At 35.5% G+C, this 133,554-nt stretch overlaps 1 protein-coding gene across 1 annotated transcript; it reads right to left on the bottom strand.

Annotated features, from left to right (window-relative positions):
* Window positions 1-21,385: 21,385 nt before the first annotated feature.
* LOC149551395 (GTP-binding protein At2g22870-like) lies at window positions 21,386-120,943 on the bottom strand. Its single transcript, XM_089786905.1, has 4 exons — window positions 120,230-120,943; window positions 56,875-56,944; window positions 22,483-22,645; window positions 21,386-22,383 (listed from the first exon to the last, which is right to left on the bottom strand). The coding sequence occupies exons 1-4, from the start codon at window positions 120,834-120,836 to the stop codon at window positions 22,165-22,167; spliced, it is 1,059 nt and encodes a 352-aa protein (XP_089643031.1). The 5' UTR covers window positions 120,837-120,943; the 3' UTR covers window positions 21,386-22,164.
* Window positions 120,944-133,554: the final 12,611 nt, after the last annotated feature.

Raw genomic sequence — 133,554 nt, forward strand, 5'->3', positions numbered from 1 at the left:
TAATATGGTAATATATCTAATTGGACAATATAATTTGCCAATTTCCAACATTGTGAACACAAAAATCTATCCAATTTAACTACAATTTGGTGGAACCCAACTCTTTTATTAGTCCAAGTGAAGATCCAACTTGTGGGGGAATATCAAACACAACATTATTGTCAACAAAGTCATTAAAGTCCTAGGTAGCTCTAGGAGGGGGAATAATACCTCCAATCTTATCCCAGGGATGAAGAATGACATTAAAGTCACCAACGATAATAAATTTGGTACATGTTGATTGTTGGATTAAACCTATAGAGTAAGCCATAAACATTGTTTATCTAATGTAGGGGTAGGGCCATAAACATTAATCAATTGGAATGAAAGTTCATAATGTTGGATGTATAACATTTGCCAATTAGTTCCCCAATGAAGATGTTGAGCCTTGATAGTCTTAGGGTTCCATAATACAGCAAGGCCTCCAGAAGCACCTAAGCTAGGAACATGTGAGGAATTCCATGTTCACCAACATCCAATAGATTTCAAAAAGTTATTTGTTGATAGCTTAGTCTCTTGAAGCAAGACTAGATCACATTGGATAGAATCAAGACACTGGTTGATCCTATTATGTTTGTCAGGGGCATTAATGCCCCTGACACTCCATGAGAAGATATTCATAATTGACAAGGAGCACTCTCGGTACTCCTTGTCAATCATTTAGAGGTAGGAAAATTACCGTCCAAAGTTGACCAAATTCCTACATCAACTTCTTCTTTAGCTTTTGTCGCTTTCAATGGCCTACCCCTAGGCTTTGAAGATTTCTTAATCATAGTAGATGAGAGGGGGGTTTGCACCACAAACAACTTACAATAGAAATCAAAACCAACATTTGCAAGAGGTGGATCAACAAAGTGGGACCTAGTTTGATTAGATCTATTTGTTTGAGTATGACACTTTTTGATTGCCAAGGCAAGATCTGAAACATTCTTAAAGCTCTCCATCTTAGGTGAAAGGGGATCCAAATCAAAATTTTCATTCTCCTTAGGTAGGTCATGGGGCATGCTATCATGATCAAAGAATAAGAGAGGAATTGGTACGATACACTCTTCTGCTAAAATTTGGGCATATTCAACAAATAGGGAATGTACTTGGGAAACTAATGCAACTTCTAATCTAGACAAAAAAAGAAAGAGGTTGATCATTAAAAATAAGCTCATTGATGATAACATCCATTTGAGTGGGATGAGAAACATCTTCTTCATTGGTAGCCGGATATGTAATCGCAAACTTAGAAGATATTGATGATGCAAAAAGAGGCTAATCTAGACTTGAATGCTTATCTTGACGAGTATTCAATTCAGAGAGAACATGGGTCAAAAACAACATAAAATTACTAACAAAATCAAAGGAAAAAGACCCTAAATTAAGAAAAGTCATAAGAGAAAAATAATTCCTTGGAAGCGAACGTTAAAGAGGAGTGTACAAATCAGACACAGAGTTCTTAGGACTAGAACAATCACCATGGGATTGATATTTTTGTTTATTACAATGACCCTTACACAAATGAAAAACAATTGGACTTACAAATGAGAAATGATATGAGCCACCTGCCATTTTAGCTTGACATGCACAAGCATCATTAGAGGCAAAAGGAATGGATTGTATCCTAAAAGTGCACTTTAAGGGGTCAGAGTTATCGTCACTACAAACTATTAGATTAGAGAAACTAAGATCTCGACATTGATTGGTAAAATGTCCCCGAAAACTTGCCTTCTTAATTACAGTCTATGTGTCGTAAATAATAATTATTTGGTTCCAATGTCCATATTTAGATGACACAATTAAGGAAGAAGGTAATGGTTTATCCAGATTTAGCAAGACACAAAACCTGATAGAAAGAGATGGCTCATCAAAAGGCACTAGGTCATGTCGAATGAATACCCCAATTTTATTTGTTATTAATTCAATAATTTGTAGATCTCTATATTCCATCGATAAAGCAAGAAGCTCAATCCAAAATGGCATAAAGTCACAAGTTGTATGACTAGGTTTAAAGTTCAGAGACCAAGCCCTAGTATATATTCCCAACCCTCTATAGAACCAACTCTTAATTCGAAGAACATTATCCCGAGAAAACTTAGATTCAAAAAAAACAATAAAAAATAGACTTGTCATCAATGTAGAATAAATTCGTAACACCATACCAGTATTGCTTCGCCCAAGCAAGAAGTTCTACAGCGAAGAGGAAGGACCAAATCTTACTAATGATTGTTGAGTTGGGCATGTAAGAAACCTATGAGTGCACTTTTATTGGTGTGTGTGTGTGTGTGTGTGTGTGTGTGTGTGTATATATATATATATATATATATATATAATTCTATTAATGTCCAACGAAAGACCAACGAAGGTCTATGGGATTGAGAACATACAACCATGAAAGCAACAAACAGGAGAACACCAAATGATGTCTACAGAAGAACAAGAACAAAAACCAAAAGAAGAAGCAAGCACGAACCACCCCCAACAAGGAATAGGGATCCAAGCTCAGAGAAAGAAAGAAAGAGGAGAGGATGACGAAAGAACGACAAAAGTTCTACCGCCTAGGAAATGTCTGTAGCCTGTAGGACTTGCTTCGATCTCGACTCCCAACCAGTAGGGAAAGGGTCTTGAGTCACAACCTTGAGGTTTCTAATCACTGCCCATTTACCCTCCTGTTTGGCAGCCACAACAAGAGCCCGAGCCTCCTTAAGTTCTACCACCTGTGATCTGGTGAGATCCTCATCAAGATAGATCTTGATGGGGAGGGAGAATAGTTTCCTCTGAGTTTGAAGGCGATCAACAAGTGAAAGGAACCAGATAAAGAGGGTATTTTCATGCCCAACCCAGACACATTCAAGTGAGATGTTAGTGATATCTAGTTGGTCTTTAAGGAAGGAGTGGCCTACTGCAAGAGGTTCGAGGCAAGGAAGAGGGAGACCATAGACCCTCAAGTTTAGCTCACGGGCACCCTTTCATCTGCTATCTTAGTCTGGACTAGCTTCTCTACGTGAGAGAGTAGTAGAAGGAGGAGGGGAAGAAGAAATGCAGTTGCTGCAAATAGATGCCCATGATTTCAGCTATTGTTTTGTTTCGGTCTGTAGGGAGCATTGTTTTTTAACAAGTTCCTCTTGCTTCATCTTCAAATCATGGATATCCATCATTTGTGTTGTGCACCAGATGTTATCTTGAATTTTATCTAGGTTGGTGACCTGGTTCTATTGTAGGCAACAATCAAGTTGCTCCGTCAAATCCATTTGTATGCTTGTCAGAGAGTTGTCAACGTGTTGTTTCAAATCGTTAACTGTCTCACGTAGGGACTGCACGGTATCACAAAGATTTTAAATCTTAGCTTCAACCTCTTTTAACTAATTACAGAGTTTAAGGGAGAGTGAGGATGCCACAACAACAATGTCTTTTAGGACTGCATTGTCAATCTCAACTTTTGTCATGCGGTCAAGTAGATGCTAGAATGTGATTGGGTCGGGTTGGAGGTTCATAGTGGATGAACAATGGTCTGGCATTTGTCAAACAGTTTAAAGGAAACCTGTAGACACAAAAGCAAACTCTGGTTGGATGATATTCAAAATGGCTTTCAAATGCAAGGCAACTCCCCTTTAGATACAAGCCACTGCCAAAAAGCCTGGTACCAGTCACCACAAAAACGAAGAAGGAAGATCCCGAGTAGAAGACACACTACAGTGCCCACGGTATTCACAACACAGTAGAGGCACGACATAGGAGAAGAGAGGTACAACACAGGAGAAATGAGCAGCGGCAAGGGCCGAACAACTACTAGGGCATCACAGTTAGTCGAGCAACATGACACGACATGATTCACCTCCTGCAAACCACGACATCTCAAGACATCTCATGACACGACATTTCATTGGTTTAGGAAGCGCTTGCACTCCACACACGTGTCTAGGAGAAGCTTACAGCTCATGGCCAATCAGGCATCATGTCTAGTCAGGCATCACGGCCAATGGACCCCCCAAACCAACTCAAACCAATTACATGACAGTATGCAATAAATTTAATATTTATGCCACATGCCAAAATTAACTATAAATTAGATTTAAATGTGTTTACACAATATAAATAAAGTTTATTGTAACAATGAATAAGGAATGCCATAAAAAAAGCACATAACACTGATTACACAAAGAAATATGGAAAATTTATATTACTCTTCAAAAGAGATTATAATACACATAAATCTCCTCAAAATTTTCATCAATTTAGCCACATTTGTATACATATAAAACAACTAATGTTGACTCCAATTAATCCCTCACTATATAGAGTCATAAATACTCAAATATCACCATAAAACATTACCATGGGTCAAAGAAAAGGTTTCAAAACACTGTGGTAAAAATTCATCGAACCTTTGCATGCCAAACACAATCTCTTACATGACATTACAAATTCTTATAGGTTGTCATAGAATCTCTTGATAATAGGAAATACTCTTACATGCATCATAGACTATCAATATATGTAAGTATTCTCTTCCATGTGCCATAATAGCAAATAGTCATGTCCAAAATGATCTACCCCATTTTTAACCTTTACAATTTTCATAGAATCCATCATAACGTACTAAAAGATAGGCTTTCAATGTTATAACCCTTGATGGACATCTTATGACAACTAATAAATTAGTTTTGAAGGCACCAACATGTGGTAAAAGTGCCAAATATAATACTGACACCTCTTATGATGGAACAAAATTGTTTGATAACCATGAGAAAACATATCATACATTTAATGTTTATCCCCAAATAACCATGATAAAGCATATCAAATTGTCAAGGTCAAGACATCTCAATTCCTAACAAATTTCCAATTATTGAATAACTTTCAAAAGGAAAGGGAATTATTGGGAATTATTCCATCATGAGGTCATCTAGGAATAAGAAACAAGGCATATGGCCTTTCTGCATCAAGTAATTTTTTTTGGTACTCACACATTTAGTAAGGTAATCTGCAACATTCACCTATGTCTCAATTTTCTTCAACTCAATATGCCTATATCAACTCATGAACAACATGGTTGTACATCCACATGCTTAGTTTGTGCATAATATCTATGATTGTTAACTAAATGAATTATATTGAAACTATCAAAGTTAAATTGAATCGCCCTGATATTGAAACCAATACTTGCGCACAATCCATGTAACCACACTACATCCTTATAAATATGGGTAGTAGACATGTAGTACTGGTTAAATCAACTACAACCTACCTCTTACTTATCCAACTTACGACTCCTCCAAAAAAAAAAATGCATACCATATGTAGACCTTTGATACTATATTGTTCATAATAGTACCAACATACTTACTGTAAGACATCTCAAGATTTTTCTTTACCCATCTCATTTGTTTTTTATACCAAGTATATACTTTACAACTCCCAAATCCACTGTATTCAAATGCAAATTAAAGTTGAACTTTTAGCTCACTAACCATTGCCTTGGAATTATTAATAAGTAACATATTATCCACATGCAAGATAATTACAAGAATAACATTATCATTAATTCAATGCACTCACAATAATCTTAATTTATAAGAAAACCCAATTTCATGACAAGTGAGCTAATATATTGATACAACATTCAAGGAGTCTAATTTAAACCATAGAAAGACTATTTTACTTTGCAAAACAAGTGACCCTTCCCTTTCAACTCAAACAATTTAGGTTGTTGCATATAAATTTCCTCTTCCAAGTCTCCATGAAAAAAAATAGATTCAACATCCATTTGCTCAATCTCAAAATCATTAGGTATCACAATGTATACCTTAATTCTAGTAGAGAATAATTTGTCATCATGATAGAAAATATCACCAAAATCTCAACTCCCTCTCTTTAGGAATAGCTCTTATCTACCAATCTAGGTTAGTAATTTTGCAAGGATCCTTCTCTAAATTTCTTATGAATACTCGTTTACAACCAATGGTCTTCCTTACCTTTCAAAAATTTACAAGATCTTAGATTTCACATTATTATAATGCCATCATCTACTCTAACATGGCTTGTCCCAAGAGTCACAACCATCTACTACAATATCTTTACTATAAGATCTAGATTCATCATCAATTCGATTTCATTGTCTTGTAGATCTTATAAGAATATTAGTATGGGGCTCTTGTTGTTCTTGATATTTCTCAACCTCTTCCCGATCATCGATTTTATAAGTAACCACATCTTAATCTTAATATTTTTCTTCCTCGTCAATGTCCTCATCCTCATGTCCATCTCTCTATTCTTCCTAGTGCACTTTCCCACTTGATTTCAAAATGCATTCAATTTCTCTTATCACTTTTTTGAAATTCAGGATAATAAAAAAAAAACTAAATTGCTTGAAAGTCAAACATCTAGAAAAAATAATTATCTTGGTTAGTGAATTATGTAACTTATCATTTTACATTTTCAAGATATCTAATGAAAAAATATTTTTCAACTTTTGGATCCAACTTGATCTAATTTCCTTTAAGCACATAAACATAAGCCTCATAACCAAACACCCATAAATGTGAAACATTAGGTTTCTTTCCTATTCACACTTCATAAGATGTTATAACAAGAGCCACATAAAGAGATCTATTTAACAATTAGTATGTAGTACTTACAGCTTCTTCCCAAAAGAATAGATTAAGCCATGAACCACTTAACATATTTCTATATGTTTATAGTCTTGTCCAAGTAATCCTTTCTACCAATCCATTATGTTGACGAGTATACACGGTAGTTTTTTGTCTAACAATTCTCACATGCTTAAAATCTTCATCATACTCCCCAAAACAATATTTCCCTCAACTATCAATTTTTAGAACCTTAAATTTGTACTCCGTTTGCTTTTCAACTAAATACTTAAATTCTTTAAACATAGTGAAAACTTCAAATTTATGCCTTATGTAATATAACTAGGTATATCTAGAATCATCATCAACAAAGGAGACACAATATCTAGATATTCCAATTGATTCAATATCCATTGGTCCAAAAATATTTAATTGGACAATTTACTCTTAGATTACTCCCTCACTAAAGGAAATGATTTTTGGTTTGTTTACCAAACACACAATGTTCACACAATTCAAACCTCTCCTCAATATAAAGAGTTCCATCTCATAATTTTATACTCAAAATGGTTTATAAACCAATCTCACTTATGTGTCCCAATCTATGGTGCCACAACATACAATTATGCTCATATTTAGTTATTTTTGAATATTTAATGATAGTAGTGGCTTCATGCTTCAACATAATCCTTTTCCTTGTCTACATTGCTAACACCAAATATCCTCTTAAGTCTACAATCAAACTTTTTAAATACTAGCATTTGCACCAAAAGGTGCAATAGTTAGGCCAATAATTAGATATATACATTAAATATTATATTATCTTTATTTTTCCCATATATGAAAAATAATTACATTTTTCTCCTCTTCCACCATCCCCTTATCTTCCTCATCATTCGTCTCCTTACCCTCATTCTCTTCCCTTTTCTCCATTTTCTTCTACTTTTCAAGCATCAAAATATAAGCATAACCCTCCTTATCATTCATGGAGAAGAGAGAGAACCATGATTGGACTAGAGAAGAAAACCAATTAGAGATTTTGCAAATGTTTTAGAGCAATAAAACACAAAGGTCACCGAGTTTGTCTCAAAAACTAGACGATGGAATTCTAACAGTAATATCACAATTTTAAATATATTATTGTAAATACATACTTTTAAAAACATCAAATTTAAGGCAAGAGCCGACAACACAATGGTAAATTGTGAGCCTCTTATTGAAGAGGTGTTGGGTTCGAATCTACTCAAATTTAATAAATAATAATAATAATTAATCATAACACATGATAATTAATCTTGGCTTCGGCCTCTTACAGATTAAAAAAAAACATCAAATTTAATAAATAAATAATATTAAAAGTATATTTCTTTTACCATTATCAAAAATCTCTTAAAATATTATATATCTATAATTCTTAAAAATTAATATATTTTTATATATTAGAAAAGAGTTAACTAAAAAATTGTTTTGTAAAGAAATACCTACCCAAAATAACACTTGAAAAATAATAAAAGACAAAGCTAAATATGTATAGCATTTTGATTGACACGCTCTAATTCTAATGAAACATGGCATTCAACACAGGGCAAAAAACTACATCAGATTGTCTTTATTTTTAAAAATCCATAAAGACTTAAATACTTGTATTCTAACAATTTGATGTCTCAAATTGCATGATTTAGCATATTATTACTCTCGCGTTTGTATCCAGTTAAGAAAAACAAAATAAATAAGTGCATAATTCTTGTCTAGTCAGACTTACAATAATAGTACTTAAAACATATATTGGTTGTTGGAGTAGGCAGGAATGCATGTAAATGATGACTAAATATGAGCGAAAGCAATGGTGCATCTTCACAGAAATAAATAGTCTCATTTAACCAAAAATATGGTGAGCTTAGAATACAAGGCAGCCATAGCAAAGCCAGTTGACAAATGATTTTTGCCAGAACCTTGAAAACAATCTCCTCCACGAATTGCAATTATCTTGCCTAATCAACAGATGTTGGGTAGGGCCTAAAGCTTGCATCAACAACTCTATGTTTGTCTACCTGCTGCGCCACCATATTCATGAGAACCATTGGCACCAAAATCAGCTTGAACTAGACCACCCATGGCATATCCAATAGTAGGAACCCCACTAGAAGGAGGTACATTATATTGATCCCCATATCCTTGACCACCAGTAAGATCATCAGTGCCTATTTGATAAGGACACCCATATCCCCTGCCATAAGCAACGACATCAGGACCGCTTCCATAACCATACCCAACACCAACAGCCTGACTTTTCTGCATTGTTGAGCCCCAAGGAGCACTTGCTCCCCCTAGAGGAGTTGCTACACATAGCCACCAGCCATCGGAGCACTTGCATAAGGTGCAGTTCCACGCATACCTATGTATTTCATATTATTAAAGTTAGCACAATTTGTGTATGATTTTGAGCCGGATCAAATTAAAGAGCTTAAATGGTTCATTCTACCATTGCAAAGCAATGCCCAATCTATAATACTCCATTCTCTGAATTGCTATCAAAATTATCACTTACAGGCTGGCGTGGGAAAAGAATCCAAAATCACCATTAAAATATTTAGGCAACCCAAATGCTTGCATACCTCCTTCACAGATATATGCCCGAACAATAGAGATGTTGAGCCTTAGGTGTCATTGATAATGTGCTTGCTAACTTCGACATCAAGAGGGTAGAGGAGCAGGGGCTTAAGCTCTCAAAAGCAAGCGGTCATATGTGGCAACATCGGCCTACGCGATGTTCAAAGTACCCAACCCAGCAACATATTACCCCAATGGTCTACACCAACCTCATCTGCAATGACATTCACATAGTTGAGTTTAGGCTTTACAAGTTGCGTCGAACATTAAAACTCAATTCCGTAAGAGACCAAAACCAACAAAACTTCACTTAAAATAGAGCCAAAAAAAGGAGAACAAAAGATCGAAAAGCACGTGAGACATGAGGAAATCGGTGGGAGGTCATTACCACATAAAATAGCCTATTGGCTTATTAAGAGAGCAATATGAAGAGAATAAAAGTAAGCATCCCCACTTTCTTTTGTGAAATTATCTATACATGAAATATATATATATATATATATATATATATATATATATATATATATATATATTTGGATTCTTTCATCTCTTAACATGTCCTTTCTTTCCACAATTCCAATATTTCACTCTATTAGTTTCAGTAAGATCATTAGATCTACCCTGAGACTTGTCTGTAGACCATTCTTTACTCCTTTATATCCTCTTTCTTTAGGTCATTCCTTAACATTTAGAGCCTTACCTAAGCTAAATAATTTTTTTCTCGTGTCAACAAAGTTAACACAAGAGCTTCTATATTTGGATGTTTGAGGTTATTAGTAATAACATAAATGAGTTTTTCCCATGAATTAAATAAAAAAATAAAGAAGAATTATTTATTTATCCTCTTATTCAAGTGATACATCTATACAAATTAAATGACTCAAATTTAAATTAAATGAATATCTAGACACCTACTAGAGGAAAATGTCCAATTTGGACATAGTGTCTCTCTTTGCAGCTCTAGCTTTGTTAGTTAGCGAGACAAAGGAGGAAGTCCACAAGATTGTGGCAACGTGCATGGACCCGCAATGGTTGCTGGGGATAGATGATGTTATTGAGAGAGTCGTATTGGGTGTTGATCTGGAAATGGGGCAAGAACCATGGAGGCTAGTTGGGGACGGTGATTCTTTGGTACAACCTCTGGTCATTTGGTCTTCTACATCTCCACAAGGGGTGCATTTGCCAAAAGTTGTGGAAGGCTGGAAGAAGGTGGTCAATTTCTTCCAAGAGACAATTTGGGTCATGGACGATGAGGAGGGGATTTATAAAGATGACGCAACAGAAGATTGTAAGGTTGTCAGGGGAACCACTGAGATATCAGCTGGCAAGGGAAGGACAAGGTGTTCCAAGGGAGATCACAATGGTAGGAGCTTGGATCAACATGTGATTGGCAACGGAGGTGGGCACTAGTGCAACTGGTAGGAAGTGTCTTCAAGGAGCAGGGAGCACTAGCATGCCACAATCAGTGGAGGACGACAGAACTATAGCAAACTTTACAAAGGAGGATGCAGTGAAATGGTTCAAGGACTAAGCATTTGAAGGTTCTTTTTAGGTTCATTTTTGGATGATTGCTTATGTTCCTCATGGCATTCATATACTACTTTGTTTTTGGGTTGGGCTTTTTTGCTTGGGCATTAATGCCCTTTTGTATACAAACTTTAAATGTCAATGGGGGAGGGTATTTTAGGAGGACTTTAGAGACATTGGCCACTTTATACTATGCCATACCTATGTAAGCACTATCTTTATTTAAATCAATACAAAAAACTTGTTACCTGTCAATTTTTTTTTAAAAAATTGTCATGCTTTTTTCTTTGTAAATCTCACTAATATAATTCCACAAAATGTGTATTGTCTTTTCTTTAGACACATTTTTAAAAACAAAATTAAAAGATACAATTCGATTATACACTATAATTTTTTGTCTACCTTTCAGTCTTCATTAGGAAGTTTCTTAAGTTTCACTTTATTTGTCACCATAGACCGATCACATTCTTTGAGGATATTCTTTATATTCACCTTCCACAACTCATAATCTCATAATCTAGTTTTATGAGAAGAAGTTGTAGCCATGGTATTAGCACAAATAAGCAAAAAATGGATCAACTGAAACTCCCACAAATGCTTTAAAAACTTTACTTCCACCACTCAAGACACAAAAGTTGCCAAGTTGTTATACTAAAAATTTGAAAATAAGAGGTGGAAAATAATAGGCAAAGCTCCAAATCATCTATAAATTATATCTCAATGTGTTTAGCAAATGGAAATAATGTTATTTATCAAATCAAGTATGAAACACCATAGAAAATCAAACACATAACATCTTGGTTAGGGAGAAACTATCTACATTAAAAAAATCCACAAACAAAAGAGGTCAAATATGTATTCCTCTTCAAGGAGATTATAATACGAGGAGATTTCCTTGTTTTTGCATCAATTCAACGTCATCTATGGATTTGTAAAATAACTCATGTTGATTCCGACTCAATCTTAGATATATACTAATCGAAACTCAAAATGCCACCATAAAATATCACCTTGGGTCAAAATAAAGTTCTAAAAGTCCATGGTAAGAATGTATGTGATCCCTATGTTCCAAATATACTCTCTTACATGACATTATACCTTCTTAAAAGTTGATGTAAGAATCTCCCCAAAATAGGAGATACTCTTGTTGAACATGCTGAATAAATGAGAGGGGGGTGAATCAATTATTTTTATAAAAAGCATAAAATGTAGTTCATGTCAATAAACCTGTAGATAGAAATGATGGCAATCATTGATCTATCAGTTAGGCACAATAAACTATTACATAAAATTAAACATGAAAAGTATAGGAACACCAACAGAGAACACCAAGATTTACATGCTAACCCAAAATGGGAAAAACCAAAGAAGGTAATTCTCATGAAATGAAAACACCTCTTAGGGTGACACCAATTACGGTGATTTTTACAAGAGGCTCACTGTCACTTTTTCTCACTGCGTGTCGATTCATTGCCAACTGGGCCGCTTATACAAAATGAATATCAAAATAGATACAACAAGAACATGAACTAATTGAATTGCATTTGAATATGTCGGACAATTCTCTTATAAGCTCTACTACCTCCACCAGTAGATCTGAAGAATGTGATCTTATCTACATTCATTTCATGATGTGATTCACTACTATTAGTATGCAAGTATTTCTACTAAACTACAATACTGTCACCACTTACACACTCAATTCTCGTTGGATACAAGGAGAGTTTTCTTTATTTATTTTACTACATTAAATTTAATTTCAAAGCATCGAGTCTAAATCTAGAGCATGCATAAGAATTATCAAGAATCATGATACAACATGTTCCATAGATAGGTCATACTTAAGATATAACAATCAATATAATATTTTATGAAGCCATTGGTGACCAAGACAGAAAGATAAAATCATAAGATAACCATTATCACCGATGGAAGAATCTTCAAAGTATGTTTAGCCGATACACTAAAACCATTTGATGATTTACACCATTGATCAAATATCAGAGATATTCAAATGAATACTAATTGCTAGCCATAATAATCACTAGGAACTGATAGAAACAATTGAATACTAACAAATATTTTGCTGCTATGGTCTGCATTAGGGCTTTGGTCGACGCTTTACCTACTTTGCCCAACATTCTTGTTGTTTGTGTTAATGTTGGTAATGTTTCTCTACCCCACGTTGATGCCATGCTTTCGGTTGCTTTTGTTGGCAGCATCCCCATGTCTTTGCAGGATCTTGTTCATATTTCTTTGGGCCCTCATTTTGTGGCCAATGGTGTCAAGTTGTGATTGGTCCCCTCAGCTATTGGTGACAAGGTGGGCTCAAGTTCCTCTTTTCCCTTGCCTTGCTCTAGTCCTTCAGGTTTTTCTATGACTCCTTTAACCCCTCATCATAGACCAACAACTGTTGGTGGTTGCCTTAGACCTATTGTTGCTACTGGTAACAAGAGTTATACTCATTTTGCTAAGTCTATTTCTACTGACCCAACAAGAGTGAAAGCTTATCCCTTTTCCTGTGCCAAGGCCTCACATGTGGTGGTTTGTGGCTTCAAAATGGCAGGGAATATTTATTGCTACCAGCATTGTGGGTTGGTATGTAGATTTGCAGGTCTCCTGCCTTCTCTCTCCCAATCTACATTGTTGAAAAACTAACTGTTGGAAACCCCTTGTATCTAGGGATTTTGAGCTTTACCCTTGTGCCAAGGGGTTTTTTATTGCTACCTTCTCTTCTTTTGAAGATCGATATCTTATCTTGACCAAGATGTGGGTTTTAGAGAATCATTCCCTCTCTACAAACCTTGGACTACTTCTTTCAACCCTCTTACTGAACCATTGAATGTGTGTTCAACATGGGTTCACCTTCCTAATCTCCCACTGCATTTTTGGGAAATGTCTTGTTATGAGGTTGTTGGGAACTCCCTTGGGCGGTGCATCAAGGTGGATGAAGCTATGACAACCTTGGGCCTTACTACTTTTGCTCGTATTTTGGTTGACTTGGATATTTCTCAGCCACTTCCTGGTGATGTGGTGCTCATGGTTGGGGATCGACCATAGACACAAGCGCTTGATTATGAGGGTCTCCCTTTCTATTGTTGGCGTTGCTTTTGACGCAAGGCAAGGTAGGAGAATCCCCAAAGGAGATGTCCTAGCCCCCAACTATACAACCACACAATGGAATACAATAACAATGCACGATCTGATATCAAATCACAACTCTTTATTCATAAAATAATTGTTACATGCAATGTGTCGGGTTGTAAGGCCTCAAGATCCCTCAAGATCCAATCCAAACACTAGCTAGTCCAGATCCACACTCTGGTAGAAACCTCCAAGTTCTCAACTTGTGCTTGCAAGCCACCAAGCAACCTCCTTATTTCTAGACCGCAACCACTAGCTCTTCTCCAACTTTATCCAAAATCCAAGTGTAAACTGCCTCACATTCGATGCTCTGTTTATACACTCACAACTCCACCACAATCTTGATGTAAACTGCCTCACATTCGGTGCTCTATCCACAGACTCAAGAAAACTTGCTCCTCGCTTCCTCCTTCTCTCCAAGCTTCTACTAAGAAGAGATCACACCTTGAAGCTTTCACACCTTAAAGCTTGATTAGAAATGCTCACACACCTTGCTTAAATAGGCACTTACCACCCAAGATGTTACCAACATAACCAATGTGGGATAAAAACGTAAATGCAACTATCCTTCAATAAATATTAAATTCCCACCTAAATACAACTAAGCACCCAACAAATATTAAATGCATGATTTAATAAAATGTCCACAACCTTCTAGAATTCCACCTACACACCTCAATAAATGGAATGACAACCATTTTTATTTATATTTCTATTTACGCCACCTTTGCATCTTGAAAATAGAAATTCTTCTTTTCTCCTTTTCCCTTATTTATTTATTTTTCTCTAATTTTCTTCACTTTCTCTCTCCATTTTTATTTTTATTTTATTTTTTTATTTTTTTTAATTCCCATGCAAGATGCTCCTGCATCAGACTCCCCAGGTAGATTAAAAAAAGTGTGCCCCACACTTTGACGCCAAAAGAAAGATCTACAACTATCTTCATCTTCATCAAAGGCTTCCACCTCAATAGGGACAAAAAAACCAACATGCAAATCTTCCAAATCTGCATCACTCTATCAAACACCATAATCTCAACCATCCAATCAACATGCTCACTCCCAGGAACAAACTGAACATAATGCTTCATTAGCAAACCCTCATCCATATCAACAACTAGTGAATCCACATCAGCAACAACAAACTCTATATCAGCAACAATATGTAACTCCAAACTCTCAACACCAACGGTCTCATTGCTCACAACAAGATGCTCTGCAAGATACAAGTCACCACCAACAACAACTGGACCATCCATGACCAAGTGCTCTGCAATTTCCATGTTAGACCCAACCAACTGATCATGAAAACCAATCTCCATCCCAACATCAACAAGGTTAGGAATATCCTTAGCAACAACCTCTAGCTACTCTACAAGTTCTGTATCAGGCTTCACAAACTGATCAACGAAACCAACCTCTTCCACCTCGACCTTGTTATGTCATCTTCTCTCATGAACAAGTCTCTTAACTGGCCAATCAACTCTCTTCTGAATTGGTAGACTCCAACTCCACAAACATCTACGAAATGCCTTTCTCATCCTATCCTTAACTCGATAAGCCAAGCTACCTTCAAACTGAGCAGATATCTTAGGAAAATTCCTCCCCACCACATCACAGACACTCGTAATCATCTCAGGGTCCAATCCTCTTAGAGCCATCTTCCAAGATCTTCGTAAACCCTCTACAATAAATCACCAATAGATCAATCTTCTCGAACAAGATCAACCATCCATCTTTACATCCATCGACCCATCTGCAAGCCCTCTGCAATTGCAAGTCAAAACCACGATCTACCACCTCGCAACCAAGGGATCCAGGATTGCAGAAAGAAAATCCACCACTAGATCAAGACCAACTCAAATCTACTTCTCCAACCCAAGTCCTGGTGCAAATTGCCATAACTTCGATGATTTGCCTACACGCTCAGGGACAACTGTGCTTTGATAAACTTTGCCCAACCAAGGTCCTAGAACAAACTACCTCACACTTCGGTGATCTACTTGTACACTCAGGAACAACCGAGCTCTGATACCATTTGATGCAGCGCAAGGCAGGAGAATCCCCAAAGGAGATGTCCTAGCCCCTAGCTATACAACCACACAACGGAATACAATAACAATGCAAAATCTGATATCAAATCACAACTCTTTATTCATAGAATAATTGTTACATGCAATGTGTCGGGTTGTAAGGCCTTCCCAGTTACAGTCAAATACAAAGCAATTACAATAACAGTTCCGCAAGATCCCTCAAGATCCAATCCAAACACTAGCTAGTCCAGATCCACACTCTGGTAGAAACCTCCAAGATCTCAACTTGTGTTCGCAAGCCACCAAGAAACCTCCTTGTTTCTAAACCGCAACCACTAGCTCTTCTCCAACTTTATCCAAGATCCAAGTGTAAACTGTCTCACATTTGGCGCTCTGTCCACATACTCACAACTCCACCACAATCCTGTTGTAAACTGCCTCACATTTGGTGCTCTGTCCACAAACTCAGGAAAACTCGCTCCTCACTTCCTCCTTCTCTTCATGCTTCTACTAAGAAGAGATCACACCTGAAAGCTTGATTAGAAATGCTCACATGCCTTGCTTAAATAGGCACTTACCACCCAAGATGTTACCAACACAACCAATGTGGGATAAAAGGTAAATGCAACTACCCTTCAACAAATATTTAATTTCCACCCAAATACAACTAAGCACCCAACAAATATTAAATGCATGATTTAATAAAATGTCCACAACCTTCTAGAATTCCACCTACACACCTCGATAAATGGAATGACAACCATTTTTATTTGTTTTTCTATTTATGCCACCTTTGCACCTCGAAAATAGAAATTCCTCTTTTCTCCTTTTCCCTTTTTTATTTTTTAATTTTTTTCCTCTAATTTTCGTCACTCTCTTTCTCTCTCCTCCAATTTTTTTTATTTTTTATTTTTATTTTAAAAAATAAATAAATTTTTCCATGCAAAATGCTCCTGCATCAGCTTTGCTACTAGTCACTTGGCTTTAGATTGCACCCTTCTACACCCCAAAGGTCCTGCTTCTTCATAAAAGGCTGCTAGTCTCAACCATTTGATTGTTTGTGTAGATGACTCCCTCTCAGAGTCCTCCTTTGATGGTTCCCAATCTACTGACAAAGAGGTTACCCCTATGGTAGATCTTGTTGTGACACCTTTTGTTGTCAATGATCTAATCTCAATTTTTGTCTGTGGACAAGCCTTTGTTGTTGACCTAAGTCTCTCTCATGTTGTTTCTATTGCCCCTAACTCTAGTGGCACTTGTTCCTCGAGCCAGGAAGGCACATTTGCTCCTTTTTCTTTTGTGGCCTTGCACCATGGTTTTGCTAATGCTACCCAGCTTCTTCAACACTCAGGTCACTATAGTGTTGGTTGCCCTACCAATGTCTCCTTTGTTGAAGACCTAAGAATTGTATCGCTTGGACAATTGTAAGTAAGCAAAGGAAGAACTCTCACCCTCCTACTGTGGTGTGAGCTTGGCTCTCCTTTGTGGGTTTTCCCTTTGTGTTTTGACATTTTTTTGGAGGCTTAGGTTGTTTCTCGGTCACCTACTCTTGTAGTATGTGTTGTGGCCTGCTTTGTTCGGGCATAGACCTCATGGCCTTGTTCTTTTAATTTTGTTTTCTATTAGCACCCTTCGTGTTGACTTTGTGTTGTTTTTGACCTGTTGTTTTTTGAGCCTTGTATTTGTAAAAGGGCCAACCCCCTTATTTAGCTGCTACTTTCATAAACAATTGAATACCAAAAGTATACAAGTGCATCAATACACATGAAACATGAATGTAACTTGCTACACATGCACTAGAGCATTTAGGGATATGAAAAATATTCATCCTAAAACTTACTTGGCATACCCAAAACTTCTAACTCTATATTGACATCATCAAAGTATCAATATGGAGGTTTTAACATCAATGACATTCAATGCCAACACCATCTTAATAAGTCTGATAATATCCCCCTCTGGCACTGATGGAAAAACTCAAAAAACAAAAAATAAAATACAATATTGCCAAAAATTCAGAACATGCCAAAAAGCACTCGCCATGAGTAGAAATAATCTCCTTTTAGTTCTATCTCCCCCTTTTACCACTACTAAAAAGGGACAACAACAAATGAGATACATTCAAAGTAAAATAGTAGTTTTTTACTGATAATACCTTTTTGTTTCTTTCCTTCAAAACTGGAAGCTTGAGAAGAACCTCCTTATAGCAATATCGTGAGAATGCTCGAAATAACAGAATACAAAGTGATAGCAGAACTCAGAATAAATCTACTGATCGCAGGCCACTTCGAAGGGGTAACCTCCTTTGAGCAAGCTCAATACAATAAATTCGTCCGTGCCCATCAAGGGCCTCAACCTATTCTTATATACTGGGTACGATCTAGAAAAGTAATACTACCTATGCATGTGGGATAATAAAATAAACTCACGGGACGACTTACAAAGCATATGCGTCCAACAACTCTACTCTAACAAAATAAACAGAAGGAACACACAGGTTCCTAACAAAGCTTTTTATTCCACTCCATAACTACCACCTCTATGTAAGCACAAGAAATTATCACATTCTACCAATTTGTCAAATGATTTTGTCCATCAAGACTTGGAAACCTATGTTCGTAATTCTTTGCATCAATTATGATGCCAACAACATGCTCCATCCTCACTTCAACCATGTCCTTCACAATGCAAAAGTTTTGATCAAGTCTTCTCTTTGACTCTAATATGATAGAAACTCATCTTGAAGTTCTCCCACTCCAATCCTTAGCTTGCTTTCTTTATTCTTGAATATATCATGATTTTTCCCTAGATCACTTAGCTTGGCCTCAATCTTCTCACATTGACCTTTGAAGCTATCAACTACGAAAAGCCACCAAAGCTAGTATGAATACATATTGGTGATTTGTTTTAGGAAGGTTCTTGTCTTACCAATAAGAAGAGATAGTTTCTACTTGGTACCCACTTCTCTATTTTTTTGCCGAGGTGCAGTGTTCAACACTAAATTGTAACAAGTTTTCCTCTATTCCCAAAACCCTATCATCAAGTTGCATATAATATAAGATAGAGACCACAATCTATTTATTAAATAGGTAACCAATTGGTAATTTCACCACGAAGGTCCTATAATTGAAGAACATTCAAACTACATACTTCAACTCTATTGAATTCTCCATCATTAAACATTATTTTGGTGATTTTAGGCTCAAGAACTTTTGATCATATGAGAGAAGCCTCTTTTTTCTCCACTTCCTCTGAATCTTCCTCTTTTATTTTGGCATCACCCTCTTCTCTGCCAACATATTTCATCTCCACTCTCAAAAATTGTAATTGTAACACTTATTTTCCTCTTAGTAGTTTTCAACTTCTTGGGTTCAAAAGGTGAACCACTGATAACTACCTCTACTTCCTTTCTCTTGAAGATGATATTCCTTCAAACTACCTTACTGGTACAACACCAACTACTACATCGATTCCAAGTCTCTCCTGAAGGGATTGCTATCAATCAGGTTGCACCTTGGAGCAAAATAGAATTTAACTAACCTATTGACACAATGGGACTATCCTCGGGTTGTGGGTCACCCATAGAAAGGATAGACCTCTAGAGAGTTATGGTTCTTTTGGAAATACAACTATGGTTTTTGCAGGGAAAGAGATAGAATTGCACGCAAAATTAAACTAATCCATCAAAATCTACATCTATAACCTTTAGCTCATAACAAATTAGGAGAAAGAAAGTTCAGACTAAACATTTTGCTCTGAACCTAATTACTACAATAACCTTGTGTTCATTTTTATCTGTTGACATTCGAATTGAAGCGGATCCAATTTCAAAAATGGTACTCAACTAGGAGGAGATTTGAAATAATACTAGGATGAAAAATCCTTGATGGATCTCTTTTGCTAATCTGCTATAATTTTATATTTTTAAATCTGTTTTCCTGTTTATTTATGTTTTCTTGCAGAACTAGACAGAAGTGCAGAAAGGTTTGTTTGTTTTTTATGGTTTTATAACATAGAAAGGAATAGGGAACAACAACCATGAAACAAAACTGTAAAAAATTAGGTATTCAGTAAAAATCAGAATTATTGCAAACCATACCAGGCAAATTTGTTTGAATTATAAAGCCAAGCAATAATTCCAATGTATTTCCCAAAGCTCACATACAAATTTGATATCAAACTAGGAGGTGAAGATTGTTCTTGAATCCAACATACATTTGGAGATGAATACAACCAATACTCTATAAACCACGTGGTGTATCTGTTGCAAATAGCATCCCACAGGCTGCAATGAACCACGTCCCAATTGGAAAGATGATATGCCATGCTAAAACTCCAATGAGAATTGATGTCTCTGTCCTTAATCACCACGCACAATGCCTAAGAGATTCGGTGCCAAAGATTGCTGAGGGCTACATCCCAACCAATCACTAACCTAGGGTTTGCATCCTAGACTAGAAATCACGCATTCAGAGCAAATTCATAAACAAGTTGTCAAATATGCAAAAGATGATCTTAGAATGAAGCTTCTATCTCCTTATAACCCCTCTCAATTGCAAATCAAACCTAAGTGTCTCCAAGTGGCGTTGGGTAGTGAAAGTGTTATAATTTCTTATTTGAAAGTGGTCATGTTACTAGAAAATTTCATCCTGCATTGTTTTTGTTTAGAGATTGTTTCTGCCACTATATATACCTCCGAGCATTATTAGCCCTGTCACACAATTGTAGAATATTCACTCTGTTCAAAAAAATTACTATTTACAAATTATCATGGAAAGCAATTAATTTACATCACAAAATCAGCAGTTATGACCATACCAAAAAATTAGAAGTCTCATGTCAATTTCTACATTATTGTATCCTAGATTATGTTGTAGTAAAGGAAAAATGTATAGGCATTAAGGAAAATAAATCTATCGTAATTTTAATTTGTTAGGAAATACTTTCTTTTGTACAAAAAGTTTATCATGGCAAAGGATAACCAATCTCCTATCATAAAAGAAACACCTTGGGTCAAATAAGTTGCGATCAGTTAACTTCCCCTGTAGGAGTAAGAGGATTTGAGTGCAAGTAAGATCATCCAATTTGTATAAGACATATATCTAGAACACAAGATTGATATTTAATCCAGCTTCTCTTCCTCAATTATATGAAATCATGTGGATCCACTTATTGACAGTTCCCTGATAGAGTTATTATTTTAAAAATTATTTTTATAACCTAAAGGGCATTGATAATGACCACCATGTGGATCCACTTATTGACAGTTCCCTGAAAGAGTTATTATTTTTTTAATTATTTTTATAACCTAAAGGGCATTGATAATGACTACCATGTCACACATAATCATGGACAAAAGAATGCAAGCACTAAAAACTAAAGAACTAAATTGCATTGATAAGAAACAGATAACATGAAACTTAAAGGGAAAATGCAGCATGCCAAAGATTCAACTAAATTTGGTTACACAATAACATCTTCCTTCAGCTCCTTCCTTTTGCTCATTAATTGTTCAAGTACATAAGAATTAACTGGACCTTAAGGTATGTTTTCCTCATCAATCAACTTGTGGGGAATCTGACTTGAACATTATCTCAGACATCAATCATAGGTTTAATAAGCATATTACTTTATTTGGATCCACAAGTGGACTCCATTGATAAGAATGCATGTATCAAAACCTTTTAGCGAATCTTTTTAGAAATTATTAATCTACAATACTTTTTTATTAAAACTGTATTATTTGAATGTACTTCATTATTTACCATACCCATTAATAATTCAAGATTTAACCAATCAGCACAGCATAAAACGGTGACTAATTTTCTTTTCACCATTTTCCTTTTCAGTTGAACAAATTCCTGCAGATGCCCCAATCCACTTGCAATTCACAAGTGAAACTCTTCTTTTTACCTTTAGGCATTCCACCCACTCCTGGCTTTGACCTCAAATTGATGTAAAGGAACTGCTCATACTTGTCAATCAGACTAGCACAGACAAAAGAGATGGCAATCTGTGATTTTGCCATAAACACAGGATCCTGAAAATCAAGTCCAGTCCACCTGTATCTGAATTTTTCGGAGTATACATAATTGACCTGAGAGAGTTCAGATATCTCAACTTCAAGAATCCATTTCATCCAGAAGTCATCCTTATATAATCTCTGAGAATGACTTAAAGTACATTTTTGAGCAGCCTTGGTATTCTACATTCCTAAAATGCTCCGAGTATATCTGGCTAGTGCGCTAGCCAGTAGTTTCTCAGCTGTGCAATATGTAGCAGCATTTCATCCCTTCCTTGGTTTGTGACACTGCTTGTCATTATCCAAGGGGGAGTTTCTTCAAAGAACTCTCTAATCAAATTTTGGAAGTCACTAACATTTTCCAAAGGTCGTTTATTGCCACCCTTTTTCTTTTTCCTTTTGTCACATTTTGTAAATACGAACGTCATTGGAATCTAGGTTCATGAATCCAAGTAAGAATGATCAATTAAATTGAAAAATAAAGTGTTAAATCACACAAGAACCATATCCCATTAAAAGGAACACATTCATACCTTATTTTGCCCAAGCCATGTGGCACAGTCAATGTCAATTTGTTTGGCAGGGATGCTGGCATCGATCAGTAGCATCACAGAGACTAAAGTTTTCCTGTTCAGAAAGTAATCTTTTGTAAATTCATTCCAATCAGTCCGGACTGCATGAGGAGCAATTGCATACCTGTGATCATAAAAGACAGACATTTAGTTCACAAATCAAATACACCTAACCAAATAAGAGAATTAGATCTAATCTATTTCCATAATGTATATTGCCAGTATGCAAAATTGTTTTTGAACTTGTGATCATAAATGACAGTCATTTAGTTCTGAAGTCAAATACACCTAACCAAATAAGAGAATTAGATCTAATCTATTTGCATAATGTATATTGCCAGTATGCAAGATTGTTTTTGAAGATCTCATATCATGTCCATACATAACTTTATTCAAATCAGCTAAAAATTCTGAGTCATAATTGTTGGTGTGAATAAGATGTATCTACTAAGTACATAACCCAGATTATGCTGATTAAGTTTACCTAGAGAACACAGAATTCTTCCCATATTAACTGAAGTTCCCACTCTAAGAGTCTAAATGGATAGTTATCACTTTTCCACAGTAAATGAATAAGTTGTGAGTTCATGTCTCATATCATAAGATTAAAACACTTGTCATAATCTTATGGTATCATTTGTCTCACCTTGGCCTATATAACCAAGGGTATCTCATACACAGCATTTGTATTCAATTTGCATTCCTAATAGGAATCCAAATTATTTTTGTCAGATTGAATCATTGCATTAGGCCTCTAGATCTTGGGTGGATATCTCGATAGACAAATCTTACAATAATTATTGAGAGACATATTGATACAACCACAAGTCTGAATACATGGGCAGAGGGGGGCAACCAATCTAGGATATGCATGTAAACAAATACGGGTACATACACATACATACATATACATATGCACACATATGTATACATATATGTATATACGCGTAAATGCATACAAACATACAGACATACATACATTTGTTAAGGTTTACAGACATACATACATTTGTTAAGGTTTAGGCAACTTCAAGCATTAAACAATTTTAATTGAAATGTAGAATAAAAGAGGCAAAAATAACAATTCGCAATCACGCAGATTTAATGTGCTTCACCCAATGCAGGCTACCTCTACAAGAAACAGCCATCTGTTAAATCTGTAACTGTGAAACCATGCTGGTCTGATTCTACAGATCGTACAGATCTGAGAATGCATGAAATCCCTTTGGAATTAAAGCCTATAAATAATTGTCTCTTACTTAGTTATGATCGGCGTCTTCCTTGGGAAATACTATTAAGACTAAACTTGATCAAACTTACTTAGTTTAAACACTAACTAAATGTCTTTAGCATTTGATGCCAATTGCAAGGAAAAGCAATTAAGGCCGACTAGAAAGGGACATGTCCTTTCTAAGGACATGCCCCTTGGTTGCTATATTTAATAGGGTGTGAATTTGGATAAAGAACACACATCAATACTAAGTCTGCTTCTTTAGCATTCTCTACCTCATGAATTATAGCAGAAGTAAATATTATCGCAGAATTGTATATTACGTAAAGAAGAAATAGTATTCCGTCTGATATTGACAAGACCATCTCCAGCACTAGAAAGCATTTCATCAGTCTGATTTATAGCAGAATTTGCAGAAACTTTACATGGTATCAAAGCTCTGGTAGTCGAACCTAGGCTCTGCAAATTGACAGTCAGATTTAAATATCTAGCAACATTCTTCTACCTTCAATGGCTAGCACAATCAGACACGAAGATAGGTTTGATGGAAAGGAACACTTTGTTGCTTGAAATTTCAGAGTTATGATGATTCTTAAAGACAATGATGTGAAACAGTTTGTTGATAAAGAATCCAAGCAACCTAATACTGATCCTCATAAAACTATCCGGAGCAAAGGAAACAGGAAAGCCATGCAAATCATATGAGATGGAGTCAAAAATGAAATAGTATGTATGCTCATGAAGCATCAGACAACATTTCATATGATGAATGCATTATTAAATGCATATGAGGTTAACAATGTGACTAGAACCCTTGCACTAAAAAGGCAACTAAATCATATACAAATAAACAAGGGAAAATCTATTAACTCATACATCCTGACGGTGGCTAGTCTAAGAGATGAACTTGCAAGTATAGGGACCATAATTCAAGACAAGAAGCTAACACTTATGGCTATAGATGGGTTACCGGATTCATGGGAAATATTCTCACAAGGAGTAAGTGCTAGAGACAATCTTCCAGACTTTAATGGACTTAAACGAGATTGCCTGCAAGAAGAATCTAGAAAACTTAAGAAAGGAGGAAAATTGAAAACTGATGATGAAGAACTTCATGTTCTCAACACAAATTCCTATAAAGGTAAGAAGAAGCACTTCAAGAAGGGTAATCAAAGAAATGAGAAACCTAAGAAAGATTTATCCAACATAAAAAGCTTCAAATGTGAAAAATTTGGACACGAGATCTAATTGCCCTGAGAATACAAAGCAACAAGTAAACTGCAGAAATGTTACTAGAAAAGAAGATAACTATGATTCTAAAAATCGTGTATTGTATTCTGCACTATCAAATGAAGTATCAAGCAAAGCATGGGTAATTGATAGTGGATCATCTCGACACATCACAAGATACAAAGAAGTACTAGATTCAATATCAGAAGAAGCTGATGGCGAAGTTACCATTGGTGATAATTCCTCTTACTTAGTCAAAGAAATTAGGAATTGCACCTTGAAACTGAAGTCGGGTACTTATCGACATCTCAAAAGAGTACTCTATGTACCAGGAATAAAGAGGAATCTAATTTTTGTTACAGCACTTGAAGATAATGGACATAATGTTGCATTCATGGATAGAAAAGTAATGACCTGGTCTAAGAAATCTTCATTCAAGAAATCAAAGTTGATTGGTCAAAGAAAGGGATTCTTGTATGAATTAAATATAGAACCTAGTCAACCTAATCAAGCCTTAATTCATGAAGCTACTAATATAAACGAAATATGGCATAGAAGGTTAGGACATCTAAATTTCAAAGCCTTATCGACTATGGAGAAGATGGTTATTGATTTACCTAAGTTGTATAAAGATCATTCAAGCATATGCAAAGGATGTGCTCTAGGTAAGAACACCAAAAGTCCATTTCAAGATAGCACTAGAAAAACTAACAATGTTTTGGAATTAGTCCACTCCGATTCATGTGGACCTATGTTTGTTCCTTCTCTTGGAGGATTTTGGTACTATGTACTTTTTATAGATGACTACTCTAGGAAAAGTTGAATCCACTTCTTAAAATGTAAAGAATCAAAAGAAATCCTTAAGAGATTTAAAGAGTTCAAAACCTTAATTGAAAACTTATCAGGACACAAAATTAAAACACTTAGGACTAATAATGGAAGGAAATATACTTCAGATTTTTTTAAGAGTTTTCTAAAGAAGTAGGAGGAATTAAGAGGGACTATATTTTGAAGGATTTGAGCAAATATGCAAATCAAATCCACAAAACCCTCGAATACTTGCATGTAGAAAATCTGTCACAGAGAAGAAAAAAACAATAAGAGGCAAGGGTTTGCTCTGAAAACACGCAAATTGTATATTCAGATAAAAAAAGATAAAAGAATTACAAAGAGATCAATCCTTATAAAAGGAGATTGAAACCCGAAACGGGTAACCCAATAAGTTACTAAGGGTAACCTAAAGGTAAAAGATATTTAATAATTACTAATTAATTATTAAATAAAGAAAGCAAAAAACCCATAAAACGAAATCTTAAGGGAGAAAAAGTAATTTAATTAATGAAATTAAATTAACCTTTTTCTCTAACACCTCCCCTTAAGATGAACAACAATGCAGAAAGAGCAAGGAAACTACAATGCAATGCTGAAAGAAAACTTGGGTCCTAGCAACAAGACCTGATGAGGTACCCAATCATAACAAAATCTATATGAAATAGAAAAATAGAGAAAACCTTGTGGGAAAAACTCTACTCTAAAAAGAGATAGCATAAAACCTAGTGAAGGACTGCAGAAGCCTCCAACTAGAGGAATGTTCCAAAAAATAGGAACAAAGAATGATCATGAAGAAACCATTGCAGCATGAAGAAGCCGCAAACTCTGTCAAAAGGAAGTTGCTGATCTGTAGAACCTCCTCTGAAATGAAACACCAAAGCCTAAAGAGTTGACCAATCAAACCAAGGAAGCATGAGAAACAATAGGAACCCCCCCCCCCCCCCCCCTTTATGCAGACAAGGGTGAGGTGACAGGCAACTAAATAAAAAGGCAAAAAGAACTGCATATCAAGGAACCACGATCAAGATGCAAAAAGGAGTGCATAAATGTGTACTGAGGTTATCAATCGCAGACACGTCATGAGACTAATGTCATAGAAGGGACACTCACTGGACAAAGCAAGATGGCAAACAAAGGCAAACATCAACCCCCCCATGGCACTTTATCAAACTAGTGCATGTACAATAGGGCACAAGACATAATGAATCCCAAGAATACAATAATCTGTACAAGTGTCCTCATATGAAACTACTCGAATCAAAAGGCAAAACAAGGAAAACAACTAAAACAAAAATACAGATGCAATATGGCACTTTATCTCAGTGCATTTGCATAAAAATGCTTACAAATGATATCAACAATGATCAGAAAGGGCAAAGAGCCGATACAACAGATAATACAGCCCAAATGAAGAGATCCCATGCCATGAAAACGATCCCTGGACCTGAAACACCCAAGATATCCACCATAGTGCAATAAAGCAAAAAACATGATAGAAAGAGCATGAAGCAGAATCTGGAAGAAATCACAGCATTTCTGAAAAGTGGACGGAACCAGCTTTCTAAAAATATGACGTTTTCAAAAATGGAGATGGGAAACTCAAGATATGCCCTCCGGAGTGAAAAACCAAACATCTAGCTTTGACTGCCCAAACAGGCAACCAAACTGCATCAAAACCAAAAAACTCCTGCACCACTGTCTTTGTCTCAAAACCGGCTTTCCTACACTTCTTTCAGATTGAAAAAAGACCTCCATATGCTCAAGTTATGGCCAAAAAACCAACAGGGCCCCTAGAAATGCATAAAATTTTATTTTCTGTTAATAAAAAAAATTCTTAAAAATAACACTGCACTGTTAACGGAGCTACGGTTGGGTGGCGGCGGGAGGGAGGTTGGAGGCATTGTTGTAGAGCCGCTACGATGCCGCTATGCGGTGACCGCGGCGGCAAAAAATGGCCTCTTTTTTTTGTGATTTTTTTCAATTTTTTTGCATCTCGAACTATGTGCAAAGGTCGCACAGCCCTATCAGGCAAAAAAAATTTTGCCTCCCAAATCAACTTTGTCCAAAATGGACAAACTTTATGGAAACAAGGGTTTTGACATGTTCTAGATCCATTCGTGAAATCTGTTTGGCCTCAAACTGCTCCAAAAATCAATGCCCCCCTATTTTCTCAAGAAATACCCGAAAAACTTCAGATCTGATCCGTCAAACCCTTGTTCTCCCTTTTTTTCCAAATACTGAACAAGCTACAAGAGATCTAGCTCTGATACCATGAAGGATTTGAGCAAATATTCAAATCAAATCCACAAAGCCCTCGAATACCTGCATGTAGAAAACTTGTTGTAGAGAAGAAAAATACAAGAGGCAAGGGTTTGCTTTGAAAATATGACGGATTTGAACAAATATGCAAATTAAATTCACAAAACCCTTGCCTCTTCTTGTCTTTTTCTTCTCTGTAACAAGTTTTCTACATGCAAGAATTTGGGGGCTTCGTGGATTTGATTTTCATATTTGCTCAAATCCTTTATATTTTTCCTTATAACCCACAACAAAACGGGGTAGCAGAAAGGAAGAATAGAACAATTATAGAAGCAGCAAGAGCTATGATATTTGATCAAAATTTAGAATATTATCTTTGGGCAGAAGCCTCTTGTAGTATTGTCTATATTCAAAATAGAAGTCCTCACTCCCACCTTAGAGATAAAACTCATGAAGAAGTCTTTACTAAGGTTAAACCTAATATAAGCCATCTTAGGATATTTGGGTGCCTAGTATATATACATGTTCCAAAAGAAAAGAGATCTAAGTTAGAACCCTCCGGGAGGAAAGGTATTTTTGTCGGGTATGGCGAAACATCTAAAGCATATAAAATTTTCATACTTGGTCAGAAAAGCATTTAACTTAATAGGGATGTAATATTTGAAGAAGATTTAGCATTCAAAAGAGCCCTAAGTTTTGAAGATCCCACACATTTACCTAATTCTGAAGAAAATCATGAATCCGAGTTTCAGAGGGAAAACATTGAAGAAATTGAAAATGAAATTCAAAATCTTAATCTTGAGAAAACTGAAAATTATAAGAAAAGACCACTTTGGGCTATTAAGACTATAGAGGAAGCACAAGACTTTGCTGCACCATCTAGAACCTTCATAGAAAGCAAAAGACCCAAAAGATTTTCTAGTTATGCAACAAATATGAGTGATTTATCTAAATCAGAACCAACCAATGTTTCAGATGCTATTAAACATACAGCTTGGAAGGATGCTATGACGAAAGAATACCAATCCATTCTTAAGAATAGTGTTTTGGAAATTGTTCCAAGACCTAAAGAAAAATTTGTTGTTTCTTCTAAGTGGATATTTAAAATCAAGCATGTTGCCGACAGTAGCACTGAAAAATATAAAGCCAGATTCGGAGCCAAGGGATTCTCTCAAAAAGAGGGAATTGATTATAAAGAAACCTTTTCTCCTGTTGCCAAATACACCTCTGTAAGGGCAATCCTAGCTATTGCAGCATCAAATGGATGGAAAGTACATCATATGGATGTGAAATCAGCATTTCCAAATGGAAAGATTACAAAAGAGGTATAATTGGAAAACTCTGAAGGATTTGAAACTCATAACCCTAAAGTCTTTGTTCTCAAGCTTAAGAGAGCTCTCTATGGACTTAAACAGGCTCCAAGGGCATGGTATGAAAGAATTGATAAGTATCTCTCCAATTTAGGATTCTCCAAGAATGAAGCTGATCCAAATCTCTATTATGAAAAGGATAAAGATGATATGATAACTTTGAAACTATATGTTGATGATTTACTAATAACAGGTGATGATTATCATATAGATCAATGCAAGAAAGATCTAATCAGAGAATTTGAAATGAAATATTTAGGACTCCTTCATTACTTCTTAGGACTAGCAGTATGTCAGAATTTTGATTGCATCATACTTAATCAAGGAAAGTATACATTAGACATCTTGAAGAGATTTGGAATGTGAAACTGTAAACCTATGTCTTCTCCAATGGAGACTCATCTACACAAACTTAAGGAAGCAGCAACAAAATCACCTTCCGTAGATTCTACTCTTTACATACAGATGATTGGGTCTCTTATGTACTTGGTAAATACAAGACCTGATATTTGCTATGTTGTTAATGCCTTAAGTTAGTTTACGTGTAAGCCAAAGGAGATTCACGTAGTTGCAGTCAAACACATTATAAGATACTTACAAGGCACTCTTAACCTTGGGCTCAAGTATGAGAAAGTTGATTTGGACTTACATGGTACACAAACTCAGATTGGGCTAGAAGTGTTACTGATAGGAAAAGCACTTCAAGATGTTTCAGTTTAGGCTCAGCGATGATATCTTGCATATGCAGAAAGTAGGCTTCAGTAGCACAAAGTTCCACAGAAGTTGAATACATTGTCGTAGCAATGGCCTCTCGGGAGGCGGTTTTGCTTAGAAAGTTAATTGTGGGATTATTTGGTCAACCCATGAATCCTACTATTATTCATTGTGATAATCAGAGTTCCATAAGGTTTCTGTGAATCTAGTTTTTCATGATAGGTCCAAGCATAATGAAATTCCTTACCATTATGTAAGAGATATGGTAGACAAGAATTCTCTAAAATTAGAATACATTTGCACTGCAGATTAGATAGTAGATATTCTTACCAAACCTCTCTCTCGAGTGAAGATAGATCACTTCAGCAAAAGATTTGGTATAGTTGAATTATAATACATTTGTATTCTTTAATTATTAATGAAATTATTGAGTTAAAATTATTATTGTCAAGCTATTGACTGTTATGAGCTCCACCATTTGTATTCATTATTTAAGAGGTGACGATCTCCAAAATAATGAACACTTGTATAAAAGACATTATGAGAGATGATGATCTCTTAGATAATGAACTAAACAATAAAGAACTACTGTCAGATCTAGATGAGTTGAAGATCACATTGTGATATAGACAATTCTATGCCTATGAGTCACAACTTGGATAAAAGGAAGAATTTAATCATTCCTCGGATTTTATCCTGTGAACTAGTAGATCTTAACTCAGGATCATATTGTGATATAGGCCTGCAAGTACCTATGAGTCACAACTTGGATAAAGGAAGAATTTAATCATTCTCATACTGGTCTAATTCTACAGATCGTACAAATCTAAGAATGCATGAAATCCCTTCAGAAGTAAATCCTATAAATAATTGTCTCTTCCCTAGTTATGATCAGCATCTTCCTTGGGAAATACTATCAAGACTAAACTTGATCAAACTTAGTTTAAACACTAACTAAATGTCTTTAGCATTTGACATCGATTGCAAGGAAAAGCAATCAAGGTCGACTAGAAAGGGACATGTCCTTTATAAGGACATGACCCTCGGTTGCTATATTTAATATGGTGTGAATGTGGATAAAGAACACACATCAACACTTAAGTCTGCTTCTTTAGCATTCTCTACCTCATACGAATTATAGCAGAAGTAAATATTATTGCAGAACTGTATATCACATAAAGAAGAAATAGTATTCCGTCTAATATTGACAAGATCATCTCCAGCACTAGGAGGCATTTCATCAGTCTGATTTATAGCAGAATTTGCAGAAAATTTACACCATCCACAATCATTTTCTATCCAGCTAAGAGAATATTAAAATATGATAATTTTTCTCATTTCACAACCACTTATTTATCAAGCCTTTTTGGTGGTTTATAAAGGTCAGTTTAGATATCAAAATAATAGCAGACCTTTATTAAATAGTGAACAACTTTCGCTTCAGAGATGCTGGCCCCAAAACCCTACAATGGGCTCTACCCCCCTACAATTCACTAAAATTGATTTGGGGGAAAATGGGGCTAACAAAGTCACTAAAATTAAGCCCAGTGGCATGACCAATCTCCACACACCAAAACACACACACACACACACTCATTTGTACATTGAAGTTTCCTTGTCACTATATTATGAGTGTAGAGAATTGCCTATATTATATATAGTTAAATAAATACAATGGGGAGGGTCCATCATGTTCTCTTGAATGTAAAAATTAACTATTACAATTAATTTTCCTTAAATTTATAAACTAATATGAATTCTAGTTGTGTTAAAAGAATTGACTCAAGCTAATCTGTCAAAATTACTTTATATAAAATAAATCAAGTTTGATCAAGTCCTAATATGAAGTCTATTGTGAAGTTTCCGATTCTAGCCACACAGTCAAAGTCCACTTCCCGAGAAACTCATAGTTAGCCCACCATGTTTCGTTTCTAACTAGTTATTATTGGCTTTGGTTTGATCCCCGTGTGACTTCGACAAAATGAATTCCCTCTCCTCATCACACCTTCAAAGCTGAAAAAATACAGAAATTGTCTAGTGCGTCCTTGTAAAATATATAAATATATAAATAAATAAATATATATATATAAAATTTGAGGTTAACCCTTAAAAGGAAAAAGCCTATCCTACAATTTGTATTTAAATCAATCACTATTGTTTAAATTAAATCATTTTATAGTGTGGGGGCAACGCTACATTACCACATTCGCCCTTCCATGGCCAAAGTCAACATTCGATTTTGTCGATTTTCTCGGATCACTGCAAGTGCAATTGTATTGCCTTCTTGGTATATGCTTTCCAAAGACAACAATCTTATATATCTATAGAGAAAGAATCAAGAGTAGACATGTCCCTTCATGGGATATGTCTATTTATTAACATAAATATAGTAGTTATAGCTATATATATATATATATATATATATATATATATATATGCACTTTAGTCTCATAGTTTATCCAACTGAAGCTACCAAACATCAACACTCCCTCTTAGCTACGGACGATAAACACAACACATGTTACACCATTGGTAATATTTGGAATGGAAAATTTTAAAGACATCTTTGATTAGAAGATATCCACCATTTTTTTTTATATCACATTTGATATCAAGAGTATTGGTCTTCCAGAATATCAACACATGATATTCAACAAATACTAACATTTTGATATCAAGTTTATTCGTCTTTCAGAATATCAACACATGATATTCACCAAGTACTCATATATCGTTTGATATCACATCTGATATCATGAGTATTGGTCTCCCAAAATATCAACAAATGATATTCACCAGGTACTCAAATAAGGTTTGATATCACATCTGATATCATGAGTATTGGTCTCCCAGAATATCAACAAATGATATTCGCCAAATACTCTGAGTAATGGCCTTCCACAATGTTGAGATGCAAGATGTTCACCAAGTAGTGTGAGTAATGGCCTTACAAAACATTAAGTCCCATGATGTTCACCAAATACTTTGTGTAATGACCCTCCAAAACATCAATTTGCATAACATTCACCATGTACTCAAAAAAATATTTATAAGGTATGTGCACATACATTCTCATAATGCTTACCATATAAATATCCACTATGAAAAGTATAATCTATCATGATTCGTACAAACATCATTAGATATCCATTATAATAGAAAATTAAGTTATTGTAAGATCATCGCCTTTCATTAACTTTTGCAATTACAAGTGATGATCATTTGGAAGTCGTCACTTCCTTGAGATGTATACAAGGGGTAGGCCCATTAAGGTCACACAATCACACAAAAAAAAAATTGAACTCCCTCTGATTCTGATATGATCAAGATCTTTAAGGATCAACTAAAACATATCATTTATCCGCTCCTTCAAATGGATGTGTCAGACTCCCTCTGAATCATCAATCGTCTGAGCTCCTTTATCTTTGAAGAGGTGTCAAACTCCCTTTGAATCTAATATTAATCCTCCTTTTCCTATAAGAACATTCTCAAAGGAAAAGATCAAGGCAAATACCTCTTATAGTACATATAAATAAGAATATCAACATTAGTTAGAATGTTAGTAATTTAACTCATGTTCATTACTAACAACAACATAAAGGATTATAACATCTCTTTTTATTTTCAAAAATAGAATTAAGATAACACAATATTTAAATTCTATATAAATGACTTTCCTTTAGATGACATTCTCCTAGAAGTTCAATTATTATATTTATATTTCATTTATATTTTATTTATCTCTAATTCTACTATAAGTACTAATAGTAGTCCCTAAATAATTATTATATAAATCATAGGGACTAAATTTAAAATACATTTACTTTCTAATAATTAGAATTACCTTTATACTACTTATTTAATGGGATTGGGTAATGTCTCGAATTCCCTCAACCTACTTTGAAATTCGTTGCATCTATTAAGAAATGGTCACCCCTCTAAGGATCTCGTTTTCCCACTTGGTGCCATGACAAATGAATCAATGAGGAGTCTCTTATTCGAAACTTGTTTTAAACTGTTCTTTCTACCTTTTCTTTTGAAGCTCTACTCTCATTTCTAATATTATTTATATCTCATAATAACATTAGACTTTGTAATTTAACAAAGTACAAACCTCCATACCTCTTTCCATTGGTGATTGGTCTCTCGCACTAGTGACCTACACTTAGTCGATTGAGTTGGTGGGGTCTCTTGTACATAACAGGGGTAGGGACAATATCTAAGTGGTAATTCCTTGCACTTACAGACCCCTAAGAGGTTTGAGTTACAGTAACTCTATTAGCTTCCGTAGTCCTCCAATTCAAACTTTTCTTTTCAATAGTCTAAGTCATCGAATACTATGATGATTCTATGCCTCAAGAAAGTTGGATTTTTTCTATCAATGTATATTAGCACTGGTCTTCATTGCTAGTGATGTGTGGTCATAAGTTCCATTAACCATATTCATATCCAACTCATATGACATTTCCTCCAAACATTTCTTTGCATCCAATGACGGTTCGTAGTTGGCCTCAGTCTATATGAATGTCGTTATAGATGGCATCCCGAGCCCTCTACTCTACCCCTTCATTCTTGTGGACAATCATATGGTCATTCTCCAAATAAACACTTTTTGGTATCGATTGTACCTACTCCTTCGCTAGCCTACTCTACTCTCCTTCTCAACCTATGACTATGACCATCCGTCAATGGCATCTGTTACTCGCGTGTATAAATTTTTTGCTCCTTCATGTCAAGGCACAAAATACACAAGGCATCAAATCGCAATTTCTGCTCAAACACCAATCTTGACGGAATGGGTGCATTTGGGACACTAGAGAAGATGAACTATTAGTAACCTTGTCCACAAACAACAATGAGGAGTTCCATTGCTTATCGCTCTGCATAGACGGGAGAATCTAGAGGCAGCAACTATTTCCACTAGTTAATGTCAATAGTGACAAATCTTTACAGCCCGCAATAAGAGTTGTCCACGCACGAGGATTTGGGAGAGATCTCAATCAACCAACTTCTACATCCCATGAAAGTCAACACTATACGAGCGACTATCCTAAGCTTCCCACCCAAAGTGAAGCCTACTATGCTTGACCTGTTGTCATTTGTTGACTACATATGGTATATCCCACATGCCAAAACAAAGGTTAGGGGTATTTGCTATAGGGTGATTTTCAGTACCAATAAACGATTACTGTGGTAAACTCCTCACCTGGAACCCTTATTTCTTTCTATAAACCAACACCATCAGGCTTCCCCTCCATTCTAAGCACTCTAGGTTTCCCCTCCATCCTAAGAACTATAGAATCAAGAGTGGACATGTCCCTTTATGGGACATGTCTATTCATGAACATAATTATTATTATTATTATTATTATTATTATATATATATTGATGTCTTCAATTTTGTCACCACAAAATGTAGATAATAGTACGAAACTTTATCAACTTCGTTTTGCATTTGTCTGAGACAATTCATTATTTAATTGCCCAACATTGATCAATCAATTGACCCCAATCTAAGTCAAGCGCCTACAATACAGCGGTAAATTGTGAGTCTCTTATTCAAGAGGTCTTGGGTTCGACTCTGTCAAAGCTTAATAATTAATAATAATTAATCACATCACATAATAATAATGAATCTTCGCTTCGGCCTCTTACCGATCCAAAAAAAAAATCAATCAACCCCAATTTGTATAATGCATCCTTTTACTGAAGGCTTTCGTCAAGTTCTTTTCGTTTTTCATTTTAATAAGCTTATGCTTGAAGCCTTCAATGTCTTTTCTTTCTTTTTTGCATGAGTGTTTAGTTGCTTTTAGTCATTTGGTTTTGTTTAATCTCTTGCTTTCAGTTTTCCTTTCAATTTGGTATATCTTAGGGCTTAATCAAACTTGTCAATCAAAAGATATGATTATTTAAGGGCCCAAAAAGTGGACTCTCTAGGTGCAATTGCATATTTAAAATATCATATTATATTTTAATCTTGACATTCACTTTTTGAAAAAAATAACATAAATTGACTTTACGTTATGTTTTTAAGTTACTTTATCACTTAAGTGACTATAGAGCCCTTTATGTTATATTTTCATGTTGAGTTGCTTTTAAATTTTTCACTTAAGTGATTTTATTAACTATATAGTTTAATTTATTTTGAATATTATTTTATGTTTTATTTTAAAACATCCAAGTTAAATATTACTTTTTGAATAATATTTGCACATGATATATTAACTATATAGTGTAAAAAATATTTTTCATTAAGTAATATTAACTCAAAAATCAATTAGACATGTTTAATTGGTCATTTAAGTTGTGCAAACTCAACTACATGTTTTTTTACATGTTCACATGCAAATGCATTTGTAGAATTTGATTTTGGCTTGAAAATGCATATTTTAAATATATAATGGACTTCCTAGAATCCACTTTACATGAAAATTCCCTTTTACATGCAAATCACTTTACATGTAATAGCATCTTGAGAGTCCGATTTACACTAGGAATGCAATTTATGGACTTAGGCAAATAAAAAGTGAGGTTTTAAAACATGTAAATGCATTCCTAGAGTCTGATTTACATTTAAAAGGCATTTTCAGCCAAGAAATCACATGCAAATGCCCTTCTAGAGTGTGATTTGCACTGAAACATGTAAACATGCAAATGCATATTTAGAGTCCGATTTTAAACATGTATATGCATATTTGAAATATGTAATAGACTTCTAATAGTCCATTTACATGTAAATGCACTTCCAACCAATGAACATTACATGTAATGTGTCTTGGAGAATCCAATTTTGCACTTAAAACTCATGTAATCACCTTCCAAGACCCCGTTTTTGAACTCCCAAGCCAAAAAGTCCAAGTACGTGATATTTTAAACAAAATGCCAATATGGAATGTCTTTCTAGAGTGCGATTTGCACCAAATGCATGTTTTTCCCCAAAATACAAATATGTAATGGCTCATTGAGAGTACGGATTTGCACTTTCAGCCATCATATGAATGCATAATTTACATGTAAAAGAATCTATAGGGTTCAATTTCACCATTCCAACTCATGCAAATACATTTGAGGAACCCGTTTTTGCTTTCCCAAGTCAAAAATTGTAATGTTCCTGTCATAAAATAAATATTTAATCAAACATTTGTTAATGGGCCAATTGATTTAGTATATCTCCGACCCATTTTTATTTAATTGTTTCCATAGGTAAGTGTAGTCGTTAGCTATCTTTGTAAACCCTCGGAAAGTTTCTCCAATGGGTATTTAAGCACGGCATGTAGGTAGAAGTTGGCATGCAATTTGGATTATTTCTTTGTACTGCGAATTCCTCTTGGAGTTCTGTATTGTTCGTCATTTCAGAAGTGAAAAATCTTCCCTACTTGGTTTCTCAATTTCGGTGGGATTCAACTCTCGCCCTCTTATGTTGTTATATTACTTTGCTTCGGATCAGTCAAGTCCAAAACACCATTTTAGTCTAGAATATATATATCTGTATTTATCACCATATACTTTGGTGTCTCTTTGCACAATTTCCTTGAGTTGTCAATCCATCCTGGAGGACTTAGCTTGACCATATTTGAAGATCAACTCTGTATTGCATCACCTTCGTCACGCACGACATCTTTAATCCCTCACCGTACGAGTTATCTACCATCACTATACGACATCCTTTTGTCACACCGTACAAGTCATCTATCATCACTGTACGGCATGCTCTAGTTACCATATGGCATTCCACCAATTGTACTGCCTATATCACCAACCATACGGCTTGCTATTTCCACTATACGACCTGCATTCCCTTCCGTACGGCCTTGCCTGTTGCCATCATGCGGCCCTGTTGTGGCCACCATACAACACTATCCTCCCCAACTGTATGGACATAGGTTTCACCTCTAGGCCCAATAGAAGTCAATTCCGAAGGTGCAATTTTGGAGTGGAGGAACGACATCCTTGGTTATTACTGGAAAGGAACATTACAAAAACACTTAAAACACTTCCATTTTTTGGCCACGTTTTCACTAAAAACACCAGGAAATTGGATTTTCATCCATGTTTTTGCATTTACAAGTCAAAATGACCAATATATATGCATTTCAAAGTCGCGTTTTGACCAAAAACGCCCAAAAAATTGCATTTCTAGCCCATGCGTTTGCATTTGGAGATGTTTTGGAGTTTGAATGCATGTAAATGCATTTGGAATCCACGTTTTTCACCAAAGCAAGCAAAAATGCCTCAAGTTATTACATTTCTAGGGATCGTTTTTGTATCAAAACGCCCAAATACATGTATTTTGCAAAAACGTTTTGCATGTGAGTAAGTTTGGAGATTGCAAGCCAAAACACTCATGTTATTGGGCTTCCTAAATCCGATTTGCACAAAAAAACGTGTAAAGAAAGATTGCAACAAACATCTTGGTCTTGCATTGAAAGTTTGAACTTTTCAAAGGCTCTTAGTTGTTGCATGCATTGCACTTGGCGAACCCGATTTTGGAGAAGACTTGTTCATTTCAACTTCTCTTTCCTCCACATTTGGCTCTTGGAGCTCCAAGTAAGTAGAAGATTTCAACTTTGCTTTCTTTTCTTGCTTACTTTGCTATTTTGTTGCATATTTTGGCTTTTTTCTTTGTCCATTTGTTCAAAGGCATGCCATTTATTTTGCATTTTTTTCTTTAAATATGTTGAAATCTTCTCATTGCAAATGCTTTGAAATCCTCCCACACTCCAAAAATGAGTTTGCATAAAGAAAAACATCTTGAAGTTTGTCATGTCCAAGTCAATAGCAAGAGGTATGTTTTTGTCTGGTGCATAGTTTTGCTTGCTTGTTTTGGCTTCCTTTTTGGAAGAAAGATGAAAAATCCTACCAAAGAATGCAAATACATCTGCATTCTTTAACTTTTCATCTTTCCATGTCAATACATATTGTATCCATTTTTCTACATATGCAATTACATCTTTTAGACCCGATTACATGTGTACCTCAAGTAATTACTACATGAAATTACCACATGTAATTACCTCTAAAGAACCCGATCTTGATAAAAGGTCCCACTTCTAAAACACCAAAGTCACCATTTGCACATATCCATATACATCCCAACTTGCATTCATGGCCATACCCACAAAAGCCCATCTTTGTCCACATGCAATTCACCTTTGAGAGTCTGATTTTGGCTCTTTTCACCCAAATACATATGCTTTCCAGTTCATTTCCAGCCATCATATGCTTTCCATAAGTAGCTAATCCATACTTCGAACACTCATCCCTCATGGATTCGTCATTTTAACTTAAATCTCAAAGCTTTCATGGATCCAATCTCATTGGAAGATGTTTTCATCTTCATGTTACGGCACACTTTTAAAGATATGTTTGAACTTCTTCAAAGAATAGTGACATCGCATCAAGAAGGTGTTCTTTGAATCAAAAGAAGCAGTTAATCATTTGGTCTCCATTTTCGCAATGACTATCCGAGAACCTAAGTTCGTGAGGGAATTCGCCAAGCACTTTTTCTTCAAAAAAAAAAAAGTTAAAGGTGTCGATGGAAAGTTGTTCCGAGTTTACATCCAAACACCATCAAGAAAGTCTTCAAAGTGTCAGAGACTCCATAATTTATCATGAAGAACCCGCCCTTGTTGGTGATTATTGTAGGTCAATCTACAAAGGAGAATTCATGACAACTCGAACAAGAAAGATCTTAATCGCATCAAGTTTTCAAATGACAACTAGAAAACTCGTCAAAAAGAATGCAGTGGTACAGAATACAGGAATTCCCATTCCTGCGATCATCCCGAAGAACAAGGCTCTTGCTGATAGTCCACAAGATTGATTCATTCAGAATCTACAATTTCAACATCTTTTCTTCAAGTGTAGTTTTCTTCTTTGTGGATGCAAAAGATGGATCGCATGTAATCCAATCACATGTAACTCAAACGCATGTAATCTGATTACATGTCCTTCAAACATGTAATCCAATAACTCTTCTTTCCCATTTAGACTAGGTGAAAGTAGTTGAGTTTCTCTCACTTTTTCCTCCTTTTTCTCACTTCTTTTCTTATATAAGAAGTGCCCCCCTCATTGTAAAAATCATCTTTTGTTGTATGCAAGAAAGCTCTACCAAACTTGTACAAGCATAACTTTGACTGTGTAGTACCAATTTGGGAGAAAAGTGAATAAAAGAAGCAATTGGATTTGAACCATTGACTGGAAGCAATTGTGATAGCGCAAATTAGAAGCTTTGATTGTAATTTGTGCCTATTGTCTTTGATTCATGTTATTATTGTGTGTTTAATCATAGATCATAGTGAGTTAAGAATAAATCGGAGCTGAAGCTTTGACTGGGAGCAACTGTGGTAATACATAGACTAGAAGCTTTGACAGTAGCCTGTATTGTTATCTAAATTCACAAAAATAGTTAGAATTCTCTACTTCTGGAAGTCTTTGCGCCCCAATGGTAGAGGTTATTCTTACAGAATAGAATAAAATAGGACCTAGAGACAAACCAGTATGCTTTCGACCAGCCTTTGAGTTGGTGTTGGTTTACCGGTATCACCGTTTCCAACTATTAGTTAAAGATTTCATCTTGTCCATTACTCGCTCTGCGGGTAAGTGGATTCTTTCCTGAAAGCTAAGAGGAAAGAATATTAATAACACCCTTTACAAATCTCTTGACTTCTTGCTTACCTTGAGCTGATCTAAGGAACGGTGAGAAGGAGGAGCCTTCCCTTTAAGGTAGGAGAGAATTTGTCTCATATGTTGTGGCTGGTCATCCTATTTTGCGACTGGATTTTAACAAAATTGTTGGTTGCAAAATATCCACCCAACATATATCATTGTATTAATTTCTCTAATATAATAGCACATGATTATATAGATATATATCTCACATAATTATATATATATATATATATATATATATATATATATATATATATATCTCACACATATACATTAAATGTATATCTACACTTTAGTCTCGTAGTTTATCCAACTGACGCTACCAAACATCAACAGATTTTTTGTGTAGCTTCATTCGGTGTAAAGTTGAAATAAAGTCATCTAACACGTAACAAATTTGGTCTAAATTCCTCGTGAAGGACCCTAGTCGAATTTTCAACAAGTTTAGGAGACATTCACTTTCCCTGCACAAACCCAAAAAGACTTCTCATCAACTTTGGAACAAATTCAGTGAATTTGTTGAGTTTTACTTATTATTTTGATCTCTTTTCTAGCGATAAAAACCTAAAAAGTGCCTACAGGAAAGTTATTCTTTTTGGCCCACGATAGAACTTTCCTTCCTCGTTTTTTCTCAGGTCATCCATTGCAGAGTTCAAACTTGAAAGTCGTAAGTATGCTTCAAAAGTTTTTTTTCAACTTCATTGCTTGGCAATATGCTTCAAACGTTTTTTGCCAACCGTTTTGGACCAATATTAAAGTTTTTTCTCAAAGCTCTTTCTAGATTTGCAAGGATCAAGAAGTGAATAAAAAATTCTATTAATAATGAATTTAGATTTTCATTTTGAATGATTCTTCATTCTAGTTGGTTTGTACACAGTAATATTTCATATTAATCACAGTCCCTACTGATTTTTGTTTTGCTTTGCTTTAAAATATTGCTCATTTAGAGCCTTTTTGTGTTTTATCCATTGTTTTCAATTGGTATATATACAATCAAATTCTTAAGCCATAATTCTAATTTCTAAATAATGCTCATTTCTGTGGCTTCTTATTTCAGCACTTTGAAAGGTTGAAAGTGTTTCTGGCACTGGAAACCCCCACCTCAAAATAGATAGATAGGTGCTCCCTGTTATGGAAATATGTCGAAATGGTTCAACAAATGCTTAGTGGAGGAGGTTATGTGTGAGGAATCTAGTAGGTCTTATAGAGGAGTGAAAGCACATTTGCACTTTATTCCTCAAAAAGGCATTAAATTTTGTACAGGGAAGCCAATAGTCGACAGAGTGCTACCTAAAACCCTTTTTCCAAACCACATTGTGAACAAATACATTCAAGAACAAAAACAAGCAGACAAAGCTGCTGGGAGAGCAAATTCTTTTCATCCATTGCAAAGTCCCAGGATTTCAAAAAAAGAAAAACATCATCTATGGCTTCAACTACCACTCCCAATGAACCACTTGCAAAGAGCCATCCATTCTTGTGTTCTCCTCAACAACCGATTGTAAGAGAAATGAGACCCTTAGAAAAATCATTTATTAATGAAGCTAGAGACATTGTTGAGAAAGACATAGCGAGATGCATCTATGCAAATGGATTGTCATTTAATGTTGTTCACTCACTGTAGTGGCCACAAATGGTGAGAGCAATTAATGAGGCTCCAAAGGGGTTCAAGAGAGGTGTCCAGTGTAGAGGCTTCCATGCATCCCATCAAGGATTCATGGATCGAAACAAGTGTGACACAAGTATATGATGGATGGAAAGATGCGAGAAATCTTCCATTGGTGAATGTTATTGCAATGTCCACAGGAGGTCAATGTTTTTGAAAATTGTGGATTATGAAGGAGAGGTGAAGGACGGTTCTTTCATTGAAAACATACTCATCCAAACCATTGAGCAAGTTGGCCCTCGTAATGTTGGTAAGGTAGTAACCAACAATGCTTAAAATTGTAAGGTTGTCGACTTATTGGTTGAGGAGCGTTTCGAACACATTTTTTGGACACCTTTTGCTATGCACTCATTCAACCTAATGCTGCAAAAAATTGGCATTAAGATTGAGTGGATTAAAAAATGTATGAAGAGGCACAAGAGATCCAAATGTTTGTCATAAACTATCATATGATGCAAGCCAAAATTTAGACAATTTTTGAAATTAGAGCTCTTGAAGGTAAATTTTAAATTATTTAAGATTTAAATATGTTTTAGAAATCTAGTCACTTTAGTAAACTTTCTATGTCTTTAAATTTTAATATCTTGATTTTACTTTATGATTGTTTTGATCTTAAAATAGGTTGTCGAGACCCGCTTTGCCTCCAACGCTATTGTTTTGAGAAGCCATATAAAGAGGCATTGGCTAGAATGGTAATCAATGCTAATTGGAGCATATGGAGGCAATTTAATAGTGTTACGACATCTTTCATTAAGGCATGGATCTAGATGACTCTTGGTGGGATCGTGTTGAGTACCTTTTGAAGTTCACTGATCCTATATTGAGCATGATCCAAGACACTGACATGGATACGCCTTACATGGGTGAGGTATATGATGGCATTGACTCCATAACTGAAGATATTACAAATATCATAAATGAGAGAGGAAGATCCTAATGAAAAGTTCTTCAAGAAGCTACAAATAATCATGGTAGAGAAATAGAACAAAATGCCTGACCCTTTGCATCTACTTGCCTTTGCATTAAGCCTCAAGTTCTATAGCCAATCGGTTCTTAGGGGGAGTACCACCAATTGCCTCGTACAAATATTCTAAAGTTGCTCAAGGGTACAAGGAAGCCCTTTGAAGACTCTTTCTCGAGCACCTACAACATGTAGTGAGGTTTAAATTTATGAGTTTCACAAGCAGGTCTTGAAGCTCTTGAAGACAAGAATAATTTTGATGTTCATAAATGGTGGTACTTCGAAGGACAAATGTACCAGCACCTGCAAACCATTGCCATCAAAACTTTATCACAAGTTCTTTAATCTTAAGATTCTAATTTCTAGATTATTGTTGATAAATTTTTTAACTCTTAACTCTCTAATTTAAAAATTGTAATCCTTGATAGGTTGCAAGTTCATTATCATCTGAGAGGGATTGGAGCACATACTCTCTCATCCACTCAATAAAACGCAACCAACTAAACTCCAAGAAGGCGAATAACTTGTCTTTGTGCATTCAAACTTGAGGCTTACAACACACACAAAGAATAATTAGAAAAAAGGGGAGTAAAAACATTGGGATGTTGAACCAGAGTCTACAGAGTTGGAAGCCCATTTTGATGCACTTGCAATTAATGAGGGTGATCACGAGATACTTGGCGATATTAAAGTCGATCCTAAAACTGGGCCTTGAGGCTACAATTACTATTGCTACTGGCACTGTTTGTGCTTCTAATCTGCAACAACAAAATGATGATGATTTGTTTGATGATTTTTGATGATATTTTATCACATATGACTAATTAGTAAAACTAACATTATTATTTTGGAACTGAAGCATTGATATGGTGGTGTATTTTGAGTCTTGAACTAAATTGTTAATATATGTGGTGGTGTATTTTGCTAAGTTGCTTTAATATTAGCACAGTGTTGTATTAACTTGTTTGCTACAACATATTTTACATATATATAAGAAAAAAAAATTCAAAAACTTGTGAGGACGATAAAATGAACCCAAACGCAACCAAAAAAAATTGAGCGAATGTCGAACCCCGATCTCAAACTCGCATCTAAACCGGCAACTTAGGTACAAAGAATACAAATGGAAAGGTTGTGCAGGTGTAGTTAGAAGATGAAAGTATCACAGGCAATGAGTTGAACTTTGGAGAGATAGAGTGCTACTAGAAAGAATCAGAAGCCAAGAAGCAAAAGCACTGAGAAATGATAGGGGACAACAATAGCGTGTAGTAAATGAAATAAGACCACAATTGATAATGGAGTAAATTATATTGGCATAGTTAATACAACATTGAGTGAAATGAAGTAATTGTGTCTTCAATCATGGCTGCAGTGTGTAAGGACTAAGCAACAAAGTGAATGATGTTGCAGTAGATAAAAGCATTGTTGCAAACCAAGTTATTGACGATTCAATAGGATGCACAAAGATACATGTCTCTTCCTCTCATAAGTCATTCAATATGCATTTGGAAAACAATCAATTACAATGGCAATCGTTAGTACATTTGTAGAGATCTAAGAAGTTAACATGGTATCAAAGCCAACTACAAATGTAACTAAAAAATTGAAGAAAGGACGGTTTCTCTAGTACAAACATGGCGTTGAATTGAGTTCTCTCTAATCGGGCCTAAGAAATTTCACACATAAAGTACTGCGGTGTACTCTATAGGTTGTGAAACTATTTAATATACGTTGATATATTTATGGGTAGAATATTTGAAGTAGCGACATTTGTTTTATGTCTATATTTTGTATGAGATAGTCTACGTGGAGATTTTGCAATCCATTAAATTAAGGAAATAATACCAATTTGCAGTATTGATGTGGAGAACACAACTAGAAAAAGGTGAAATGGTCGACAAAGAAGGTGAAGCAATCCTCGTCAAACATTGCATATGTGCATAGGATCACTATGAAAATCAAGAACCCTTATGCATTCAGACTAGCCCCCAATCACATCGATTAAACAAGGCCTCGAGAATTTGGAATGGAGCATCATCTTGTTGGATGGGTTCTATAAAGAGCAGATCCTTGCTACTGGTCTCTTTCCAGAGGTTTCAATGTATAGTTGCTAGATTAGTAGTAGCGACCTTGTCAAGCATTTTACTCAACCTTGCCAGGTCACTCTCCAAAATAGTTTAGAGAGATCTTATGTCATGGACTCACAGGAAGGATATTTTGTCCATGATAATGACAGAAATTGATTCAATAAATATGTGGACTCCATAGGGCGTACCCCAATGGATACAGGCAGAAGACAAACCCATAGAAACTCATAGACAAGTCATTGAAAGACCATGAGTTGAAACAAAGAAAATGGTATTTGGAACATACAAGGGTGAACAAAATAGTCATCAGTGAATACTGATTGAATATAGAGGGAAAGAAACTCTAAATTACTCAACCCTGGAATGAGATTGTACTCAATTTCATTTATCATTGTGAACTATTGACCACCCTAAGTCAACCAAGAGAATATACCCTCGGCATCATCATAATTGCCAATTCCATTATGACGAATAGGTTTGCATTAATAATGGTGGTCACTTGCTATATAAAGTGACCCCAAACATGGGATTGAAGGAGATATCATAGGTGAACAAATGAGCACAACTATAAGCGTATAGAGTGTCATGATGACTGTCTATTTCTTCTTCACTATGCCTCTATATAGAGTGATGAGCCTCGTCACAGATTGCCCTCAACAATGATCACCATCATCATCTTCTATGTGTTGTCTTCATTCTGCATCCAAATTTTTCTTCACTAATGCCCCCGATCTTCAATTTGACCTCCATATTCATAGGTGACTCTCTCCATCACAGGTCTTGAACAACTTATAAACATGGATCATTAAATTCTTCCAAATAGAACTCCTCCTCAGGGAACCTGCAGGCAAAACAAGATGGGAGATAGAAGTCTGAGTCCAAGTTGTATAGGAGATAATGATCTAAATGAGGAGATATATCCACCTTAACATAATATGAAGGGAATGCTTTGTTGTAGATGTTGTCTATAGACATCCACGCGGACAAGGAGCATCGAATCATGAGTAGTCACTACAGGGCACATATCCCACTACTAGTAACGCGAATGATATCAGAGCAAAGCAAGTGGACATTGATTCAAGGAAGCGTGGGCCCCAACAAAGTATTAAGAGAATCGGGTCATGTACGCTAAATAGAAGTAAGGTTCAAATAGAGACTATAGTGTTTGAAATTAAATGGGTGATTAGCATTTGGTACCGATGAATAAGTATCACGCAGGGTCCACGGTATTCAGTGTTAAGGGCATAAGATTATTGGACACCACACATAGCTAAAAGGTAATTTATACAAATAGAACCTTTCTTCACTTTATCAATAATTCAAAAGGTACGTTTATGAATCTATTTCAATTTTATGAACTTATGTTCATTTATATATAGAGATGTAAAGGTTCATACATAATTTTAAAAGGATTATATATATATATGGTGATTATAAACTATATATATTTTCTAAATAATTTCTTATAAATATAAGTGAATATAAATTGAGATATTGATCATATAAGAAAATAATATGCTGGAAATATAGATTATAGTATGCATATAGAGGATGTAATATATGCATGTATAAAATTAATTAGATATTTACTATATTGGAATAGTAGGGATCATTCTAAATGTAATAGAGTGTCACATTAGTTTCTAATTATCTATATTTTGTTAAAAAGATCTTATATTGAATATAATCTAGGTCTCTTTCTTACTTTTCCAATACGTACTATAGGAGCTATGCGCCTTGATCTTTTCCTCCGAGAATGTTATTACAGGAAGAGGGAGATTGAGATTAAAAGGGAGCCGAACATTTTATATTTCATCAATTGCAATCTTGAAAGAGAGGGAGTAGATAGAGGATATGGTTTCATCAACCTTTAATGATCTCGATCATATTGATTCAGAGGGAGTAAACCATGTTGTGATGGAATCTTTAGTGATCAATAAATTGTAACTGTCAAGAGGACTGTAGTTCATGCAACTATGTGATCTTAATGGGCCTACCCCTTGTGTACATCATAAGAAAGTGGTGACTTCAATTGAACCATTTACAATAAAAGATAAATGAAACTTGACGTATGAGTTGTAGAGTCATTCAAGTGGCACAATCATATTTAATCAAGATATTGGCATATTGTGGACGAGTTTGTGTCTACTTATACTGTTAAGCTAAAATGGACGAAAAAAGCAAGTTGAAACGTAGAAAGAAGTTGTCGTACTTGATACAAGATTGTTCAACATTTTAAGAATGAGTGGAAATTTTACATTGTGGGGGAATAATAGTCAATGTTTGTTTCACTCCTACTTGAACCTTATTTAGTGGGTAGATGTTCCATTCTCAAACAATCTAAAAAGACAATTTTTGAATCTTCATGTGCAGATAAGTATTCTTATTTTTGACATTTATCTCTATTATTTGTAATTTCTATACATACTATAAAGGTTATTTGCCTTGATATTTTCCTTTATGTTTGAGGATGTTCTTACAGGAAAAGAAAGTTGGTACTTTACTACCTAATATTGTGCAGACTCAATTTAATGATAGTAGCTCCAAAGACCCTGATGACCAAGATGGATAAAAGAGGCCCTTGAAGCAAACATCTTTGATGATTGAGATTATGAGATTCTTCTATATTAAGAGGGAGTATGACACTTTTACTAAAGAAATGCACGAGCTTAGAAGATTGATACTCAGAGAGAGTCTAGAAATTCATGTGGGTGATTGCATGATGTTGATGGGCCTACTCCTACATATATCATGAGGAAGTGATGACTTATCACCAAGAAATCAAAAAATTGATATCAGATTCAAAGTGACTTCAACAAGCATCCTTGGGTAAAGAGAGTTTCTGACTAAGTAACTAGAGGACATGACTTCCCAGGATCGATGTTCAACGGGAGAAATTTTGAGATGCAATACCTTGTGGATGATATCTTCTCTATGAGGAGAAGTTCTAAGAGAAATTCTTTATAATGCACTCTCCTCTATAAGAGAGAAGTATGAGGTGAAAGCCCTTTGTTCCACCCTCTAGTAGCAGCTATGGTGGGTCCACCCTCTAACTTGGTTCATGGTGGATATCATGTGAGTTACTACATGATGTTGTTATAATTATCTCATGAAAGATGACGGTTTTTCATTGATGTATATATTTAGAGGGGAGTTATTGAAAGGTGTTGATCTTATCAATAACTGGACCTATTATCATAACATACTACATTAAGTTGTTGTGCCGATGTGCTGGAAGTTATGATAACGAATAGAAGGTAACTATTGTAAGGTGACAATCTTATCAATAGTAGACCTATCTCCTAACACCAAAAGGTGTTGGAGCAATTGTCATCATGGTTATTAGGCCGGATCTTGCCAAACACCATGAAAATTATTGGTGTCACTGTTGTTCGGCCGAATTTTGTCGGACACATTGATATCCATCATTGTTATTAGGCCGGACTTTGCCGGACACCATGAAAATCATTTGTTATGGTCCTTTAGGCCGGATCTTGCCGGACACCATAACTTAAATCTATCATAGACCACACTATAAGGTGGCATTTAATCTTGTATTATTTTTCTTTGATTCCCTCTTTGCTAAAGAGGGAATGTTGAGGAACTTAGCCTCATAGTGAATTGAAGTAAATTCCATATGTTAAATATGTTAATACATATATGTGTGTTGATGGATTCATGTTGATATCCTTAATATGTCATTCTAGGAATATCTCTTCATATGCTCAAGAGCATAACGTGTTATATATCAATCCTCCCTAACTAAGAGGGATTGTTATGTTTGAAGTTACAGTCAGATTGATTCGATCATGAGATTCATTGTTATTGGTAAATCATCATTTAATTATATACTTATTATATTATATATATATATATGGTTTTATATATATATTATTGTTAATATGTTATTTATATCTAATGATGATTAACCACAAGAAAGATGTCTCTTCCAACTCATCTTTATAAGTCATTCAATATGCATTTGGAAAACAATCAATTACAATGGCAATTGTTAGTACATTTGCAGAGATCTAAGAAGTTAACAAAAAGGAGTATAAGAGTGTAATGACCCTCCTCAAATCTGCTCTCAAAAAATGCTGATGAAAGCTCAAGGAATTTCATCAAACAATTCACATGCAAGGGACGTATGACTGATATAGTATTTCAGCTAGCTTTAAATGACTCTTTTTTCAATTTGCATCAATGAGAATCTTGTGCTAGAAGACTCCAAATGGACTACACAATGGCCTAACATGAGTGTGCTACTAATTTTGACAAAATTCAATGCATATATATGATCTAAGCATGAGAAATGAACACCTACAGCCAACTGGCATTTTTACAAACAGTTGGTATGCAAACTAACTAGCTGATAAACAATGATATTGAATTGCTTAAATGACACCAGCAACTATTATCTTCTTAATTTGCAATGAAATTTCTAATACAATGCTCATGAAATATGGCCAAGACTTTTGGCATTCACATGGATTACAAAATGATAATGCTAGTATAATGCACACTTACAGTTGAAACTTATAACACCCTAAAAAGCAATACTAACAAAGGAACCTGGTTGTAGATGGCTGTAATAATTTCCTTCAATGCTGCCCTTTCTGCTTTGCTTTTCCGATTTGCTTTTTCGATTGCTTTTTCGGATCTACTTTTTGAACTGCTTTTACAGATTGCTTTTTCAGCTTGCTTTTTCGGTTCCGCTTTTTCGGGCTGCTTTTTCGTATCTTCTTTTTCGGACTGCTACCATGTTGAATCTCAAGACCATATCTTTCAATGGCGTCAAAATTCCTAGCTTGAAGGGATTTCGTCTTTCAAACTATTGAGACATAATCTCCAGAAAATTTCTCAATTTCTTTGATATTTCCAAGCATCCTAAAAAGAAGCTCTTCCCTTTCTTTTATAGTGTTCTCACAAGAGCTCAATCCTTCGTTTTCTCCATGTGGGATAAAACATCACTCCCTTTATGTAACTTATGTCTCGAATGTGTTATAAAATAAAGGGGACTCTTTTAATTTAAATATTTCCCACAAACTATAGTCTATGCATTAATAAAGTTAAATATTTAAATTTAACTTTATAAAATAGCTTTATCAATGCATAACAAATCTTATCAATGATAAACAAGTCTTCTTGTCGATTTTAAACAATTACCATCGACATACCACTGCCACTGGATGTCCGACCATATCCAAGATGACTTACTATAAATAGTAAGTATGCCCAAAGTTGCCTCAAAACCCCACAGAAAGACCTGCAGCTGAAACTATCTAGGCCAAATGGCCTCTAAGTCCCTTTAATGTCCTAGTTAGCTTATGGGACCGTGGGGAAATAGGCTAACAACAACATCATGCTATAAATGCTAAAAAGGGGACATTACAGTCCGCCCTTCCCAAAATTGTTTGTCCCCAAGCAATGGTTGAACAACAACCCAATCAATCCGCCAGGATCCCAAATGTAGTCATGAACTATACTGTTGTCAGTCAACATAGGCTCCTACAACAACCTCTGAAAATTAACCAAGAGGAATCCATAATCAAATTGGCGAATACAACTCACCCAAACTCCAAAGTCAGGAACCCATGAGAAACAAGCTCTCGAAATATCAAAACCCAAGTAGAGTAGATAACCCAAACTGCCAACATAGTAAATAACATCAACACATCCCACTAGCCTATGTGGAATGTACAATACAATTCTGCAACAACAATGAATACTCTCGCATGAAACTGCACCAAATACAGAGAATCCACACACTGCACACCTACTACAATTAACACAACTTTGCAGATCACCGGTCACTGTCTCATAACCATAACACCCATGCACTGCTGATGGTGAATACTCATTACACGGTAGATAGCAAAAATGAGAGCCCAGACCAAACCTGTCTGCCATCAACTCCTCAACACATGGATCAAAAGCAAACCGATGAACATATCCTACAGTATAATGCCGGTAAAAAGAACCAATCCCAGTCAAAGACTCATCCTGCAGACATGATACAACCAACTGTGATTGATCATCAGCTAAGTCAGAGGATGATATAGCGAAATCAACAACAACATCACTAGTCTCTGTGCCCTCCAAGTCAAACATATCACAATGCTCAGCTGCAGCGCCCAACTCAGTTAAACCTGCCTCTAGTGGAAACGGACCAAATATGCCAATACTAGTGTCGTGGACAGATATATCCTCATCTCCACCACCTCTATCAACCTCGACCATGGACATCCGCAGATCACCAGACACCACGGTCCGTGATTGTACAGAATCTGGTAAAGACTGAAGTCGTTCTAACTCCATGGTCACCTTAGCTAAATGAAACTGTGACTCCTTGAAAGCCAACTGTGTACTCTCAAGAAACTCAGAAGTCACCTCGAGCTATTGAGTAAGCTCACTCACCTCATCTTCCTTGGCCAATAATGCATTTTATGCTATACTCCCCCACTCCATAACATAATCTCTGTCGGCTACCAACTACATATAATTCTGTCTCATAATCCGAATAGCCTCCCATAAAGAGTGGATCTCTGTCAAAGAAAGATAACTACCTCCCTGCTCATCACTAGTAGGAGAACCCCATCCATAAACTGCTAACAACTGACGAGCAGCGTCGAAATGCTGGCAAGCGATAGAAATGTCTCGCTCACTAACTCTCAACTGACTAGACACATGATGGCACTGGCTAGACTGTCTCCTACAAACCTCCTCTGATGCCCTGTCTAAAGGAGTATCCTCAAAGTTACTGGTCTCTAGAGTATTACCATCCATATCCTGCGAATCAACTCCAAAGCTCATATCAACATACGAAGTATCAAAGTTTGTAGCACTGCTGTCCAACTCCTCTGTACCAAAAGAAACTGCCAAGGAAACTAAGTCTTCAAAACTGCCCATTGCATCCTCCTGGATGTCATCAATGCCAATATGATCCTGGGACTCATCTGTACACACTGCCAAATGTGAAAGATCATCAACACATTCCAGCAAGAATGGTCGACTGGATATATGAACAAAGCCCAACACCGGTGTATAAAAACTAATACCAACATTGGACAAGCTGCTGGCACAAGAAAAGACAACACCATGCAATCTGCTAATCAAATCCATGATAGCACCCAAACAATCACTGCTACCAAAAAGTGTTAAAGATCTCCAGTCAACTGAATCCCAAACGCCAATATAACAATCTCGAGTCCATATTCGTAAACTAGAATCAGTTGGTAACTCAAGCAAACTCCTCACCTGAGTAATATGACCAATACCAACTAACTCCACATACCTGTCTGACATTGTCCCTGTATCCTGGATGTGAATGCAAGAGGAACTCACAACATTATCAACGACCACATATGATTTAAGTGCCGCAGAAAGCTGAGTATCAGGAGTGCAAGATGAAACTAAACTCAACTCTATGTCATGCTTATCCCCATGTCTCTCCCAGTCCTGTAATGCCAATGGAGTATTCACCAAAGAAACTCGAGTGTCCTCAAGCTCGCGAGAAAGCCTGTCAACTTCCTCCTCCTTCCTCCTCAAGGCATCTGAATAGTCTCCGACAAAGCTAAAAAGATGGTCACGATCTGATAGAAGATGTAAATAACTCAACTTCATCATTCCCATTCCTTCCCTAATCGCTTGTAAGTCAACACAAGAAGACTTTGCCTGAACTCACTTATGTCTACCCTGTAATTGAATCATCCGAATGTGATCCTCTATCATATCCCGCATCCTGTCATGATGAGATAATGAAGTCACAATACTGTCTTTGCTCACCTTCAACTGGCTGGATAAATCATGCGAAGTTCTACCAGCCTCAACCTCATGTGACAAAGCATCTAACTGTGCCTGGTACTCTTTCTCAACAAAGTCATGAATGCTCACTTTCTGATCAACTGTACTATCCTCAAACATGACAGTATCCTCAACTGCAGTAACTTCATCCAGCCTAACTATACTGGAATCACTATCTGTGTCAATCACGGAATCTGGTGTGTCTGTGATATCACCTTCTGATGCAACTGGCTCAACCTGCACAACATCTTTAACCCCTTCTGCTTGTGAAGATGATGCAGATAAACCATTACCTGAAGATGTGCTGATGTCTCCCTGTATCGAATCCGCATGTCTGTTAAACTCCTCATACAAGTTTTTGCCTCATAGGGAAGGTACGATCCTTAGGCCTATCAATCAGGCTCTTTAACCAAGTACATGCCATAGGTGACAAATCCTCTCTTTTGTCCAAACACACCATAAGTCTTCTGACAAAAGTTTAGAAATTTCATCCTCCCCCTCAAACAAGATTGTGAACATGATGGAGTGCATTGATGCCAATACTCTGCTGGGATGAAACTCGTCCATAATATTCCAAAATGTATTAAACATCTTGCGAATGTCACTAATACAACCAATTGCCAGCATAATATTTTCAAATCTACACCTTGCAAATACTTCAAGTAATCTTGCCCTCTTTGTGAAATAAGGGTCCCGAATGTTGTCCAACTTTTCAAAGCTTTTTACCATGGCATGAAGTACCTCTTTCATAATCTGATCGTCATAAGAATCAAGGCCAGCTATTATCCTCATGATTTCACTAATGCAAGAGAGAGCTGTAAGTCTTATTACCTCATCATGATGTCTCAATAATCGGGGCTTAACCAACGAACCAAATGCTGAAGATAAACCTGTTTGCATAGCATCTGGTCTTGACTGATCAAACTTGCCTAAATAAGTTTCCAACTCCTCCAAAGTTCTTAGAAGGTCCTCTGTTTGTTGAAATGGACAATCTAATTTCTTCTTTACATTGTGCATTCTTTCTTCCAAATCCTTGTCTCCTGTTAAAGCCATACTGATAATTGAATTCAATCTGAAATAACCCAATCAGGCTGGCAGGAAACCGCTCTGATACCACTGTAATGACCCTCCTCAAATTTGCTCTCAAAAAATGCTGATGAAAGCTCAAGGAATTTCATCAAACAATTCACATGCAAGGGACGTATGACTGATATAGTATTTCAGCTAGCTTTAAATGACTCTTTTTTCAATTTGCATTAATGAGAATCTTGTGCTAGAAGACTCCAAATGGACTACACAATGGCTTAACATGAGTGTGCTACTAATTTTGACAAAATTCAATGCATATATATGATCTAAGCATGAGAAATGAACACCTACAGCCAACTGGCATTTTTACAAACAATTGGTATGCAAACTAACTAGCTGATAAACAATGATATTGAATTGCTTAAATGACACCAGCAACTATTATCTTCTTAATTTGCAATGAAATTTCTAATACAATGCTTATGAAATATGGCCAAGAATTTTGGCATTCACATGGATTACAAAATGATAATGCTGGTATAATGCACACTTACAGCTGAAACTTATAACACCCTAAAAAGCAATACTAACAAAGGAACCTGGTTGTAGATGGCTGTAATAATTTCTTTCAATGCTGCCCTTTTTGCTTTGCTTTTCCGATTTGCTTTTTCGACTACTTTTTCGGATCTGCTTTTACGGATTGTTTTTTCAGCCTGCTTTTTCGGTTCCGCTTTTTCAGGCTGCTTTTTCATATCTGCTTTTTCGGACTGCTACCATGTTGAATCTCAAGACCATATCTTTCAATGGTGTCAAGATTTCCAGCTTGAAGTGATTTCGTCCTTCAAACTATTGAGACATAATCTCCAGAAAATTTTCCAATTTCTTTGATATTTCCAAGCATCCTAAAAAGAAGCTCTTCCCTTTCTTTTATAGTGTTCTCACAAGAGCTCAATCCTTCGTTTTCTCCATGTGGGATAAAACATCACTCCCTTTATGTAACTTATGTCTCGAATGTGTTATAAAATAAAGGGGACTCTTTTAATTTAAATATTTCCCACAAACTATAGTCTATGCATTAATAAACTTTATAAAATAGCTTTATCAATGCATAACAAATCTTATCAATGATAAACAAGTCTTCTTGTCGATTTTAAACAATTACCATCGACATACCGCTGCCACTGGATGTCCGACCATATCCAAGATGACTTACTATAAATAGTAAGTATGCCCAAAGTTGCCTCAAAACCCCACAGAAAGACCTGCAGCTAAAACTATCTAGGCCAAATGGCCTCTAAGTCCCTTTAATGTCCTAGTTAGCCTATGGGACCGTGGGGAAATAGGCTAACAACAACATCATGCTATAAATGCTAAAAAGGGGACATTACAAAGAGGCCGGTAGTGAGAAAAAAAGAAAGCACCTATGGACAGCTATAAAACGCTGCCAAATCCAAGGGGTCATTGTTCAATCACACAAGAGAAGTAAGATGGAGAAGACTTAAATGTAGAATTTGCTTCTTCTTAAGTCAAAAAATTACAAAAGAAACCAGATGAAAAAAAGTCCAGTGAAGTCAAAACGACTGAAGCTGCTCCTATTGGATGCAAAGAGAAGACACAAAAAAATGACTCCTTCTCTTGCCTCCAGAGCACTTGGGAACGCTTTAAGTTTCTCTGCTTCTACCTAATGAATTGTTATGTAAATAAAGCTAATTCTGTAACACAACGATGATAAGAGATTTTATTAAGCTCGAAGAACATTGATAAGACTCCAATTCAACAACTGTGAAAAGAAAATGCAACAAACAAAGAAGAACAATATACATATGGAAGTTGGAAGCACTATGCTAACCAATAAGACCAAACAAAGAAATCTGTTTCCATGAGAAAGATTAAAATATATGTGATGAATAAGGTAAGGCATTTGATATTAAATAGTTGGATTACAAATTTGGAAGGAGCTTGTGGATAACATGATGTGCCATAGAGTTTGAACCAGCTTCAAAGAACCCTCATGAACTGTAGAGGTCCATGTTTGGTCTTATTTGGTGATCCAAGGATACAACCCGAGAGAAAAAGTCAAATATCCTGTACTTACAGTTTAAATAACCACCTATTAATATCATAAAAAGACATCAATCTAGATCTTTCAATACATCAAATTGCATTCATTAAAAAAGTAATCAATGTCCATATCTAGCAAGTGGAAGTAATTAAATGTTGGTATTAAAGATTGATCTCATTCTCAGAGGATAGAAAAACTAGTCAGACAAGAACAATGGTGCTTATGAGCAATTCAAAATACTAAAAACGGCTCAACTACATCTGATTATAATCATTAGTTGGAGAAATTATGAAAGAAGCAAAGGAGCAGAAAATGATAGTATATCCATTATTAAAAGAAGAAAAGTAAACATATAAATCAATTATCAAAGGAACTAGCAAACAGTTAAACCAAGTTAAATACAAAAAGAATGGAATCAAGATCACCAATGAAAGCATACCCATATCCAGGTAAGTCCACCAAGTACCAGCTATCATTTATCAAGAAATGATTTATCAGTTGTGTCTTCCCTGCAAAAAGTTAATATTTATTATGCTTCCCATCATATGTTGTTTTTTCCAAAAGAAACAGTTGAAGTTTAAGTACTAAAGAACTAAGCCATACTTCTAAACAAAATCCTTTTCTTCTTCTTTTTTGTAAAGGGTATCCCTAAGCTATCTCAGTACACCTTTATAATGATAAAGAATGAATTGGCTTCAAATGCTTGAGCACATGCTGAGGGCAGGAAAAAATTTAACAGTTTAAAAAAAGAATCAATAATAGCTTAGGAGAAGAAGAAGGTACAGAATGCACCAATATTCAAAGGTATGTCTTCAGGTAGACTTGAAAGTTCAATGTGTAGTTAATCGCAGGGAGAAAACAGTATCCTTAGCAAGAAATAAAGAAATTAATGCATATAAAATTCTTCTTTAGGAACTAATCTGCTTCATACTACAAAAAGATCATTAGTATATGCCCCAAAATTTCTGAAATCTCAGAATAAAAGATATAGAAAATTTCATCATGCAAGAACTTCAATTCTATAGCTACTTATCAAGAAAAAAATCAAAATTGTAGAGTAGAAAAGAAAGAAATTATATTACTGTCTACAAATGACAAAAGTAAAACATGAAACCATAATATTAACAAACCCATATTGAAATAAAAAATCCAATAAAATATTATTAGATATTGGAATAAGGTATTACAAAGAGGTTAGTCTCCTTGTATAGAGATGTAACTGAAAATAAATGAATGTGACACTTCTACAAGATTCTAAACACTAATAATAGAAAAATCAATACACCACTAAGTCACTATAGTGACTCTGTTAATACGTTAAGCCCAATATGCTAACACCTCCTCCAAAGGCTTATTGTACTAAAATCAAGACATACCAACACAATCGAAAACATACATCCCCTCTTAAGGCATATTGTACTAAAATCAAAACATTCTATTAAGGCTTGTTGACTAAAATCAAAACATACTCTTGAGGCTTATTGTATTAAAAGCCAAACATACTATCACGATCCACAAGGACAAGCTAACACCCTCTCTTAAGGCTTCTCATACTAAAATCAAATCATACTACCACAGTGACAAACTAAAAAATGCCAAACCAAATAGAACCATATGTTCGTTAAAAGATTTTAACTTTGAAAATAGTTTTGAACAACATAGAGAAAATTTGAAACTTGAACCAGAACCAGCAACTTAGGTTTAAAACATATAAGTGAACCGTGAAACAACAGAAGTAAATATCTCTCTCAGGAATATCGAAGCACAACAAAACATAAATTTATTTGCAATTTCTCATTATATTGAAGTAAATATCTCTCTCAGGAATCTCAGCAAAACAAAACACAAACACATTTCCAATTTCTCACTATAGTCTGAACAAAACCTGATGCTTTCACATTTAATCCCATGCGGATTGCATGGAGAATGAGACTACAAGAAAAGAAGAATTTACTACACAAATATTAAAGTATGGATTTTCCTCAATAATATTGAGATAGCTAATCAGAGTGCACACATGTGAAGTGCATTACTGCATGGTGACTTCAACATGCAAACCCTCAAATCAATTACACACTTAAAACTACACATCAAGCTACGAAGTAACACAAAACAGGAAGATCCAATGAAGTTAGCTGCTGAAGTACGATCAACTATAGGGCTGCAGTTTGTGATGTTTCTGAAATGGGTTATAAGTAATGAAGTAATACTAGATTATCAAGCTGTTCTGTATAAACAAGTAAGAGTAGATTGTACTAGCTGTATGTAATCACGTGCAATATAAACTGGGTGCTTAGAAACATTTTGTTCATTCACTACTAGATAATAAAGTACAAGGGCATTCCTCCTCCCAATATGACGCAAGGCCAGAACAAAAGAACCTGTTGATATATGTTCAATCATCATGCAATGGTTCAACATTGTCAATCAGCAGATAGGAGGAAATTAGCAAGGTGCCAAGTTTCTCAAAAAACACCAAAGATGCTGTAGTCAGCATTTGGTAATTTAAGTATTTTGTACTTGTGTTAGTGGGTAGTTAGGAAGTGGGGAGTGTGTCGGTTCGTTTCTAACCAACCGACCCCTTTATAAGTAGATTCATACTTGGACTTTCTACATTCATGTTTTGGTAATATTAATAAAATAAAACTGTTCCTCACCTCCATTAGAGTAACATTGTGGTATGGTATATTGGTGAGCCTGATAGTAATAGTTGTATGATATTCTGTAACTTCTGGTAGTAATTGCTCTCTACATTTTTGGCACCGTTGCCTAAGTTCGGATCTAGAGGTATTGTGCTTGACAAGATGGACTAATGGGAAGACCATTTACACCTTATATCCAAATTACTAATAGTGACAGAGAGGAGGAAATAACTAGGGAGGCTCAGTTGACATGCGACCTAGTGACAGCGTGGGAGGTTGCGGTCGAGCAGTACATGCAAAGGGAAGCTCGTGAGAGGACGGTTCCTGAGAGCATGGTATGCGAAGAACTCTTCGTGCCACCGATGGTACATGATCTCCTAGGACAGATTCCTCGACTTTTGGCAAGGAACCTCGTACATATTGAAGACGAAAGAGCACAGATCGAGAGGGAAAGAAGAAGGCAACAAGTTCTTCAACAATTTACTGAGAGGGAGCGGAATCCCAAAGGAGAAGAACCCAATAAGCCAAGATAGGGATATCGGTACCGAATTACTTCATGCCCCAAATTCCAAATAAATACCGAAGGATAGCACCAGAGGATGAAACTGAGGAGGAAGTCACCCTAAGAACCTTACATCTCCAGCAGCAAGAAGACAAACGTCGTAACTGGAGAGCACAAGGGGATTCCCATCAATATCAGGAAGGGTGGATTGAACATACTATTGAGGAACTAGCCAATTTGGTTATTTCAGACACACCGGAAAGGCAGTCTGGGTGTCGGAAACCAAAAACCCTTGAACGACAAGAACTTCCTCAAGAGGAGATAAGGAGTCAGGAGTAGCCCATCGGGAAGTAGTGCTCTATCAGGAGGTAAACTTCCATCAGGAAGTGTTGTTCCATCGAGAGGTAAACTTCCATTAGGAAGTGGAGTTCCATCAGGAGGGAGCCCATCGGGAAGTAGTGTTCCATCGGGAGGTAAACTTCCATCAGGAAGTGGTGTTCCATCGGGAGGTAAACTTCCATCAGGAAGTGGAGTTCCATCGGGAGGTAAACTTCCATCAGGAAGTGGAGTTCCATCGGGAGGGGGTGTTCCAGCAGGAAGTAAGGTTCCATCCGGCGGCAATGTTCCATTAGGAAGTGGTGTCTCATCTGGAAGTGGGGTTCCACCAGGTGGTGGTGTTCCCTTGAGAGGAGGGGTTCCATTGGGAAGGTGGTAACAAGGAAAGAAAATGGCAGTCGATAAAGAAAAATTGCCTAAATTTATGGGGAACAGATCAGATGACCCTACTCGCCATTGCAAAACTTGTGTAACTATATGGCAAGCGAACGGGGAGAATGATAGTAATGAATGGTTGAAGGCATTTCCTGCCACATTAAGAGGGATCGCCATAGATTGGTATGCAGACTTGGATGTTGGCAAGAAGAACACTTGGGATAACTTGCGTGTAGCATTCGAAGAGGAATTCAAATTGTTAAGAGATGACAATGAAATTGTCACAGAAATCTATAATAGCAAGCAAGACAAGAAGGAATCTGTGAAGGTTTATACGAGGCGAATAAAGGAGCTCATCAGCAAATTGGACAATAAGCCTGCAGACGAGTTAAAGAAAAGATGGTTTATTGAAGGCCTCGCCCTGTCCTTAAGAAAAAAAATGAAGATAGTCCCACCATCCACTTTTGGAGATGCTTGTACGCGTGCCATGGACATTGAAAGTGAAAATAAAGCCTGCAAGAGGAGACAGCATGGAAGCTCTAGTCAGAGTTCGGAGGAGAGTGAGGAAGAGTCAAAAACGATCCAAGCCTTGAGAAAGGACCTCAAATGGCTAATGAAGGAAGTAGTCGGAACTAAGGATGCGAAGAAGGAAGGTAAAGACCTATGGTGCACAAACTACGAAAAAGAGGGTCATACCAAAGGAGCATGCCTAAGAAAGATGTTACGCAAGATTTTCCAGATAGGGGGTCATGCAATCAAAGACTACCCTTATAACCTAAAAACAAGGAACGCCTAGATACTGTTTACTGGAGAACAGTCTACACCACCAGCAACTCCCCCAAAGAACAATAATACAGAAGCTTCACCAGGGGGGTACAGGAACAACCGAAGAGGCAATGCCAATAGTAGTAATAACAATAGCAACACGAACACACCCCGACGGGCAATCCAATATGATTCTCGAGGACGGCCCATGATCCAATGCAGAAGATGCAACAAATGGGGCCATATTTTGCTCAAGAATGTCAAAATGGAGAGGAACAGAATGGAAGAATGCTCTGCAAATGGTGTGGGTCGGGCAACCATGAGGATGCCAATTGCCCAAAGAAAAAAGGTGTAAACATGCTGGATATTGAAGGATCAGAAAAGGAGGTACTTGCAGTAACAAGGATGCAAGCCAAGAAAGCCATGTACCCAGAGGTGACAGTGGAAAAAACAAAATTCGAGGAGGCAAAGCAAAACATCCAAAATGAGTTGAGAGGAGAAACAACAGCTAAGCCAGCCAAGACCCCTAGGGGCAAGGGGGTACCTAACATCATAAGGAAAGTATTAGAAACTACCATTTCGGTCTCCATTGAGGAATTACTGGATACTCTACCATAGTTACAAGTCACATTGACACAAGAAATGCAACCAATTGAGCAGGATCCCTAGGGGAAACTAGAAACAGTAGAACAAGTGCAACCAGAAGTAGTAGAAGGGGTAGAACAAGAAGAAACTTCAGTGGAAAAGGAAGAAAATACCTTATGTACAACAGGTCTAGGGAGAGCGCCAATAGTGGTAGAGATGGAAATTATGGGGTACAAACTCTCAAACACGATAATTGATGGAGGCTCAGGGGTGAATGTTCTATTGGAAGATACTTGGAAGGCGATCAGGAAACCTACCTTGTGGCCGCCCAAATTTCAGTTGGTAGGAGCAGATCAGCATGGCATCAAACCGATTGGCACCTTGATAGGGCAAAAGGTAATAATAGGAACCCAAAAATTTGTTTTAGATTTTGTGGTTATTACCTTGGTGAAGAAAGTATATGATGCTTTATTAGGGAGGGGATGGCTAGTAGTAGCAAAAGTCAATCACAACTGGAAACGAAACACCCTCTCTACTGAATCAGCGGGAAGGAAGTACACTATAGATCTCAAAAACTAGTCAGTAAGTCAGGACTTGGCATCTGACTCTAAAGAAGAAGAGTATGAAGGGATTGAACCTGATGAGGAAGGAGTACTCAGGCTGGGAGAATACTTGGAGGATGACACAAACTTCCTTAAGGGTTTATTTCACTGGCAAATGGGCAATTATGAAGTCTTCCAAGCATATTGTAACATGTTACAAATACAAGAATTGGAGGAACGATACTGGAAGGGTATACAGAGTACAAAGAAGGTGTAATTGCCTTGAACATGACACCTGCCCACATTTTTGACCAAAAAGTGGAATACAAAGAGGCTAGCCTCTAGGCCTTAAACCTAGGAGAAGTAGGGCACACCAAAGAAATCTTTATAGGTGATGATTGGGATCCTGTACTGAAAGCGGCAGCCCTCCGAATCTTTATGGAATACAGAGATGTTTTTGCATGAACATACAAGGACTTGAAAGGAGTACAACCTGAGGTGTGTGTCCACTGGATTCCACTCATACTTGGAGCAAGACCAATGTGGAAACGACCTTATAGAATGAATAGAAACTATGCAGAGCGGGTAGGAGAGGAAATCACAAAGATGTTGGACGCAGGGATAATATTTAAAGTTCAGACAAGCGAATGGGTTTCTCCTATTGTAATATCACTCAAGAAAGATGGTACTCAAATTCGGTTATGTGTAGATTTCAGAAGTTTAAATGCGGTGACCATAAAAGACCCATTTCCCATTCCATTTACAGACAACATTTTAGAAGTAGCTAGCCATGAGATGTACTCTTTTATGGATGGATTTTTCAAGTATAACCAAATTAGTATTGCGGAGGACAATAAGCTGAAAACTACATTTGAGTGGAAGATGGGGTATATGCTTATAATAGGATGCCTTTTGGACTATGCAATGCACCAGCTAACTTACAACGGATTATACTACACATTTTTCATGGTATGTCAGTAGGAAGTTTTAAAGCATTCGTTGATGATTGGTCGGTTCATAGCGGAAAGGAACACCACCTTAAAATTATTGGAGAATGCCTGGAGAAATGTCGAAGAGTGAGACTGGCGCTCAATCCTATTTAATGCCAGTTCATGGTCCCACATGGCAGATTTCTGGGACATATAGTATGTAAAGAAGGCTTAAAGACAAATCCAAACAAAATTAAGGTAATTTTGGGAATGGAGGCTCCCGAGAATGTGACAGGTATCAAATCTTTTCTAGGGCATGTTGGGTATTATCGGTGATTCATCAAAGGATTCACTAAAGTATCACTTCCGCTGGAAAAGTTAACTAGGAAAGGGGAACGGTTTGAATGGAAGGAGCAAGACTCCTTTCAAGAACTCAAAAAAAGACTTGTTGAAGCACCTATCCTTATCTATCCTGATTGGGACAAGGAATTTCGGGTTCATGTAGATGCATCCAACTATGTTATAGGGGCCACCTTGGCCCAAACACGGAAGGAAGGGTTGGATCACCCTGTATATTTCGCTAGCAGGCTTTTGTCAAAAGCGGAACGGAACTACAATACCACAAAGAGGGAAGCACTTGGTATGGTCTATGCAGTCCAAAAATTAAGGCACTATCTGCGTGCTACACCTTTTATATTTTTTGTTGACCACCAAGCATTAATGTATTTAGTGAACAAACCAGTAATTCAAGGGAGAGTAAGTTGGTGGCTAATTTTGTTATAAGAATTTACATTCAAAATTATAGTGAAACCCGAAAAAAATCATCTAATTGTTGATCAATTGTCTCGCATCAAGTCAGGAGAAGCCGCTGGTGGTGGGATAAATGAGGATTTTCCAGATACTCATCTTTTTCAGATTGCAATGTTACCTGCATGGTACGAACAGATTGGCCAGTACTTGTCCACAGCTACATTTCCTCACAAATGCCCCCAGTAGAATGGAGAAAAATTGCCTTAAAAAGCTGTACATTTCAGTTAATTGAAGGGTGGTTGTACAAACTTGGACCAGATGGAATCCTCAAATGATGTGTAATGGAGGAAGAGATCCCAGGGGTTCTCAAAGAATCCCATGAAGGAGTGGCAGGAGGCCATATGGGACCAAATACCATTGCACGAAAAGTGCTCTTGGTAGGACTTTGGTGGCCCACATTGAATGCTGATGCCAAGAAATGGGTAGTAAGCTGTGACACATGCCAACGAGTAGGCAAGCCACTCAAAAGTGACTTCATGCCATTGTTTCCATCTCAACCACAGGAATTATTTGAAAGGTGGGGACTAGACTTTGTGGGTCCTCTACCAACTAGTAAAACTCATCAATGCAAATCAAAGTAACAAGAATCGGAATCGGATCGGAATCGGCAAGGCCGAATCAAATCGTGAATCGGCCATGAATCGGAATCAAATCGGCCATGAATCGGAAAATTTAAAAAACCCTTGAAATTTAGTGAGTAACTTATTTCATAAACCCTTTATCACTGATTCGATTCACCGATTCACAAAAAATCGTTTGGCTTGAATCGAATCGCCGAATCGCGTGAATCCCATGAATCGCCGTGATTCTTGGAACTATGATGCAAATATATAGCGGTGGCCACAGAATACCTAACCAAATGGATAGAGGTCCAGACAATACCGCCCTTAGTACCACCAGATTCCTTTATGAACAGATAGTCACCAGATTCAGGATCCCATTGCAGCTCACTAGTGATCCAAGAGTGCATTTTGTGAATTACATTATCCAAATGACAACCATTGAATATAAAATATTTCATTCTTTCTCCAGTCCCTACTATCCAAGGGCAAATGGTCAGGCGGAAGCCACGAACAAAATATTGGTTGCTATTCTCTACAAAACTTGTGGTGTTGAAGGCCAGACTAGGAAGAGAAAATTCCAACAATAATATGTGCCTATAGGACAACTTATAAAGGTACTACAAGACATACCCCATTTCAGCTTATGTACGAGTAGTAAGCAGTGATGCCAGTAGAGTATGTGGTTCCGAGCTTAAGGATAGCCATTCAGAACAAATTAAGTGACGAGGAAAGTCTCAAGGAGCACCTATATTAGTTACTCTAGTTGGAAAAAAAAAGAATATTCGCCCAATGGTGTATAGAGGTGGCTCAGAAGCGACAAAATTTTTGGCACGATAAACATCTAAAAATGATGAATTTTCACATAGGGCAACTTGTACTTCGGTACAGCGGAAAGAATGAAATTAAGCCAAGTAAGTTTAAAATTCGTTAGCTGGGGCCTTACAAAATAATGGAACTAAAAGAAAATGGAGCGGTAAAGTTAGCTACTCTTGATAATCAACCAATTAAAGATCTGGTGAATGGGTCCAAATTGAAAATATATAAAAAACGAAAAGTTTCCGCCTACTTTATAAACCCCCAAGACTTCAACCAAAATCATTTTTTCTCAACTAGGCGAGCAGAGGAAGGCGAGTGCAAGTATAGGGCAGAGGATTGTGGACGTACAGCGTATTTGGACAGTGGAGTAAGGCGATGTACGGCCTATCAGACCGTACGAAAGGGGCAAGGTTATAGCCGTACATATCAGTCGTACGGAGGGCAGCATACGAAATCCTTATTCGACTTACCTTCGTATGAGCAGATTTCAGAATCAATCACAAGGCAACGTACGGCATCCAGGACAAGGACAGCGTATAGCATCTAGCGTACGGAATCAAGGGCAAAGCAGTGTACGGCTTCCAACGTACGGAGGGCAGACGTGGTGGAGCTCGTGTGTCGTACGAAATCCAGCATACAAACAGTGTACGGTGAACAATGCACAAAGGGGTGACCGTACGGAGGAATTCCGTACGAACAGGCATAAGGTTAAGCCATACGGAGGAGTGACTATACAAAGGAGTGGTCGTACGGTTGTCGTACGACAACATACCGATTGCACAAATTCTTTACAAATCAACATTCTACTTGAAGTGTATGGTTACTGTTCTAACACGTGGCCAACAGTTCTTTTGGGTGGTCATTGGAGATATCGCAGCACACGCTGGCAGATTGTAGATTGGACATATTCTTCTGACATGGTGAAGTTAAGTATGGGGAATCCCAGCCGAGGCCATATTGTTGATTCCAAAGGTACTAAAGCTGCTAGGTGCTTGATTAAATTTTATATATATATATTGATATTGAAACAAGCAGAAGAGTCACAGTTACCAGCTTTCTAAGGGGGAAAAAATCATATAATATTGGAAATTTACAATCAATCAGCAGTATTTTGCTTTTAAAATATCGGTTTGCAATCTGACATCTGATATCAGTCAGCAGCCTGAGATCTAGCATCTTCCAAGATATTTATATATCTGCTTTTATGGGTAGGATCCAATATTTTCCATGTTGGTCTTCAATACCCTTAAGTCTAAATTTGAGCTAACCACAGTTGCCCGGGGTTTGGCAATGCAAATTCAATTTCTACAAAAATCAACTCACTTCTACACATAACTGGTAACAAGCACCTATTCTAGACTTGAGCGACCACAGTTGTCCAGCAATTAGAAATGCAAATTCAATTGCTACAAAAATCAATTCACTTCTACAAATAACTGATAACAATGGCTATTATGCATATCATCTGCAAGTGCGTAGCCCAGAGCGTTTGATTAGCCCTCCTTAGCCAGCCTCACCAATCAATGAGATGAGGCAATAAACATTGTAAAACACTAATATACTCCAGGCTGAATTAATGCGAGAGTATTCGGGTCCACACATGATATTGCATCAGCAAAAATCAAATAAATAAAACATCAAATAAGTCTCCTGTGGCAGCACAACCATTCCTCGTGGCTGCACAAAGGTTTATGGTAGCCATATAAAGTTTTCCAGTAGCTGCAAAATATTTCTTAGCTGCTATGCAACCATTCCCAGTTGTTGCGCAATAATTCTCAGTTGCTGCACAACTCTTCTTGGTTGAGTTTTCTTTTTTACTTTTCATTAAACATTTAATGTGTGAAGTCCTCAAGCCATTTCAATCAGAATGAAGGAAATGGAGTTCAGGATATTTGGCCAAGATGGTGTGGGAAGATTCGTCTAGAAATCAAACAAAATTAATCTTGTTTAATAATAGTCCTAAATGAAGACAAATTGGTGCGGCCAAGGATAGGAGGGACCTCGAAAGATCTGTCCAATCCTTGCAGCAAGAGTAACACAACAGAAACAATAAACAACAAATGAGGAATAAGAAAGACCAGCCTTCTTATAATCAGCAAATTCAATTATAATGACTCTGCAACTTGCAGTCTGACATACCAGGCATACAGGCCTGATTATATATGAACTCCTTAGCTTCTAGCTTAGGAGAGCTAATCCTATCCTTCAATACTTCCATGTGAAACTACAAACAACTAGCAAAATTTATACAGCTGCACGAGCCACAAGTCAGCCTCAAAAGGATTACATTCTCCAAAAACAGGAAAACGTACTACAAATATAGCTCAAGACCCAAATCACATGGATCTCCCACCATTTAATGAAATAGGAACAGCAATCGAAGAGAGAGGTTGGCCAAGGACCCAAGAATCTTGAGATGTGCGCCATTGAGCTTTACCGATGAAGAAATAAATTCGGACGATCAGCAAACACAAACTGGCCACAATACATGTAGAACACATAGGCCCCACCAAGAATCCATCGGATATCTCTCGAGAGTATCAGTTCAATGTGCAATCCTGGACAAAGGCCCAACATGCCAGTAGGTTCGTAACAGCAACAGATTTCAATTGAAGGCCAACTGAAGAAAAACTCAAAAGACTGGTCAAACTGAAAAACAACAACAAATATATTTTGCTTGATGCAAAATTGCCAAGAACCTAAGATGCTCCTATGTCACTGTCTTGTCAATACCAAAGTGTCTAGCTAATCCTCCACAATGATTTTCCTTAATTAGATTATCCCTCATTGAAATTCTAGGTATACAATAAAATACCTTCTTGAATGAAATAGTCTAACCATTTGCTTCGATCTGCTAAAACTAATTCTCTGCAAGATTGCCAAGGTCTGGCAAAATCATGTCATCCTTATACAAGTTCTTCAGTTCCTGAAACCCAAGCACTCCAATCCTCATCTCTGTCAGCAAATTTCTTCCTCTACAGAAAGCATCAGGAATTTTGTTTGACTTACCACTCCTATGATTCAACACAAATGTGTAACTGTACAAGAATTCAACCCATCTCATATGTCTCTAGCTTAACTTATTTTGACTATTCAAATATGGTGCTTGATGACCGACATACAAACAAATTTCTTAGGTAACGAATAATGTTTCCACTTCTTCAAAGCTTGAAATGTGGCATAAAATTCCTGACAATAAACTAATTACCTTCTCTTCACATTATTCAATTTTTCATTGAAGCAAGCAACAGATCTACCTTCTTGACTCAATACTGCTTCAATTGCATTTCCACTTGAATCACAATCAACTTGAAATACCTTATTGAAATTTGGTAAAGCCAATAGTGGTTGCTCAGGAACCCCTTTGCCTCAACAACTTAATAGTCCTATCTGCTCCATGTGTCCATTTGAAATCCTTCTGGTCTCTCATTGTTTCAGTCATATGGTTACAGACCGAGCTGAAATCCCTAATGAACTTTCGGTAAAACTAGCCAATCCATGAAATGATCTTACCTCTCCAACACTTTAAGGTGTAGGCCACTCAATAATAGCTTTAACCTTCTCAAGGGCCATCTTCAATCCACCTTCTGAGATCACAAATCCCATATACACTATCTCCCTTTTCATAAAGGAGCTTATCTTGATATTGATTAACAACTACTCCTCCCTTAATCTCTACAACACTTGTCTTAGATGCAACAAATAATCATCCTTGCTACTACTAAAAATCAGAATTTTCACAAATTTACCTATGAGTTTCTTCAAAACGTCATTCATTGGCCTCATAAAAGTACTAGGTGCATTGGTCAATTCAAAAGGCATCACTAACCACTCATACAATCCTTCATTTGTCTTTAATCAAGTCTTCCACTCATCTCCTTCTCTAATTTTAATCTAATGATAACCATTCTTCAAATCAATCTTTGTGAAATACTTAGCTCCACTCAGACAATCCATTATGTCATCCATTCAAGGTAAAGTAAATATATACTTCACTATGATCCTATTTATGTCTTTGGAATAACTACAAATCCTCCACTCTCCATTCTTCTTAGGTGTTAACACTGTTGGTACTGCACAAGGATTCAAACTTTCTCTCATCAAACCTTTCCTCAACAAATCTTGCGCCCACCTATTCAATTCCTCATTTTCAGTAGGTGTCATTTGGTGTGCTGCTTTATTTGGCAAACTTGTTCTAGGTATTAGTTCCATGCAATGAGTAATGCTTTTTATCAGTATCAATCCATTAGGTACATTATCTGATATGATCTCTTCATAATCTGTCAACAACTCTCATATCTCCTTCAATTGCTCTTTTTGTTATCCTAAGTAAGACTTCTCAGGGATTAATGCATAACACATGCTATCACTCTTCAAGTCATCCAAGAACTTTCTTCCTTCAACCAAACAAACCCTGACACTAGTGCGATTCTCATTCTTAGGACTCTCTATCAAAGGCATTTATACACGTTTCTTTCCATTGGTAAATATGATATACCTAATCCTTCTACCATCATTCAAATCTTGTCTATCATATTGCCAAGGTCTACCCAACAAGTTATGACATACATCTATAGGCATAATATTCTAAGTTGCCAGATTCACTCTTTGAAGGTGGAATTCTAAATTCGATTTGTTGCAAAGTCGGATTTGGTTCGAATTCGCTCATAATTCTACCATGGTCATGTAAATTTGCTCAAAATTCTCTCAAAAGGATCATGCAAGAATTATGGAGGAATTTGGAAAGATTTTTGGTTAGGAAAGAGGATCCCAAAATGCATTTGGGGCAAATTTGACTGAAAACATCATTTTTATGGACTTTTTCGTAAAGATTTTTTGCCGACATAGGTCTATTCTACCCTCCAACCCTAAAAGTGACCACTAGAAAGGCCAAAATGGTTGTTTTATATGTCATTTGTGCATTTGTTAATGAAAAGAAACAATTATTGTCACCATTTGTGTATGAACTTATTTGTTGATGCATATATATAATATATATAATATTATATAGATTTATTTATTTTTAAATCTTTGTTCAAACAAAGTCAAAACGAATCTAAACCCAACCCAATCTTTTTTTGGACAAATTTCAAACCTGAATCTCGTACCCACATCTATATTGGAGTCCAAACTAGCAACTTATATTAAAATCACAAAAACCTTCCTAATAAGATCAAATCATCAATTTTACTACGCATTAATCACTTACCAGAACCTTTTGATCATCCTTGATCCAAGTAATCTGATAGGGTTTGGTATGCTTCAACCTCTACCACAGCAATTTGTCCACCAACTCCTCAGACACTAGGTTATTCGAACTTCTACTGTTAATGATCACTCTACAACATTTTCCTTTGTGTTTGCAGCTTGCCTTGAACAAACTTTTCCTCACCAATGCTTCTTGATCTATTTCCTCATGGCACAAGGCTCTTCTCACCATTAGGACTTCTCCATCCTCCAATTGATTCAAAGATTCAATTGCTTCTTCTTCCACAAAAGTAATTCTACCTTATTTTCTACCCTCTTACTTGAATTCCCTTAGACACATTCAAATGCTCAGTGTCCTCCGCACCTAAAATAGGTTCCTTTGAATACTCTTTGGTCATCTCTCCTATTGCTACTTGATCCACCTCCTTTTTGGGAATTTTTGTCATCCCTCCTGTACGAACTTTCTTCTTTAATTGTGCCTTCCCCTTATTCTAATCTCCATAAGATCTTCCTCCTCCTACAAAGTTTCTTCCTCTTCAAAATCTTCCACCTCTTCCTCCTTGTCATTATTCTAGCCCTTTGTTAATTCCTCCTCAACTTTCAGGGCATATTGATAGGCTTCCTCTACATTCTGCAACTTGACCAAACCAATTCATCTTGAATTGAAACCCTTAAACTATTCAAATACCTTGCAACCCTCTCAACATCATCGTCTATATGACCAGATCTGATATCTAACTTGCAGAATTCCTTGGTGTATTCCTTCACACTAAGATCTTTCTACCTTAGGTTCTACAACTTCCTAAACACATTCACTTGATAATCTGCATATAAGACTTTAGACTTCAACCCATTCATCATTCTATCCCATGACTCAATTTTCTACTTACCCTTTCCTTGCCTATCAATTTGCAAATGATCCCACCATAATGATGCATGACCTTTCAACTTAGTACAAGCATACTTAACCTTCTTATCTTCACTTGTGCCCTCAAAATTCAAAATACTTTTCCATCTCTTTGATTCAATCAAGCAACTCGTCTAAATCTAACTTGCCATCATAATTAGGAGGATGTAAATGGGGTTTTGCATTCACTCTAGTTATGGCTCTTAGGAGTCTTTCATCTCCATGCTCAAGCGCAAGTGCAACTTCTTCAACTTCTTATTCATCCTCACTCACATCTTCAATGTGTCTACCTCTCCTCTAGGCAATTTCCATAGCTTCTAACCTAGTTGCAATTCGTTCAACATTTCCATCATAGATGGATCTACATCTCTCCTTCAACGAACCATCTTTGCACAAGTCCTCTGCAAATGTGGGTCATATCCTTAATCTGCCACCCCACAACAATCAATCAAGGGCTTTGCAACAACCAAAACTAAGATTCAACCAACACAAAGAAGAAAAATCACTTTGGGAGGGACCCTAAAAGATCTATCCAATCCTTGAAGCAAAATAACACAACAAAAACAATAAAGAACAAAAGCAAGATAAGTAAGATCAGCCTTCTTATGATCAGCAAATTCAATGATCTGCAACATTCAGTCTAACATGCCAAGCATATAGGCTTGATTATACATCAATTCCATAGCTTCTAGCTTCAAAGAGCTAAATCATATCCTTCAATACTTCCATGCTGCCAAACTAGAAACAACTACCGAAATTTATACAACTGTGCAAGCCACAAGTCCGCCTCAAAAGGATTACATTCTCCAAGAATAGGAAAACATATTACAAATATAGGTCAGGATCCAAATCATATTTTTCTTCCACCATTTAATGAAATAGGAACAGCGATCCAAGAGGGACATCGACCAAGGACCCAAGAACCTCGAGATGTGCACCATCGAGCTTTACCGATGAAGAAATAACTTTGAACAATCGAAATACATGAATAGGCCATGAAACGTGTAGAACAGATAGGCCCCACCAAGAATCCATCAAATATCTCTCGAGTAGTATCAAATCAAGGTAAAATCCTAGACAAAGGCCCAACACGACTTTAGGAACACACCGCCAAGTTCCAATAGCAACAGGTTTCAATTGAAGGCTAGCCAAAGAAAAACTCAAAAACTGATCAAACTGGAAAACAAGAACAGACATATTTTTGGTTGATAGCCAAGAACTCAAGATGCTCCTACATCACAAATCTGTTTGAAATGAAAAGTCAATCTATAATGAGTGGGAATTTTAAGGGAAGCATTACCCATTCATTCATGAGAACATCTACGACAAAGAATATAAAGAAAAAAGGTTGCAAGCGACAAAATGATAATTAAAGGGATACAAACATGTTGTTCTTAAACAAAAGTATCATGTACTCTAAATCATTGTAAAGGGTACTATGTTGTTAAAAGAGCATAGGGGGGAAATTTTAAAACTAAAGATTATTCAAAAAAAAGAAAATAACCAAATTGACATCCATCTCAACACGCAAAATAGATCTTTTGCTATTTTTTTTTTTAAATTTGTGAAATAGTAATTAACTTTCAAGTTATTTCTCAACGAATAGTAAGCTATTTGAAAGGCTAAGATTCAAAATTAATACAAGCAACATTGTCAGCAGTTCCATCTAGGGTAAGATGTCCAAGAATTGTTTTGGCTGATAGTTAAGTTGTCTTTCGTTGTACCCTCTACGTAGACCATACCAAGCAAAATCAAAGAAAAGCTTTCCTTGTGGAGTTGTGTCTTGAAAATCTCAAGAGGATTTTGAGGGCTTGGAAGAAATCCTACGGTGTAAAGAAGTCCTACAACTGCATATAACTATCAGGACAAGACAATATGCAAAGGGAGATCAAGGTAGAGATGTTCGTAATTTCCCCTGTCCTCTTTTGGGAGTCCAAGCAATGCAATATAGATATAAACATAAATCCCAATTTAGGTCTTGCAACCATGTTAGATGATATTTAAAATAAAACTCATAAGACTAATTATTTATATTTACAGTTAGGGATCTAATGAACAATTATAAGTGAATTAATAAAACTCATAAGACTAATTATTTATATTTACAGTTAGGGATCTAATGAACAATTATAAGTGAATTAATAACAACAATCATCATATTCTATTTAGATTAATCATGCAATAACCATCAATGGTTACATTTTCCATAATCAATCAAATTTAGAGTTAATAGAGGAAATCCACAAATGGTGCCCATATAAGGTTCAGCCCAATTAAGCCCAAGAGCATGTAATACCTTACCAAGACAACTTGTTCCTTGGCCCAAAAGCGGCAGGAACATCTCATGATAATTTGTTCCTTGGGTTGGACTAAATTCGAGGGAACTTGGGTCATAGAGGAAGACTATTCAGCTCAATTAAGCCCAAGAGCATGCAGCGCCTGACCAAGACAACTTGCATCTTGGCCCACAAGTGCAAGAATATCCCATGATGATTCCATACCTTGGGTGGACTACTTAATTCAGGGTAACCTATGTCTACAGCCTCTACCTAACATATTTTCTTCAATTCCTTATATGATAGTTTGTTTCACTTTTAGCAAACTACTATCATGGTGATTGGAGAGGATAATACAAAGGGTGCCCGAGGCAATCCACAATTAAGCCCAATGACGCAAAGCATCGAACCAAGACAACTCTTTCTTTGGCCCACAAATGGCAAGAGCATCCTATGATTAATTCCATCCCTTGGGGTGGACTAATTAATTCAAGGTAACCTGTGTCTATGGACTCTCCTAGACATATTTTCTTTCATTCCTTATATGATGGTTTATTTCACTTTCAGAAAACAACCATCATGGGGATTAGAGAGGATAACACAAAGGATGCTTGAGGCCATCCACAACTAAGCCCAAGGGCTCAAAGCATTCAACAAGACAACTCAACCCGTTAGCCCACAAGTGGCAGGAACATCCATCCAAGACAATTCCATCCAACTTGAGGTTTGCCTACTTAAAAGGGATGCTATATCAGCTCTCCTTAATGCATCTCCTTCCTCACCTACACATAATTGTTTCCTTGAGAGAATAAATAAATAAACAAATCAAGAATCTAGATTGATTGGCATTTCATATAATTAACTATATCAAACATAAAAATTATAGGTAGACAATTTCTCCATTATGCATACACTAAGCATTTATCTCATACATACCAAATGGATAAGATCTCTATCGTCTAAAATATATAAAAATTTCTGATCTGATTTATATGGCTGATTACATATATATTATGAATTGATCTGCTTTTAGCACTGATGCTAATTTAATTGATTTACATTGATTTGATGATTCAAGGTATTGGTGAGTTATGATTAAATAATTATTTATCAGATAATTGAAAAGTGACGATATAATGAATGCTAGTTTGATATAATGGTGTATGATGATTGAATGAATGTTCATTGGATGAAGTGATGCTTGATTGTTGAATTTCTTGTTTTCTTGATCCCAAGATGAAGTGATGATTGATGTGGAATTGAAAATTGTTTTATTGATCTTGCTGATTAACTGTTTGCTTGATTTCTTAGGGGATTAACGATTGATGGATCAAGGGTTTGCTTGGATAGATTCATTAGTGTTGATTATTAAGTCCTTGATTTTTGGAATGTCCTTTATACTTCATTGGTGAAAAGGTAACCACCTTTCATAAGAACTAAGTCACCAGTTTTCATCGCTTCCTTTGAGAACAATATATTATTCCCCAAATTGTTCTCCCTTGGACGTCCTCAAATAAAAGCTTATTTCCTTTATATCTTCTAATGTAAGGAAAAGTTGCACCTCTTCATCATATCAGCCCTTTGCACTGGTCAGAAACTTTTGAAATCATCAAATTACCCCCCTTCGGAAGAGTCACCACCCTTCATCATTTCTGCCATTTGAGAGAGTCACAATCATTTAGCATTTCTAATGTTTGAAAGAGTCGCAACATTTTATAACTACCACCCTTTGGAAGAGTCACGGCCCTTGATCATTTATGCCATCTGAAAGAGTCACAACCTTTCATAATTGTCACACTTTCAAAGAGTCACGACCCCTTATAACTTTTTTCTTTTAAAAGAGTCACAACCTTTCATTATTGTCACGTTTTGAAAGAGTCACAACCCCTCATTACTTTTGTCTTTTGAAAGAGTCACAACCTTTCATTATTGTCACTCTTTGAAAGAGTCACAACCCTTCATTACATTTGTCTTTTGAATGAATCACTTCCTTGTTTCTTCTCATTTCATTTTTCTCTTCAATTTATTCTTTCTTGATTCACACCTTTCCTTTTATCTTCCTTCATGCCTCCCCCTTCCAAATGAAGTTCTCTTCTCCCTTTCGTATCTCATGTTTGAGGGAGTCACAACTTTGCATTTCATGCCTTTTGACCATTAACTAATTAGCTAAATTTAAATTATGTTATATCTTCATTTTTTTTTTACATTTAAATTAAATATTTATATTTTAATAGTATTATTACTATTTATTATTAAGTCCTATTTCAAAAAGGGGACGTTACAAAGTTGAGAGGCATTACTACCAAACCTGACTTAATAAAGATAGCACAGAGAAGAGATAAACATGTTGAGGATGTAATTGATGATGGTGAAATGGAGGGCCAAAATCTTGAAGTAAAGAACATAACAAATCAACTTGAAAGCAGTTTCAAGCTACTACCAAAATTGGGTAGTAAGTTGACGTTGGATACCCCTTGTTACAATGGAAGCTTTTGAGGTTATGGATCGGATTATAGCTATGGAAAATTATACTTGACCAAAAATCAATAAAGGATCCTAAGAAGATGAAGTTTGGTACAAGCAGAAATTCAAATCTGTGATCAAATGGTTGTAAGGTCAAATCCTTACCAGCAGACTAGCAAATTAATTTATTCAATAAATTGCAGAACCTATAGAAAAAGGAGATGAATGTTAAAGATAAGACAAAGAAATTCTACAAGCTCAACATTCAGACTAGCCATGTAGAGAAATCATTTAAAAAGTATTTCAAAGTATGCTGATAGACTCCATATCTCCATTCAAAATGAGTTTGATAGAGTAGAGCAAAGTCAGTAACATAAGCCTATCAATGTGCCTTGAATGTTGAAGAAATCTTGTCTAGAAAGCAGCAGAATAGTTCTTTAGAAAAATGACAGTACTCCAGAGGAAGAGGACAATCAAACAATGGTAGAGGACAGCAAGCAAATGAAGAAGAGTCAAGCACTACTCAAAACAGAAATTTCAATTAAACCATGGGGAAGACAGTAGGGCATTTGCTCGGATATATTACATGTGCAACTAAGCTGGGATCATAATGCATTTAACAATCCACAAGTACAATAGAATAGCAACAGAAAAAATGAATCAAGAAATTCCATTGCTCAAGAGCATGAAAAAACTATCCATTAATTCTAGTCTGTGCTATGCGGAATAAAATGGTGAAGTTGTTTGTTCCACATTTCATAATTACAATCAACCAAATATTTTCCACACTACAGTGCCATTCAAAAAAGTGTAGCTTTTCCCAAACATAAAAGGGACCAATAAATACTTCATCGCTAGGTAATACACTTGAGTATCTATTACTTAATCTCAAAATTTTGTGTGGCAAACCTCTCATTATGACAAGAGTGTTCTTGAAACCAGCTAAAGAGTAGCATTAGCCAATACACAGGAAGACCACCTTCTGAGTTATACACAAATCTAGAAATAAATGTTGAAAGATCATTGTTGATTGGGGAAGTTCAGATAATTTGGTGTCTAAGATGATTGTGCAGAAGCTTAGAATGAAGAAAATTTAGCACCTAAACCCATACAGGCATTCATGGTAACAAAAGGGATGTGAATTTTACTTAAAATATATGTTTAGTGAGCTTTCAAATTGGTTCATATAAACATGACATTTCCAATGGTGTTATGCCATGGACACTTGTCATGTTTTGAAGGCAAGACCTTGCCAATTTGATAGAATAGCTGAACATAGTGGTAGGATAAATAATTACTCAATTATGCAGGATGGAAGGGAAAAAAATCCATCAAAGGACAATGGGGAAGAAGTGGACAATAGTCTGAAGCTGTAGTTAATCTCAGCAAAACAATTTATACAAAAGATGAAGAGACAGAAAACTTGTTTTCTTTTCATTTTTAAACCTATGGAGGTTTGAACAGCAGTAAAGTGGAAGAAATTTCATAAGAGGAGAAGAATGTGTAAAAGGAACTTCTAAAAGAATACTCATCAGGTTGCCACCCATAAGAAGCATTAGCAAGTTTATGAATTTAAACCCCAGATTAAGCTTACTAAACACGGCAGCATATACAACAATATTTACGGAGAATGAGGAGGTGGGGCTACAAGTCAAAGAGTTATTGGATAAAGGTTTGATAAGAAAAAGTTTGTGCCTATGTGCAATATAAGCCATACTAGCACCCAAGAAGAATGAAGAATGACATATGTTGATCTGGATTAAGAATTTGAAATACAATACCTGGTGTACAACCTGTGATATTATTGACCAGCTTCACGAACATCAAACTTGAAAAGAAATGTATGCAGTCCCAAAAAGGTGGTTTCTTTGTTAACATAAAACGGTTTATACAATTTTCATGAGATACCATGGGTCGCCACAACCCCTTTGAATTCAAAATGAATAGTTTGGATAATATTTATTACAATAAAACCAAAAATTAACAATAAACTATAGATATTTTTAGTTGAGCTTCATAGAGCTGCAACTTTTTATTCAATACTCAAAATCACAAATTGTTCTTTCATGCCAATAGTTTTATAGATATTTTTTTAGTCGAGCTTCATAAAGCTGCAACATTTCCCCAACTTCCAATGCCAATATTGGCATCTGCCATGTCCAAGCCGGGTGGGTCTGTTGTGGCTTTCTTCTAGGCACTAGCAGCTCGTTTGGGTGAGAAAAAGGCTAGGCATACATACTGAAAGTAGCACCTGTTAAATATATAACCTGATAATCAACAGGCCTGGAAGTGCAGTCGCATCTATTCTTCTCATCCTAATTATCTACCGATGACTTCATATGCTCTCCTTGCTCTCCTATTATGAGACAGCACCCTCCAAATTAATCTGATATTAACACTAATCTAACACAATGTGTTATTGACTAATTAGATTTAAATTTGAATCGCCGATTCATGAGGAGGCATAATTTAAGTTGTCTAAGGAAAAGACATGACCTTTGAGGCTGACATCTTTTGTCTAGATATTTAAAGGATGGTGATGCAGTTCTGAAGGACACACAGACAAAATTAAGTCTGCTCCTTCTAGCCCCTATATCCAGTAAATTAAACCAGAGATATTCTCAGTCAATATCACAGCAAAGTAATTATTCTTTCTTGCATCAGTATTGGAGAAGTACAGAAGTTCTGATTATAAATATAGGTATCAAACCTCCTCAATATTCAGAGAACTTAGAAGACTGTTCTTAGCATTCAAAGACCAAAAATAAAAGTCTAATAAAAAATTCAGAATTTGCAGAAGCTTTACATGGTAACAGAGCTAGGTTATCAAATCTAGGGCTCTGTAAAATTCATTTATCAGACTTCACATATATTTAGCAACAATCTTCTATCTTCCATGGCTTACACAATCAGACCTGATGACAGGTTTGATGGGAAAGAGCACTTTAAAGCCTGGAAGTTCAGAATCATGATGATTCTTGAAGAGAACAATGTAAAACAATTCATTGATGGAGCATCCAAACAACCCCCAGTTGAACCTCACAAATCTATCTAGAGCAGAGGAAATAGAAAAGCTATTCAAATCATCTTGGATGGAGTTAAAAATGATATTGTACCTATGCTTACAAAACATCAAATTGCCTTTGATATGATGAATGCATTACGAAATGCCTATGAAGTAAACAGCAACTAGGGTTCTTGCACTAAAAAGGCAACTGAATCACATTCAGATAAAGAAAAGAGAATCGATAAGTTCTTACTTCCTAAGAGTTGCCGGCATTAGAGATGAAGTATCAAGCATAGGAACCATCATTAGTGACACAGAATTAACACTTATGGCTAAAGATGAATTGTCAAATTCATGGGAGACATTCGCACAAGGAATAAGTGTCAAAGATCAGCTTCCGGACTTTAACAGACTCAAGAATGATTGTCTTCGAGAGGAATCCAGAAAACTAAAGAAAGGAGGGAAACCAAAAGTAGAAGATGAAGAACTTCACGTTCTTAATACAAACTCCTATAAGGGCAAGAAGAAGCATTTCAAGAAGAAAAAGGGAAATCAAAAGAATGGAAAGCCCAAGAAAGATCTATCTAAAATAAAGCGTTTTAAATGTGAAAAATTTGGACACTATAGATCTAATTGTCCTAAAAATTCCAAACAACAGGCAAATTGTACAAATGTCATTAGAGAAGAAGATACTTATGATCCTGAGAACTGTGTTTTGTATTCCTCTCTATCAAATGAAATCTCAAATAAGACATGGGTAATTGATAGTGGATCTTCTAGACATATAACGGGATACAAAGAAACTCTAGATTCTTTATCAAAGAAGGTTAATGGTGAAGTTACCATTGGTGATAACTTAGCACACTCCGTTCAAGGTGTTGGTTCCCAAAACCGCAGATTGGAATCCTACGAGCCTTGCCTGCTCAATGCTGGGATATCCAACTGGTTAAGGCCAACTTAACGAGATCAATCAATGTGATCTAAATCCCCTGCGCTTCCAGCTCTGCAAGACCGAGGCGGGTGCACCTAATCTTGGATGAAACACTTAGATCCAAGATGCTTAAAACAGATCAATCAGAGCACAAACACAATAAATATTTTCCAAATGGCAAGAAATATAGGAAAACTTTAAACTTGAGATTTATGAACTGAGAACAAAAGAAAATGACGAAGATAACGTTTTAAATAAAGGATAAATATAGATTAATGCAATATATGAATATATTATTTTCTCAAAGGCAAGAATTCAAACACTTGCCAGCATTTGGATTATGAATTAAGAGCAAAAGACCAGTGCCTAATTAGATGGGCAATAGAGTCAAAATTTATCAACTGAAACGTAAAACTTTATAAAATCTAATATATCTAAATTATAAATAACTTTAATATTCAGACGTGAAGGATCAATTATTTAAATGCAATTTTAAATAAGTCTAAAATGCACTTTAACTCTTACAGAGACAAATTAGACATAAATATGGAAACAAAAGTATTTCACAATATTTATGTTTATCGAATTTAAAATGCGATAATGATCCCGTCTACTTATCCTAAATATTAAAATATTTATAAAAAATAAATAAAAGACATTTACAAAGGACACAATTAATAATAAGTTAAACTCTAATGCAAATATATTAAATAAATCCTTCTTACAGATTTTGCCGGAAAATAAAAATTATATGTAAGCACTCTTCATGGATGATCCTCCTATTGCAAATTTTCAATCCTAGGCTCGCATATAAATCAGCTTGATAATCCAAAATCCAAAAGCTTTGTTCAATTGCTCATTTCTCGACCAAGTGAATAATATAATATATCCTTGTACATAGGCTAGAAAATTATTTTTAAAAATGAATGTGTATATTATCTCTTCCCGTCTCTCCCCTTTGTTTGCTTTTTTACATCTATATCTATAGATGTTCAAAGGGTATAGGTTGCCTAACCAAACATTGCAACCCTTCATAAATAAAACTAAACAATGTTTTAAAAACTTGATATGTTTTAGTTTTATCAAAATATAATTTGACTCTCGTGTTTTATATTTTCCATTAGCATTAATGCACAGTCTTTGCATCCATCGTCTGGGCTCTGAAATCATAAAGGATGTGTTTGAATCTCCTTGCAAAACCGGATACAATTTTCTCTGACTCCCGTGAACTTTCTGTGTCTGGATTGATCCTACCGCACGCACTCCTCTCCATTTATGCACAGGCAGATTCCCTCATCCTCCACGTATAAGTTTGATATGCTCCCGAACTGGAGATATACGGGATGTAGAACACTATTCAAATGAATTTCGTTGCTGCAAGAAGGTCTTTACGTTCTCTCACGAACTTAGCCGCATGATCCTCTAAAAAACCTGTGATATGCCATTCTTTGCACGTCTTTAGACGTCTCCGACTGAGACCCTGTGTGCTCCTTGATTGCTGGGCATCTTCTAATTTCGATATCACCAAATACTTTGCCTCTATCCAATGGTGATGGTGCTCCCGTAAACCTGTGATTTCTGCACACAATGACAAATAAAAAATGTGGAGAAACTCTAAAATATTTTAAAAGGAAAGAAATCTGGAAAATGAAAAGAAAAAGGATTGAGAAAGCCGGTTTCACAATACACCCAACAGGTGTAACTCTTCGAGTCCTGGGAGATTTCCAACTGCGCATGTGACTGCTTCAGGCATCACTTCACACCTTTATAAATCTAATTTTCTGAACATTCCTCTACCCGAGAATGCTCAAGATGGTCACTGTGAACTTCTACACTATCCTGTAATGCACTAGGCTCATTTTACTGTCCGCAATAGAGACTGAAAATATGATGATTGGATTTTCTAATAAAAATAAGGAATTTGTTCTTATTACTGGAAATATTGTCATTATTTGCTCGGTTAAGCATAGTTATTGTGCTATATTCGGAGCCTCTATATCTGAAGAAAATGCTCTCAGGCCCAACCAATAGATACAATCCCTTTCCAATTGCCCACTCTGTGTATCAAGAAGCAAGTTTGTTTGCATCTTCAGACAGCAGTCAGGTTGATATAAATTCACTCTCTTCCGACTCTCAAACCATTACACTGTCCTTCTTGCTATTAACGAATTGTTGCTGAATAGTATTGGGCATAATACAGAAGTTAACACATAGGGGAGCACAGTGGCACAATTATGTTGCTCTACTTCAAAAATTGATGTTATTGAATCTGCTACTTGAATGGACTATTTGCTCACAGCTTCAGCTTCTATTATTAGGAATAATCATGTGAACATCCCTTCCTCAGCAACCATGAATTTATTAACAATTCAGAAATATGTATCCTCCATTAATCTAAGAGCAGTGTTGTATGCATGTTTATTATTTTAAACAAAATCTGGTCCTCACTGCTCTATTACTTCAGCAAGATATAGAGATGATCCACCCCATCATAAACTCCTGAATGAAGATATAAAATTTTCAGGTTCCATCAGTGGCTCTTGCTGGGGATGTATGATCCTTGTGAGCATAACGAGATCTCAGCTATTTCTGGAGGAGCAGACCTGTCAACAAACTAAAGGAAATCAGTTTGCGGATCCACACATAAAAATCTAAAAAAAATGAAATGAAACAAAAGAAAAGAGGAACAAGAATATAAGGGAAACAAAGAAAACCAGAATAACTTCCCTTTCAAGCTTACTGAAAAAATGGTTTGAGATATTGTCCATGAACTGGAAAATCATGTATACGACCCTCCGTATCCTTCAAAAAGTAAGATTGTTCACCTGCTTTATCAAAAATAATAAATGGTCCGAGCCATAAGGCTTCGAATTTGCCATGCTTACCTTTGTCCTGATCCTTAGCGTTCCATTTCAAAACCCAATCGCCTGCCTTAAAAGATCGCTTAGAAGATTTTTTATCATGAAGAAACTTGACCTGCTGCTGCTTATTTATATTCTGCTCTTGCGCTAACCTCCTTACCTCATCCAGCTCAATCAAAGCATTTAGCCTATTTTCCATAAAATTTACATCTTCTAATTGCTCTTTAGTAACGAATTTGTAAACAAGTAACAAGTTATTTAAGGGAAGCTTGGCCTCTTTACCATAAACAAGATTAAATGGAGAGAAACCTGTTGACTTCTTTACCGTGATTCTATCCGCCCATAACGCCGAATTTAGCTTTGAATCCCAAGCACGTTTATTATTTTCTAGCATTCTTCTGATGATCTTCAGAATGTTTTTGTTGCTAGATTCCGCTCGTCCATTACCTTGGGGATGATATGGAGATGAGTACGAAACTGCAATACCACACTTCCTGCAAAACTCAACAAATTCGTTAGACCTAAAACACATACCATTATCTGCTACGATTTTTTGCAGGACTCCAATTCTAGTCAAGATATTTTCCATAAGAAATTTAATAACCACTTTACTTGTTGATTGCCGAGTTGGTATAGCTTCCACCCATTTGGTAAAGTAATCAGTGGCTACTAAAATCCAGCTATGTCCACCACTTGACTTTTCACTGATTTCTCCTATAAAATCAATCCCCCACATTTGGAATGGTTCCTCCGCTTGCATTGTCCTTAATGGGAGAGCACCATCATATTTTAATTTACCGGAAAATTTTTGACAAGCTTCACATTTTCTAATATAAGCATGACAATCTTTGAAGAGTTGAGGCCAATAGTACCCTGCTCGCAATATCTTATGAGCTGTAGTCCTTGCTGAAAAATGACCCCCACAAACTCCTTCATGCATTTCTTTGAGAATAACTTCTGATTGCGCAATATCTAAACAAAACAGTAAAATCCCATCTTGATTTTTCCAATACAAATCACCTTGAATTAAAACATATTTTGCAGCTTGTAACTTTATGGTCCTTTTCTGATTCTCACTTAGATCATCTTTACATTTAGTATGCTGCAGGTAATATACTATATTAGTGTACCAAGGGCATCTCCCAATACTAACTTTAGCATGTTCATCACTAATTTGATTGACTTGCACAGCCTCCAAATTTGACTCTGCCATAAGCTTAGCTAGACCCTGCCCTCTAACTAATTTGGTAATCTGAATATCTATATTAAACTCTTGGATCTGATTTATCCAACGACATCGTCTTCCAGTGGTTTCAGATTGTCTAAATATGTCTTTAATGGCAGCATTTGGCACATAGGCGATAACTTCAGCCCCTACTAGGTAAGGTCGAAAAGATTTAACTGCCTTAACCAAAGCATAAGCCTGTTTTTCATTTATATCATAATTCAATTCAGCTGCTTGTAAACTCTTGCTAAAAAATGCAATTGGTTGCTCGTAGCCTTCATCGTTCTTTTGTAGCATGACAGCAGCTATGGTATGATAAGAGGCAAATGAAAATAACTGGAACGGCTTATTAAAATCTGGAGACTTTAGGACCGGAGCTTCTTTGATAGCTTGCTTTATCTTAGAGAATGCCCCTATAGCTTCACTATCCCAAGTAATTTTAGCACCCTTCTTAAGCATCTTAGCAATAGGTTTAACAATTTCAGCAAAATTAGAAACGAACCTTCTCACAAAATTTATTTGCCCGAAGAAAGATTGGATTCCCTTAGTCGTTTTAGGTATCTGAATGTTATCGATGGCTGCTACCCGTTTAGGATCAATTCTAACCCCTTCCTTGGAGACGATATGACCTAACAATTTTCCTTCAGTTACCCCGAATTGACATTTTTTAGGATTCAAAGAAATTCCAAATTCAAGGGCCCTTATGAAGATCTTCTCTAAGTGCTTACAATGGTCTTCTGCTCTCTTTGAATAAGCAGTAAGGTCATCTTGGTAGACAACCATGATTAAATCAATCAATCCATCGAAAGCAACATCCATTGCCCTTTGAAAGGTAGCCCCTGCATTCGTTAACCCAAAAGGCATCCTAGCATAGACATAGGTACCCCAGGGTGTGGTAAAAGCAGTCTTGTATTGTTCGGATTCTTTTACTTTGACTTGATTATAACCCGAAATCCATCCATCATAGATAGCAATTCATTTCCGGTTACCTTTTGTAATAAAATTTCCATGTTAGGTAATGCATAATTGTCCTTAAGGGAAGATATATTCAAGTTTCTAAAATCTATACATAACCGTATATCTCCATTCTTCTTTCTAATTGGGACTAAATTCGAAACCCATGTAGAATGCCTTATAGGTTTTATAATTCCAGCGTCTCTTAATTTGATGAGTTCATCTTTCATTTTTGGAGCTAATGTTGGATTTATCAGACGTTGTCTTTGTCTAAATGGTTTGGCATCTGGTTTAAGAGGTATTTCATTCTGAAACAAATCTTCCCTATACGCTTTAAGCTCATCATAGCTCCAAGCGAAGACGTGTCTATATTTTCTTAATAAAGCAATTAAGTCAGTCCTTATTTTTGATGACAACTTCTTCCCTATGTAAACCTTTTTGGGAGAACTTTCACTCCCCAAATTTATTTCCTCAATTTCATTTTGGATCTTGGTAGATTTGCTATTTTTTAGACTTTCCTTTTCGTCGAAGATTTGTTCTAAAGAAACAAGACCTTTTGGTATTTTATTGGTTTTTAATTGCATTATTTCTTTTCCGAACAATGTTTCCTTACCGTCTTCTTCTTCTATGTATCCATTCCAATCAATTAAATGATTTTCATAGTCTTCTTGGCAAGTCAAAAATTTAATGATATCATTATCATCCTCAAAAACTTGCCAATTTTGAACATTGTCCGGTATAGAAGGTCTACTTTTCATTTCAACCTGAATAATTTCATCCAAAGGAATATCTATTTGCCTAATAGCCAAATTAACCATTATATCAGCTAAGAAATTGGTTGATCTATCGACCCATTTAATTGAAAAGGCATCAAAGAATTCTATCAAATCCCATACATTATTCCGATATTGTTCCAATCTAGGGTTCCTAGTGGAAAATTTATGCCTAATTTGCGAAACAATTAAATCTGAATCACCTAAAACAACGAGCATTTTAATCTTATATGTTTTAGCTATACCAAGACCAATGACTAACGCCTCATACTCAGCAATATTATTAGTGCATTTGAAGTTCAGTAAAAAAGAAAATTTAAAAGTTTTACCTGATGGCGAAACAAAAATAACGCCAGCCCCATTTCCTTCCTTACTACATGCGCCATCAAAAAACATTTGCCAAATATCATTACAATTTTCTTTTACATAAATTGAAATTGGATCAACAATCTTAGAAGTAGGTTTGGTTATACTTACTTGGAAGTTGTCCATGTCCGAATGGCAAAAGTTAACTTCAGGATCCAAAATGTAGTCTTCAGCCAAATAGTACGATTGGGGTTCCCTTTCGATTCATATTTCCTTGCCTCCGACAGGAATAGTAGCATAAGACATATCTAACTGCACATGACCTCCAACCAAATTTGACCATTGCCTAGATAACAACATACCATAACTTGCTGATATTTCTACTACTGTGATGTCAGTTCTATATGATATATGCGGAAATGATGGAAAACGAAATTCAACATTTTTAATTATTCCAACTACAGGTATAGATCTGTTATCCATGGCATAACACTTTCCATAAGGGTTATCAACTTTTAGTCCTATTTCCTTCATTACATCAGCAGACATAATATTGACTGCTGTGCCAGAATCAATCATACAATTTTTTACCAATGTATTGTTTATCAAAAATGTTAAATAGAACGGGTCTACTTGATTCGCCCTTTTATTTAATGTTGTTCCTAGATATACAATGGGCGTTTCTTCATTACTTTTATCATCATCCTTATTGTTAATATCTTGCACACTAGACAATATCTTTACAATTTCCTGCCTGTAATCAGAAAATTTCATCATATCCATTAGAGGCACAGTAATCTTTAACTAAGATAAAGCATGACTCATAAAACTATGACAATCAGATATTTTCTTACCATTAATTTGCACAATTGGTTGCTTGGTGATTTTATGAGTTTGATTACCTTCTTTTTGTTTGGTTTGAGCTCGATTTTCAGACTTCTTAGATGCTTCAATCTGCTGCTGATCCCTTACAAATATACCAGCTGGAGTCCCTTGATCAGCATTATTTCCTTTATTCCTTCTTTGATATGTATGTTTAGCGTGCTCAACTGCTGCAATAGTATAGGCTCTTCTTTCCTCTGGCGTTAATCTATGAAAGGTAGGATTGTCTTCCTCATCTGAAAAGATTTGTTGAGTACATTGCTGCTGGTTAGAGCCCCTATAATAATAGTCAGCATTATGATCTTCATCCTCAGAATCATCTTCATCTCTTCCCCATATTGGTTCAGATGATATTGTGTTGACTACAGGTTGCTCCTCACTTTGATTTCTTTCTTCAAAAATAGCTTGTGCAACGATACAATGATTAGGATCGTGGGGCAGCCTGCACGCATCACACCATGGCCCATCATCAACAATATTCACTTTCTTCAAAAGATCAGGGGTATCTTTAGCATGAATTGGTCTCTCTGGTTTTCCATCCTTCCAGTTTGTGTTATAAGGCATATCATGGAATCTTGCTCTGTCACTTCTATTAAAGGGTGGCCTCTCATTTCTACCTTGTTTGACTTTTATCTCTTTCAACATATCCATTATTTCTTTGAGCTCATCCTTCTTAGGATTTTTTGGATTATACAATTTGGAATCATCTCTCTTATTAACTCTTCCTGCCGCTTTCCTATCATTTTCAATGGTCATGGCAACTTTGAAAGCTTGGAGTAGCGAGGAAGGTTTATGAGATCTAATTTCATAGTGAGTTTTGCTATCAAAGGCACTTAAATAAAAATCAATCAAGAATGAATCTACGGGCCTAGTTTCTCTTGGAATTCTATTAAGGACTTTATTAAATCTTTTGTTAAACTCTGATACTGATTCATTTGAGTTCTTCTTAATGCTAGTCAACTCATGTGATGCGAAAGATGTATCAGTGTGATCCCCAAACTGCTCAATAAATTGATCTGCGAAATTACACCAACCAGAAATCGATCTGTCTAGCAAGCTTCTATACCATTCCGTAGCGTCATCAGTTAATGATTGAACAAACAATTTCATGAACACATCTTCATGTTCTTCTTCAAAATCTTCAATCACATTTTTCAGGTTGATAACATGTCTTTCAGCTGATTCTGTTCCATTTCCTGAAAATTTTGGGATGGCATTCCTCAAATCATTTGAAATAGGATTCGGATATCCTTGAATTCCAATGAAGTCAAGCTGCCTATAGCGTTCGATTGCCATAGGTTGCCGCATTACTTGGTTTCTATTGCCTTGATTTTGAGCCACATATCCGTGACGGTTTTGATTATTGTTATTTTGATTTGCACCATAAGGCTGTCTAGTATTCCCACTATTTTGCTGAATTTCCCTATTATTTTGTCCATTGTTCCATGTTCGCTGATTATTATATCTATTAAAATTGTTATCTTGATTTCTTTCTCTTCTATTCTCAAATAGCGGATTATCATGATTAGTAGCATATTGTGTCTCCAAATTTTTTCTGTGAGGCGGAGTATTTTGATCTGATTTTTCTTCCCTCCACCTATCTGATCTTTGTTCATTAGGAGTTTTAGGTGGGGAAGTAATAAGGTCTTTAGACATTCCTATTTTTGCTAGGATATCATCCGGCTGCATTTTTAACGCTTTTGCCAATATAGCACTATTTCCATTCGTAGTTTCAGCCATTTTCCTTATTATCATGCCCCACTGCATTATTTGTTCTTGTTCATCATCGTCTTCTATACGAGTTACTTCACATTGAGGCTCTTCATCAATTCTAGGAATATGAAAGAACGGGTTTTCTTCTTCATTTTCTGGGCTATTATGGCTTGATTCACAAACTTCAGGTTGTTTATTAGCTCTTTCCTGAAAATTTCTATGTCCTGTATAAAACATCTTTGCCTTTTGATTATTGCCTTTCTTACTCTTTGAATTCTTTTCAAAAGTGAGTTGCACAAGTCTTTTAGGCTGGGGGTTTACTGATCTTCTACCCCACATACACTTCCAAAATTAAACAATAGAGTCGCCAATTTCTACAAAGAAATGAAAATTTGGGTTCTATATCCAGCAGAGCTTTATGCCAATAACTTGAAAAACAATTTGCTGAAAGTAAGGAAAGAAATCTCCTTTTAGTCGCTGATTTTATGTGAATCAAATAAAATGAAAATTTTAGCCAAAACTTTAAGACTTTTGAGCACAGCTTTGAAATTTTTGGAAAAGATTTGTAAATTTTATCACAATGATGATTAAAAATCTGAATGTTGGAATCTGAAAATTATAAACAACAAATGGAAACGAAAGAAAACTTACTAATGTATCTATATCTAAGTGAAAGAAGACGAAATCAGAAATCTCACCTCTAGGCTTTTGCCTAAATGAAACTCTAAACTGGTCCCGGAGTAAGTAAACCTTACTTGCGACTTCCCCAGTAGAGTCGCCAATCTGTTGGTTCCCAAAACCGCAGATTGGAATCCTACGAGCCTTGCCTGCTCGATGCTGGGATATCCAACTGGTTAAGGCCAACTTAACGGGATCAATCAATGTGATCTAAATCCCCTGCGCTTCCGACTCTGCAAGACCGAGGCGGGTGCACCTGATCTTGGATGAAACACTTAGATCCAAGACGCTTAAAACAGATCAATCAGAGCACAAACACAATTAATATTTTCCAAATGGCAAGAAATATAGGAAAACTTTAAACTTGAGATTTATGAACTGAGAACAAAAGAAAATGACGGAGATAACGTTTTAAATAAAGGATAAATATAGATTAATGCAATATATGAATATATTATTTTCTCAAAGGCAAGAATTCAAACAATTGCCAGCATCTGGATTATGAATTAAGAGCAAAAGACCAGTGCCTAATTAGATGGGCAATAGAGTCAAAATTTATCAACTGAAACGTACAACTTTATAAAATCTAATATATCTAAATTATAAATAATTTTAATATTCAAACGTGAAGGATCAATTATTTAAATGCAATTTTAAATAAGTCTAAAATGCACTTTAACTCGTACAGAGACAAATTAGACATAAATATGGAAACAAAAGTATTTCACAATATTTATGTTTATCGAATTTAAAATGCGATAATGATCCCGTCTACTTATCCTGAATATTAAAATATTTATAAAAAATAAATAAAAGACATTTACAAAGGACACAATTAATAATAAGTTAAACTCTAATGCAAATATATTAAATAAATCCTTCTTACAGATTTTGCCGGAAAATAAAAATTATATGTAAGCACTCTTCATGGATGATCCTCCTATTGCAAATTTTCAATCCTGGGCTCGCATATAAATCAGCTCGATAATCCAAAATCCAAAAGCTTTGTTCAATTGCTCATTTCTCGACCAAGTGAATAATATAATATATCCTTGTACATAGGCTAGAAAATTATTTTAAAAAATGAATGTGTATATTATCTCTTCCCGTCTCTCCCCTTTGTTTGCTTTTTTACATCTATATTTATAGATGTTCAAAGGGTATCGGTTGCCTAACCAAACATTGCAACCCTTCATAAATAAAACTAACCAATGTTTTAAAAACTTGATATGTTTTAGTTTTATCAAAATATAATTTGACTCTCGTGTTTTATATTTTCCATTGGCATTAATGCATAGTCTTTGCATCCATCGTCTGGGGTCTGAAATCATAAAGGATGTGTTTGAATCTCCTTGCAAAACCGGATAAAATTTTCTCTGACTCCCATGAACTTTCTGTGTCTAGATTGATCCTACCGCACGCACTCCTCCTCTCCATTTACGCATAGGCAGATTCCCTCATCCTCCACGTATAAGTTTGATATGCTCTCGGACTGGAGATATACGGGATGTAGAACACTATTCAAATGAATTTCGTTGCCGCAGGAAGGTCTTTACGTTCTCTCACGAACTTAGCCGCATGATCCTCTAAAAAACCTGTGATATGCCATTCTTTGCATGTCTTTAGACGTCTCCGACTGAGAGCCTGTCGCTCCTTGATTGCTGGGCATCTTCTAATTTCGATATCACCAAATACTTTGCCTCTATCCAATGGTGATGGTGCTCCCGTAAACCTGTGATTTCTGCACACAATGACAAATAAAAAATGTGGAGAAACTCTAAAATATTTTAAAAGGAAAGAAATCTGGAAAATGAAAAGAAAAAGGATTGAGAAAGCCGGTTTCACAATACACCCAACAGGTGTAACTCTTCGAGTCCTGGGAGATTTCCAACTACGCATGTGACTACTTCAGGCATCACTTCACACCTTTATAAATCTAATTTTCTGAACATTCCTCTATCCGAGAATGCTCAAGATGGTCACTGTGAACTTTTACACTATCCTGTAATGCACTAGGCTCATTTTACTGTCCACAACAGAGACTAAAAATATGATGATTGGATTTTCTAATAACAATAAGGAATTTGTTCTTATTACTGGAAATATTGTCATTATTTGCTCGGTTAAGCATACTTATTGTGTTATATTCGGAGCCTCTATATCTGAAGAAAATGCTCTCAGGCCCAACCAATAGATACAATCCCTTTCCAATTGCCCACTCTGTGTATCAAGAAGCAAGTTTGTTTGCATCTTCAGACAGCAGTCAGGTTGATATAAATTCACTCTCTTCTGACTCTCAAACCATTACACTGTCCTTCTTGCTATTAACGAATTGTTGCTGAATAGTATTGGGCATAATACAGAAGTTAACACATAGGGGAGCACAGTGGCACAATTATGTTGCTCTACTTAAAAAATTGATGTTATTGAATCTGCTACTTGAATGGGCTATTTGCTCACAGCTTCAGCTTCTATTATTAGGAATAATCATGTGAACATCCCTTCCTCAGCAACCATGAATTTATTAACAATTCAGAAATATGTATCCTCCATTAATCTAAGAGCAGTGTTGTATGCATGTTTATTATTTTAAACAAAATCTGGTCCTCACTGCTCTATTACTTCAGCAAGATATAGAGATGATCCACCCCATCATAAACTCCTGAATGAAGATATAAAATTTTCAGGTTCCATCACAAGGAATTGGAAATTGTACTTTGAAATTAAAATCAGGAAATACTCTTCTTCTTAAAGGTGTACTCTATGTACCAAGGATTAAAAGAAACCTAATCTCAATTACAACATTTGAAGATGATGGACACAATGTTGCATTCGTGGATGGCAAAGTATTAACTTGGGCTAAGAACTTTTCCATCAAGAAAGCAAAGTTAATCCGTCAAAGAAAAGGATATTTGTAAGAATTGAATACAGAATCTAGTCGATCCATTCAAGCCCTAGTCCACAAAGCTATAGATTCAAATGAAATATTGCACAGAAGATTAGAGCATCTAAATTTTAAAACTTTATCAACTATGGAGAAGAAGATTACTGGATTACCCAAATTAAATAAAGACCACCCTAGTATTTGCAAAAGGTGTGCTCTAGGTAAAAGCACCAAAAGTCCCTTTCATTATAGTACTAGGAAAACAAATAATATACTAGAATTAATTCATTTAGATTTATGTGGACCTATGTCTATTCCTTCTCTTGGAGGATTCTGGTATTATATCTTGTTCATAGATGACTTCTCTAGGAAAACAGGGATTTACTTTTTAAAATACAAGGAATCAAAAGAAATCCTACAAAGATTTAAAGAATTCAATGCATTAACTAAAAAAATTTCTGGACATAAAATTAAAACCATTAGAACTGATAACGGAGGAGAATATACCTCAGACTTGTTTAAAAGGTTTTGTAAAGAATCAGGGATTAAGAGGGAGTACACTATTCCTTATAACCCAAAGCAAAACATAGTAGCAGAAAGAAAGAATAGGAGAGTCATAGAAGCTGCTAGGGCTATGATTTTTGACCAAGACCTAGAGTATTATCTTTGGGTAGAAGCCTCTTGTACTGTTGTATATATTCAAAATAGAGGCCTCCACTCCTATCTTAAAGATAAAACCCCTAAAGAATATTTACTAAAGCAAAACCCAATATAAGTCATCTTAGAATTTTTGGATGTCATGTATATATCCATGTTCCAAAAGAAAAGAGAACCAAGTTAGAACCCTCTGGGAGGAAAGGTATTTTTGTAAGGTATAGTGAAACTTCTAAAGCATATAGGATTTTCATACTTGGACAGAAAACTATTGAACTTAGCAAAGATGTAATCTTTGAAGAAGATCTTGCATTCAAAAGAGTCATATGTTCTGATGAACCTTCTCCTTTATCTAGTTCTGAAAGAAATAGTGAATCTAGGTCCCAAAGGGAGAACTTAGAAGAAATCGAAAATGAAATTCAAAATATGAACCTTGAAGAAAATTCAAAGAAAAGACCACTTTGGGCCATTAAAACAATTGAAGCAGCTCAAGACTTTGTTGCACTTTTCGGAACAGTCAGAGAAAGCAAAAGACCTAAAAGATTCTCTGGTTATACAGCTAACATAAGTGATTTATCCAAAACAGAGCCAACCAATCCCTCTAATGCTATTAAACATACAGCTTGGAAAGAAGCTATCATAGAAGAATACCAATCTATCATGAAAATTGATGTTTGGGAAATTGTTCCAAGACCTAAAGGAAAATATGTTGTTTCTTCCAAGTGGATATTTAAAATAAAGCATGTTGTTGATGGTAGTATTGAGAAGTATACAGCCAGATTTGTAGCCAGAGGATTTTCTCAGAAAGAAGGGATTGATTATGAAGAAACCTTTGCTCCTATTGCCAGATATACCTCCGTAAGAGCAGTCTTAGCAATTGCCGCATCAAAGGGATGGAAGGCACATCAGATGGATGTGAAAACAAATTCCTAAATGGAAAGATTTCAGAAGAAGTATATCTGGAGCAACTTGAAGGATTTGAAACTCATGATCCTAACGCTTTTGTTTGCAGGCTCAAGAAAGCTCTCTATGGGCTTAAACAGGCTCCCAGGGCCTGGTATGAAAGAGTTGATAAGTATCTCACTAGCTTAGGATTCTCCAAGAATGAAGCTGATCCAAATTTATATTATAAAAGAGATTAAGATGATATGGTAATTTTGATACTGTATGTTGATGATCTACTAATAACAGGTGATGATCATCTCATAGATCAGTGCAAGAAAGATCTAACTAGAGAATTTGAGATGAAAGATTTGGAACTCCTTCATTTCTTCCTAGGACTAGAAGTACAGCAGAATTTTGACAGTATCATACTAAATCAAAGGAAGTATACATCAAATATTTTAAAGAGATTTGGAATGTGGAATTGCAAACCTGTGTCTTCCTCGATGGAGACTAATCTACATAAACTTAACGAAGTAGCTGCAGAATCACCATCCATAGATTCTACTCTCTACAGACAGATGATTGGGTCTCTTATGTACCTAGTAAATACAAGACCAAATATTTGCTATGCGGTTAATGCCATAAGTCAATTTATGTGTGAACCGAAGGAGATTCACTTAGTTGCAGTTAAACACATTATGAGATACTTATAAGGCACTCTTAATCTCGAACTCAAATATGAGATACTTATAAGGCACTCTTAATCTCGAACTCAAATATGAGAAAGTTGCTTTAGACTTACATGGATTCACTGATTTAGATTGGGGTGGAAGTGTTAAAGACAGGAAAGGTACTTCAAGATGTTGTTTCAGTTTGGGATCAGCAATGATATCTTGGATATGTAGAAAGCAGTCTTCAGTAGCACAGAGTTCCACAGAAGCCGAATATATTGCAGAGCGATAGCCTCCCGAGCAGCAGTATGGCTAAGGAAGTTACTTGTGGGATTATTTGAGCAAGCTATGAATCCCGTGATTATTCATTGTAATAATCAGAGTTCCATCAAGCTCTCAATGAATCCAATTTTCCATGACAAGTCCAAGCATATTGAAATTCCTTACCATAATGTAAGAGATATGGTAGACAGGAATTCTATAAAATTGGAATACATTTGCATTGTAGATCAGACAGCAAACATACTCACCAAACCTCTACCTAGAGTGAAGATAGAACACTTCAGGAGGAGACTTGGTATAGTTGAGTTGTAATCCATTTGTACTCTCTTGATTATTAATAAAATAATTTTATTTTGTCAAGCTATTGACTGTTACGGGCTCCACCATTTGTATTCATTATTTTAAGAGGTGACTATCTCCGAAAATAATGAACACTTGTATAAAACATTATGAGAGGTGACGATCTCTTAGATAATGTGCTAAACAGTAGAGTTCTACTGTAAGATCTAGATGAGTTCAAGATCATATTGTGATGTAAACATTGCTATGTTTATGAGTCACAAATTGGATAAAGGGAGAATTTTAGTATTCTTCGGGGTTATCCTGTTTTCTAGTAGATCTTAAACTCAGAATCTTGTTGTGATATAGAAATACCAGTTTCTATGAGTCACAACTTGGATAAATGAAGAAATTAAATTACTCTTCAGATTTATCCTGTATCTTATCACTAGTAGCAGTGATCTGTCATATCACAAGTTGAGTAATATGACATTGTATTATGTGTTCTATGATATCACATACTGAGAAGATTCAGAAAGATATAGAGTATTAGTTCTTGCTTATACATTTGTATTGATGTTGCTAGATATAATATCTCTCTGTATGATTATCAAGTTAAGAGGGAGTGTTAAATATATAACCTGATAATCAATAGGCCTGGAAGTGCAGTCACATCTATTCTTCTCATTCTAATTATCTACCGACAACTTTATATGCTCTCCTTGCTCTTCTATTATGAGACAGCACCCTTCCAGATTAATCTGATATTAACACTAACCTAACACAATGTGTGTGTTAGTGACTAATTAGATTTAAATTTAAAATCACCAATTCATGAGGAGGCATAATTAAAGTTGTCTAAGGAAAAGACATGACCTTTGAGGCTGACATCTTTTGTCTAGATATTTAGAAGGATGGTGATGCAGTTCTGAAGGACACAAACAAAATTAAGTCTGCTCCTTCTAGCATCTATATCCAGTAAATTAAATCAGAGATATTCTCAGTCAACATCACAGCAAAGTAATTATTCTTTTTTGCATCAGTATTGGAGAAGTACAAAAGTTCTCATTATAAATATAGGTATCAAACCTCCTCAATATTCAGAGAACTTAGAAGACTGTTCTTAGCATTCAAAGACCAAAAATAAAAGTCTGATCAAAAATTCAGAATTTGCAGATCTTTACAGCGCCCAGTAGCAGGATGCACTAACAGCACTCAGGAAGGCTGAACACACATGCCCAGTGGTGTGAGCCTATTGTAAACACGTGCTACCGATCATACCCAGGTTCTTAATATACTTCGTTTCATTGAGTTACCGGATTGAATTTCAGTAGAAGTTAATTGTAATGAACAGTATTTGAAGGCAGTAATTGCTCATGGTGATTTGTCATCATTGGTTAATCCAAATTAGGAATGAATTGCAAGGAAATATCTTGCAGCATTTCAATTGCCAGATCAATCTAGGATTTGTGATAGCTGACATAAATGGTTGTAAGCAGTGTACTTGAATATTACAATATTATGATTGAAATTTATTAATACCATATATTCAGTAAAGCAAGCTAGATGGGTTATTTGCAGTGGTATTAGAGCATGCTTGCAAAGTGTTTAACAAAGTGTCAAACAACTGCGCAGTAAAGAAAATTCGCATTTGGCAAATTATAACCAGTTGGGGTTATTACAGTGGTATCAAAACGGTTTCCTACGATCTTGTGGGCTATGGAAAAGAAATTATTTTTTGATCTGCTGTTGTAATTGGAGAGACCAGCACTCCCGCATATTCCAACTATGGACAAAGAATGGAGAACTAGTAATTATGGGAACCAGTGAAGTAGTGAGGGAAATAGCAAGAAAACAAATGGTCTTAGGGAGAGTATGGAAAGACTCGGATTTCATCACAAGAGGTTGGAAGCAAGAATATCATATCCGTTTTTAGTAGGCCAGCACCAAGGATGTAGGGAAGAAGGCTTGAGTTTTCCTCGGCAAGCATTCAGGATGCAGATGTATTTGTGTTTAGTACGACACTCGCTAGTCCTATCCATAGTTACTATGGTGGAGTTTCAACACAAGGATGTGTGGATGTGACAATGTTGCCTATGATTTGCAGCACTGAGCTTCAATAGTTTGAGGATTCTAGAGTTGACGTTGTGGATAGTGCGGAGGCAGATGATGCAATCATTACCACTGAGTGTTCAGACTCTCTTGAGGAGGAGATTGTTATTGGAGACTATGCAAAGAGTGTGAGCACTAATGTTTATGATAGTTGTCTCAATGATGATTCAGTGGAGGGAGCAACGACTTCCTCGGGTGGGATCGATGCATGTATGGAGTCACTCAATTGTGATATTAATGACCTGGGTGTTACAGCGGAGTCAGTGAAGGTCAGTTTAGGCTCTGGCATTATTGATTCACAGCATGACGTTGAGTCATGTATGCAGGGTCAGGTGACGGCAGTGGATGTTCAATCAAAATACATAGAACATGGACAACACTGATGATTTGTTTGAGGATGCTATGAGTTGTGGGTCTAATATTCCTTGTCAGATGTTAGGTGATGACTCTGAGGAGTTTTTGGATGGGTTCCACGATTGATGTCTACAGGGACTTTCTATTAAGGGGGAAGCTGAGACATGCAAGGAGTTCGATATTGCAAGGGCTTCCACTTCTTTGAATGAGGAGTTGGTAGGGGTACCAAGTAGTTGCACCTCATTTGGTGGTATGTGCGAGGACGGGAACACAAATGATGTTAGCGATCATGGGGTGAGCAATTCATATTCAATATCCAATTACAGTGTTGTTAGTGAGTCAAACAACTTACATAGGAGTCAGGGATTACTAAGACATCATGTGACTAGACAGCTAAAGGTGAGCAACGATGACATCCTTTCAGCTCTAGAGCATTATGATGCTATACAACAGATGTTAGTTGCAATTGGTTGAGGTGCTCCTATGACAAATGAGCATAGTGATAGTTGTCTTTCCCTAGTAGAGATTCATGTGCTTCAAGAAGTTGTCAAGATCTTGAAGCATAATTATTCACAATTGGTAGTTGGCAGGGATTACCATCTTGAGTGGGATAGCACTTGTTATGAGACATTGTTAAGGAAAGAGGAGGAAGTAGTTGAGGTCACTCATGAGCTTGAGGTGACAGTGGACTCACTTCAGTGTACTCAGTTGGCTTTCCAGGAGTCACAGTCACAGTTGGATGAGGTAACCATGGAGTTGGAGCGTGTTCAATCTACACCATCCCTAAACTCAGTTCAACTTCATATAATGGTGGTTGGTGGTGAGTTTACTTCCACTAGTAGGGAGGATTTATGTGGTGATGAGGCAGTTACATCTGTCTGGGATATGAGTGCAATAGTCAAGGAGGAGATGAGAGCATCGGAGGAGGACTGCAGTGTGATTCTTATTGTACCAGGTTCTCTGGTAGTTAGCATGGCAGTGGTGGACTCTTCAGAGGAATGTGCACCAGTTCCTGACACTACTCCCTCTTGTTCACGGGATTTGGGTATGAATCACTTAACATGAGGATTCTCTCATGGGGATTTATTTCATTCTGTGATTGGGCACACCAATTTGACCAAGGTGTTAAAGCATTTCATCTTGCTATAACAACCACTTTTTCACGAGTGTTAACTAACAACTAACATATTAAAGAAATACAGAGTTACTTCATTTTCATAGGAAGACAGTTATATCAGTTATATTCAAGTCAATGAGATTAACGGTTACAATTAGTTAAATGAAAATTTCATAACTAACAATTGAAAACACCATCAATGAATTTACTTTAAAAACTAAAATCTACATACCATGGAATTTGAAATCGAAATCAATCTAGGGATGCTTCTACAAACACCCAGTTTAATCCACAAATACCACTTAGGATCAAATGACGATTACCACCCTATACCACTATATCAAAATCAAATGACGATTAACATCAAATACCATTATATCAATATCAAATGACGATTACCATCAAATACCACTATATCAATTAGGGCATCACATACCGTTGTATCAATTAGGGCATCTATTATCATTGGATCATTTAGGCCATCACATACCACCATGTTAATTAGGGCATCAATTACCATTGGATCATTTAGGGCATTAGATACCATTATATCATTTGGGGCATCAGATACTACTGTATCATTTAGGGCATCATATATCACTATATCATTCAGGACATCAAATACCATTGTATCATTTGGGGGTGTCAAATACCTCTATTTCATTCATTTTCTTCCTATTGCCACCTGTGGCAATAACATAAGATTAGAGGATATGCTCATAATCATTATTCTTATAAATGAAAGACTGAAATAACAATCCTATAGATGTATTCCATATTCAATTAGAAGGTCAACCGATCTAAATGGTTACCAATTACATTAACGAGAAAGGTTGCTTTCATCAGAGGAAATAACTTAATTCAATGATATAAATTAATCCATCATATCTTCTACTTGTATAAATATCATAAAAGTAAAAATACCTATTACCAATAAATGTTTGAATGCTCAACTTATCTTTATCCGATGCACATCCTGACATCTCATGGAGAAGGGAAACATTGTCAAAGGTTTAACCTCCCAACCACAGACCTCAAACTTATCTCCACAATTTCTCTAACTAAAAAAGCCCTCCCTACCCAGAATATACATGGAACACCTGGTCAGCCACTGAGCAACCTGGTTCTTAATCACACCACTCGACTTGACAACAGCGAATGTATTGGACATGCATGAGCTATCAAATGATTCGTTTTAAAATAATAATTGTTATGTCACATCTGATTCTGTTTTCTTGCTAATATAGATTCCTCTCTCTCACCTCTTCACCCTTTTCCTTGGCTATACAGTCGGGTAAGTCCCAGGTGATTGGATCTCGGAGCAACCAGCTCTTTCTGTTGATACTCAGCTGATATAAAAATATTACATGTATTTCAACAAATCACATTTCTGTGACCTAAGAATATAATCTTAAGACTTGCATAATAAATACCATTTGATTCTGACATTCAGCAGTAAAATAAAGATGTGAAATCATATCATGAATAATGGGTTTTGACTTATCATGAGAAGTTTTGACTTAAGGAGGAAGTACCCGACAATATCAAACAAGGGTGTTGTACGACGTTTCAAGAATCTGTAGCTTACTGCTGTAAATACAATGCGGTGGTATCTAATAAAAACATATTATTAATCAATTAGTTATGGCAAGTCAACCACATAACCTGGTAAGTTCAGAAGTATTGGAGCCTTGGTTGGACGCTACTAATCAGTTCCTTTACGAAAATAACTTCAAACACAAATCTTAGTGCGATTACCATTCACATACTCCAGCAAAAGTATTCAATAAAATAGGCAAATCGTGGCAAAAAATTATGCAAAGGGAAAGAACGTGAGGAATAATGCAGAGAGAGATATCGTGAAAAAATAAGGCTCCATGTTCTCTCACGACTTCATAATTTAAAGAAGTACTCGAAAAAACTTTTGGCTTCCAAGAAGCCGTAACTTAAAAAGAAAAGACTTGGCTTCTTGAACGCCAATATGCCAAACGTGCATTTTGGTTTCTAGCAAGAACTTGAATAAATATGGAAAAAGATTTGAAGGTTATAAATCAAGGATAATTACAATATACCTATCTACTTGCAAGTAGATGTGTTTATGAGGTGGCATCATATTATTTATTTTATCCAAGGTCATATTTATTATTAAGTATATCTAAATACATGTTTTATTTGGAAGATTATTTTATCTTCTTGTACATGTATTTAAATGTACGTATTAAATAGATAAAATCTTATATAAAAATAATACTATGATGTCACCTTTAATTTATGTCTATATGTATGTACATAAATCTATATTATAATGATGTGGTGGAAAAGTCAATCAAAAGCCATTTGAGGTACGAATTATTTTTAATTAATTAAAAATAACTAATAAATTAGATGTTTATTTAATAGCTCATGTGTGTCTAATGTGTGTATCTTGTTATGCAATCGATAGGTCCTCAACTATGGTGATTCATAATTCATACCCATTTGCCCAGTGATGGTGATGCTCCTGTGCCCAATTTTTTTTTACAATGCTTCCACCCTTTGGCGTGCTCCCTACAAAAAAATTCTCCGCAGTTAAATCATATTACCATAACAAGTTATTAATCATAAATAATCATAACGGCTAACCGCCTTTTCAATTCTATGAATTGATGATAAATAATTAACTAGCATGTTATCTTCATATAAAATTATAACAACTAACCATATTACCATTTTGCAGGATTATAACATATTTAACTGTTAACTAATTTCATGTGAACCTCAAGGGCTATATGACCATTTTAAATTGGGTTGAAAATTGGGATGCAACACTTGCAAATAGAATCACAATCATGTTTACCTTCCAAGAGCTAGATGTAAATATCAACAAATTCCTTATCATTATCATACAAACGAGCTCAATTTTCTGTTTAGAGACCACATGATTCTAACACCATAATTATAGTTGTGATTGGAGGCCCACTCAAATAACTTGCTACTCCGTTAGTGTTTCCTTTCTTATGGCGAATGTTGAGATGAAATCGTTGCGGATAGGTTGACCTTCTTTGGTGTCTATCATTCTACAATTTTCCTTGTGTTTACAATAATTGAAGAGACTTCTGATCTCTATGCATGGTAGTTTCCTTGCCTAAAATGTAGTGTTTCCATTCTTTATAGGCTTGGACAATGGCATACAACTCTTTATCATAGGTGGGATGCATATGCATTGTATCTGAAAAAGTTTCACTGTGTTATGCAACTAGATATCCATGTTGCATAACGACCGCTCCAAGGGTAATATTGTAATAATCCCAACGAGTTATAACTTCAACAAACACCAAATTCTTTTATAATTCAGTTGTTTGACATTTCGTCAAACAATATCCAAGCAAGCTCTGATACCACTGTAATGAGCGCCGTTGGCTCTCAAACAATTTGTGATGAAGAATTGATTTCTTTATTTTTGATGTTTTGCAATTTTTGATACAACAATATAGCAGCAAAACAAAAGATATTGCAATAATAATTTGTACTCAAATATTTGGAAATTACATAAGAAATATACAGCTGAAAATTCCAGACTTTAATATCAATTAAGATACTGAATATTTTCACAAAATATCAACAACCCAGTTAATAAAATATCCCCTATTATCTAAATCAATAATACTCAAAAAAATTAGAAGTTACAGTCCATGAACTTCATGTAGACATGCCTTGAAAACCCTCTGAAATGAAGACTAACAGCAGCAAAAGAATTCTCCAACAAATAAATGCAACTGCAAATATGTTGCTCCCAAAGTGCATATAGAAAATAATGCCCAACAACAGATATAAATGGCACTCCACCAACTCCAAATTAACCAGCAAACAATTTAATAAAACAATCCAGCGAATCCCTCCACAAATTCGAGACCAACCTCCAGCAGCAAAAAAATTAAACTTCTCCTTAGCAACAGTTAATACAGTAGGAGAAATGACAAATTGTATGCCTCAGCACAGTTTGCTAAGAAATCTCGAAATAATTCTCAAAATTGAATCTACAATACTTCAGTTGTAGATCCCAAACCCTTATACTTCAACAAGGGCATAAAAAAATTAGAATTTTAGAAATGTCACAAAGATGACAAAGCAAAATAAGATTATCAAATAATTGGATCTTTTTCTCATCAAATGTCCTCATATTTATAATCTCCAAATGGCACCAATTTCCCAAAAGAACTCCACTTAAGAAGCTTCCTCTACACAACACTAAAATATAATAAAGTGTCATTAATATAATTTATGAATGGGTTTTGACTCCAAAAATGACCTTTTCCACCATAACTTAATATTTTGACAAGCAAAGCCACTATTTCTTGTTCCCAAGATTTAAAACTTTTCATCCCCGTTCCAACGAGCCATGATACTAAGGTGACCAACCAACAATACCAACAAAAATAGCAACCTCAACGTATTTAGATGAATAATAATAATAATTCAACCATCCTGTGAAAACAACTGAAGAAGCATCATAATCGAAATCCAACAACACCAAAGTAATTCTAATGACAAAAAACGATGAATGAACCTAACGGGGTGACTTACTATAAATAGACGCTCCCTCCAAGATTCTTGGAGCCCAAAACGAAAGCCCGAAATAAAAACTGAGAGCATCACCCAACTCCTCTAACTCAACTGAGCTCATCAGAACCAACAGTTTGACTTAACTATAAATAATAAGTCCCTCAAGTGGAGCCAAAACACAACATAGGCCGCTGAAAAGCCTATAACCCCACAATTGAGACCCTCAAATCCCATTGTTAGCTCACGAGGGTTGTGATGGTGAACTAACCAAGCCAACTACAGAAACCTACTAAAAATGGGGACATTACGAATATTCAAATTCGTCAATTTCTATTTCAAAAGACTTTTGTAAATTTGGAAGAAATAAAATTGGTGTTGAGCATAATTGTTGTCTAAATTGCTTGAATGCTTGTCATTGAGCACTTGTCCATCAAGATTTCACTTGCACTCCTCACAATGATTAATTTAATGGCTAAGCCATAAGTGAAAATCCAAACACAAATCTGCAATAAAAAATTCCAGCCCTAGGAAGCTGCGTAGCTCTATGAGGTTTCTTTGAGAAGGCCAATCTTTAATCACTTGTATCTTTTCCAGATCAACTTGAACACCTCATTGTCAATAACACATCCCAAATAATTAATACTCTGCATACCAAAAGAGCACTTTTCTCTATTTGCATAGGTAGTGTTATAGCTTGGGTCGTTAATTTGCTCCCCATTGGTCTCAAGTTCAACTCTGAGGCCCGGGATTAACCAATGCACATGGTTTGTAGGCTATTTCATGCATCCTTAGGGCACTAGTCTTACCTCAACTTGCCCCTTCCAAAACCCTAACTTGGCAAGGTAAGGCAAGTTGAGCAGTGGGCTAAGTCATGGAGATATCTCCAAATAACAAAAAAAACAATTTCCTTTGTTTGCATAGAGCCCATGATCTTGGAAAGTTGAGATTACTTGTTCCACATGTTGCAAATGCTCCTCCCAAGTCTTGCTAGAGATGAGTATGTCATGTTGACATACAACTGCAAAAGAATCAATAAATGGCCTAAGTAAATCATTCATAAAAGTAGATGAAGCATTGATTAGGCCAAAAGACATCACCAACCATTCAAACTATCCTTCCTTTGATTGAAAGCAGTCTTCCACACATCTACTAGATCAATTAGTTCTTGATGGTATCCAGATTTCAAATCAATTTTGGTGAAGAACTTAGGCCCTCTAAGCTGGTCCAAAAGATCATCTATCCAAGATATTGGACACCTATTCTCACAATGATTTTATTGGATGCCCAGTAGTCAATATAAACTCACCATCTTCCATGCTTTTTCTTTGCAAGAACAATTGGTCTACCACATGGTGATGCACTTGGATGGATATATCCTTTCTAGATTAACTCTTGTATTTGTCTTTTGATTTCATCATTTCCTAGTGCTGATCTCTTATACATTGGCTCATTAGGCAATAGTGTTCCTATTATCAAATCAATAGTGCTTAACTTGGTTGTTTGATGGTACCCAAGTTGGTAACACAAATACATTCTAATATTTTGTCAAACTTTGGTTTGTTGGTCCTTGTTTTCTTGTAGCGGTCATTGTGGCATGTGAGTTACACACAATTGTTTTTTCTTCCTTGAGATGAATCATAAATAATACAAAAGTTTCAATGTTAGCAATCAATCTTCCTAGTTGCTTTACACTAATTAAATATACACAATGTACAAGACTTACCTCTAGTATCTGATACTTTAGTTCACCAAATTTGATTGGCATGTTGCATGGTCTAGATTAATATACACTTGACACTAATACATGCATGATTGCCCCCACTAAAACATCGCAAACATCTAGAAGAGCTACATCACAAACATCTAGATAAGTTGCATCACAAAATATTCATCTTTTGATGGTTTGATGGAATATGGAAAGCAGCATTGCTTGTTTACTTGATTATCTCACCCTTGGCTTACCTATCTAATAGAGTGGGGTTGTCAAAGTGTTATCTTCAGATTCAATCTTTTCAAGGTCTCAGCAGAAATTTAAATTCTTTTGACTACCACTGTCAACAATAAAGTGCATAGCCTTTCCTCCAAGCCACATCTATGAACGGAACAATCTCTTCTCATCCTTACAGAGCAATATTTTTGCAATGGCAATCGAGGCATATGGATCTACCTCAATTACCTTTTCACTATCTTTTTGCTCGCAAGAGTCAGTAGACTTAGGCTCAACATCTTCTCAATATGTCTCCATGATTATATTCTTTCTAGTTCAATCTTTAGTGTTATGAGAAGCACTTTTATGAACTTCACAACAAATACTTGTATCTCGTGTTTTCTTCGCACACGTGCCTTTATTGTTGGTGCACTGGAAAATGACTCTTTTATAGTTTGGCGATTTGTTTTTCATGACATAGTCCCTTCTTCCTTTCTGTTTGAATCTTTCCTCGAGTTTTGGAGCATACCTGAAAGCACTAGATACTGCTTCTATATTTAGGAAGTCCATCTCAGTTCAGATATATTTATTAAGCCCACTCCAATATTTGAAAACTTGATGTTTCTCAGTCTTTGATGCCAAGTTTGTTCAAGAATGCATCAAATGTGTTGGTATAGTCCTCAACTTATTGCTCTTATCAAAGTAATTGTCATCGTATATGTTTCTGTTTGTAGGTATCTTTAGGAAATACTCCTATTTTATGTGCTCAACAAATTCTCCCCATGTAGGTTAACTTTAGTCCAGCTTGGCTTCCTTGGATGTCAATTTAATGTTCCCTGACAATTTCACATGATTCTAAGCTTTGAGGAGGGAAAGGATGATCGTTTCCACATTTGAGAGATCATTAACAAAAAAATACCTTTCTAGCTTGGATAATCAAATTTTCCCTTGAAATATTGGAATCTAAAAATTCAATTGTACTTTGAATGGAGTGTGTCCACCAAATGTTTGAGTTTGTGGTGTTCATTCGTGAACCTCGATTTTCAAGCATTTGAGAGAATTGTTACATTGTTTCTTTACATTGTTTAATGCTTCTTCCATCAATGTTTTGAACGGTTCATCGAATTTGTCAGTTTATTGTTTCACTGTCTACAATCATGTGCATCTCATAGGAAAGTAATCTGAGGGATCACTTGTTTTCAACCCAAGCCTTTGGTAAGCTGATTGTGTCAAATGGGACACGCAAGAGTGAACAAGCTCTCATACCACTAATCCAAATTATAAACTCAAAATACAATACCTAGTTTATAACCTGTGGTATCGATTTGCTTCAAGAACAACAAATTTGAAAAGAGATGTATGCAGTGCAAAAATAGGTGGCTTGTTTCATTACTTAAAACAATTTATACAATGTGCATAAAAGATCTCAAGGTTCAATAGAACCCTTTGGAATTCAAAGTGAAGAATTTGGATAGTATTTACTACGAAGAAACCAAAAATTAGCAAAATTCTATATATATATTTTGTCCAGCTTTGTAGGGCCATTACTTTTTGCTTGGGACTTGAAATCACAAATCACTTACACCATTGGAAGATCTTCAAGAGCTCTAGTTTCAGTCCCTTAACACCATGCCTTTGACACTCAAAGGTTTGTCGAAAGTTTCAAGCCCAAATTCTGCTCCAGAGACCTGCGAAATTGTGATTCACTAGAACATAGAAAATACTGAGAAAATAATTTTTAAATATTTTCCATTATCACTTGTGCTAACTCTATCTAAGGTCTCTTAAATCATTTTTTATCATATGTTCACAGATTCACAAGCCATCAACAAGATAATCATAAAATAGACATTAATGTTGCCATGGATGGATGGATGGATAGCTTGAGTGGAGCTAGGTACTTCATGAAGATAAATTGAGTGGATGTCCCAAATCTAGATTAGAGAGAAGGATAAGTGGAAAATTGCATTCAAGACAAAGGATGGATTTGTTACATCCCAATTTTTGACCTAGCTTGAAATATAGCCATTGAGGTTCACATAAAGTCAATTGGCAATTTAATTTGATATAATCTGGCGAAATGGTAAGATAGTTGGTCGTTATAATTTCAAGTGAAGATGACATGTTAGTTGATCGTTAATTGCGAATTCATGAAATTAAGCTAAAAGGTTAATTGTTATGATCATTTATGATTAAGTAATATATAATTTAATTACGAAGAATTTTCCTTGCAAAAAGCATGTCGCAAGGGTGAAAGCATTGTCAAAAAAGAATTAGGCAAGGCATCACCATCACTAGACAGACGGGTAAAGGACCTAGCCAAAATACATTTGCGAGACTTGCATGAGTTATTTAATAATTTAATTAAAATAATTGGGATAAAATATTAAACATATATTAAAGGATTTTAAATTATCTTTTGTCATAGTATTTTTAACAATGGTTTATAAATGTTTATTTAAATATAACAATGATTTTGGCACCATTATCATTTAATAATTTAATAATTGTGCATTATAATAATGTTCTAATTATAATAATTGTATTATTATAATCTTCGAATTTTAATCTTCCAATTCTTTCCAACTTATTCTTTTCTTTCTTAGTCAATTTAATATTTGGAATCCAAATGGTCATCTTGGGATTTCATAGGGATTTTCTTGTAATTGATGGTAGCCGTAAGGTCAGCTCAAATTTATATATGGAACATTTAATGTGTATTGGCATTCGTCCTTGTTTTTGGCATTTTGTACCTGTATACTTCATCGGCTTTCCTTGGCAACCCGAGTTCTTGTTAGTTGTTTGCAGAAGGTGAGTTCGGCCCTGTATGTAATTCTACCTTGAATCAAATCGACCTGTCTCCACAACCATTGAACTAGGGTACACAAAATGTTACTTGTGCGAACTCTTTCCAAGTTTTGGATTTAAAGAGTCATGTAAGATAATCCAACTTTTGCAATCATTTTATGCCTTCCTTGATATCATGTCTGCGTGAACATAATTCTTGAGCCGGCAAATTTATAAGAGAAAGTAAAACCCGTTTTAGAATATAAGATTACTGCACTGTAATACCAGTATGCCATTTCCTAATGCTTTCGAATTGATGTATGTTTGTCTTCAGTCTTAAACAATGAAGCTTGTCATGTTTTCAGTCTGCCGACTGTTCTACTTAACTATCATTGCAATAATGTGTTAAATCAGATGTCTTCATTTATTGTCCGAATGTGTATTATTTGATTCCCTTTTTGAGAACGTTATCTTCTCTAGTAAAATCAATACATTATGTTATAAATTGAATAACTGAGATTGAGATAATAAACCCATAACATGATATGTGTTTACATCTATGGGATGGTAAATAGATTCATTCTATAGCTTGATGTAATCCATGACATGAAAGATTATGTAAAAGAAAAATAAACATCTCAGTTTAGAACCAAGTACATCTTGTTATATAATTGCAATGGAGATCTTGAAAATCAGAACACCAATTCATCAGCAATGATGCATATTAAGGTGGATAGATAGATAGATAAAATTTTAACATCCACGAGGCTAAAAATAGCCTATGGGACAGCAAGACAACTCAAGCAGACTTAAGTAACAATGTTTGTTGCTTGTGCAGGATGATGATGAGTCCACCCAATTGCTCAATGTACTCTTCGTTGAATAGGTTATGCCAAGAACTGTCACATATAGTGTCCGCAAATTTATCTCTACTACTCTTGTAGGCTTCACATTCTAAAATAAAGTGTTGTTCAGTTTCCACTTTCCCAGAATTGCAAAATCTGCAAATTCTCTGTTCCCAAGCCTCCTTTGGCCTCTTCCAACGTCCGGTCTCACAACGAAGTTGGTGAGAGTTGGTTCTCAGCTGAGCAATAAGAATTTTAGCCCTCCAAGAAATGTTGGCTCCTATGTATGCTTTTTGGAGTTGATCACAAGCGGGGTTGAACTCATTTATATAATATAATTTCTTCCTTCCGATCTCACTTCCCCAACTTCTCTTGTAGAATTTCTCCATGACAAAGACCTTTATTTCTTTATTATTTGTGGGCACATATTGAATTGAATATTCCATTTACTCATCCATTTGATGTTTTGTTGCATCCATGTCCTTTTTCACTGACATAGTGTGTCACTAAAGACCACTTTAGGCCATCTATCCTCTTCCATTTTTTCGATTCTTTTTAGATAACTTAGAAGGCGAACCATAGCAAGTGCCTCAATAGGAGCAGCCCCCATTTCACTGAGCATGATATCATATGGAACAGTGCTTTTGATTTTAAACTTGCTTGTGATCAAGCGCTTTTGGATTCCTTCGATTTGTTTCCATTGTGCTATAGTAGTGTTGCTGGCCTATAATTCACACCCGTAAAGAACAACTGGCAGCACAAGAAGACCGAACAAGGTTTGAATAGTTTTCCAATCCCACAACTCTGCTTCACGGCACCTATTCTGAAGAGCATAAAAAGCCTTCCACCCACCTAATATCCTTTTATACCTGCAACTAGACCAGCTTAGTTCTTTGTTGAAATCGATGCCAAGGTATTTATACTCCGCAACTTCTTCAAGAACACTTCCATTGTAATAAAATTCATGTTGGTGTTGTTTTTTATTATTAGAGAAAATCATAACCTTAGTCTTGTTGATATTGACCTGCATCCCCACCATTCCGTAAAAGCACTCAAGAGAAGATAGATGATCTTGCAAACCATAGGCAGATTTGGCAATTAAAATGAGATTGTCTGCATATAGGAGCAGTTTTATAACAAATTCACCTAGCTGAATGCCTTCACCCTTTTGCATGTTTAACCACTCCTCCAATTTGTCAATATATAAACCAAACAAAGTAGGAGATAAAGGGCAGCCCTGTTTGACCCCGATATCGTTCCTAAAACATTCTAAAATGCCATCTGAAGTTCTGATTTTAACTTTCACCTCTTCGTACATCCTATGAAAAGCAGCTCTGAGATGCATAGGAATCCCTAATTCTTCCATCCTAAACCAAAGCTTGTCTCTCGAGACGGTGTCAAAAGCCTTTTTAAAGTCGACAAAGCAACAAAATACCTCTTCCTTTTTCTCCCATTCTTTTTCAATAATGTGTCTCAAAGTGACATAGTGATCCACTGTCGAGTGCTTTAGCCTAAAACCAGCTTGCCCTTTAGCACGTTTATGGTTTTCTTCTGCCCATTTGCTGATCCTAGTTTCTATCATGCTGCCAAAAAGTTTAGCAAAGAGGGGATTGATCATTATAGTCCTGTAGTTGGAGGGATTGTTAACATCACCACTCTTAAAAAGTGGTATTGCAAGGCTGATTGTCCAATCTTTCGGAAACCCTTCTTGGCAAATTTTGTTGAAAATTTTAGTGATGTGCGGTGCAAGAGTTTTAATTCTTGGAGAAATGTAAAGCAAATCCAACGTACTGGAACTAATATAATCACAAACTGAATCATGATGGGCGGTAATAGATTTCTAGGTATTGGAAACTGTTCTTAAATCATAGATGATTCTTTATTCATTAGAGTGTAGCAATCATGCATATAAGAGATAGAAATGCAATGAAAGTTGTGAGCAATTAAAATTAGCTTAGAATGTAATACATTCATTCATACCATGCATAGATAAAAATATTATCATGAACCCGAACACCATGGAAACTCATCAAGCAATATGGTGAAGAGGTGGAATTAATTAATTAGACATTCAATTTTGAGATCTTTAAAGAACATAATTATATGATCATAGTTTGTGAAATGTTGGATGTATATAATAATCTCTGAACAAGTTGTTTTGAGAATTCCGGATATCTGGGACTCACCCGGCTATGTAGCCAAGAAGATGGGTGATGAGGTGTGAGAAAGGAATCATCAATAATATGAACCAGTATTAGTTATAACATTTCAATATTTATCAGTTAATATGAATTAATTAATAGTTCATCCAAATTCCTGTTACGATGATCTCTTGTTGCCGAGTCGTATGGCGTGTTGTATATCATGATGCCCAATGGATGTTAAAATGCCCCTATCAATCCGGGTAGGGAGGGCCTTTCTCGTTAGAGATCGTGTGGGGATATGTTGTGGTCCAAGGTTGGGTGGTTAAGCCCTTGACAATGTTTCACCTCACCCAAGATGGCGGACATGAGTCAAACAGAGATAAGCTATGCATTCAATTGTTTATCAGAAACAGGTATTATCATTTTTATTTATGAAGAGGTAAGATTGAATTGAGTTAAATTCATTGTTATCATTATTTTACACCTGGATTGATTTGTGAATTGTTTTCATTTATATGAATATTGAATATAAGTATTTATCTAATCTACAGATACGTAATCGGAAGGAAAAGAAATCCGAAGCCCTAATTGATTGGGTGACAGCTAGAATCTTAAATGATACAGTGGTATTGGAAGCCCTAGTTGAATCCGTGGTCGCGGAAGCCCTAAATTGAATTCGTGGTATTGCAAGCCCTAAGTGAGATAGTGGTATCAGAAGCCCTAAATGAACTGAAGGTAAACAATGCCCTAATTGATACAGTGGTATGTGATGCCCTAATTTAAAATAATAGAAGCATTTAATTTGATTTTAAGATATCGGTTTTTAGATGATAGTTGTCATATGAAATTGTTATAGTGGACTAACCCGGCTGGTTGCAAAAGCATCCCTAGTTTGATTTTGATCTCAGTTTTCCGAGGTATGAGGTTTTCATTTTCTAAAGTAAATTCATTGATGGTGTTTTAAGTTCTTAATTAAGAAATTTTGTCTAACTGATTTTAACAGTAAATCTTATTCACAAGAACATGAATGATATAACTGTCTTCGCATGGAACGAAGTAGACACTGTATTTCTTTGAGTATGGTATTTGTTAATTCAGACCTAGTAAAAACTGGATGTTACAGGATTGTACAAGAGGCTTGTCTTCCCGTTTGGACTAACAAGTACACGAAGAAAATTCATAAGGCTAATTAATGTAACCGCCGAAGCTATAACTTGGCAAGTTTTGATAGTTCATTTTTGGTCCTCCAAGAACACAAGGCAAGCAATCTGTTTTTTTTTTTTGTTGTGGATAATTTTTTTTAAATGACATGCTTTATATACCTGGCAAGAAGTCAAATGATACCACTAGTGTTGTTCCATTGTTCTTTAGAGTAGTACTCATATTGTGGGTGGGTTATTTAAGAGTTTGAGGAAATTTGTAACAAGTGCTTATGAGATAGAGCTCTCCAAAGGAGTGGTTATCTTGTAAAAAAATTATGTGACAGATTTGTACCATTATTAGGAGCGAACAAGTGGAGAGGCAAGGACAACAACAGAATTACCTAAAAGAATGGCTGCAATAGATGCCTGAGAAAGAACAAGATGAGATAAAAGCAGCAATAGACTAACAAGTGATTAAGAAGACCAAAGGGCATTAACAGAAAGAGCACTTGATAAAACGCAACAATAGAGCATTTGCGAATGAATGCATCTTAAGTTGCCAAATATGAAATCTCGTGTTCCGATTTCACAAAATGTTCATCACTCAGCGTTCATAGTAAATTTCACTTACCTAGTGTGTATCAAGCAAACAAGCAAATCTGTGTCTACAAGCAATCTTGCATTACAGAATTTTTTAAATAAAACAATTAAAAAAGTTTCATGTTGCTGCACAACAGTTCCTCGTGAGACAAACACAAAAAATGTGAAAAAATATAAAATATTGATAGTAACTAAAAAGGAAAGCTATGTGACTTCAAGAAGGAAGGAATTAATTTCTTTAAGAAGCACATTCCCAAAGAAATCTGATGGGAACTGCAGCCAAAAAGAAAACAAAAGAAAATAATATCACGGATACTCATTGGTTAAACTACATGAAACTTAGACTAACGAAGCTCCTCTATGAATGGGAACAAGATTAAAGTTGCTCTCCTATTATTGACACTACATCTGAGTTATATTCGATAGAGGATATCAAACATAGTCTAAAAAACTTAACAAGTGGTAAAATTCAAGACATTCATGAGTTGCAGGGAGAATTTTTAAAATGGGGTGTTGAGACCTTAGTTCCGCACACCAAAAGAGACTTTAACAATATCACACAAAGCAACTTTCCTATTGACTGGACAACTAGTGTCACTGCTCCTCTTTATAAAAGAAGGGACATCAATAAACCCTCTAATAACTGCACTATTGTGGTCAATCCTCTTCTTGGAAGATTATTTGGGGGCATAGTAGGATGTATAATCAGCAATTGGGCAGAAAAAGTGGGCAAAAGAGCTAAAGGGCAAGCTGGTTTTAGGCCAAGGCACTTTACCACTAATGAAATGAAATGAAAGGGTTTTAATGATGTCCGTGAGACCACCAGTCTAAGGGACCAAAAAGTGAGTTAAGCAGTGTGCTATAATTCCTCCAGATTGTTCCTTTTGTTGTAGATCTGCATTAGGGAGTTAGTCATCTTGTATAATCTTGTCTCCTCAAAAAGTTCCTTCATGCTACTCACCTGCAAGTTGTCCTTTTACTGGCTACTAATATCTTTGTGTGCAGCACAATCTTTGACAAAGTGCTATTCTTTTTCCACCACTTCCTTGTTGCAAAAAGTACAAATTCTTTCCTCCCACCCTTCTTTGGGAACCTTTCATCTACCAGTTTCACATCGTAAATGATGAGAACTGGTCCTTAGCTGAGCAATTGAAATTCCGACCTTTCCTTTAATTGTGGATCCTAAATAATCTTTACTCCCATGTTCTCATGTGTGATTAAATTCTTTGACTTAATAAGTTTTTATCCTACCTATCCAATATGTCCACATGGCAGTCCTGAATTTCTATTACACCTATTTCTTTATCTCTATATTGGTGTTCGGGCACTCCTTGAGATTACTGTTCCATTTGTTCAACCACTTGCTATTTTGTTTCCTTTGCGTTTTTTTTTCTACATTCTAGATCCTCAACAGCTGCCAATTTAGGCCAGCAATGCTTATCCATATTTCCCACTTTTTTTAAATAGCTTAGCAATCAGATAATTGCTGAGGCCTCAACCGGAAACATGCCCGCCACTGCCAAAAGGATCTTGTAAGGAACCTTTGACTTGACCTTGAAGTTAATAGTAATGAGATGTTTTTGGATTCTTTCTATTTCCCGTCATTTATGATTTGATACACTGCTCCCCCAAACCTCACATCCATAAAGAATAACATGAACCACCAAAAGACCAAAGAGGGTCTCCCTAGTCTTCCAATCTCACAACTCCGCTTTCCTACATCTATTTTGAAAAAGGTAAGAGGCCTTTCATCCCCCCCCGTACTCAATTTGATCTGCATGTCTCCCAACTTACTCATTGCATCCCTCTTAGGCAATTCAACAAAAAAGTTTCAGACATCCAAGGTAGAAATGCCTTTTTGTTGCTTCATTAATTTCAAAAACAATTTTTAACATTGTTCCCAGTGACAAGCTTAGGAGTAGAATAGAAGACCTTGGGATTCCAAGCAAGTATTGAGCAGCTGTCCATAAGCTTTATGAGCAAGTTCGAGCCAAAATCAGAAGTAAAAAGGACTTTTCTTGATGGTTGACAGCAGCACTGGGGTCAAATACTGGTGTCCTCTTTCTCCCGCATTGTTTGGTTTGAATATTGATAAGCTAAAAGAATGGTTAACAAACACCATTGGAGAGGGTATTCAATTAGGAAATTATGTAGATGATCTTATCCTAATTGCAAAATCTGCCTGTGGTTTGAAAAAACATTTGAAGGCTTTGGAGCTTTTTCTGGGATGCCAGTAAACACTAGCAAAACCAAAGACGTGATCTTTTCTTTGAAGTGGAAAAATCAGCAACTTGACTTTATCTTCGAGGGAAGCTCTTTGGAGATTGTGGAAGAGTACAAGTTCTAAAAATTGATTTTCATAACAGGCTCAGCTGGCAGACATGTGGAACTAAAAGGATTCAAGGGGGATGGAGAGCTTGTTAGCTCCTTCAAAAAACGTGCATAAAAGCAGAATAATGGGACTGGAAAACCAAGAAAACTCTTTTTAGTTTATCGGTCATTCTAATTGTCCTCTATGGTGGTGAAGTTTTCGGGATTAGCATGTCAAACCACAAGTGAAGACAAGTACAAAGAAATCAAAAACATTCAATCAATACATCAAAGACAAATTAATGGTCCCTTTGGAGATCCTTTTAGCCGAGGATGGGATGTTCCCAAAGGAGGCTTCAGTGATAATTTGTTTGTTATGTTACTTAAAAAGGTTGAACACATGGATGAACATTACTGGCTGGAAACGGTTGCTGTAGAGGTGCTAAAATGTGGGAAGAAGTCTTAGAGGAAACTAAACAACAAGTAGATGGACAAATGGGACATTGATTGGCAAATATTGTCTCAATTCTAACAAGATGATAAAAAATAGAGTGCTCAAAAAATTCAACTATCATGTGTGTTAAAGTTTGTAGCTTCGATAGAGATCTTTATCTCTCAAAATCTGGACGTTATTACCGTTATTATTATCTTCAGCTGAAAAGGACATTTAAGTTTAATTTGTAATATTAAATGTAAATGACATGTGTCATTCTCATGCATTGAGGCATGAAGATTCGAAGAGTCATATTTAATTATAGGATTTATGAGAAACTCAAGAGACCTTCGGTTATAATATGACGAGTCTCTCCTATTGTTATATATTCGCATCAAGCGATCAACATTGTACACTTGAACATTTCATTATCAATAAAGATATATTTTGTTGTGTGGCTAGGTTTTTCCCTTCATTCTCGAAGGGTTTTCCCAGGATATTTCTGGTGTTCATTGTTTCAGTTTTAAGTTCTATTCTTCTTGTTGTTGATCATTATTGTTTTCTGGGCTCTAAGTTTCAACATGGTATCAGAGCCTAGTTAGATTACATCTTAGAAAGGTTAATGTTCTTTTCTTTATTGTGTCTTCAGATCTTTATTGATCAAGCACGATTGAAAGTTTTATGGGTTCTTGCATGGTTTTTGAATGTACGACAACATAAGCTAACAGGTCAAACTTGTGAGACATGTGCCACTATCATTTGATGAGGCTATCAAATGGCAGTAATGATAGCTATACCACTTCTGCAAATTTCATGCCATCTATTGCTTGTGTGCATGGAATTTCTTCGTTTGAATGTTTACTTTGATCATGATCGAATAGTTATGTGAAATCACAAATTTTGCATTGGTTATTTAGCTTATTAAATCTGGATTTGAAGTTGCAGGATCACGTGTTTTATTGGATTGCACCAGTGATATGAAATTATAATTCGATGTCTTTGATAATCTTTGATAGCTATCGATGGTTTCCTTGTTCTGAACTCCCTCTGGAAATTATTTCATTGTGGAGAAAAGCCAGAGCGCTAATTCCGATCTGCATCTATCTGCTCAGTTGGTGAAGCATGGTAGACTATTTATTTTAGATATGTTCCTGCATTCTCATCTCAGAGATGCGGAAGAGATGATTGCATTATGAGCTATTTGTTGTCATCTAACGTCTTGCCGAGTTCATGTACCAGTTTTTTCTTTTGTATTTGTTAATATTTCTATATTATTGTTTGTGTTTTGATATCTTTCATGACATCCTTGAAAGTTGTTTGTAGAGGCTGACGTTATGATTATCGGGATTTTTGTCAGTTATGATTATGATTATCAGAATTTTTGTCTCACTGGCAACAGTTTTTTTTACCTTCTTTCTCTCCTGTCTATTCTGTGAGTTTTGGACATACGATGACATGGCATTGTATTTACTATCAGCCGTTTTTAAGATCTTGTTAGGAAGTATGGTTGCTTCAATTTTTAATAGTCGGGCCGTATGTTTTGGTAAGTTTTTTTTTGTCTTTTGCATGCAGCACATCAATTGCATTGAGCTGTCGTGCGTGTCTGCATGACAGTTTTTTTTTGTCTTTTCTTTCTGCATTGATTGTCTCTTGGTTACTTGAGGAAGGATTATCGGGTTTTAATTTTAGAGGACTTTGCTCGTTCTATTTTTCTGATGGAGCAGCCAAACTCAGGGAAGGATTAGCGATGTAAAAAGGTGCAGTATTATTTCAAAAAGACTACAGTGGTGCCGTCCGGGAAAGATTTCATGGACATAATATTATCAAGAACACAGCGACAGATAAATATGGTGGTGCACAAGGGTTATGCAATCTCCTGCCTCCGCCAATTTTACATGAGTGCTTTTATATGGGAGACAATTGAGTACTTCAGTTACTCCTTTGAATGTTTTGCGTAGCAATGAAAGATGCCGCATACATTACTTCTAGCAGTGGTTACTGATTCACATCAAGAAAATTATACTTCAAACAGATAAGTATTCTGAGTTATATATTTGAGATAAGGGTTTAATCTTATGAAGTTGTTTAATAAGGAAAAGTATTGATGATGGATTGTCACTGAAGGGCATATATGGTAAGATTATGTGCTGATTTTTATATAAGGACAATTCATATGAAAGGGATGAGTATTCTATAGCGTTCATATCAAAATCTTATCTCTATATATATATTTTTTATGATAGATTGATTTAATCTCTATTGGTTGCAGGATGCAATAAGAATCATGAGATGGAGATATTGTTAAAGATATATTATTGCATTCAGCTACAAAGCTCAGAAGGAGCTTGTGCTTCAGAAGGAGGCTTCATAGTTAAGAGGGAGTGTTTATGGAATCCCTTTCACTCTCATATATGCTTGTGATGCTTATGGTATTTGTAAAATTTGAGACTTAAATGGAACTAAGTCTTGTTTTTATGCTTATTTTTATGTGAATAAATGAGATTGTAAATCAGCTATGATAACTCTTTCACTATGCAATAGTGAACATCATGTTGAGAGAGTCCATGATGTCATCACGTTGAGAAAATCCGTGATGGGAGTTGGATGTCATGTTGAGAGATTTCATGACAGTTCATGTTGAGAGAGTCCGTGATTAAAGGCTTAGCTGTGAATCTTACAAATCTTTTTATGTTGAGTGATTCCGTGAATATGAGTAATTGTTATAGGTTTTCATGTTGAGTGATTCCATGAATATGAGTAATTGTTATAGGTTTTCATGTTGAGTAACTCCATGAATTATGTTTTGAATTCGTATGATCAAAATTTATCGTTGACATTTTTTATTGCAGCTTTGTGTGACTGTTCAGCTAAAGATCTCTCTCTTGCTAAGAGGAAGTGTTAAAGTTTGTAGCTTTGATAGAGATCTTTATCTCTCAAAATCTGGATGTTATTACCGTTATTATTATCTTCAGCTGAAAAGGACACTTAAGTTTAATTTGTAATATTAAATGTTAATAACATGTGTCATTCTTATGCATTGAAGCATGAATATTCAAAGAGTCATATTTAATTATAGGAGTTATGAGAAACTCAAGAGACCTTCGGTTATAATATGAAGAGTCTCTCCTATTGTTATATATTCGCATCAAGTGATAGACATTGTACACTTGAACGTTTCATTATCAATAAAGATATATTTTGTTGTGTGGCTGGGTTTTTCCCTTCATTCTCAAAAGGTTTTCCCAGGATATTTTTGGTGTTCATTGTTTCAGTTTTAAGTTCTATTTTTGTTGTTGTTGATCATTATTGTTTTCTGGGCTCCAAGTTTCAACAATGTGGACAAAACTGAATGGAGGAAAAAAGGCACTATGTCAAAGAGTTCATACCCACTTGGACACAACTAAAAAAGGCTTTTTCAAGGGGTGTAATCAAAACAGTCTTAATAGCTTAGTTGAGGACAAGGTCTCGTCATCTTGGATGTGAAAGGGGCAACTGGATAACACCTAAGGAAGATTGGGACAAAAGAACTTGCATAGTAAAGGAGTGGTTGAAATCAAATGGCACTTCATCATAAGAAAGTGTAGCTTATGAGGATATCCATAAGTAGTTTGAAAATGATTTTGAAGGTGACAGTCAGATTAAGCTGTTTGAGGAGGCAAGGCTTTACAAAACTTCAACTTTGATTAAAAGAGGAACCAGAAACAGTGTTCGTTTTTGGAGCTCTTGGACCCTTAGGCCACTTGGTCTTGTGGACTTTATTAAAATTCATTCATTCAATGACTGCCTAAAGGTTTTTATTTGCCACGTAAAGATTTCTAATGGCTATGCAACATTTTTGAATTGCTGTTACACAACTATTCTTGATTGCATTTCTTCTTTGCCTATCTGTTAAACACGAGGCATTTGAAATCCTCAAAACATTTCAATCGGAATAAAGCTGATGGAGTTCAAGGGTTTAAACCGAGATCGTGTGGCAAGGTTCATCTGGAAATCAAAATGAGAGTTGTATAATCGAGAAATTTTGTATATAATGGAGCCAGCGTGAAGACAAATCTCTTGCAAGACAAACAGTTAGTCCTTGATGATTGGAGATAGCTGCACGATCATTCGTGATGACATCTACGGCCAAGAAAAAGGGAAAAAACGGTTGCAAGGAATAGACGAACAGATGGAGAGAGACACAGGCAAATCATTTTTTAATAAAAAGTGCTTTAAATTGTGAGAGAGAAAAATATGCTGGCAAAAAGGTAAGGGGTAAAGCAGGGGCGTAACAGAGGATGAGGCCGACCATTCATAGCGAACGAGATTCGGGAAAACAAACCAAAATATATATTACTAGAAGAAGAAATAATCAAATTATCATCCATCTGGAGGTGTAGAACAGTCATATGCCATTTTTCTGTTTTGTAAAGTAGTTTTATGTTTCTTTGTTAGTATGATTTAAGGCATTTGAAAGGCTGATTTTCAGAATCAAAACGAAAGACAATGTTATCGTTTCCTTCTGACATAGAATTTTGCCTAATAATAAATCTGGTTATCTTTCATTGGACTGCCATACCTTAACTGCGCCGCAAATTGACCTCTAAAACCCATGAAAATGTATCTATGGTTCATATGACCGTTCCAATTGTAATCCGCCTTAAAAAAAAATCTCTAGGCCTCGTGTGCAGGCAGTGATAAAATATTTTATTTGCTGGGTTATGACTGCATATAACCGTGTGATAGAAATCCTGCACTGTGGCCAAAGCAAAGAAAAATACCTATACGGTATACCCACCTGGTTTCTTGGAAGTCATTGCCAACTGTTTCCTTCTGACCAGAGCATTGACAAGAGAAGATTTGCCCACATTGGAACGTCCCACCAAAGCAAACTCGGGAAACCCATGGGTGGGGCATTCCTCCACACTTGAGCTACTCTTTACAAACTCGGCCTGCTTTATTTGAGAACCCTTGGCATAAGGGCTCAGTACTATGTTTGATCCCTGTAATCTCTTGGCTTTCTGCAGCTGCGATGCATCCACTCCGGGAGGAATGAAAAGCTTATCTAAAGGAATGTGGATATCCTTCGCTGCTGCCGCTGCTTCTTCTTCTTGTTCTTCAAGTGGAACTAAAACAGGAGAGCTCTGACTAATCCTATTGGAGACATTAAGTGTGGCTTTAAAAGAGGCGGGTCCTCCCGTAAGTGTCCTTATATGTGGAGAGCCCAGAGAAAATCTGGAATACTTAGGGGACAGAAATGGGCTGACAATGGAGGACGACCAATGGTGCAGAGACGTGAACATGAAAGCAATGTTTGCGTGTCTGGGAAGGTGGACAGACATTTTTAAAACTGGGATGGAGATCTTGGCGATGGCATGGCGTTCAATATGAATTGGAAATAGCATACCAGTTCAAATAGATGGAGTTCCATACAGTCGACCGATAAGATTGGTTTTAAAATTTTGCCTACAGCCAACTTACATTTTATGTTTAAATCTAAGGATATCAAATTGCACTAAATGTAGAACTGGGTCTCATGAAGGGAGTTTTGTGAAAAATAGTTTCAATCTAAGGGTATCAAATTGCACTAAATGTAGAACTGGGTCTCATTAAGGGAGTTTTGTGAAAAATAGAGTTTCAATCTAAGGGGAAGTCTTGATGAGGCCGTGTCGCATTTGAGGGAATATTTTATGGAGCATGTGTCTCTATCAAAGTACAAATTATGTTGATAAGTAGGAGATAATTTCCATAGCAAGTTAAATTGTGATATTGCTATCACTATTTTGAGTCAAACTCATTGACCCATGTTTCATTAGTGTTAAGTAGATTTAACTATGTGATTTTGAGTCAAACTCATTGACCCATGTTTCATAAGAATAAATGGAACACTTAGCACTCATGAAACATGGGTCAATGAGTTTGACTCAAAATCACACAGTTAAATCTTGATAGCAATATCACAACTTGACTTGCTGTGGAAATTATCTCTTGCTTATCAATTGATGAGCTTAAGGGGCTTTCTAATGAATGGTTCATAAGGCACAATACTTGGTGAAGGTTTTACAAATGGGGTTGCAAGCTTTGGGTTTAACCATGAAGGAAACTCCATAGTTAAGTGCGCTCAGGCTGGAGTATACTAGGATAGGTGACCTCCTGGGAAGTCTTGGTGCTTCATCCCTATGAGCATCAGCTAGATCCAATGAGTGTTGGGTGTTCCATTTATTCTCATGAGAGATGGATTCATGTTGAATCAGTACTCATGAAACATGGGTCAATGAGTTTGACTCAAAATCACACAGTTAAATCCTGATAGCAATATCAATACTAATTATGTTTTTTTTTTTTTTTGTTTTTTTTTAGAATTATTTTTGAAGAGAGAATATTAGAGGGAAATATAAGAATGGAGGGAAGAAAAATTAAGGAATCACTTCACCCTTTTTTCACTATATTGCTTAACTATAGCTCCTCCTTTTTTCGACAACTTGTTTTCAATAGCTAGAGGTTATTAATTCCTCCCACAGGCAGGATACTATAGCATTCAAGTGAGTGCTAATATGTTTTCTCTTTTAACCAATCACATTGTAGAATTTTTTACAAATATATGTATTTTTATAATGTTTCTAATTTCTTTTTTTTTAAGTTTGTTTTTCTAAAAATATATTATTCCTCTTCCTATTGGCTAGTACAATGAACAGTCATGGTGCAAAGATTTGTAAAATTGACTTTACTTTCAAAATAGAATTTGTTTCCCATAACTTTAGGCTTTCTAGAAAATTCCTTTAAAAAATTCAATATGAGTAGGTGGTGCATTCAATGCAAGTTTCAGTGGTTGCATCCATTGCAAATTTCTAGAAACCTCTAATTGTGAAAGAAAAATCAAAAAATTGCCCTCATCTTTTATTTCTGAAAACATCATTACATTCTAGAACATTCAGAATCCATTTTTTATCCAAAATTTTGCAAGTGAAGCCAAACAAGTTAATGGGGTGAACTATTTTCTTGGCGGATGATGGTGGGATAATTTAATCGATTTTTGCATGTAGTATAATGTAGGTTAAATCTTGTGTTATGAATCTTCTATAAAAGTATACTAGAAGATACCCTTATTGTAAGTGTGGAGGCATTCGTCGAACTTGATTTATTTAACAAAGATAAAATGAAATTATAGTTTTTTGAAAGGCCTACATGGCATAAATCTTTGTGCTAGGATCTTTCAAGCCTATTTAGAATGTGTTTAATGGTTAAATTTTGGTGTTGAATATATGACCCCAGTGTCTATGGGGTGTCTGTGTCTATGTAGGTCTCCAAGTTCATTGTTTAACAACACAAATAATAGAGCAACTTATATTGGCATTGAAGAATAGGATAAACAATTTCCAATCGATTTGCCTTGACTCAAGTCCAAATCTGGTTGCTTCCCATGCTTATAACCTCATCTATTCTTTGTTCTAAAAACACCCAAATTAAAATAGGTTGTTATATGGTTTGTTTTTAGTGTGAGCTTGTTAATTGGTAGTTATTTGTTATGGATAGCAATTGCTTGCCTTGAAGAACCTTGCCAAGGTTTTTGTAATATTAATTTCTAAGCATGGTTTGAATAAGCTCTACAAGTGTTCATGAACTGAGTTGTCACTGATGCACAATTCATTTGTTCCTAATAGACAAAACTTACCTGAAGTGATGGAAAATGAGAAGATCTTCAGATTAAGAAGGTCACAAAATATGTCAAATTTGTATGCTACTTTATTTGAAGATTGTTGTAATTGGTAGTTATTTGTTATGGATAGCAGTTGCTTACCTTGAAGAACCTTGCCAAGGTTTTTGTAATATTAATTTCTAAGCATGGTTTGAATAAGCTCTATAAGTGTCCATGAACTGAGTTGCCATTGATGCACAATTCATTTGTTCCTAATAGACAAAACTTACCTGAAGTGATGGAAAATGAGAAGATCTTCAGATTAAGAAGGTCACAAAATATGTCAAATTTGTATGCTACTATGTTTGAAGATTTTAACTTATACAATGTCTATAACCAAACTTAAGCTAGTTGTACTTGTTTGTCTAGTTCTTTGATACATTAGAGACATGTTAAGGTAGGCTTGAGTGACTTGTCTCCTCTTTATGGTAAGCACATGCAAATTCTGATCAATACAGATGAGTTGGATTTTGAAGAGCATGAATCATAGGAAAACAAAATGCAGCAGTGACATTTTATCCAGGTGCATTGTTCATGATTCCATTGTTTTGCATTCATGTATGCAATATAGCATACAAATATCAGTCATATGAGGTAAGAATTAGTGTGTTTTTCATTTTGATCTTTATCTTTTTAGAGTTAAGAAGACACCCTTGTGGGCTTCTCATGCCACTCTGTTTTGGTAAAAAGCTTTGTGTTTTTAAGCCCAAAGTTGTCTTAAGAGATGGGGGACGGGTAGCTAGTGTTTCTGGCACTTTTTGGCAATTGTGAATAGCTAGGGGATGTGTCCCTGAAATGTGGAGGGGACAGGGATAGGGACTTGTCTTATTGTATCCTTTATATGTAGCCTAAATGGTGTAGGGTTAAACTGATAATTTCTGGATTTGATTATGTCAATTTTTTTATCATCAATGTTTAGGATCACACTACATGATCCATCATCGGAATGCTAGAAGAAAAAGAAAAAGAAAGACTTCTGATATTCCATAATACTTATTTAAGCTTAAAAGCAAAGGTAATAGTGGTGTACCCTGATACTTACTGATGTGTTCATACATACTAGTGTCCCATTTGCTTTCCTATGGCACATTCATGCATTCCAAACCATTACTAGTATTAATTATAAACACTTGTTTTGTTAATCTACTAGTGCTAAAACCATAGGGGAACTTGTATCTTTCAAACATGTGCCCAAGTTAATTGATATATTAAAATTTTATGCTCAATTTTAAGGGTCATGTTTGTGATTAGCTTGTTAGGAACAACACTAGTCACATATTTTTCATTAACAAGAAGCGATTGGAAATACACTGGGAAAGCCTCTACTACCCAACTGCTTATCCAAGGATCACCAACATTGTTTGGTCTATAAATTAGGCTCCCTTTTTGTTCACCATTCATAGCGTTCGTACCATTATATTGAAATTCTAAAAAAATTATTAGTTGTCTGTCATCCTTTTGGCAAGTTGATCATCATTGTTATTTTATTAATTTTATTGTATAATGTATACACCAATACACCATTTATTCCTTACAATATATCAGTACTAGTTGCAAGTAATGTATAAAATTATTTATTTTAATGCATGGTGTTTATGATTCCATGATTACTATTGGCAGGAACTAGACACTTTGTGTCCTTGTTTTCAATAGCTAAGCAGTTGCACATAAATAATTGCATAGGGACACTTTTATTCAACTTTTATGCTTACTTTTAAGCCCAAAACAAGATTAACTCTTTAAACAAATCAAAACTGATGTTGTCATTAATTGTGTAATTCAGTTTAGCTTAAAATTTTAAATTCTTATATTTAAACATTTAATAAGGCTAGAAAAATCAAATCATATTGATTGTAATTATTTACAAAATAATAGTATTAAAAGAAATTGTTTATATATTCAATTATTTATTTATTTATTATGTCACTAATAAATTAACATTACAAGTGTGCATTGTCATTGGTACACTTAGACTTGTAATACTCATTAACTTGTACGTACAAAAGTAACATTATTATTAGAAAAATAACATCATTGTTTACAAATACAAATATAATTGAATACTCAAAAACATAAGATGTTATATTTATATACTAAATATATTGGATTATGTACAAACATGCATAACTTTTGGTGCATAATATGATCAATCACGTACAAACATGCACAATTATTGGTGTATAATATGGTTTAATATAAATAAAATTGAACTATTAATGCTCTCATCTTCACATTAACCCACAAATCCCATGAAATCCTAAGGCAATTACTCCAACTTTAATTTGTACCTACATAGATACCTAGTGGTGTAAGACTCACCAATAAACCAAATTAGCAATAGCAATTTCAAAAATTAAATTGAATTCATGAATGTGTCTATGAATTGCATAATTAATGCTAAGCAATTGCAAGCATACCATGAAATGAACAAATCTTTCCACTTCACTTTCAAATTTAGATTTACCAACTACAAATTAATGCACAAATTCCTATAAGAGACTCTTTTTTTCGTTACTTTCATTGCAATTTCCCTATATGTGCATTAATTATTATCTAATATATATGTTGGGTTGATTATTCTCTTCACAATGCATGGTTCCTTTGGAAGATTTTGTTGTTGTTCAAGTTGTGTTTTTTTTCATGTATTTGTTCACTTTATGCACATATGTATCTCTTAATTGTATGCATTACTTAGATGCATTCAATTATAATGTTTTGAGTTAGTAAGATGTTTGAAGCATTCAAATTTTATATTGTCATATAACATTTTTTAAAGTTAGTTATTCATATTCTTGCATATCAAGCTAGTATTTACAGTATGCATTCAAATAATTTTGTTTTGAGTTAAGTTATTTACAATATTCATGAGTTAGATGCATTCAATTTCAAGTTCTAGCATATAACTATTTTCAATTAGTTATTTCAAGCTTTCAAAAGTCAAGTTGGTGTTCAGTGCATGTGTTACTTACATGCATTTAAAACATATTATTTTGAGTTACTGAGGTGATCATAGCCTTTACTAGTTTAACTGCATTCAAATTTTATAAGTTCTTACATTTCATTGTTTTTAGTGACTGTTTATTTTAATCTAATAGCTCACAAACATTTTTTCCTTACTTTTAACCAATTATGGTTTAGAAATAGAAAAAAATAGTTGGTTGTAGTTTGTTTAGCTCTATGAAATGGTTTCAAGCTTATTGGCATTTTATGTCCTATAAAGGCAATACCAAGACCTTACATAAATTCTTTTGAATTTTTTTATAGAAAAGTATAGAATAAACTCTTTAGAGTATGGAAATAATGTTCTAAGTTATATAGACTTTGCAAATGTTATAGCAGTGTCAATTATGAAAGGATTGTTACATTGTTATTTCATTGTCTCCAAGGTGTACTTGGATATCTCAAACAAATTGAATAGAAAGTAAATTTGAGTTTTCTACCCGTTGTTTATGCATTTGTGTTGACCATTTTAGTTTTCTTGCAATGGGAAAATTCAATTGCTCAAGATGATTAATAATGAACATGGGAGTGTATTCTAGATATATAAATAAAATTTGATGGCAATATGTATTAAATATCATTGTATGGCACTTTGTAATTGTTACTCTTTGAGTTATGTCTAATTATTGAAGGGAAATGTATGCAATTTATTTCATTTGACTCTATGCTCAATGGATCTAGCACTAGTCTAGAATGTTTAAACTAATATATCTTCAGGAGAAAAAATTGGTATCAAAATTATTTATACTTTTTGTTTTAGGTGTAGGACTAATGTAGTTCTATCCTTACTGATTTACAAGTTAAGTGTGAAGTTAAGTGTGATTATGCATGAAAATGGTGAAATACAAGCATGTACTTTTAGAGGTTTGTGATTTGTTGGTTAAAATGAGTTTATGATATATACAAATTTGTGAATTAGGAACACCCTCCTCACCTAAGTGGATTTCAAAGTGTAGAAGACTTGCATGCCTAGATAGTTGCATTTTATTGTCTTCTATTTGTCAATAGTGTTGATTACATGCTCTAGGATCTCAATCTAATGACCTTGTATTGTATGTCTCCTTGGGACTAAAAATACTGAGAAAAATCTCTAACAAAATGTTCCTGACATTTGTATACTCAATTAATTGTTGGTGATTAAGGTGTCTCAACTTTAAAAATTCTAGAGCATTTATTTATTACTATTTCAGGTTTTTTCATAGTTATTTAGCTATGAAGTAATTGTGCTCCATCATAAGGATCTTGGGTACTATGAGTTGGCACTTTTGCCACATATTGGTACCTTTACAATTAATTTAGTAGTGTCAGAAGATGCATATCAAGAGGTTTAACATGGAAAGCCTAATTTTGTAGGATTTCATGACAATTGTAAGGGATAAATATGGGGTGGGTCATTTTTTATGTGAGAGCTAGTTATTATGATATGTGTAATGCCCCTCTATCCCTGAAAACTATAGGTGTAGTTTGATGATAGTATATGTACACTTGGACTATGTTAGGGGCTAAGGTTACTTTTGGTACTCCTTGGTTTCACAACTTGACAAATTCATGCCCTAGTAAAACTTTAAAAATATTACCTATCTACTCAGAAACCAACAATCAACTAATTACTTATATTATAATATGTTTAGAAATATATCTATACTTATCATAAAAACCCTTCTTATAATGTTAGATATTGCTTTGCATTAGACACTTGATCATGTTCTATATAATGTCCTTATTAGATTGGGTATATGGTTGAATTGTATTGTGCTTTATATGTCCTTCTAGATTCATTATTTATACTTTAAATACTTTTTTTATAATGATGATTATTATTTGTTCTTAAGCTAACCCAACTAACCCATGATGGCTTATATGTGTGTGTGTTTACTCTTCTTGGTGTGTCTTCTAAATAAGGGAGGCAGTCGTGGTCACTTCTTCAAGAGATCTACATGATGTCACACTCCTCCTTCCTTGTGTGTGTGTGTGTGTGTGTGTGTGTGTGTGTGTGTGTGTGTGTGTGTGTGTGTGTGTGTGTGTGTGTGTGTGTGTTTGTATATGTATATGTATATGTATGTTGTCGATTGGTGATGCAGGTGTACCAGGCATCGATTCCACTTAACCACATAGGTCTGAATGTGTCTCAAAATCCTTGAATCACTTGTTGTTAAAAGGAGATGGAACCATGATCCATATAGGCATCCTCATATCCTTAGAAATCTAATAGAAAGTTAGTCACATAGTCTAGGGATTATGTTCTTGTCATTTCTTTTTTATGGTTTGATTGGTGGATTCTAGTGTTTAGAATTATGTGTTCATGATCTAGATATATTTTATATATACATAAATTATCTATGATGTTTTTTTGGTATATTTATATGAGTGCACACATATATACCTATATAAGTATACATCATTACATAGTTAGTGTATTTAAGTATTTGTGTATGTTATAGATTTTTTGTAAGTGATTTATTTATACACTTGGGTATAAAGAGAAATATTTTAGAATAAAAAATAAAGAAATTAAAAGGGATAAAATAAAAAAGCACAAGCATTTAGAAGGGGGGGAAGAATGTGAGATCAAAACATAAATACAATAAAGGGCATAAAAATTTTGGATTATAAAGCACCAGAGAGGGTATTTACATCATGTTTGGACCATTTGTTCATTATATACCCCTAATATACCTAAACAACTTGTAAAATGGTAGTTAATTACATAAACTAAGGCAATTTTAGATTTTGGAATTATTTTTATTTAAGAGGGTGGTGTCTTTTCCCCTAAAGTGGCATGAAAGGTATTCAAGAACATATATAAGTAGTGTAAAATGTAAATGTGGAAGGACAGGATGGTTAAAAGGTAGAAGAGAGAGTGGTTGTACTTTTTATGGATATTTGTATGGAGAAAAATTAATGACATGTTAGGGAGAGTTTGTGAGTATAATTTTTAAGGATTTATAAGTTTCTTTCCTTTTTTGAAGAGAGATTTATATATGAGAATTAAGTAGTTGAGAGAGGGATTTATTACCATTTTATTTATTTTTCTTCGATGGATATTTTTGAAAGTGGAGAGGGTTTGAATGATGCATCTCAAGTGGATTTATTTTATTCTATTGTCTCCTTGCTCTTGCTTCTGTTGAATCTTAGTAGGACTTGAGTTGTGGATTGAAATTATTAATTGCATTATTTATCTGACTAACTATATATCTATTTATATGTTCTCTTGATGTAATATAATTTTATATTTAATTCATACAATTTTTTAGATGTTTTGTGTTTCTATTTGTGAAAATTGCTATATATTTTTCTATGGTATTTAGCCACTAGTGTTTGAAGATATATTATTTTATGTTAAAGGGTTGTTGGTAACTAGAGTCATGGAATAGTGTATTGTGATATTTTTTATGTCTTATTATCCAAGGTATCTTATGCATGCTACATGTTTCTATTATACGCTTGATTTGGGGCTTTTAAACCAGTTTGACCTCTTCCTAGGGTTTTCATGCTCCCAATTGTTGTTTAAGACACCAGAGGTACGTAAAATTGTTAAGTGAAATATACAATTTATGTTTAGCATTGAAAATTATTGTAAAGACATATTCTTATGGTCTCTGTGCCTTTTTTATCATTTATGCATTGTGATGCTTATATAATGTGTTAAGGTTTTGTTTAAACTAGGGGTATGGGACCCTAAGAATGTTGTGCCATCAAATTTTCTAAGATTTTGGTTTTGTATTTTTTAGTGGGTAGGAGCCCTAGGTGAGTGGCTCACCATAAGTGTTGGGACCCAAAAGTGGTCACTAGAGAATCATATGCAGTAGAGACTAGAGTCTTGAATAGGTTGGCTCTACATGTGAGTTTGTAATCAAGTGGAAATATTAATTAAATAAATGGGTTATTAGGAGTTTGGGTAAACACATTAATCAAGATAAGTGATATTGGGTCACACTTATCCTGTTGGAGTATAAGGACTATATGTCATCCTATATAAGGTCTTGATGCAATAGGGTGACAATAGTTATGGAGGTTGATCCCAATATTAAGAAAAGTGTGATAAGGGTGCATATGCCCTGTTGGAGTACTAGGACCATATGGCATTTTGTATAAGGCCTGGATGTGGCATGATGACATTGGTTCAAGAGGTTGATCCCAACATTTGAGGGGTATGCAATGACACTCACCTAGATGTGGTTGAACCCATAACTTTATTTTTACCTTTGGTTGTCCATTTTCCTTGTGATTTCATTTTGGGGCATTATTCTTTGTGTGGTTTAATGTTACCTTTATACTTTGATTTTCAGGTATAAGCCTTAGATTACCTCTGAACCTATATGGATCATGGTCTTATCTCCTAGCTCAGGGGAGTGGACCATATATGGCTCTACGTGGTTAGGTGGTAAAATATTTTGAGGTACTATTCGAGTTTTCATGGATGGCTTTATATGGATCCTTGTTGGGTAGCGGCCAAAGATCAATTCTTGAAGTCTATATGTTGCATCTCCTTGAAAAAAATCTTTGTAACTTTTTAATATAAAATCTTGAAGAAAGTAAAATCTCATATGTATATGTCATGAAATGAAATGCTATATAAAAAGGATAAAGGGTATCTCTAGGAGAAACAAAGAGAAACGTGAACATACTGTATTGATTCAAAAGATGAATGAAGTTATGATGATGCCAACACATTGTATATTTCTTTGCATTTAGATGATTGTATAATAAATAAAAGAACCATGTGCTCTTTATAATGTTTTCAAATAAACAATCTATGATTTGCTTTACGTGTGTAGTGGATGGTTCAAACTTGTTTCATGTATGTTTACTACGGGTTAAGTAGATGTATTTGATTAGAAGGATTGGGGCATTAGTTACTTATTTGTAAATGGATATTAGGGTGGATAATGTATCAAATTATAAGTATACATGAAACTAATATACAGTTTAATGTAAGTAGTAAGGATAAAATGTTAGAGATAAATTAAGGAAAATTGTTTAAAGATGACATTGGGGAACCTGTCAGGACCATTACATATAAGATATAGTAAGTGAAATAATTTATTTTTTAAAATTATTTATCAAACTCTGTATCAATTTTTTGTATCCTTTTGGGTTCCCTAGAGGGGCATTACATTTAATATCACATCCCTTAGTTGCTACATTGGGAGCTCTAGGGTCTATTATGCTTAGAGAAAGAAAGAGAAAGGAAAAAACATGAAACAATGTAGAGCATGTTGCCTATTAATTTTTAGGATGGAGTAAAGTTCTTCCCAAATTTTCAACAAGAAGTTTCTCAAGGTAAGTAAAACAAATCATGATCATAAGGGCCCAAACTTTTTGAAATAATTCAAAACTAGGGCATAGGTGTGACATAAACATTCTAGGAGAAATAATTCACATTGGTGGTGATAAGAAGAAGAGAGTTTGTAATGAACTCTAGAAAATTAATATTTTACTAGTGTATATCCCAAGCATTGGAGAAAACCCACTTGATTAATGAATACCTCACCTTTCACTATTTAGGATGAACTTATATTTTCAATATATTAATGGTTGGAGGCCATATGATAATCTACTTTCTTCAGTAATAATTATTAAATGTGGACATCTTGTATATTGACCATCCTATATAATTATATCAAGGACAAGAAATGACAAGAATATAAATTATAGAGAGCCATATATTGTAAGGTCATTTGTTGCTAAGTTTAGAAAACAAATTACATTCATGGTAAACATTATCTTAAGGAATGTGTATGTTTTGACCCTACCTCAACTGACAATGAAAAGATTCTTGTAGGGAACGAATTAAAAAATATTGGACAAAAGAATTTAGCAATATGTTGTATCCTTGTTTGGTTCTAGGAGATTGATAAACACTTAGACGAAGAATATTTTTCTCTTTCTTTTCCAAAACTCTAATTAGTTGCTAAAGGATTAGGTTTATATTATATAGAAAACAATCTTTCCACTCTCAGGAAAGGTTGGATAGTTGAAAAAATCTAATAAAGTATGAGTATTATCCTTATTAATAGAATAATGGAAATGATTCTTAAGAAATTAAAAAATCCTAAATTCAAATAACAAAATAGTTAGGAGAAAACAATTGAAGATTTACTTGATATCATAAAAGTATATGTTAAGCATAAGTTTGTAGAATATTTTAAGAGAGACCAAAGCTACTTATAGGGACAATGATAAGAAGCAATTATAATCAAGATAATATATTGTGATGCTAGAAAATAATAGGACAATTAACCATAAACATAGATTAGTAAGATGTATCCCACCAAGGGATATCCCTTGTGATATTTAATGAATAGAAAAGATAAAAGAAACAACTCCTCCTTGACCAACTAAACACCTAGGAGAATTATTAAAAAAAAACTTATACAAATGGATGTATCTTGTGACATAACTAGAAATAAGTAACCTCTTTAACCTAATAGATTCATCTTATCTATAACGTTTATTGTAGAAGTACATGACTATTATATTGTGTAGCATTAAAAAAATACACACTTCAAGGTTATCCTATTTACCAATTAAAACTAATAAAATTGTGACCAAGAAGGTAGTATACAAAAATAAAAAATAAGAGTAGATGTTCTATCTTGGGATCCATTTAGGAATTCCAATTTACAAATTTTTCCAACATATGTTTTCTAAATGATAGAAGGACTTTAGAGAGATTATAGACTAAGTATTCTTCTTTAAGGCCTAATAAAGAAAGTTATAATGCTAGAATCTAATTAGGTAACCTTAGACAGCTAACTTATGGAAATAAGCATGGTTATGAACATGCATTTGAGAACTCCTTATAAGAATATTTGAATTCTAATAAAAGATTGTATTTAATCATAATTAGGTTGTTTACTTGAGGTAGGTTATCATGAAATTGATAATGTGACCATGATGACTTTGAGGAGTAAGTCAAATTTTAGGGGAAGAGGATGTAATACCCATCTAACCTTGAAAACCATAAGTAGAGTTTGATCATATTATATGTACACTTAGACTATATTGGGGGCTAAGGTTACTTCTAGTGCTCCACGATTTCACAACTTGATAGATTTATGCCTTGGTAAAACTATAAAAATTGTACCTATCTACTCAGAAACCAATAATCAACTAAGTACATATATTATAGTATATTTAGAAATATTTATATTATTTTCATACACACCCTTCTTATGATGTTAGATATTGCTTTGCATTAAACACTTGATCATGTTCTATATAATGTATTTAGGAGATTGGGTATATGGTTGAATTGTATCATGCTTTATATGTTGTTATAAATTCATTATTTATACTTTAAATACATTTTTTATAATGTTCTGATTTTTTGATTTTTTTTAAGCTAACCCAACTAACCCATGATGGCTTAAATATGTGTGCATTTATTCTACTTGGTGTGTCTTCTAGATAAGGGGAGGTAG

Source organism: Cupressus sempervirens, chromosome 6, assembly GCF_028749045.1.
Source record: "Cupressus sempervirens isolate cs-2001-9-10 chromosome 6, ASM2874904v1, whole genome shotgun sequence".
Classification (NCBI taxonomy): Eukaryota; Viridiplantae; Streptophyta; class Pinopsida; order Cupressales; family Cupressaceae; genus Cupressus; species Cupressus sempervirens.

Excerpts from the sequence above, each read along its gene's own strand:
- LOC149551395 (XM_089786905.1), bottom strand. The coding sequence starts at position 120,836 with ATGCTATTTCCAATTCATATTGAACGCCATGCCATCGCCAAGATCTCC. Across the intron at positions 56,945-120,229 it reads AATGACTTCCAAGAAACCAG|GGAAGACACAACTGATAAAT; the intron begins GTGGGTATACCG and ends AACTTTTTGCAG. Across the intron at positions 22,646-56,874 it reads GTGGACTTACCTGGATATGG|GTATGCAATTGCTCCTCATG; the intron begins GTATGCTTTCAT and ends TTATGATCACAG.